The 144,179-nt window shown below is 44.1% G+C and overlaps 2 long non-coding RNA genes and 1 other non-coding gene across 5 annotated transcripts; 1 reads left to right on the top strand and 2 right to left on the bottom strand.

Annotated features, from left to right (window-relative positions):
- Positions 1 to 52,118: 52,118 nt before the first annotated feature.
- On the bottom strand, positions 52,119 to 66,708 carry LOC129048773 (uncharacterized). Its single transcript, XR_008511387.1, has 3 exons — positions 63,769 to 66,708; positions 53,342 to 53,532; positions 52,119 to 52,946 (listed from the first exon to the last, which is right to left on the bottom strand). It is a non-coding gene; the product is annotated as an uncharacterized LOC129048773 (long non-coding RNA).
- Positions 61,202 to 61,308, top strand: LOC112135701 (U6 spliceosomal RNA). The gene has a single exon (XR_002916938.1). It is a non-coding gene; the product is annotated as a U6 spliceosomal RNA (small nuclear RNA).
- A 3,352-nt stretch (positions 66,709 to 70,060) lies between the features above and the next one.
- On the bottom strand, positions 70,061 to 122,704 carry LOC112135472 (uncharacterized). Of its 3 annotated transcripts, XR_010135551.1 has the most exons (8): positions 122,470 to 122,704; positions 121,575 to 121,660; positions 120,243 to 120,448; positions 119,159 to 119,287; positions 93,973 to 94,188; positions 93,332 to 93,437; positions 78,812 to 78,904; positions 70,061 to 75,105 (listed from the first exon to the last, which is right to left on the bottom strand). It is a non-coding gene; the product is annotated as an uncharacterized LOC112135472 (long non-coding RNA). The 3 variants fall into 3 exon arrangements; XR_008511384.2 differs by lacking the exon at positions 78,812 to 78,904; XR_008511385.1 differs by lacking the exon at positions 70,061 to 75,105 and having other exon boundaries at positions 78,123 to 78,904.
- Between the last annotated feature and the right edge of the window lie 21,475 nt (positions 122,705 to 144,179).

The following is a 144,179-nucleotide window of genomic DNA, read 5'->3' as shown; positions in this document are numbered from 1 at the left end:
GTCTCAAAACTGCCATGACACTGGCAGGTGTGTGATTTAGTATGTTAACGAGCATACATTAATAATGAAGTCCTAGGTGAAACCTACATCAAATCCATTGCCGTGTTGGGTCCAGTAGATCTTAGCCAGCTTTGTCCACACCTTGACTTTTCAGGATTTTATCAGCCCATAGCTTCTGCAGCTATTTCAGATTTCCTTTTGCTAGTCATGTAAAACTGCTGCTTAGAATTTTCTAATCTCCTGTGACAACCCTGTATTATTCCTGTCTCATATTTTTTCCTCTTCTGGTCATGCTAATCTTCTCTCACTTTCTCCACTAAGCCTCACTCTTTCTTTTTCATGCTTGGATCCTTCGATGTGCCATTTCCTCTACATGCAACCCTCCTGCTATCAAATCTTCCTTTATCTTGCTGGTTCCCACTCCTCCTTGCGCTCAGCTTGGAAGTTACATCCTCTAGGAACTTTTCCATGACCACTACCACCCACAAGCCACAGTAGTCTTCACTAACCTCAGGGTTCTCCCTAACCTAACACTCTTCATACTTGCTCAATGTCTGTCTTTATAGATTGCTGGGCTAGAAGCTCCCTGAGGAGAAGAGTATCATTCATTTGCCTTGTTCACCATCAAATTCCTAAAACTCACCAGAGTCCATGGCACTTGAGAGGATACAGTTGAATGAACAAATGAATGAATGGGTAGGGCATTCTCTTTTCCTGGAAGTGGCTACATGGTCACTTGATGGGAACGTCATAGAGAAGATTCTGGATGAGGCAACAGGAGTTGGGGTTGCAGGGTGAACTACATGATCTTTTAGTTCTGTTACACCTGTGCAATTTTAGGACATAACAAAGAATAAAATAACAATAACCATCCTTCCCCTAGAATGGAAATATTCTATTACTTCAAGTACATTATAAAGTCCAATAATTCAGTGTTGTACTTGGGAATTAACCCCTGAATAAGACCCAAATGCAAATAAAATTATTTAAGATAGATTTAAAGGTCAAATGTGGCTACTGGTTTCTTTCTTCACCGACACCATGTAAAGATAAAGAAGGCTCCTGAATGAGAGAGAGAACCACTTAGAACACATATCCAAAGCTGAATTCTGACCCGTTTTAAATGACTAGTGCCTTACTAGTAGAGTAGTTTTTCTTGATAGTATTTGACTCACACAGTGAACACTGAGAATACCATGAAACCTTGCAACTTCCTCCCCGCCAAAAATGCACAATGACACACTTATTCAGAAATTTGCTTCCTGTTTCAGAGGCTCCCTCATCTCCCTAGAGCTCATGCACAGACCTCAAGTTGAGAAGCTCGAAGTAATAACCAAGATTCACAAACAGCTAAGTGGGCCATTTGTCCCTGAGGGCTTCAGTCATAAAATGTGCTGCTCCCTTTCCTTTTCAAACATATGGGGTGACAGTGCGACAAAGGCAGGCCTGACAGTCACCAGCTGCACCCAGCCACTGACAAGAGACTGAACAATATAGAAAGACCAGAGAGAGTTTACCAAATTATAAATTCCTTGAGCACAGGGTCTGTGTCTGCTCTATTTATTGCAGTATCCCAAGTAAAATACAGAGCAAGATGGAAAGACTTATGGAAATTTTTTTTTAAAAAGGAGAGACACAGATGAAGAGAAAGAGATGGGAGATAAGATTACAAAGAGAACTAGAAGAGGGTAACAATACAGAGAGAGAGACAAAGAAGCAGAAGAGTTATGAGGAGCTAGGACCCAAGACAGAAGTTTCTTAACATCAGTCATGGCCTCCAGACAATTAGCTGCATGGCAGCTGTGAGAAGACTAAGTTGGCCAACTGTAAAACTATTTAACGTATTAGGACTTTAATCAATAAGAACCAGTGAAACATTTGTGCTTCATGTTCTTATTTACACAGGCGGCAAACTGAAGAAAAAACTCTATTTCTCCAGCCAGAAACATTTTCTCCAAGGAGCCAAACTCCTTCAAAATCAACAACAAAGTGATGAGGAAAAAGAAAAAACATTAAGCACTTCCACAATGCTATATTTAGATTCAGCCCAAAGACCATCTCTTACCCTTCCCCTTCTCTCCAGCTGGTTCCAATTGCAGCAAAACTCCTCAATTAAATTGCTACCAATTTTCAGTCTCCTGTTGAGGCTTCTGGCCCATCTCATCTGGAAGAGTAGCTGGAAGGAAGATGGCAGCTCTGGGAGCCAAGGTCAAGTTTCAACCTATGTACCTCCTGAGCAGACATCCCACAGAAGACCCCACTCTGGCCAACACTGGGATATGGCTTAAGGGTCCTGAAGCCTCCTCTAACCCCTCTCAGGCAAGGGAGGTAGGAAATGTGGCATCATCAACAGACCTGGCATTGAATCCTAGCTCTGCCTTTTACTATCTAGGTGGCTTGGCTGGTTTCTTAGCCTTGCTAAGCTCTAGCTTTGTTATCTATAAAATGGGAGGAAAAATAACTGCTACACTGAGTTGTTGCATTAGATGTGACTATCAAGTAATGCATTTAGTGTAATATCTATCACATGGTAGGAATTCAACAAACTTCAGCTGCTATGATGAAACTGCCACTCCCATTCCACCTCCCCACAAAATGTTGAGGTTTCCCTATGTCCGAGCACTGACAACACTGTGTTGAAATGATCCTATGACAGCCTGTTGCACCATTACACAGAAAAGCTGGGTCTCCATCTCCAGTGCCTACCCTGCCATAAGTTCTCAATAAGTGTTTGACAAATGAATGCAGTGGGAATATACTACACATGGGGCCCCTCACTTTTTCCCTATCAATATGGCTTGGAAGAGATCCACGTAACCTTTCCAGGCTTCTGGAAATTTCTCTGTAATATGATATTCCTTGTGGTTTGTTCTGTCCTTGATTTGTCTGTTCAACCCCTCACTCTTCAAAACTAAACCAGTCACTTAGGGAGAGCCCGTACCCCGGCGTAGGGCCTATGGACTTAGCAAAACCTTCAGCAGTCCTGTGGAGGAAGAATTAACATTCGCAAGGGCAACAAGTCTCAAGACAGAGGTCCCAGTGCCGTCCTCATCGCATAGGCAATAACACACCGTGTGTTGTCTTCAAGGCAGAAACAGCCCAAAGAACCACTCAACCAGCTCCAGGAAATGGCTAAATGGCAGGTCAAATTGCCCATAACTTTGATGAGGAGGATGGCTGGATGATTCCAGCACTTCTCTGGGGAGAAATGAAATTCAGAAATCAAGCATCAAGAAAGGGAATCATAAAAAATAAATAAATAAATAAAAACCAAAAACACTCTATGCAGAATTTACATCCTGCCGTAAAATGGGGAAGGACTTAGGATGCAAAGACATCCTTGTATTAGCAGAGCGTGTTTGTCAGGAAACAACTTCCCCTAGCCGGACCAATCAGCTGTTTGCTTTCAGACGATTCCTGTCGGAGACAAACAATCCAGACATTTGCAATTAGAGCATATCAATTTGTTTTTAAATTATAAGGCTGCCGGGAAGAGTTGACTCCTTGCAGGAAATATGCTACTGGGGCTCTGGGGCAGCCTCTAGGAGATGTGGTGAGACCACCAATCTGTCCAGACCCAGAGGGCAGAGGATTTATGTGCCTGCGTGTGTAGCCAAAGTCAAGGAGCAAAGGAGGTGGGCAAGCTCAAACCCAGCCCCGCCCCGCTCCAGAGGCACTGAGCTGCAAATGCCTAGCATGGCCTCATTTCAGCACATGCACAATTTGCTAGATGTGTCCTCTACGGATCTGGACACTGACCTAAATGTCCTTGCAGTGCCACAGGGGATGTACTTCTCTTTATTGTGTTATGTGTGTTTGGAGCCCATGAAGAGACCTATGGGGAGAGGCTATCCAAGAAGCTGGCCTCCTAGCCTCTCAGGATTGGAGCATCACCTTCTATGTGTAATCTACCCTTGCTTCTCATCCCTGCAGCAAGGGCATCATCTGTGCCAGGTGAAATAGGGATGGCCCCATCTCCTGCAGGGCCTCATGGCCATCTTTCCAATAGAGGCTGAACACAGCCTCTATTCCAATAAAGGGTTCAGCTCTCCTTTAATGGAAGGCCCCAGAAATATCCTGGTATAGTCAGAAGGCAGCTGGGGAGACTTTAGCTGCCTAACTTGCCCATCATGCCACATGGCGGAGGTGAAGACAAGGACTCACCCATGGAAGTTTTATTAGCTGATCCTCATTCCCGCATCCTCTTTTCTGTAAGCCCTTACCACCCAGTGTCCCTCCTTTCCTCTCTTGGGAACCCTCACCCCTTCCACATGTAAGGAGACCCCCAGTCCTGAATCCTTTCTTGTGGAAACTTTTCTTATGGGAGGTCTCAGCTGGGTCTCAGTGAAGCTATTCTGTATCTGGGCTCCTGCTCACTCCTGGCGATTTGGGGAGCCACCATCGTCTCCTGTGTATAGGGAGAGATGTGGGTACTTCAAAGGCACGTAGGTCTCTCCTCCCCAGAACTAGCTACATCAGCTTCCTCCTCATTTTCTGAAGTGCAGATGTACCTCACTGCCACAAGAATTCATTTTCTATTGAAAACCATATATTCATTTTAGTTATATGACTTTTACTCTATTCCTTGAGACAATAATCTTGACCTTTTTATAATAAAGAATCATTTCTCTCCTTCCTGGACCAATCCATTACAAAGGGCCCTTAAATAACTCTGTCTGTGCTGTCTAGGACAATGGAGCAGTGCTTCTAGTTTTCTCTCATTACCATGACTGGAAATAAGGTAGGGACCAGTTTGCTCCATTCTGCTGCACATGCAAACCAAGGTACCTCCAACATCCCGACCCCAACCCACAAGAACAGGCATCCAATTCACCTTTCATCAGTCCTGCTGCTCCACTGCCAGCCACTAATGCAAGAGCATTTCCAAAGAGGGGACCAGAAAAGCAGCCCAAAGGGTGTGTGAAGGTGAGCAGTAAAGGGGGCTCTCCTGACCTCAAGAGAACTTGTGATGCAACGTCACATTGACTTTCAGACTAGAAAGCCCCCACTGATCACCAGGCAGGCTCTGATGTAAACCCGGGAACTTTAGGGGACTTAGATAGCTGCCAGTCCTTTCTAACCAGCTTCTGCACTTTGATTTTGATGTCAAGGCCTCCAAAGTTATCTTCCAGATTATTTTCCTGCTTTGAGGAACCTGGATGGTTAAAAAAAAAAACCCCTTCCTCTCTCTACTGGAGTCTCATTCTTCATCAATTATATACATTCTAGTATCTGGCATCTCAGAAGAAAAATTCTCCCACAGCTCGACAAACTCTTAAGGCCCCATTTTCTCCCTTCACTTCTTGGTTAAGTTTCTAAAAATAAAACTCTATACTTTTTTTCATTTCTCACCCACCTAAATCCACTGAAACCTGGTTTCTATGCGCATAACTCAAATATCTGCTGTTGAAATCTTCAATGACAGCCTCATCATGATATCAAATGTCCATCATTATATTGGCTGCTCTTGGGTTTCCACTGCTGCTCTGGCTGCTTTTTATCATGAGGTGACCATACAGTTTTCATCTAACCCAGGGCACTATGAGAGTGCAAAGGAGCAGAAGAGTTATCACATGGGCCCAACAGGCATAAAGCAGAACAAACTGCAGGCACACCTGGACACATGATCACACTTGTCTTCAGTCTTCCTTGCTGGCTTCTCTTCCTCTGCTTATCCTTCAAGGCCAGTATCTCTCTGGTTTCTGTCCTTAATGCCTCCTCTTTTCATTGTGCCCACTTCTGTTAGGTGATCTCTCCCATTAAGACTTCAAATATCATCTAAATGCTAATGATTTTCAAATCTATATCTCCAACTGCAGTAGCCAGTCTTAAAGATGGCTTCAATCATCCTTGAAGCCTGGTATTCACACCCTTGCGAAGTCCATCCATCATTGTATCAAGGTCAGTTAATGTGACCAATAGAATATGGTGGAAGTGGTGGTGTGTGACTTCTGAGGTGAGATCAGTAAAAGACATTGCCATTTCTTCCCTACTTTCTTGGATCACTTGCTTTGGAGGAAGCCAGCTGCCGCATCATGAAGACACTCGAAGGACCCCTATGGAGAGGTCCACAAGGTGAGAATTTAAGGCCTTTTTCTGACAGCACCGACTTGATAGACATGTGAGTGAGCCATCTTAAAAGCACAGCACTTTTTCCCACCCCAGCCAAACCTTCAGGTGACTGCAGCCCTGGCCAGCATTTTGACTGCCACCTCATGAGAGATCCCCAAGCTAAGGCCCTCTTCCTCATTCACAGAAACATGAAATAATAAATATTTATTATTATTTTAAGATGCTAAGCCTTGAGGGTAATTTATTATAAGCAATAGGTAACTAAATAAATAACTCAGCTCTTTCTCTTAAGCTTTATATTCAGATAGCTAAATGTCTCAGCTCTGTATTTGAATATCCCACCCAAAGATAAGTAACTTCAGCACTTCTGAACCAAACACATTTTCCCCTCCATCATGCTCTTCCCAAATTTGTTCCTCCACTTTCTCCTCACCTCACTAAATGGCAGCAGCATCCTCACAGTTACTAAAGCCAGAAACTCAAACATCATCCTTGCCTCCTTTTCCCTCCATATTCCATCTGTCATCAGTTCCTGACAACTGATTCTTTTCCTTAGTAAATGTCTTCAATCCATCCACCTCCCTCCATCTACTCGAGTTAGGCCACTATCATTTCTCTTCTAAGTTACTGTAACAGCCTTCTTAGCTGGTCTTCTTGCTTCTGTCTTCATGCCCCTCCTATTGAGATTTTCTTTTTATAAAAAAAAAAATCAACTGCATCACCCCTCCTACTTAAAACCCTTCAGTGATATCACAATGCCTTTAAAATAAAACCCAAGCCCCTATCACAACTCAAAAGAACCCCAAGCCTCCTACTGCGCCATTCTCCACCAGAGTATGCCATGCTCCCTTTTGCCTATCAGACTGTGTACACTCCCTTTCTCTATTTGCAAAAAATACTCTTCCCCTCAGACCTACAGCTGTCACCAGGCTGACTCTCACTCATCCTTCAGGTTTCAGCATAGAAGGCATTTCCTCTAGGAAGCTTTCCCTAAACAACATTGACCATGTAGGTACTGCTGCAGATTGGGTCCCCCAGGAAGCAGAGTCTGAGACAGAGATTAATGTGCAGAATATTTCTTATAGAGTGCTCTTGCAATCAACACCTGTGGAAGGGAAGGAAGGGGGATTGCACAGAGGAAGAAGTTGAACTGTGAGGCAGCTCCCAACAGGCCTCAGCTGACTTATGGGGGTTCTGAGGCTTGAATGACTCTCCAGAGTTGTCCCAAGTTGGTGCAAGGAAGCTGGGCCTTACACACCCACACCCATCAGTAATTGGATGCAAGCTGCCCCAGAAGGGAGCACCATCTTGGGGATGATCTTCAAAGGAGGAAATCTCTACAGAGTGCTGAGAGCTGAAGGCACTCCCTCTGCCTCTGCCTGCAGCACTTCTGGCATCTGGGGACTATGTCCTTTGTTCCCAAGAGGGCTCTCTGCAGTGTATCACAGAGTGTTCCATGGGAACCTCTATTGTTTACTCCTGCACACCTGCTCACTCATACTGCATTGTAATTGTGTGATTCCAGTCTGTGATCTCCTTGAGCATAGACCCACACTTTTTTCATCTCTAGTCCCAGCGCCTAGCACTGCCTGGCATAGAGTAGGTGCTCCATAAAAGTCTGCTTAATAAATTGGTAAGACCATAGGTGGATATCAGGGCCCTCCAGGGAACCAAAATTATTCAGGGCTTCCTAGAAACCCTCCTTCTCTGAGCTGCATCGGCTCCCACCTGAGCGACAATCAGCTGGCATTCCCAATGGTGGGTCTATTTCCATAGTCAAAGAACAAGTCTACTATCTACTGCTGAGTCTACTATCTACTGCTGAGTCTACTATCTACTGCTGAGTCTACTGTCTACTGCTGAGATGCAGAGCAGAATTAGCAAGTCTGGTGCAGCCAGATGCCCCAGAGGAATATTTTTTCCTCCTTATTTTATTCTAACTTATTAAATTTTAAACAGCTCTCAAAGACTCCAGCCTAACATGGTATCAAACACAACAAAACAATGTGTTTATTTCCTATTAACATGGTAGAGCAGACTGCCCTGCTGCGGCAAAGCTGTGAATTATGGGAGAAAAACTACCTGTCTTGTTTCTCTGCGCAGACCCAGAACTCCACCCACAGCAGCCCCAGCTGGACCTGACATCCCACACAGAGGTCAAGACCCCAGCTCCCGGGTTGCCTGCAAATGTAATCTCCTAGGGCCCTTGGATAGCTGGCTGCCTGGGGAAGGCAATGGGGTCAGGAGGCTGAGCCCAAAGTGCCCAACAGCCAGCCTAGGTTCTCTAGCACCTAGAGGATAGAGGGGAAGATTCTTCAAGAATTTCCTATGAAAATAAAATTGCTTCCAAGACAGAGAACTCCTAGAGCTAGAGAGGGTCGCCAGGACTGTCCTGAGGTCAATTGTACCCATGCCTCCATCTTCCCTACCTTAGCTGGGCCCTGCCCCTGGTTATGAAGTATTCCACAGCAGCCTTTTTCATACAGGGACATCCTGAGATAGCATAAAAGCAAGTTCTGCAAATCAATGGCAAGTAAAGAGGGCTTTAAATTGGGTGATCATATAACTTATCCAAATTAGGACACTTTTGAGAGTGAAAGAGTGCTATTAGCCATTAAGTCAAAATAAGGAGTAAACTGTGACTGTCCCAAGCAAATTGGATGTGTGGCCACTCCTGAGCTTTCAGCCCATCCCTGGCCCTCTCTTCATCCCTCACCCTGTCCTGAAACTCACCCCAAGGGCAAGCGGCAAGGATGGTGTGGGCACGTAGGATGAAGCGCAGGTCAAGGGAGGGACAAGGCCTCAGAGAAGGGATGAGGGCCAAGCATAGATCTTCATGTTTCCTGGCAATTGTAAAGACCATTATCACATAAAATTGGGGGTGACAAAATGACCTGGGCACAAGTTTCTGCTTTGTACGTGCCCTTTTTTGACCCCATGGAGCCCAGCACTAAATGAATGAAGTTTTGTGGGGAGGAAGGTTCTGAAAGGGAAGGTGCGAAGAAACCCCAAGTTTAGCCCCGTCTCATCCCAGGTTTGCCCTGATCTGGTCCTGTCCCCTGTATTCAGGGGTGGGGGCAGCTCCTCCCTTTGAGCTTCTGTTTGTTGATCACCTTGGGCCTAAGGAGGTTTAGGTCTTCACAGGACTAAAGAGGCCATAGGTGGTGGGCCCTTCACCCACGGGTGGCCTGAGCAACCAGAGGTCGTCCTTAAGGGAGGGTTAGTGCTGAGGCACTGAGCATGTGTGCTTGTGTGTGTGTGCTTGTGTATGTGTGCCAGTGTGGATGTACATGCTTACATGTCTGCTGGTGTGTGTGTGTGCTTGTGTATGTGTGCCAATGTGGATGTATATGCTTCCGTGTATGCTTGTGTGTGTGTGCATGCTTGTGGGGTTGTGTGTGTGTGTGAGCTTCTGTGTACATTTGCATATGTGCTTGCATGTGTGCTTATGTGGGTGCTTGTGGGCTTGTATATGTGTGCCTGTGTGTGTGTGCTTCTGTGTGCACTTGTGTATGTGTACTGGTATGTGCTTGTGTATGTTGTGTATGTGCTGTGTATGTATTCTGGGATGTGTGCGTATATGCTTGTGCATGTGCTAGCATGTGTGGGTGCTTCTGTGTGTGCTTGTGTATGTGGGTGTGTGCTTGTGTATGTGTTTGTGTGTTTGCATATGTGTGCTGATGCATGTGTGTTTGTGTGTATGTTTGTGTGTATACTTGTGTTTGTGTGTTAGCATGTATGCTTGTGTGCATGTTTGCCTGTGTATATATGCCAGTGTGTGCTCGTGTGTGTACCTGTATATGTCTGTGTGTATGCTCATGTGTGTGCTTATGTTTGTGTTGTAGTGTATGTGCTTGTATATGTGACCTTGTATATGTGCTAGGGTGTGCTTTTGTCTCCGTTTCTCTCTGTGAGTACATGCTTGCTTGTTTGTTGCAGAAATGGCACAGTGTGCCTTCACACAGCCTCTCGGGACCAGAATTTTCTTTTTCCTCAAGTATTTGCAGAGACAGAGAGAAGCAGAAACACCAACAGGACATCCCTCCTCCTTCCCTACCATAGCCTCAGAGAGAATCTTCCTAAAGCCATACTTTCTGCCATCTGCTGAGTAGTTAATTGTGCAAAGGGCCCTGAGGCTGAGATGACCCAGATAGCTTCACAAGCAACATCTAGGCACAACTGGCTGATGAGGAAATTGTCCCACTGGTATTGGATGGAGTAGATACTTGAAAGGGTGTTGATAGATCACAGAATTCAAGAAGTCTATGCCATGCCATGCCCTGACCTGCAGAAAAAAAAATTCTCCCAAATATTCCTTCTGGGCAAAGCTGCTGAGTTTGACCTTGGGTAACCATCCAGATGCCCCAGGATGCTAGGTTCGTTGGACACTACTCAAGTACAAAACATGAAGTGATGAGGGCAGAGTCACTGATCAGCCTTCCCTTTAAGGAAATTGAACTGCTAATTAACATGACTCACTCTTGACCGGAAAGACAGAGAAGCTGCCCAGGCCAGGGTAGTAACAGGATAGTACCAGCCAGCAAATGTCAGCCCCACAAAGCCCTGCCAGCCCATTTCCACAAGATCCAGCCCAAAGGGTAGTCTCTCTGAGTCAAGAAGTGCAGCATTCCATGTAGAGGAGCAGAGGAGACAAAGCACAGCCCTCCAGGAGCAGAAGCCACCCCAGGCCATGAATCCAAGTGCAGAACTTGGCTCCAGGGACACTAGTGGAGAAAACTGCTGATGAATTCCACCTCATCACTAAGGACCCAAAGAATTCACCAGGCCCACGAGCAGCAAACACTGGGGGAGCTCCAGTGGTATGCATGTGTTCAGGCTGAGTGAGGCGAGCAGGCAAGAGGTTCACAGAGGCGTGGAGGCTGGGCGCTCGGTGACTGCATGCTGAGGGGAGCAGGGACACTTTATGAGGTGTAGCACCAGGGCAATGGGACTGCCTGCTTCCCAGTTAATAAGCCAGCTGGGTACTGAAGGCTGTTCCCATGGAGAAGCTCTAACTGCCGTGCTGAGCAAGGCAGCCACCAGAGAATAAGTGCATGGCCTCAGGCTGGGAGGAGAAGGGATTGGGGACGTGCCCACTGGGATGTATGTGCCAGAATAATGGTTCAAATTACCACGTTACAGCCTCATCTCCTCATATACCTCTGCTTGCCTTTAAAATCCTCCTACTTTCCTTTTGGGATCTGGATGGTGCCTATTCAGGGAGTCCATAGAGTTCCAGAGGAAAGGAAGGAAGGATACACCTGGCTCCAAGCCTCCCACTCCTGCCTCTGATAGCTTTTTCTATTAGTCTTCCATTCCTTTTCCTGCCTGAACAGGCCAAACATGAGAAACCTGGCCCTCCTGCCATTTCCTGAGTTAGATGGCTTCTGCCCCAAGTCTTGCCAGAGCTAATGAAATGGCAGGTGACAGTCTCAGGTGCTTCAAAGGCAAGAGCCCCAAAGCCCCTGCGTGCAGGAAATGAGCCAATTTTACAATGTGCCTGATTGAGTTCTACCCTGCTTTCCCAGGCATGCCTGAATATAGAACTCAGCGTCTACACAGGCCAGCTAAACAGGGGTTGAGAGAATAACCACTATCAATCATTTTTTCAATAGAGGATACCCATCTGCTTTTTCTTCTGCAGTTTTCCCCAAATTGGTTCAATATGTACTAAGTACCCACCTGGTGCAAAGCCTTGTGCTGAGCACAAATCTCATAAAAGGATGACAAGACTCACCAGTCTGCCCTCAATTTGCTTCTAGGAAAAGCCTAGGGGTGAATGCAAATGATACCCATGCGGGGAAGGGGCCAAAGAGAACCAAGAGCAAAGCCACCAGGTATCAGAGGAGGGATTGATGGGGCTTCTTGGTTTATCAGGAAGCCTTCAAGAGGACAGGGGATTTTGGACAGGCTCTAAAGGACAAAACAAGTCCAAGAACCCATCTTCGTGGAGGGACAGAGCATTGTGATAGAGTGAAAAGAATCTGTCATTTCCCATCAGAAAAACTTGAGATCAAACTCTGGTCATACCACTCACCAGCTGAGCAATTTTGGCTGAGCTATTTAACCTCTGTGTGCCTTTTCTTCATCTGTAAAGTGAGAATAATAACTCCAGACTCCCAAGGTGGCTGCAAGGATCAAATCAACTAACATTGGTAAGGAGCCGTGTCTGGCACAAAAAAGAGTTCAATGAACATTAATTTATTAATTCTGAACAGTGCACTAAGTAGTCCCTGCATTAACCCCACACCATCCTTCTAAGCTGCTCGCAGGCCGAGAAGATGGAGAGATGGGTTGCGGGGGGGAAGAGCGGAGCAGAGGTCACCATTGACGTTCTAAGCCAGACATTGTTCCCAAGTGTAAAACAATAAACAACTTCCACTTGCTAGTATCCCTGAATCCTTCTCCCTGGAGTTATTACAGAGTTTAAAAGCAAACTGAAGTCAACATTCAGAACAGAAAAGGCATATGTGCACACACAGATACCCTCATTTTTGTAAGAAAGGTTGCCATGGAGATGAAACAGAGAAATAGCAAAGACACAGAGGAGCCACTGAAATGGCTATAATTAATTTAAAGCATTAAAAACAATTAAAATTGTATTAAAACAAGTTCGTTTGAACAAGGCGTAAATAGGGTGAGCAGACCACATCAAGCATGAACAACGTAAAGCCTTGCTTTGGGGGATAGGAACAGGCACCCTCGCTGTCTTCAAAGGGAAATAAATTATTGCACAATATTCAGAAACAATAGAATATGTAAGCTAATGTGTCTAATGTTTCTGAAAACAAAACAGTTCTCCAATAATTCTGTTTCCTCTAGTACCTTAATGCCAGAATGAAAAACAAAACGAGGACAGAAAATTACTCTTTATCAAATAAATGGATCCATGTTCCTTTGTCCATCACTGTGACCACAAATTGCTCATCAATGAGAAGAGAGGAAAGAGAGGGAACCAGCACCGTGGGATGCCTACTGTATACCAGCCATTGTCCTGGGCACTTGGCACCCTTTATCTCATTAAGCACTCCCACAAGCTCCCTGGGGAAAGTGGGAGTGGCCCTATCCTACCAACATGGGACTCAGAAGGACGTGTAACTTACTCAGTCTCGCAGCTCTTTGATCAAGGAATAAGCAGGTGAACTCTGATCTGTCGGGATTCCAAAGCCTATCCTCTTGCCACCACACCACACTGCCTCTCATGGAAGAAACCAGAATGGGACATGGGACAACAGGCAGCCAGGCACCATTTTTTTAACACCTGTGCTACACATTTTATAAATGTTGTTTGATTTAACCCTCACAGGGAGCCTCCGTTTCATAGAGAAGGAAACGACAGAGCTCACCAAGTTCAGCTTGCCAGAAATTACACAACCAATAAGGAGCAGAACCAAGAGACACTTCCAGATCTGCCTAACTCTTTAAAATCCCAGGCTCTGCATCTTCTCCCCTCTCCTGAACTCCTGGAGCATTTATGTCTACCACACGTCACGTCCTGCCTTGGACTGCATAGCATTTGCAGGGGCATGGGGAGGGTGGTAGCTGGGTTTTTTTTTGTTTGTTTTGTTTTTTTCTATTTACACAATTGGGGATGGCAGATAAAACTCTTCAGAAGAGGCAGGTTTCAAGGTGGACTTTGACTTGGACAACCAGCGAGGCTTGAACAAGCAGAGATCTTTCTTGTTCATGAGACCAGATAAGCCTGGAAATTTAGAGCTGGCGGGTGGAGGGCCCCAGAACCAGGACAAACAAAAGGGGTATCTGGATGAAGTGGCCTGAAGTCCTAGGGCCTGGATGGAGAACCAGACCCACTTGTCCAGAGAAGACAGGCCTATGGTCATAGAGTGATGCTGAGTGTCAAATCCAACCCAGGTGGGAGAGTAAATCAGAAGGTTGATAGCAGGTAAGGCAGATGTAGGACAAAACCAGGAACAAGAAACGGAAGTCAAGAGAGCCAAAACCACAATGGGAGCACATGTGCTGGAGCCTCTTCATTCTTTGGTGTCTGACATGCATGTCCCGGGGGCAGGTGGGTGGCTCTAAGGAGCTAGGCACCAGGGCCAGCTGACTATTAGCCAGGACTCTGCAGTAGAGCCATGCCCATTGTTATGATATTGAAATACATCATGCTAGTTATAAACATCAGCTCACAGAGCCCAACAAAGGCTCCTATCACTTGACCACCCACCCCACCTCTAGGCCCCCTCAGGCCTCCCCAGACTCCAGTAACTGCAGGCTGACCAACCTGCCCTAGCCCCCTGACAGCAGTGCTCAGATTGACCAACTGGACACATTAGTGAGTAAATACTTTTGTATATCACCCTATGCACTCTGTATGATAAAAACTTACCAGAGTGGCACCTTGAATCTTGACCACAACCATGAGATGGATTAATAGTATGATTTTGATTCTACTAATGCAAGCTTTAGGGGGTTAAGCAACAGCCTAAGAGAAGTAATGACAGGAGAGGAAGGCTAAGAAGTTGGCACAAGCAAAGGAGGAAAACAGGAAAATGAATGACTGGTATCTGCTCTCTCACGGCTCAAGGAACTGAGCTCAAATTTATTTCCTATGGGAAGAAATTCCATGGGTCACAGGGAAAAATCTAGACCATAAGCTGTCTATGAAGAGGCCATCTAATTCAGTGCTTAATTAGCCCACTCCCAGGATACATTAAATACAGATGGCCAGGTTTGAGAGAGAGATTTATTGATCAAATTAAAAATCAGATGTGTGATAGAAGCTTTGTAACATCTCCAGCAGCCTCCTGCCCATGATGCTATGAGAGAAGTAAGGGGGTAATTAAATGTCCCCCTCCCTCTTGACAGGGAAGAGAAAAGACCTGGCTGGACAACTTGAATCTCCAGAAATATTTACTCCTCCATGTAATTTATTAGTGTATACAACATAGCACAACACCAATGTATATTTCCAGTTATAATTTCCAGGAAAATAATCCCTTATGCCTTGATAAACTACAGAGCTCAGACCACCCACCACAGAGCAGTCTGAGCTGGGAGAGGTCGAAGCAAAAAAGAAGCAAGTGAGAGCTCACAAGATGGAAGGCAAGGGCAGGTGCGAGGAACAGGGTATGGGCTCATTCATTCCTTCACCCAGCAAATATCTACCAGGTGCCTGCTATGTTCCAGGCACTGCTCTAGGCATTGGGGATAGTAAAGTGAAGAAGAGATGTATATTCTCTGCCCTCATGGGATTTCCAATCTAGTTGGGGAGACAGACAGTTTAAACAAATATATAATATAATGTCAGGCCATAAACAGGTAGAGCTAATGCACAGATCCAGGGACCAGGAGGCTCTTGGTGTGTTTGTGAAACAGCAAGAAAGCCAATCTGGCTAGAACAAAGTCTTTAAGGGAAAGAGTGGGCGATAGGTGAGTAAGGGCTCATAGACCATAGAGAGGTCTTTGGATTTCATCCTGAGTCTGATGGGGGATTTGAAACAGTTGGCGATTTAGACAGTCACATCATTTGATTTACATTTTTAAATGTCTCTAGTAGCTGGGTGGGAAATGACTCAAAAGGCTAGAAATAGACATCAGCTAGGATACCATTCTATAATTATCTATATTATTTATTGAGGGCTTACTATGTCATGTATTATCATATATTAACTCAAATAATGCTTACAACAACAAAAGACACCTTTTAGTATCTCCACTTCACAGTAGAGGTGCTGAGGCACAGAGAGGTTAAGAAAGGGATAGAGGCAGGTTTTGAACCCAGGTCGTCTGCCTTTGCCCTACAATGCTAAGCAGCCTCTCTGCAGTAGTCTGGGCAGGAGATCGTGGTGGTTTGGACAGTGATGGCAGCCAGTAGAGACGGTGAGAAGTGATCAGATCCAAGTTATACTTCAAAATTTGTCAGTAGCATCTAAATTAGCTGGGAGGTATGAGAAAAAGACACTTTGAGACCATTGCTTCCAATGTGCTAATTTCAAAGTCCTACTAAGAGCCACAACCTCTGACCCAGTGGTTTATAAACCTGGAAACTCAACAGAAGCTTTTACAAACACAGATTCTAGAAGCTTATTCCACATTCACTGAAGGTGGCATTTCAGAGTGGGGCCAAGGAACCTGCATTTTAAGACCACTTCTCACGTGATCTTGAGACAGCTGGTCCCTGGCCTAGCATGGGGAGGCCCTGCAGCTGGCCTCACGTCATAATTCTTGGAATGTAAGGTCTAAGAGCACCTGAGAGATGACAGTGCCACCTACCTACAGATGACAATGTCAAGGCCCTGAGATGGAAGGGACTTGACCCAGTTAATACGTGGCGGCCCTGGGACTAGACTCCTGGGCCAGTGCTGTGTCCACTGCCCCATGTTGACTCCTCCGGACAGCACTGCATTGCTCACCTGCCTCAATCCTCACTCAAGGTCAGACAGAGTACCCTCAATGACCTCTGAAGCCATGGGGAGAGCATTATACTTGGAGCCAGAGATGTGGGTTCAGGCCCAGGCCCAGCCACCTATCAGCTGAGAGCTCCTGAGAAAGTCCCTTTACCTCTCAGAGCTTCAATTTCCTCACTTGTGAAATGAAGACATAAGGTCCTCCTACGATTGCTATTTTATTGGATGAAATAATACATGTAAAACACATGGCAAGACCTTAATGCTAGTTACTGTTTGGGTTTTTATGGTCATTAGCCCAGATTTCCTGGTTCCTAATACAAGATCTTTCTCCAAACGTGTGTTCATGAGGATTTTGAAGTTTTGTGTCTCCAAGGTCAAATGCAGGTACTCCAGGAGGAAAGAGCAACTCTAAATGTTGGAACCAACGCTATAAGGAGCTCAAGAGCCAAGCATCAGGGAAGAAGGCACAGAGGAGCAGGTGAGAACTAGGAGGGAGGAGCGACGAATGGCAGAAACACCATCAGCTCTGCCGCAAGTACATGGAGATTCCATAACAGGGAACGGGTCCCTAAATAGCCTTCTGCATTCCCAGAAAATATCAGATAAATCTCTTAGATTTACAGCCCATATATATATCCTGTTGCAAATTCTTTTTTCTTCTTTTATTTTACAACCCTTTAAAAATGTAAAATCCATTCTTAGCTGACAGGTTGTACAAAAACAAGCCTGGGGCTTGTGGTCTGTGGTCATTGTTTGCCAACTTCTGCTCTAGACTATAAGCTCATGGAAGGCAAGATCCACATGTAATGTGTGCACCACTGCATCCTTCAGAGCCTAAAATATAGCAGGGCACTCACTGAATAGTTGTGAAATGGAATTTAACTGAAGTAGGTCAGGCAGGATTTATTATTCCCACTTGACGGATGACAAAAATGAAATCAGAGAGTCAATGTGACTTACCCAAAGCACGTAGCTAAGAAACAGAGCTGCAAAACCAGTTACACGTGTATAACAATTTGCATCTCACAGAGTGCTTTCCACAGATTGTTTCATTTGAGCCTCAAAACAACCCTATCGATTAGCTGTTATGACTGCCCTCCATTTTAGAAATGAAAAATTGAGTCTGAGTTCAATCATTTGCCCTGATAACACACTAATATGCAACATAACACCCATCTAGATCAGTGCTATCCAATAGAAATATTATGTGAGCCACAAATGTGATTTTCAATTTTCTAACACCACATTTTTAAAAAGTAAAAAGAAACAAATATAATTCATGTAAATACTATATTTTATTTTATTCACTATATCCAAAATAATATCATTTTAGCATGTCATCAATATGAAAAATTTAAACTGGGATATTTTTCATTCTCTTTTCCTACAGTCTTTGAAATCCAATATGCATTTTACACTTACAGCATATCTTGATTTATGAGCCACATTTCAAGTGCTTAATAGTGACAGTGGCTTCTGTATTGAACAGCTCTAGAGCAGGTATCAGCAAATTTTTCTGTAAAGGATCAGATAAATATCTTAGGTTTACAGGCCATGCACATGCTCTGTTATTGCATATTCTTTTTTTTTTTTCCCAACTCTTTAAAAATGTAAACTCCATTCTTAGCTGACAGGTTGTACAAAACCAAGCCCTGGGCCAGATTTGGCTTATAGGTCGTTTGCCAGCTTCCGCTCTAGACTATAAGCTCCTGGAAGACAGGAGCCACGTCTAACGTGTGCACTGCTGCATTCTCCCACGCCTAAAATATAGCAGGGCACTCACTAAATAGCTGTAGAACGGAATTTAACTGAAGTAAGTCAGGCAGGATTTATTATTCCCACTTGACAGATGACAAAAATGAAATCAGAGTCAATGTGATTATCCAAAGCACGTGGCTAAGTACAAGCCCCAAACTGTATGGCTTCCAGCCACTTCTCTTTCCTGCATCAAGCTTCTTTTCATACCTGTTGCCACCTGATTCATAGCTGCATTGGTGGTCACTCTGATTTTTAGTTCTTCTGTCTCTTTGCCTCCGGATTTTATCTTGAGCTCCCTGGAAGCCCCAGCCAGCCTGACAGAGAGGAGGAGTTGTGGGTTCTGCACATTTTAGGAGAGGAGCATGCTCCCAGCGGGCCCCACTATTCATGATGAACAGCCTGGGTCACGCTCCTGTCCCTCCAGTCCAGGATCTCTCTGGAAATGAGTGCTCTTGTATGTTTAGAGAAAATGCATTTCTATTCTCCTTTTCAGGCTAAAAGCATCTGCCTTCTTCACAAAGAAGTTAGTGAACCAGTTATAATTACACACCATACCCTGGGGAGCGTGAAAGTGACATTTAGCAACACTTAAGCCTGGGCTCAGTGGTGGCTGCAGTAAACATGATATAATTGCTGCGGCATCAATCCCAACAATTAACCCCAAAGAGCAGAGGCAGAATGGAAGTTCTCCAGGAAACTGCCACAACCTGAGAGTAAAATGGAGCCCAAAGTCTCTCTTGGAGATGATTCTCCCTCCTCCAAATGTGAAGACTTTTTTCTCTTTTTTTAATGTTCTCAATCCAAACAGCTTTTAGTGCAGTTTTCCAGGGTTGAGGGGACCACGAAGCAGACAGGCAGGTGGAGACGGAAACATGAGGAAGTGCTCTGATGGGGTGGTCTGATTCCCCACCCCCTCTGTTCCAGCCTGTGAAATTGGTGAATGTGGAGAACTGCAAGGTCAGTGTGGCTGGATCCCACGAGGCAAGGAGCAGGGCTCAGTAGAGGGGCCTGGAGAGGTTAAGGCCCAGGGAGGTTAAGGATCACCCTTGCCTGGAAGCAATGCAGAGCCTCTTGGGTCAGGGGAGGGTTATGTTCTTAGAAGGAACAGGAACATTTTATTTTTAAATACGCAGGGAGACAAGGAGAGACTGGCAATGGCAGAACTGTGGCGTGGGGAAGGAAAGAAGTGGACAGATCCAAAGGGTCTTTAAGAGAAAAAACGGACAGGGCCTGATGAGAGATGGGACTCAGGAGAGTCAAGAGCATCACAGGCTCCTGGCTTTGGTGACTGGGAGGCTGGTAGTACTGAACCCTGGAAGGAGGGAAGACAGGTTTGGAGGAAAAAAACAATGTGTTCAAGTGTTAGGTACCTTCATCATCAGGTGCCTGTGGGGTGTTCAGATAAAAAGGGAAACTGGAAATAAGCTCAGAAGAAAGGCTGGATGGAAACCAGGAAATGTGGGTAATCTGCATCCAGGAAGTGACTGGCCATGGAAGCAGGTGAGTTGCTGGGACAAGGAAATCCAGTGAGTAGAAAAGAGGATCAGGGACACACCCCTGAAGCATTGAGTAAAAGAAGAGGCCCCAACCATGGAGACTGGGAAGGAACAACCAGAGAAGGCAAAAGAGAAACAAGGAGAGCGAGGAAGTCTCAGAAACCAAAGAAGAGGAGTCTGGAAATAAAAGAGGTGCACAGCCATGCCTGATGCTGCAGCAGGAAGAAATGAGATGCACTCAGTCATCAGTCCAAGATTTATCCAGCACTACTACATACCTGCTACTATTCTAGGTGTCAAGTAAAGCAGTCAAGTGAACGTAACAGGCAAGATGCCCTACCCTCATGGAGATTTCCTTCTAATGTGGAAATACAGATTACAAGCAGATAAATAGGTAAATTTATTAGGTATATGTAGTGGGTTGAATAGTGGCCCTAGAAGATATGACCAAGTCTTAACCTCTGGTACCTGTGAATGGCACCTTACTTGGAAGTAACGTCTTTGGAAATGTCATTCAATTAAGGATCTCAAGATGAGATTGTACTGGAATTAGAGTGAGTCTAAATCCCGTAACTGGTTTTCTTATAAGATAAAGAAGAGGGGAATTTCAGACATACAGACACAGAGAGGCGAAAATCATGTGAGATGGAGGCAGAGATGAGAGCAATGTCTCCACAAAGCAAGAAATGCTAAGGAGTCTAAATCCCATAACTGGTTTCCTTATAAGATAAAGAGGGGAATTTGACACATACAGACACACAGAGGTTAAAACCATGAGAAGATGAAGGCAGAAATGGGAGCAATACCTCCACAAGGCAGGAAATGCCAAGGATTTTCAGCAGCCACCAGAAACTAGGAAAGAGGCCTCGAAAAGATTCTCCCACAGCTTCCAGAAAGAACCAGCCCTGCCCACACCTAGATTCCAGACTTCTGGCCTCCAAGACCAAGACACATTTTTGTTGCTTTAAGCCACATAGTTTGTGATAATTTGTTATGATAGCCCTAGGAAATTAATGCAACGTGTTAGAAGGTGACAAGTGCTATGGAGAGAGAGACAGAGAGAGAGAGGGAAGTAGAAGGTGGGGCGTTGGTCAGAGAAGGCTTCACTGAGATGAGGGAACTAGCCATGCAGTTGTCTGGAAGAAATAATAAAGTGAACAAACAGTGCAAAATCCCCAAGGCAGGAATCTGCCTGAAAGGTTCAAGAAAAGCCAAGGAGGCTGGTCCAACTGGGTGGGGTTGTCAAGAGGCAGAGTAGCAGGCGATGAGTTCAGAGACAGAACATGGGGTAGGGAGTAAGGTTCTGTGTGCTGCGCTTCTCCAACTGCAATGTGCATATGAATCGTCCGAGTAATGTGTTAAAATGCAGGTATAAGATTCTCCCTTTATAACAAGCTCCTATACTACACCACGACTGCTAATGGCTGTGTCTTGAGCACGAAGGTAAAAGACAATATCTTTCAACCCAGAGTGCTTATCAGAGGCATCTGAGAAACTTTGGGGTGGCGGGAAGATAGTAGAGTCTTGCCCCGGACCAATTAAATTGGAATGTCTGAGAGGTGAGACCCAGGCACAGATAATTTAATAGCTCCTAGGTGATTCTAATGTGCAGCCAGAATTGACAATCACTGCTCTAGAGCCTGGTAGATTTTTAAAGGACTTTCTTTTTCTCTGAAAGAATGGGAAAGAGATGGGAGAGTTTTGGGCAAAGGAGTGATGTGATTTGATTTACGTCTTAAAAGGATGACTTTGGCTTCTGGCTTCTACTCAGGCCGTGGAAAGCTGGAAAGAGCATCCCTTCCACCATTGTAACAACAGGGAAGCCACATAATCTGCAAATTAACAACTTCTTGAAAGCTGAGGTCTCTGGGCAACCAATTAACCTGAAATCTAAAGAAAGGACACATAAAGCCTTACCTGGATTCTTCTTCACTCTCTCCTCAAAGGAACAGAAGTCTTCAGCCAGTGAAAGGAGAGCAGCAAAACCTTCCCTATCACTCTCAGGCCACAGTTGAGGATTCATTACAGCTTGGGGAATGTGTATGAGTCTGCTGGTGCTGCCATAACAAAACACCATGGTGTAGGTGGCTTAAACAACAAAAATGCATTTTCTCACAGTTCGGGAGGCTTAGTGTCCAAGATGAAGGACTTAGGAGATTTGGTCTCTTCTGAGGCCTCTCTCCTAGGCTTGCAGATGACCATCTTCTTGTTGTGTCCTCACGTGGTCTCTCCTCTTGTGTGAGCTCCCCTTGTGTTTCTTTTTGTGTCCAAATTTTCTCTTCTTGTAAGGATACAAGTCAGATTAGAATAGGGCCCTCCCTAACAGCCTCATTTTAACTTAATTACCTCTTTAAAGGCCCTATCTCCAAATATACTCACAATATGAGGTACTGGGAGTTAGGACTTCAACATATGAAGTTAGGGGAGGGAGCACAATTTAGCCCCCAACAGAAGGGAACTTCCCCCAAAACACTTTTAACCTTGGAAGGGGACCAGGGAAATGTCCTGGACCCTAATCATTAGAGATTCTCTGACCCTGAGGAAGGGATATAATTACTGAGGATGTCCTCTCACCAAGATTTAATGTTACAACACCTAAGATTTGGGCTAAACAAGAACAACAAAGAATGCCCCCTACATCCCCCATCATGAGACTATCAAGCAAGAATTAATGTAAATCTAGTATTGGGAGAGGAGCAAGAGCATGGAAACATACTCTCTAAGATGTAGGTAGAAATGGAAACCTAACCTCTGGCAAAATAGTCACCTCAATAAGCATGGGGTAACACCAGAAGAATTTAAATGATAAAGTGCTCTGAGGATAACCATAAAAACAACAAAACCCAAGCCCAGCTCCACTCTTAACTAGATTGACTCAACCCCCAAAACTAACAGTCTAGCAAAGGAAAAGATCAACTCTTTGCAAGAATAAATGTTGTTTACCTCAGTCACTACTGTTGTTGCAGTCTCAACAATGCACCACAAGCAGTCTCTTGTAAGGTATCACCCAGAGTTCTTTGTCTCATGACCAAGAGAATTAAGGAGTGTGAACACAAAGGGTGGAGTTGGAGCTAAAGTTTAATAAGCAAAAGAAGAAGAAGCCTGGAAATGGGTTGCCATTTTTACAGTTGAATGCAAAGGCTTTTATAAAAAAACCAATGAGGGATAGGTGTCTCATTTGCATAAGGTGTGAATTTCTGGTAGGTCCACCCCATCCTAATGTGCATGTGGGCCCTTAGCTTGAGTTACTCTATATTGCTTTGTTCCCCTTACTGCTCATGTGTCAGGGGATGGGATTTTCCATTGCAGGTATGTCTGGGCAAGTCACTTGTATAGCCTTTTTTATCTGTGTGGCTGTGGGCATGTCCTAGGCAAACCCCCCTGTACAAGTTCCCTTATCTGTGCCTGCAGGTTGTTCTTTTGTTTAAAGGGATTCAAACAAAGACACACCCTAACTGCCTACCTGACTGGAATTTTTCCCTTTCTCCTCTCTCACTGTCTTACACAGAGCAACAACTTTCAACCAAAAACTCACATGACACACAAAAAAATTAAAAATTAAATCACTGATAAGAGACAAAGTAATCAATAAGACAAGACTCAGATATGACCAAGACGTTAGAACTATCGTCTAGAAAAGCTAAAATAATATTTATTAATATATTCAGGCCTTTAGCAGAAAGGGTACACAGCATGCCTGAACAGATGTGTAATTTCATCACAGAGATGAAAACTATAAGAAAAAATTAAACGAAATTGCTAAAAATTAAAAACACAGTAACAGAGATAAAGAATGTCTTCAATACCCTCATCAATAGAATAGGCGCAAGCTGAGGAATCAGTTTACCCAAACTGAAACACAAATAGAAACACAGAGTGAAAAAAGAAAGAAGAGGAAAAGGAAGCATCTAAAACCTGTGAGAAAATAACAGTCTAACATACCTGTTATTGAAACGGGAAGAGAGATGAAGAGAGGGGGACCAAAGAAATACTTTTTAAGACCAGGCGCGGTGGCTCATGCCTGTAATCCCAGCACTTTGGGAGGCCAAGACGGGCAGATCATGAGGTCAAGAGATCGAGACCATCCTGGCCAACATGGTGAAACCCCATCTCTACTAAAAATACAAAAATTAGCTGGGCGTGGTGGCGCACACCTGAGGTAGGAGAATCGCTTGAACCCAGGAGGCGGGTGAGCCAAGATTGCACCACTGCACTCCAGCCTGGTGACAGAGTGAGACTCTGTCTCAAAAAAAAAAAAAAAAGAAAAGAAAAGAAGAAAAGAAAAATACTTTTTAAATAATGGCTAAGAATTTTCAAAATTAATGAAAAACACAAAACCACAAATCCAAAAACCTCAGAGAAACCAAGCAGACAAAATATCAAAATAAAACAAAAACAATTTTTAAAACCTGCACTTGTTATATTTAAACTGCTGAAAACCAAGGATAAAGAAAAAATTATAAAAGTAGTCAATGGGTAAAAAGACACATTACATACGGGGAAATAAAAATAAAAATTACAGCCAATATCAGAAACTGTGCAAGTCAAAAGACAATGAAATGATTTCTTTAAAATGCTAAGGGAAAAAAAAAGCAAAAAAACAAACAAAAAAATGTACCTAGAATTATGTAGTCACTAAAAATATCTTTGAAAAATAGAGGAGAGATAGATTTTTTGAGATAATGAAAAGCCAGGAAGATTCAGACCTGCACTAGAAGAAATGATAAAGTTCCTCAAGAAGTAACATAATACCAGACAGAAATTTGAATCTACACAAAGAAATACAAAGCATTTTAAATGGCATAAAGATTTTTTTTCTATTTTTAATTACTCTGAAAGATAACTGGTCATCTAAAGAAAAAAATTGTATTGATATATACAATACATGTGAATGTAAAACAGATAACCATAACACAAAGGATGGGAGGGAAAAAGACCATATAGTGTTGTTAAGTTTCATATGCTATCAGAGAAACAGTAAAATAGTATTTGAAGTAGACTATAATCCAGTAAATATATATATAATAAACTCTGATGCAATTGCTCTAAAAAATACTGAGATAAATAATAAGCCTATAGTGGATAAAATGAAATCTTAAAAAAGAATTAATCCAAAAGAAGACAGAGGGCCTGGGCACGGTGGCTCACACCTGTAATCCCAGCACTTTGGGAGGCTGAGGTAGGCAGATCACGAGGTCAGGAGATCGAGACCATCCTGGCAAACACGGTGAAACCCCATCTCTACCAAAAATACAAAAAAATTAGTCGGGCTTGGTGGTGGGCGCCTATAGTCCCAGCTACTCGGGAGGCTGAGGCAGGAGAATGGCGTGAACCCGGGAGGCGGACCTTGCAGTGAGCCGAGATCATGCCACTGCACTCCAGCCTGGGCGACAGAGCGAGACTCCGTCTCAAAAAATAAAAAGACAGAAAAAAAGAAACAGAACAAATAGCACACAGAATAGATAGAAAACAAGAAATTGACATGGCAAGGTATTAGATTTTAATAATATAATAATTACATTAAATATAAACAATCTAAACACGCCAGTTAAAAGACAAAGATTGTCAGATTGGATATAAAAGTAAAACTCAATTTTAGGCTCTCTAAACATAGGGAGATAAACTAAGAGCAAAAGATGGAAAAAGATATACTGTGGAAAAGAAAACTGATATTAAAAAAACAAGGTTATTATATTAATATTAGACAAAGTAGAAGTCAGAACAATGAATATTTCAAGCAATAGTGATTTAAAATAACATTAAAGGATTAACTCACCAAGAAGCCATAAAAATCCTCAATGTATATACAAGTAATAAAAGAGCTTTAAAATGCACAAAACAAAAAATAATAGAACTGAAAGGAGTAATATAGAAATCTACAATTATGGGAGGCTTCAACACACTTTCTAAGTATTTAATAGAACAATTAAACAGAAAATCAGTAAGGATAGAAAAGACTTGAACACCACCACCAACCAACTTGACCTAACTGAAATTTTTAGAATACTCCACCCAACGATAGGAGAATACACAATCTTTCCAAGTGCACATGAAACATTTGACAATATATAACATATTCTGAGCCACAAAACAAATCTAAAAACTTTGAAAGACTTAAAGTCATAAAAAGCACATTCTCAGACCATAATGAAATTTAGGTAGAAATCAATAAAAGAAAAATATCTGAAAATTAAGCAACATACTTTGAAATAACCATGGACAAAGACAAAGACACAAGGCAAATTTTTTAATGTCTTGAATTAAAATAAAAATGAAAACACAACATATCAAAATATGCAGAATGCACTAAAGAAAATGCTTAGAGGGAAATTTATAGCCTTAAATATTTATATTGCAAAAGAAGAAAGGTCTTAAATTGATTAAACTTTTATATTAAGAAGGTTGAAAAAGAGAAATTAAACCCAAAACATACCAAAGGAAAGAGCAAAATCAATAAAACAATAGAGAAAATTAATGAAATAAAAAAACTGGTTCTTTGAAAAGATCTATAAAATCAATAAACCTCTATCTAGATTGACTAAGAAAAAAGGAGAAAAGAAATGAAATATAACCCACGGGAATGAAAGAGGGGCCATCATGATTACCATCATTACCACAGACATTAAGAAAATACTAAATAAATATCACAAACAATTCTATGTTTATAAACTTAACAATCTGAAGAAACGGACAAATTCCTTGAAAAACACAAACTTCCAAAACTCATTTAAGAAGAAATAAATAGCCTAAATAGTTCTATAAATAAGTAAAATTTGCATTTTAAAGCCCCCCCCCCCCCGCCCACCACGAAAAAAAAACTTTAGGCACAGATGGCTTCACTAGATAATTATATCATACATTTAAAGAAGAAATGATAACAATGCTCTACAAAATCTTTCAGAATATAAAAGAAAAATGAATACTTCCCAATTCATGTTATGGGGTCAGTTTTATCCTGACACCAAATGAGACAAATATATAACAGAAAAAAAAACTGTATACCAATATTCTTCATAAATACAAAAGCAACAATCCTCAAGAAAAAGCAATACTAGCAAATTAAACCCAGCAATAATTAAAAAGGATAACACATAATCAAGTGTGACTTATCCCAGGAATGCAAGGGATGCTTAACATTGAAAAGAAAAAAAGTCAATGGATGAAATTCACTATGTCAACAAACTGGAAGAAATACTCTATTAGCTTCCCAGAGATGCCATAACAAATTACTACAAAATGAGTGGCTTAAAACAACAGAAATGTATTCTCTCCAGGTTCTGGAAGCTAGAAGTCTGAAATCAAGGTGTCAGCAGGGCCATGCTCACCCTGAGGGCTCTAGGGAAGAATTCTTTACAGTGTCTTCAAGTCTCTGTCTCCTTTAAGGACACCTAGTCATTAGATTTAGGGTCCATCCTATTCAATATCACCTCATCTTAAACTGATTACACTTGCAGTGACCTTATTTCCAATAAGGACACATTTACAGGAACTGGAGATTAGGACTTTTCTATTATTTGAATGGTGGTCTCCTGTCCAAAATTCATGTTGAAACTTAATCCCCATTATGGTGGTATTAAGACATGGGGTCTTTTTTGGGAAGTGATTAAGGCATAAAGGTGGGGTGCTTGTGAATGGATTAGCATCTTATAAAAGAGCTGGAGGAAATTAGCTTAGGCTGTTTTTGCTCTTCCATTCTGCCATGTGAGGACAGTGTTCATTCCCTTTTTGCTTTCTGTCCCTTCAGCCATGCAAGGTCATCTAGATGGTACTATCTCTGAGGAACAGGTTTACAACAGACACCAAACCTGTTGGTGCCTTGATCTTGGACTTTCCAGCTTCCAGAACTGCAAGAATAAATTTCTATTGTTTATCAATTACCCAATCTGTGGTATTTTGTTATAGCACCACAAATGAACTAAAACAGCCTTCAACAAATATTTTGGAGGTACATAATTCAATCAACAAATACCACATAATTATTTCTACAAATGCAAACAAAGCATTTGAAAAATTCGATATTTAATCATAATAAAAACTCTCAGCAATAGAAGCAATTTTTCTCAACTTGAAAGGCAGCAACTGCAAAACAAACTTCCAGCTATTAACAGACTTGCTAGGTCAGGGAAGTTCTCCTGAATAATATCCTGAAGTGTGTTTTCCAGCTTGTTTCCATTCTCCCCATCTCCTTCAGTTACTCCAATCAATCATAGGTTTGGTCTTTTTACGAAGTCCCATATTTCTTGGAGGTTTTGTTCATTCCTTTCATTCTGTTTTCTCCAGTTTTGTCTGCATGCCTTATTTCACAAGATGGTCTTTAAACTCTGCTACCCTTTCTTCCACTTGGTCAATTCGGCTATTGATACTTGTGTATGCTTCATGAAGTTCTCGTGCTATGTTTTTCAGCTCCTTCAGGTCTACATTTCTCTCTAAACTGGTTATTCTAGTTAGCAGCTCCTCTAACCTTTTATCAAGGTTCTTAGCTTTTTTGCATTGGGTTAGAACATGCTGCTTTAGCGCAGCGTAGTTTTTTATTACCCATCTTCTGAAGCCTACTTCTGTCAATTCATTCATCTCATCCTCCATCCAGTTTTGTACCCTTGCTGGAGAGACGTTGCAATCATTTGGAGGAGAAGAGACACTCTGGCTTTTTGGGTTTTCTTCGTTTTTTTCATTGATTCTTTCTCATCTTCATGAGTTTGTCTAGTTTCAATCTTTGAGGCTGCTGACCCTTGGATGGGGTTTTTGTGGGGGCTTTTTGTCGTTGTTTATGCTGTTGTTGTTGCTTTCTGTTTGTTTTTCTTTCAATGGTCAGGTCGCTCTTCTGTAGGGCTGCTGCAGTTTGCTGGAGGTTCACTACAGGCCCTATTCATCTGGTTTGCTCTGGTGTCTGGAGATGTCACTCAAGGAGGCTGGAGAACAGTAAAGACGGGTGCCTGCTCCTTCTTCTGGGATCTGTGTGACCTCGAGGGGCACCAACCTAATGCCAGTAGGATCACTCCTGCATAGGGTGTCTGACAACCCCCACTAGAGGGTCTCACCCAGTTGAGTGGTAGAGGGAACAGGACCCATTTAGCAAAGCACTTTGTCCCTTGGTGGAGGAGGTGTGCTTCGCTGAGGGGAGACCCACTCGTCTGGGCTGCCCAGATTCCTCAGAACTACCAGGAGGAAAGTCTAACAGAGACGGCGGCCAACCCTCCCCCTAGGGGCTCAGGCCCAGGGAGATCAGGGTTCTGTCTCTGAGCCTCTGGCTGGGGCTATTGGAGTTCCTGCAGGGAAGCCCCACCCAATGAGGAAGGATGAGTCTGGGTTAGGCCTGAAGAGGCACTCTGGCCACAGTATGCCACAGCCCATGTGTTGGGCTGTGAGGGACAAGTCTTGGGACCAAGCCATCCAGCCTCCCTGGCTCCAGCATGGGAAAAGCATAGCCTGGAGCTAGAGATGAATGCCGCCCTCCCCCCACCCAGGGAGCTTAGCATGTTAGGCAGTTGTGAGCCCCCGTGCTGGCTGCTGCCCCTCCCGCAAGGAGCTCAAATGGCTTAGACAGCAGGCAGCCGAAGCTACGGTGCTGGTCACCCTTCCCCGCTGGGAGCTCCATAGGCTTAAGCAGATTCCAGCTGAGAAGCTGTTGACAATTTGCCTGGCTCCAGGGGTGGGACATTAAGCCCCAGTGGTGTGGGATCTTCCAATCCGTGGGTTGCACAGTTCCGTGGAAAAAGCACTGTTTCCCCAGTTGGGTAGCACATTCACTCACCACCTCCCTTGGCTGGGGGGTGAGGGGCTCTCCTGCCCCATGTGGCTCTTAGGTGGGCTGCCACACTTTGCTGCTCTTCCTTCCTCTCCGTGGATCACGCCAGCCTCCTAGTCAGTTCTGATGAGAGAACTTGGATACCTTGGTTGCCGGTGAAGGATTCACACACTCATTATGGTTCTTTTTGTTGGGAGCCTCGGATTGCCCCTGTTTCTAGTCAGCCATCTTGGCCCCGCCCCTATTAACAGACTTAATAGTAAAAGACTAAATGCTTTTCCCCTAAGATGAGGAACAAAGCAAGGATGCGTGCTCTCACTACTTTGATTCAATATCACATTGGAAGGTCTTGCAAAAAATGCAAGAAAAAAATAAATAAAAGCCTTGCAAGATTGGAAAGGAGGAATAGAACTGTCTCTGTTTTTAGACAACCTGATTGTCTATGTAGAAAATCATGAAGACTCCTCAGAAAAATTACTAGAACTAATAAGCGAGTTTGGAAAGTCACAGGATACAAAGTCAATATACACAAAGCCATTGTATTTGTATTTACTAGCAGTGAAAAATTAGAAATTGAAATTTACAAAAGTGCCATTTGTAATAGCACTAAAAATTTATAAACACATACATGTACAAGTCTAATAAAGTATATGCAGGATCAGTATGCCAAAACTAACAAAAAAACAAAAAAACAAAAAAAAAAAACAAAAAAAGGCACTGATGAAAGAAATCAAGAAGACTTAATAAGTGGAGAGAAACATTGTTCGTGGATCTGAAGACTTGATGTTGTTAAGATGTGAGTGCTCCCTAAAGTGAGCCACAGATTCAATTCAATTTCAGTCAAAGTCTCTGCAGGAATTTTGCAAAAATTAATATACTGATTCTAAAATATATATGAAAAGATAAAGGAACTAGAATAGACAAAACAATTTTGAGGCCGGGTGCGGTAGCTCACGCCTGTAATCCCAGCACTTTGGGAGGCCGAGGCGGGTGGATCAGGAGGTCAGGATATCCAGACCATCCTGGCTAACGGGGTGAAATCCCATCTCTACTAAAAATACAAAAAATTAGCCAGGCGTAGTGGTGGGCACCTATAGTCCCAGCTACTTGGGAGGCTGAGACAGGAGAATGGCATGAACCCGGGAGGTAGAGCTTGCAGTGAGCGGAGATCATGCCACTGCACTCCAGCCTGGGCGACAGGGTGAGACTCCACCTCAAAAAAAAAAACACAAAAAAAAAAACAAAAAACAAACCAATTTTGAAAAAGAACAAAGTTTGAGAAATCACACTGCCTGATATCAAGACTTATTATAAAAGCCACAGTGATCAAGACAGTGTGACACTGGAAAAAAGGACAGACAAAGTGGTGTGCTGCAGCCAGCTCATACCAGCTCATCGGAGCCAATGTCAGATTTTCAGAAGTTTTACAGGCTAGTTGTCACATTGATTGCTTGAAATTATGCACTGTAAGAATATATTAAAAACAGAACTTAGCAAACAACTACAAATCAGGACTTCCCTCCCCACCACCCCCCCAGAGTCAGTTCTTAAACACTTACCAGCAGCCAGGCCGCGGTGGCTCACGCCTGTAATCCTAGCTGAGGTCAGCGGATCGATTGAGCTCAGGAGTTCTAGACCAGCCTGGGCAATATGATGAAACCCTGTCTGTACAAAAGATCAGCCATGCATGGTGGCACATACTTATGGTCCCAGCTACTTGAGGGGCTGAGGCAGGAGGATCGCTTGAGCCCAAGAGGTCAAGGCTGCAGTGAGCAGAGATTGCACCATTGCACTCCAGCCTGGGTGACAAAGTAAGACCCTGCCTCAAAAAAATAAAAATAAAAATAAATTGCCAGTACACCTCTACATTTAGATCTAGGGAACAGAATTCAGAAATTGGCCCAGGTAAAGTTGGGCAACTTATTTTCAATAAAGGTATGAAGGCAATTCAATGAATAAAAGATAGTCTTCCACACAAATGGTGCTGGAACAAATTGCACATCCATATGCGAAAAAAAAGAACCTCTATCCATCCGTTGCATCATATACACAAATTAATTCAAAATGAATCATAGACCTAAATGCAAAATCTAAAACTATTAGGTAAAATCATAGAGAATCTTTGTGAACTTGAGTTAGGCAAATATTTCTTAGATGTTACACCAAATTAATAAATTAGAAACCTCTGCTCTTCGTAAGACACTGTTATGAGAATGAAAAGATAAGCCACAGACTGGGAGATCAAATCATATCTCAAATAAAAGACTTGACACAGGATATATAAAGTATTCTCAAAGCCTAATAGTAAGAAAACTAACAGTCCAAGTTTTAAAATAAGCAAAAGAATTTAATAGACACTTTGCATGGCAATAAGCACACAAAAAGATGTTCAACATTATTAGCCATCAGGGAAAAATGCATTAAAGCCACAATGAGATAACACTACACATCTGGCAGAATGTCTAAAAATGTATTATCAGCTAAAAATAATTTTTTATAGCTTTTAAAAATAATTTTTTAGCTGATAATATCAGGGGCTGGTGAGGCTGCAGAGGAACTGGAACTCTCATACACTGCTGGTGGAAATGCAAAATGGTACACTTTGCAAAGCAGCCTGGAAGTCTTATAAAATGAAACATACTTTTACCATACAACCCAGCAATCCCACTGCCAGGCATTTACCCAAATGAAATAGAAACTTAAACTTCCAGAAAAACCTGTATGCAAATGCTTAGAGAGCAACTTTATAACTGCCAAAAATTGGAAAGTATCACACATCCTTTGTCTGTTGCATATGGATAACAAACTGCGGAATATTCATAATAAAGGAGTCCTACTCAGTATTAAAAATAATGAGCTACTAACACACACAACATGAATTAATCTCAAATGCATTATGCTAAGTGAAAGAAGCCAGACTCAAAGGCTACATACAATATGATTCATTTACATGCCATTCTGAAAAGGCAAAAAGTTTAGAAACAGAAATCAGTGGTTAACAGGGACTGGGGGTAAGGAAATAGGTTGGTACAGAGGAATTATTTGGAGTGAAAAAAAAATTTTTACATCTCAACTACAGTGGAGGTTAAACCACTGCATGTGTTTGCCAAAGCATGCAGAATTGCGTATTAATACACTTGAGTTTTACTATGTATACATTATTTCTTAATTTAAAAAAGTTCAATTTTTAAGGAAAAGGTCACTTTGGCTGTCGGGTTGGAAATAGATTGTAGGGCAAAGGATGGAAGCAGGGGACCATTAGGAGACTACTGCAGTAGCCCAGGTGAGGGATGACAGTGACTTGGACCAAAAGTGGCTGTGGAATCTGGCAGTATGTAAGATTCATCGGTGACCCTTGTGGAGGACGTTTCAGTGAGGGGGCCAAGGGAAAGGCATCCTGCAAGGGCCGAAAGTGGGAAGAGAGCATGCGCAAACAGCGCCGGATCCCTCGCTACTCTTTCAAGAAGCCTGCATGGACCTGCCCCCTGGATTAGCCCAGACTCTGAGTTGGGCCTCGGCCTAGGGTGACCAACCATCCCAGTTTGCCTGGGACTTTCCTGTTTTTAACACTGGAAGTTCTGCCTCCAGGGAAACCCCTCAGTCCCAGGCACACCTGGAAAGCTGGTCACCTAAGCCTGGTCCCCAGCCAGCCCCTATGGTCACCCTGCAGTTCTGCTGTCCCTATAGGGTGATGTCCCTGCCTTCCATTACAAGCCTCTGAGCTCCTGCTACTGATACTGCTCACTGATGCAGGGATGCGGAAATGCTCAGGAACAGGAGGAACATTGTGCTGCTTTGATGCCACCTTATGAAGGCTGTTCCATGATTCCCAGTATTGGGAAGAAATAAATGAATGGTTTTGTCACTCCACTACCACCAAGTCAGGAGCACTGAGCTAGGAACATGCATTTTACCCCCATTATGCTTCTGAAATGCCAGTCTTGAAAAAGATTCATCAGTTTTTGCATTGGTCTTGTCCTTCTATCTTCACAGCTTTGAATACAGAAAAGCACTTCCTCCTACTTAAGATCTCTCCTTTGTTGCCTCCATGCTCCTCTCTTCCATGTCTCCTCCTGCCTTTCTGATATGTGTTTCTCAATCTCTTTCATGGCCTGATAAAGCATGAACCTTCCTCATACACGCTGGTGAGGCAGGCCAAGGTCATGTTTGAGTGCCTGGACATTAACATCAACTGGGACCAGGACTTGAATCCCAGATTTGCCTCTTTCTGGAATTGCAGCCTTTGACACATTACTCCTCTGACCTTCATGTTTCTCCCCTGTAAAATGGGTCTAATGAATTCTACCTCATTAGATTGCTATGAGAATAAAATTAAATGAGATTATGCATCGAGGAAAAAGCTCAGCACAATACTTGGAACAGAGCAAAGCAACAAATAAAAGCTGCTCTTGGTATTATACGATGTTCACAACAGTAATGTTCAACAATAGGGAAGTGGTTAATAAATTAGGCTACATACACCATGATTTATTTGTAGAATACTATAAGACACAGCCATTAAAAATAATGTTCTGAAGAATACTTAATGGCACAGCAAAATGTTCACAATATAATTTTAAGAGGGAAAAATCATGCTATAAAACTCAAGTCTCAATTCTGTTCTTTAAAGAAAGTACGAGTGTGTGTGTGTGTGTGTGTGTGTGTGTGTGTGTGTGTTGCATGTATTTAGAAAAAAGAACTAAGAAGAAATATCGCAATATAGCAAAAATGCTGGCTGGTTAACCTTTCTTTTTTTACTTCTTCTTTATAGTCTTCTGTATTTTTACATTTTCTCTAATAACATGTACAGCTGATCCTTCATATCTGCAGGTTCTGCGACTGTGAATTCAACAGAGGATCAAAATATTTGGAAAAAATAAAAAATAATATAAATTATAATCATTTACATAACATTTACAGTGTATTAGGTATTGTAAGCATCCAGAGATGATTTAAAGTATATGGGAAGGCCAGGGGCAGTGGCTCATGCCTGTAATCCCAGCATTTTGGGAGGCCCAGGCAGGAGGAGCACTTGAGGTCAGGAGTTCAAGACCAGCCTGGCCAACATGGTGAACCCCCATCTCTACTAAAAATACAAAATTAGCTGGATGTGGTGGCACAAGTCTGTAATGCCAGCTACATGGGAGGCTGAGGCAGGAGAATCGCTTGAATCCAGGAGGTGGAGGTTGCAGTGAGCCGAGATCACGCCACTGCAATCCAGCCTGTGCGACAGAGCGAGACTCCATCTCAAATAAATAAATAAATAAAGTATATGGGAAAATGTGCTTAGGTTATATGCAGATAAATACTACACCATTTTATATTAGGTACCTGAGCATCCTTGGACTTTGGTACCCAAGGGAGGTCCTGGAATCAATTCCCCATGGTTACTGAGGGACAACTGTCTTATTCTCATAACAACAGATCTTATTTTAACATTTCCATCATCAATTTATTTATTCAACAAAGATTTTTTTCTGGCACATACTGTGTGCCAAGCAATATTCTAGACCCTGAGGATACTGTGTTGAAAAAGTCAACAGGCAGAATTTTCTTAAAACACCCTCTAGCCTTGCATTTAATTCCCCTTAATTGTTTTATGTATTAATTTTGTCTCCAACACTAAATTGTTTACTCCTCAAGGGAAGAGACCTTGTGTTTCCCTTCTCTGTAACCCTATATCACTCCCTGAATACGGGAAGAACTCAGTAATAGATTTCACTTCAGCAATGGGGGCTTGATTGAAAATGGCCAGTTTTCTGGAATCAGCTACTATAGAAAGAAAAGAGAAGAGGTGCCTTCCTATGTTGGGTTGGTATCTGCCCTCTTCTTCCATTGTCTTGAGAATGATGAGGTTGAACATTAAAGACTGCCACCTCCAGTGGGTTTTCCTGACAGCACAGGAGCCAAATGGCTGGCCTGGCCTTTTGTCAAGGGAGCTTCTCTTTCTTCAAGCACCATCTCATACACAACACACCTGCCTTTTTGAATGTTAAGCAACTTGAGAGCATGGCAGGTGATCATGTCCTCTTATATCAGGAGATCTTTTTTTTTTTATTGAGACAGGGTCTCACTCTGTTGCCCATGCTGGAGTGCAGTGGCATGATTTCGGCTCACTGCAACCTCCACCTCCTGGGTTCAGCAATTTTCATGCCTCAGCCTCCCAAGCAGCTGGGACTACAGGCACATGCCACCATGCCTGGCTAATTTTTGTATTTTTAGTAGAGATGGGGTTTCACCATGTTGGCCAGGCTAGTCTGAAACTCCTGACCTCAAGTGATCCACCCACCTCGGCCTCCCAAAGTGCTGGGATTACGGGCCTGAGCAACTGTGCGGGGCCAACAGTTCTTTACTGTTTTTACATAGTGGATTCCTTGGGCAATCTGGTGAAGCCTACAGACCTTTCTTAAAATAATGTTTTTTGATGCTAAAATAAAGGATTACAAGGAAAACCAAGCGTGTATACTGAAGTACAATTACAAAAATAGTATGTTTAAAATGTATATTACATAGTAATAGATTTGCTTCTTTGAACCATATTTTAAAAAAATAAGATATTGCATTTGAAATACAGGCAAATTAAAGTTAAATTTTGTTTTTTAAAAGACATACCCACATAAAGGCTGCTTTGCCTAGCTTGAATAAGAACATGAGACAGCGGGATGTCTTTGATGAGATAATACACTTGTCATGCTGGACATCCAATTGATTTTGATTTTTTATAGTAACAACATTAAAACTCCAATCCTCAAAGATATATTGTTGAAAATTAAAGCTTTTATGGCTTCTTTGCAAAGTAGACAGAGGTTTCTGTCAAGGAGCACCAAAACTCTCCAAGACTTTTTAGCTAAACTCTAGTCGTAGCTGTTTTCCATCCCAAGATCAATGTTCGCCATCTTTGGCTAGGCGAACACCTTTGAGACAGTTTATATCAACAAGAAAAAGAATGCGATTCTATGGTCCAACTTTGATACCATCAAGATAGAAATAATTTTTAAAGGAGTTCTACAGTGTTTCCAGGTGTTTGTAGATTTCTCTTTTCAAATAAACTGACAGTATTTTGTATGTCAACTTCATTGAGATAAAGCACTTCCTCCAGCATCGCAAAAGTTGGCAAAGATGTCAGCCTGAACTCTCCTTTCATATTGCCAGCTGAGCCAAAAAAGCTGGTAAAGTTTTCAGGATCATTCATAATGGCGGTATCAGGGCCTCAAACTGGAAGATTCATCTCGTACAGATGGTTAAAAATATCTGCTGGGTCAGTCAACCCTCAGACAACATTTTTTCTTGCTACATGTTCCAGGAGTGGATTTTCTTTTTCATTTAGAAAACAGTGAATCTTTCCCCTCGAAAGACAGTGAGCTTCTCTGTGGTAGAGAAGCACTTCATTTTCTGCCATCATTTCTTGACAAAACCTGCAAAAATTCTGTGATTCAGAGACTAGATAAAAGTTGATGACTTTTATGGCTGTTGACAAAACTTCTCTTGGGATTTTTTGAAGAGCCAGAATACGTTTGTGTGAAATGCGGTGAGTGAGAACAACGTAGGTGCTCCCTTTTACTCAAGTAGCAAAGTCAGATGCACAGCCACGCATTGCAACAGCACTGTCTGTGCAAGGAAATGAAACTTTTCTGTCGAGTCACTTTTGTTTGACACAAGCAAAACAAAACAAAAAACCTTTATACCATCTGCAAAACATCAGCAGCTTTGTAGTTTCCAAAGGCACTCACAAAACAAAATCTTTCTTTGTTGAAGTCAGCAGGCACATCATGAACAAAACAGGCAGGTGACTACCTGGAAGGATACCTGTAGTTTTACAGAGTGATGTGGGAGGAATGGTGAGGCGGCCAATTCCTCCATAATTTGCTTCAAGACATGCCTACTATTCTCCATGGAAGCACCTCATCTGACTAAAGAATCACTTCCAGCTTTTACCTCCTTCTATTCACAAATCTCCATATTCCCAGTGTATGTGGCTTTAGATAAAGTTTCCCCAGTAATGTGAGGCTTTTTCTGTTTGACATCTGGTAAGAAACTTCAAGAATGCTTCAAGAAAAGGTTCTCACGGCAAATCCACATTTTGAAATATCTGAACTTTTTTTCTTTTCCTTTTCCTTTTTCTTTTCTTATTTTTTTTTTCGAGGCAGGGTCGAGGTAGAGTACAGTGATGCTATTATTTCTCCCTGCGGCCTTGACCTCCCAGTCTCAAGTGATCCTCCTACCTCAGCCTCCTGAGTAGCTAGGACCACAGGTGCCACACCATCACACCGAGCTAATTTAAAAAAATTTTTTTTAGAATTGGGGTCTTGCTGTATTGCCCAGGCTGCAAGCTTTTTCTAGCTGAACTTCCTTCATACACATGCACACAAAACTCCTGGGTGTTTTGGATACATCTTCCAGATAGACATAGGTGAGTCCTCTTTCAGTCTCCCTGACTTCAAAATTCCATTCCCAATCATTTTTTTCACAAAAGAAAAAAGTCATTGTGACTTTTTCTGTCCAATCACTTCATTAATGTAAACAAAGCCAAATACACAGTTTTCATCAGGCCTTCCTTTTCTTTTTCCAGCCTGAAGATAAATTGGGTCTGTAAAAAATAAATAATAAATAAAACTAAAATAAAATGTTTTATGCCACTAACATTCTTTGAAGCATCATATTTTGTTTATGACTCCTAAGTAATTTGTTTGATAGACCTACACAGGAGGCAATCATTTGTATATTAATTAAGTAAAGTGTCAAATATTTGTTAAATTTTATGACCAGTGAGTAAAATAAGACAGGTTTTATGATTAGCCAAGGTTTAAGTACCGTTAGTATCTTTTAACCTTTGCACAGATGTGGGATTACTGCAGTTGATCACGGGTCCTATCCTCCCTGAAATTTAGCTAGTGCTGCGTGTGACTTCCTACAACTTTTTAGAAATAATGATTCTCATTTCTGATATTGTCATTGTTTCTCACAAAGGTATTTTTTTAGATATGTGGTATTTTCACGCAATAATAGTGCAAGAACAACATGTGAGTAACAATGTGCATGTAAGACTGCACTTCATATCACAGACATTGCACAAATACAGAGTAAATCCAGAAAAAAAATAAAGAGGACTTCTGCTTCTCCCAGAGCTTATCGCACCGTGCACGACCTGCATCACCGTGCAATCTGTCAGCAATCACAAGAAATTGCTTTAAATAACACACTCCAACAGTTCACTCAGCAATCAGAAATATTCCAACTCAGCTGTGCCACCCAAGGTGGCAACTGCCTACGGAGAGTTAAAAATTCAAGTCAGAACAGTTCAGATTGCAAAACTTCAGCAAACCATAAAAAGGATTCAACTACTTCACAAATTCATCCACAAACAATTCAGTTAAGGGATGCTGGAAGGTCTGGGTCACCTAGAGGAAAACATTCAGATCCGCTGCTTTGATGGCTGCCCTGCTGAGGTACCAAGTTGCCACAAGTGGCCAGATGTAAAGCGGCAGAGTCTGTGAGGAATTCTGAGCTCACATGCTGTCTAGCAGCCAGTCTGATAGCTACTGTGATTTCAAAATAGTGGTGGGTGTTAATGACATTTCCAGATATCTACAACAACTGTAATGTGATATGAAAACATTTGCGAATTCTATTAATGACAAAATCACAGTTAGAGCTAATATGACCGGTTTGTTGCCACATTTGTAATTGAAGGAAATGCTACATTTCACATAGAAGATAGTTAAAAAAAAAAAAAAAAAAAAAAAAAAAAAAGCTATAATTTTTCTCTACCCAAGTTCACGGAGTAGCCTCTGGCTCCTGTTCCACAGACCCCTCAGCAGTGGGGTGGCAATCTACAGACTCAAGTTAGAAACTTCTGCCTTGTATAGCTCAGCATGGTCCCAAGAGAGTGGTTCCCAAATTTCAGGTAAGAGAAATGCAAAACAGTAAATGTTTATAATGCTAAACTTATGAAACTTATGAAACACAAGGTTTCTTTCTTCTTTGCTTTTAAGATGTTCTTCCTGATACCAAAGCCTGGCAGAGACACGACAAAAAAAAGAGAATTTTAGACCAATATCCCTGATGAACATCAAAGCAAAAATCCTCAATAAAATACTGGCAAACCAAATTCAGCAGCACATCAAAAAGCTTATCCACCATGATCAAGTGGGCTTCATCCCTCGGATACAAGGCTGGTTCAACATACGCAAATCAATAAACGTAATCCAGCATATAAACAGAACCAAAGACAAAAACTACATGATTATCTCAATAGACGCAGAAAAGGCCTTCAACAAAATTCAACAGCTCTTCATGCTAAAAACTCTCAATAAATTAGGTATCTAAAAATAATAAGAGCTATTTATGACAAACCCACAGCCAATATCATACTGAATGGGCAAAAACTGGAACCATTCCCTTTGAAAACTGGCACAAGACAGGGATGCCCTCTCTCACCACTCCTATTCAACATAGAATTGGAAGTTCCAGCCCGGGCAATTAGGCAGGAGAAAGAAATAAAGGGTATTCAATTAGGAAAAGAGGAAGTCAAATTGTCCCTGTTTGTAGATGACATGATTGTATATTTAGAAAACCCCATCGTCTCAGCCCAAAATCTCCTTAAGCTGATAAGCAACTTCAGCAAAGTCTCAGCATACAAAATTAATGTGCAAAAATCACAAGCATTCTTATACACCAATAACAGACAAACAGACAGCCAAATCATGAGTGAACTCCCATTCACAATTGCTTCAAAGAGAATAAAATACTTAGGAATCCAACTTACAAGAGATGTGAAGGACCTCTTCAAGGAGAACTACAAACCACTGCTCAGTGAAATAAAAGAGGACACAAACAAATGGAAGAAGATTCTGTGCTCATGGATAGGAAGAATCAATCTTATGAAAATGGCCATACTGCCCAAGGTAATTTATAGATTCAATGCCATCCTCACCAAGCTACCAATGACTTTCTTCACAGAACTGGAAAAAACTACTTTAAAGTTCATATGGAACAAAAAAGAGCCCACATTGCCAAGTCAATCCTAAGCCAAAACAACAAAGCTGGAGACATCATGCTACCTGACTTCAAACTATACTACAAGCTTACAGTAACCAAAACAGCATGGTACTGGTACCAAAACAGAGATATAGACCAATGGAACACAACAGAGCCCTCAGAAATAATGCCGCATATCTACAACTATCTGATCTTTGACAAACCTGACAAAAACAAGAAATGGGGAAACGATTCCCTATTTAATAAATGGTGCTGGGAAAACTGGCTAACCATATGTAGAAAGCTGAAACTGGATCCCTTCCTTACATCTTATACAAAAATTAATTTAAAATGGATTAAAGACTTAAATGTTAGACCTAAAACCATAAAAACCCTAGAAGAAAACCCAGGCAATGCCATTCAGGACATAGGCATGGGCAAGGACTTCATGTCTAAAACACCAAAAGCAATGGCAACAAAAGCCAAAATTGACAAATAGGATCTAATTAAACTAAAGAGCTTCTGCACAGCAAAAGAAACTACCATCAGAGTGAACAGGCAACCTACAGAATGGGAGAAAATTTTTGCAACCTACTTATCTGACAAAGGGCTAATATCCAGAATCTACAAAGAACTCAAATAAATTTACAAGAAACAAACAAACAACCCCATCAAAAAGTGGGCAAAGGATATGAACAGACACTTCTCAAAAGAAGACATTTATGCAGCCAAAAGACACATGAAAAAATGCTCATCATCACTAGTCATCAGAGAAATGCAAATCAAAACCACAATGAGATACCATCTCACACCAGTTACAATGGCGATCATTAAAAAGTCAGGAAACAACAGGTGCTGGAGAAGATGTGGAGAAATAGGAACACTTTTACACTGTTGGTGGGACTGTAAACTAGTTCAACCATTGTGGAAGTCAGTGTGGCGATTCCTCAGGGATCTAGAACTAGAAATACCATTTGACCCAGCCATCCCATTTCTGGGTATATACCCAAAGAATTATAAATCATGCTGCTATAAAGACATGCGCACACGTGTGTTTATTGTGGCACTATTCACAACAGCATAGACTTGGAACCAACCCAAATGTCCAACAATGATAGAATGGATTAGGAAAATGTGGCACATATACACCATGGAATACTATGCAGCCATAAAAAATGATGAGTTCATGTCCTTTGTAGGGACATGGATGAAGCTGGAAACCATCACTCTCAGCAAACTATCACGAGGACAAAAAACCAAACACCACATGTTCTCACTCATGGGTGGGAATTGAACAATGAGAACACTTGGACACAGGAAGGGGAACATCACACCCCGGGGCCTGCTGTGGGGTGGGGGGAGGGGGGAAGGATAGCATTAGGAGATATACCTAATGTTAAATGCACACCAAAGTGGCACATGTATACATATGTAACAAACCTGCACGTTGTGCACATGTACCCTAGAACTTAAAGTATAATAAAAATATATATATAAATAAAAATAAAAATAAATTTAAAAAATAAAATTACTTTTCTCTCAAAAAAACAAAAGATGTTCTTCTAATGAAATGATAGAGAAAACAGATGGTAATTTTTTAAATATTTACTACGTGAAAATGAAAAGTCAGCAATCCTATGTCAGTTCCACTCTTTGTATTGTGTTTATTGATCTAAGAAATTCAAAATCTGAGATGTGTTGGTCCAGGACACCATGACAAACCCAATGAGCCCCCATGTCTAGTTCCCCTAACAGGACCCTGGGTTAGTTCATTTGTCCACTTTTCAGAGAAGATGGCCCCATTTGCAGTCCATGGTGAAATTCTTAGCAGTCTACACCTTCACAGTCATCCCATTTTCCTGGCAGAGCACACAACTTGACTCTGTCTAGCCAGGTGAGCCTGAGAAGGATGTGGTTGTGACTGGGTGTCTGGTGCCTGGAAATGCCAAGGTCACCTTGCCACCACCAGGGAAGCTGGCCCCAGTGGGAGTCAGCAGAGTGAAAAGAGGGAGGGAGCCCGGGTCCTTGGTGACATCACAGAGCTGATTCTACCACCGGGGCAAGTGCTATCACCCATGGACTTCCTGCTATGTGAGATGATTTCTAATTATTTACAACCATTGAGTTGGGGGATTTCTTACCATGCAAGTGAAGTCATCCTGACTGATATAGCTAGACACCTTGGGAAGCATTAAGAAGGGACATTACCTCTAAAGCACAGGTTCCTAAACCAGGGTATCAAATGTGCTTGCCCATCCCAGTTTATGTAGACTTTGTCTCCTACAACCCCTAATTCAATCCATCCCCCCATGTCTTGCTGATTTTACCTCCTAAATATCCCACTGATCCTTCTTATTCTTTCCATCTCCTCTGCCAACTCTAGCCCAGCTACTGTCAGCTCTTGTTTGGTCTAAGGCATCAGCCCACCAACTTCCACTAGGGCCTCTTCCAAACAGCAGCCAGAGGGACTTTGTTTTAGTGCAGATCCATTCACATTGCTTTCCTGATTAAAATCCTGATTAAGACCTTTATTCTAAGTGCAATAGAAAACTTTTTAAGTTTTCTTAACTTAAGTAGCAAACTACTTAAGTTACCTACAAAGCCCTAGAGAACCTGGCCCTCCATACCCTCCTCCAGCTCCAGCCGCACTGGCCCTCCCCATCACTTTCCCTCCTTTGTCTGGTTAAAGCATTCAGATCCCATAGAGGTCAGCTCAGAAATCATTTCCTTAAAGAAAACTTTAATGACCACATTCTCTGCCAGCCCCAGGCTGGCCCCCCAGTAATACTCTCACAGCCCTCCATCAGGCCCTTCCAAGGATTCAATGCGATCTTTTTGTTTCACCATTGAATTCCCAGACCCTAATACAACATAGGTGTTCAAAAAGCATTTGTGAAAGGAACAGATGGATCTTCACAAACAATCCCAGATACACCTGAGTAGTAGCTTGTCCCCAAGATGTATCTGGCTTCATAAGCAGTGCACAGAAGCCCTCTTCACAGCTCCCTGTGTCCTGCTCACAGACACAGCAGCTTGCCCTTGACTACTCCCTCTCGAGGGAAGGAGGTGTGTGCCTCCTACCATGCTTCTAACAGCGGCCGAGTGTTTTCCACCCACACTATTTCTGTATCGTGGAAGGAAGCAATATTGCATAATGCATATTATGAATTAAATGTTTGTGTCCTCCCAAAATTCTTATGTTGAAGTCCTAACCCCCTTTTGTGTTGGCATTAAGAGGTGCAGCCTGTAGAAAACAATAGGTTCAGCTGAAGTCCTGAGGGTGGAGCTCCCATCATGAGATTAGTGTCCTTATGAGAAGAGTAAAAGACTCTCTCTCTCTCTCAATCTCTCTCCCACCTGCTCCCCTACCCTCACTCCCCATTTTGGAAAGATAGAGCAAGAAGGCACCCATCTACAAACCAGGAGGACAGCCCTCATTAGATTCTGCTGGGACCTTGATCTTGGACCTCCCAACCTCCAGAACTGTGAGAAATGTCTGTTGTTTAAGCAACCCAGCCTGTGGTATTTTATTATAGCAGACCAAGCACACTAAGATAATGCACTAAAGGTGTGGGTGACAGAATCAGACACATGGACTCATTCCAGTTCTGCCACTTCCCAGTTGTGCTTCCCAGGGCTAAGTTCATAACATCTCTAAGCCTCAGTTCCTCATCTGGGATAATAAAAGCATGAACCTCACACAGTTGCCATGAAGATTAAATGAGATCATATATGTAAAGCTCTTAGCAAAGTGCCTGGCACATGGTCTCAACATTCAACAATGGGTGTCTTCACTCTTACTTGAATTACTGCCATAGAACTGAAACAGAGTCTTAGAGATCATCTACAGTTGACCCTTGGCCAACACAAGGGCCAGGAGTGCCAACCCCTGCCCCCACGCAGTTGAAAATCCACATATAACTTTTGACTCCCTCAAAACTTAACTCCCTTAAAACTTAACTGATAGCCTACAATTGGTTGCAAGCCTTACTAATAACATAAACAACACATATTTTGTATGGCATATGTATCATATACTGTATTCTTACAATAAAGTAAGCTAAAGAAAATGTTAAGAAAATCATAAGGAGAAGAAAACACATTTAATATTCATTAAGTGGAAGTGGATCATCAAAAAGGTCTCCATCCTCAAGTCTTCATGTTGAGTAGGCTGAAGAGGAGGAGGAAAAGGAGGTCTTGCTGTCTCAGGGGTATTTTATGGAAGTAAATGATAAAGGAGACTAGTATCTACACATATTTTATGCATTCGTGACATACCTTTTTCTTAATTTTTTTGACATTTCTAGGCCACGCAGCTCATCTCTGAGTCTTTTCAAATTGTTGTACATTTCCCTCGCAAAAATAACCCCAATATGTTTGTTGAATAAAATCTGTGTAAAAGTGGACCTATGCGTCTCAAACCCATGTCATTCAAGGGTCAACCATAGTAAACAAGTTGATTTCACAGAAGAGGAAACATGCTCCAAAAGGGCTCCAGCGGCAGAAGCAGCAGGAGGAGGCTGGCTGGTGACTCCTACCTGGTGCAGTTTCCATCAGAACCTGGACCCACCCTGATTCTCTGCGCTCTGATGACTCAGGGCCCTCCCAGGACTCAGAGAGAGCCTGCAGAGGGAGCAGCCAGGTAATTCTCTCCCCTGAACACACGGTGAGTTGAGATATTTATTGAATAAATGCAGAGAAGACCAGACCAGAGGGGTGCTTCTTGGCCCTAAGAGAACATGTATTCCCCCAGAAACATAAAGGAGCACCACCCAGGAGAATGAATTAATCCAGTACTGTTCATCTCTTTCAACAGGCCTTCCTGGGAAGGACATTCCAGACTGTTTACTAATTAGGCTTTCTTTCCACACTATGGTAGCTTTCTCCCCTTCCTGGGATCCATGCAGATGAATTTCCTGCTAATGGCATCCTCATCATGCCGATACCCAAAGGTTATTTTGCAAAGATGCAATTCAGAAATAGCTTTACATGTGCACGCATCTGAACAAAAAATATACTCCTTGATGCCTGCCTGATGTTTCAGCTGAGGGCAGCTGCTTGACAACAACTGGGAAGATGACAGAGAGATGCAGAGAAAGGAAAAGAGAGAGAGAGAAAGAGCCTAAGGAGTGTGGATACCAATGGGAGCAACACAATCAATCACTTTTAAAGGGCGCATTTGCCCTGGAGAAAAGGTTTAAGGAAATAAGCAAGCAGATTGAATGAAAAATTCTGAGTCTATTGATTGAAATCTGTTGCCTTTTCTTAGTATTCAAGAACATGACATTTTTGCATTAGGCAATTGGTTTATGACTTATGTAAACAGAAAACATAAAAACTTTTCAAGAGATGACAAAGTTCAGCAAAGATGTTTCATTCAGTTGCTCTGCAGTGCTCCTGTCTCCTTCCCTGTTGTCTTTGTGATAAGACTGGTCCAGGCCCCTTCAGACTGAAGCCCCTCTCTGCTCCACTGCTGATAACGATCACAAACAAAGACAACAAAGAGCTGCTCTCAATACGCATCACACCCACCTCTGTCTCCTTCCTCTGCAGAAGCTGCTCCCTCTACCTGGAACCCCGCCTCCTCTGGACTCTTTACCCTCCCCTTGTCCACAACTGTTAGCCTAGAAGGCAGCCTTCCAACACTATCTCCTGCCAGGAGCCTTGTCTGGTGCTCCCACACAGCATTAAGGGCTTCCTCCAGTGGGTTCCAATGGCATTTTGTCCCCACCCATTGTGACAATGATCACACCGCTGCAACTACCAATTCCAAGACACATTTTCCCCCACATTTTCATGTTTTGATAGGTCAATGGGCCCACTCCTATTGTGAAAATGATTACTCTGTTCATACTGCTTAATTTTAAAACACTTTTTTTCACACTTGAGTGTTTCTGAAACCAGAATGTTTTGCTAATGTGGACATTGAGTGTGGTAGTGTTTCTGACTCTTTTTCTTCTGAAAATCTGTTAGTATATTGAGAGTACATTCTAAGATCAAAGAGCTATGTTACTTACTTGTGTGTCTTGACTGAGAACTCCTAGGGAGCAGGAACTGTGTTCTAGTCATCTTTGTATCTCCATCCCTTAGCACAATACAGTTAGGCAGCTATTGCTCAATAAAGGTTGGAGGGAGTGAGGAATGGGGGGTGGCTTCTTTTTGTGTTGCTGTAACAGAATACCACAGGCTGAGTAATTTGTGAACAGAAATTTATTGTCTCACAGTTCTGAAGGCTGGGAAATCTGAGGTCAAGGCATCAGCAGTTTCGATGTCAGATGAAGACATTCTGTTCTTCCACGATGGTGCCTTGCACGTTGTGTCCTCACATGATGGAAGGCAGGATGAGAGAGAGACCCACTCCCAGAAACGCTTTATATGGCAGCATTAATCCATTCATGAGGGTAGAGCCCTCACCACCTAAACACCTCCCATTAGGTCCCACCTCACAACACTTGCCTTGGGGAGTATCTAACACACGACTTTGCAGGGATGCATTCAAACCATACCAGGGAAGAAAGAAAGGAAGAAAAGAAGGAAGAAGGGGATTCTGTACAATTTAGATATTACCTGCTCATCCCTATCTCATTCATTTGATTTCCCATAAGAAAGCAGTGGGGTTTCTCCCCACAAAGCCTTTCCTCTGGGCTTCCCTCCTTACTGTTCTCTGGGCACTCACCTCTGTGATGGATTATCAGCACAACACAAGGGTAGTCAACAACACAGGGCACACGCTACAATGAGAAAAAACAATCAGGAGGAAAGTTATAGGTTCGGCGTCATCATTCAATTCAGTTTCACCAGCCAGGAGCCAGGACACTCTTCCATGAACTCTGTATTCCCCAGGTAAGAGCTCACCTCTATACCTTCCACCCATCTCAGCTCCTCCCTGGCCCACCAAGCACGCCCAGATCTGGGCTTTCCCTTATCTATTCCAACCCATTTCTGAAGACTCCAGTCAGCTGATTTCTTCATCTTCCCCAGCTCACGCCCTGCAGTGACATCTCCCCCAGCCCCTTCCATCAAGGGCCTGCTCAAGCTTCAGCTCCTCCATGGCTTCTTCCTTGGTGACCCCTCACCATCCTCTGAATAGCAATGGTCATCTGAGCCATACCAATCAGTGCTGTTGATTCTGTGGCTGTTGTTTCATAGCATTTCCCACAGCGTAGGGCTATACACAAAATCAGAATTCAAACACATGACTGAAATGAATTAATACAACAATCGGCTTCTCTGCGATGCTTTATCCTTTATCATTTCCTTGGTGCATTCTTCCTTCTTCTCTTAGCCCTAACAAATCCCTCTCTCTGAGGCCCCCTGGTTAGCTAAGAATTATGCCCCTTGCCTCTGTTTTTTTTTTTCAGGTATTTTGCTAGAGACACCCTCCAATCACATGGCATGCAGCTCCCCAACACTCAAGCCTACAAGCCAGCCATGACTTTCCTACAGACATCTCTCTGAGCTGGCCTCTCTCCTTGGCTGCTGCACTTTTCTTACAGGTTCTTCTCTATCCTGATCAGAGGAAGCTTCATGGGTTCCTGTCCAATATCTCATACATCAAGGAGACGTTAGAAGTGGAAGAAGGGTGTTAAGTTTAAGGTCAGGTTCCAGCCCATGCTGAGGTCCGAAAGGAGTAGGTGGATGAATGGCAGATGGATAGGAAGAACACTTAGAGGGCCGTAAGTAGGTGAAATGTGGTTTTATTCATCAGCTCTCTTACACTGTCTGTCTCTGTCTTGGCTGCTTGCTCCAGCTGCTCCCACATACAGCTGCACAACCAGCTCTCCCTTCAGAGTTAGTAGCTTAACTCTTGCCCTGTGGGCACAAGCAAGCCAAGCTGCGTCCTGGCTCCCCTTTGTCCGTTTACAAAACAGACAGCTCTGGCTTTCTCTCTCTCTTTCTCTGGACACGAGCATGCCTGTACAGTGTCAGCAGGGCAATTATACCTTTTACAGATGATAGTGGCTCCGAGCCAAGTGATGAGCCTTCCCATGTTATGGCTACATGGCTGTGATTACAAGTGGAGCTATGCTCCTGCACTACAAACTGGCTGAGTCACGCAGGATGTTTACCTCGGCGTATCCTTGCTTGGCTGCAGTATAGCCGTGTTCCTTACAAAGAGGCAGCCACATCACCATGTCAGCTTGTGTGGAATTCATAGCCAACTGACTCTATTAGGTTCTGTTGACATGAGCTGCTGTTAAGTCAGGTTTTTCATCCTTTACAGAAACAACTGATTTTGCGAACCTAAGGAGTGTAATTTAAATTTGTCCCTGTTAAATTTCATCGTGTTTAGCCTGACTGTTCCAGCTGGTGACGATCATGTTGACGCTTCACTCTGTCCTTTCGATTTCTCAGTAGCGTGGAAACAAACTCAGTGTTTACAGCCTTAATGAGTGGCCTCAATGAAATAATTAACACCATGTCTACATTGGGGCTTTAATTCAGTTCTTGGCCCTGAGATCATAACAAAGCTGGGTCAGCTGAACTGCCTTTTAGGGCTCATTTTCATTGCCATAGACAAGATAACCATTCATTATCTTCTCCCAACCTCACTTCCACCATTAGGTTCCTCCACAGCACTCCCTGTCTCAGTAAATGCACTGCTATCCCACAAGTGGCCACGCCAGGAACTGGGGTTCGGGGGGAGCAGGTTCCTAATTCCTGTCTCTCCTTGAGCCCCACAATTGAATCAGTTCCTTAGCCTTATCAATTGATGATACCTCCTAAATCAATCCAGTTCCTCAGCCACCAATCTCTCTTACATGTCAGACACGCCTTTGTGCAGGCTTCCTCCTGGCCTGTGTGCTTTTCCCCCTCCTTCATCTATTTATCTTCTACCCTTCAGGTTTCAGCTCAAACCTTGCTTCCTCCAGGAAGGCTTCTCTGTCCTGTGGATGAGATCGGAGCCTCCTGCCAGCAGCTTCCGTAACATGGTGCTTTCTCTCTGATTCACCTAACTCACTGCACGTTGTTGCTTGTGGAACTCTCCCCAGCTACATCTAAGTTTCCTGAGGATAGAGAAGGATTCTGTTTTGCTCATTGTATCCCTAGCCTACAGTAGATACTCAAAGAATATTTCTTGAATTATTGCATTAAGTATGGTGCCATGAGTTTGGCTGGACAAGGTTTAAATCACTAGCAAGTGAGTTGGCTTCAGACCCTTAAGGCCTCTGGCATGGGGAAAGCACACCAGCTTTGCCCTCTACGCAGCAGCAGGACCTGGGTGATTCTATGAGCCTCAGTTTCCTCATCTGAAAAGTGAGAGTAAAAACGTATCATATGGGATTGCCACAGGGTCAAAGGAAATTATGCACATGAGTTTGCTCCCAAGCTGAAAAGTATGGTTCAAGCACAGGTATAACCATAGCCACCCAGTCCCTCTGTGAGTGACTTTGCCCTGGCTTTGGAGGCTATGCCAAAGTTGCATGGGCTCATCCTTGACCACATGACTCATCAGTGTGGGCTCAGTAGAGTCCAGTAGGTCTTTCTTAATTCCTTCTCAACTCTTTCTGCTATCTTCATTCTTCTGTACTACTGGGCCACTTCCAGAAACTTTCATAACTGCCACTTCTATTGCATTCTCTTGGTGGAGGGTTTAGTGATCCTGAAGGCCCTAGAAATACATGGAATTTAAAACAAAATGGAGAGCATTGTGCATTTTAGTGAAACAGCAATTAGGAGCAGCAGTCACCATGTACTCAGGAGGGCAAGAGAGCCGAGGATAAAAGTAATAAAGTGACCTCATAAAGACACTTAATTTCATTACCACCAGACGCAGTTTCCCATTATTGCTCTTGGTGTTTAATGGTTTTATGATTTCATCTATTGATGCTTAGCTAGTTCATTAACTGTGCTGCTAAAAATACAATTATCTCCAACAAACCCTTCATCACTAATAAATGGGGGGAAAAAACCTCCATCATTATCAGAAAGCAGTGGAGTGGACACACCTTCTGTGCAGTAACACTGCAGCCCCAAAGTTTTCATGGAGACTGAGACTGTAACCACACAGGTTTCATGTGGCCAGTTTAGAAATTCAGTCAAGCAACTGCTTTATTATTTGGCTGATTCCAGCTAACTAATGGACTGATTTTGTGCACCCAATTGACATTGACTTTGATTGAGGAGCTAAGTCACAAAGCTGGTGACCAATGTGAGATCTGAGGATCTGCTTAACTGCTCATTCGTTCACCAGGTATTTACTAAGCCCCTACTGGGAGCCAAGCCCCAGCTAGATGTGCAGTGATATGTAAAATAGGCAGGGGTTTTGTTTTGGGGAAGCCTGCAGACTAGTTGAGAATGTGTGTCTGCCGGGATCAGGGGAAGGAGAATCCCAGTAACTGAGCTGGGGGTCAAGGCAGAGAGCTCCACTCCTGAGTTGGGGTGTGGGGAGGAGATAGTGGGCACTGAGCAGGGCAGAAGGCTTTCCATTTCACTTAGCATCAAAGCCAAAGCCATTATGATGGCCCTGCAGGGTCTGTCCTCCAGCCCCATCCTCTGACCTCTCTATGATCCTACAAGAGGAGGAAGGGGATGTCGGTGCAAGTCACCCAGGTCATCAGTCAGAGGGAGCCCAGGGCCTAAAAAAAACCTGCATAAAGAATTTTTAGGTGGCCCGCTTATCCTAAGAGGTCCCCTTTTTTTTATTTCTGGAGCCCAGACTGCTCAATTGTATCCCCCTGCCCTCATCTCCTACTTCTTCTCCCCTCGCACACTCTCCTCAGGCCTCTTTATTTTTCCTTGACCAAGGCAGGCCTCAAGGCCTTTGCCCTTGCTGTGTCTCTGCCTGCCATGCTCTTCCCCAAAGAGCCTCAGGGCTCGCTGCATGGCTTCTTCCAGGTCTTTGCTTAAACTGTTCTTAGTGAGACCTTTCCTGCCCGCCCACCCACTCCCACCACTCCCTGCCCGCCTTCCGTCTTCATTTTCTCTATAGCTTTTACTGCCATTTAAGAGATTACATATTTTACTTTTTTTATGTTTGCCCACTGTCTCCCCAACTAAGATGCTGGCTCCTAGATGGCAGGGAATTTTCTGTTTTGTTCCCTGCTCACTCCCCAGCATCACAACAGTGTCTGGCATTTAGAAGGTACTTAGTAGGCCAGGTACAGTGACTCACGCCCGTAATCCCAACACTTTGGAAGGCCGAGGCAGGCGGATCACGATGTCAGGCGATCAAGACCATCCTGACCAACATGGCGAAACCCCGTCTCCGGTAAAAAACACAAAAATTAGCCGGGCGTGGTGGTGTGTGTCTGTAGTCCCAGCTACTCAGGAGGCTGAGGCAGGACAATCACTTGAACCTGGGGGGCGGAAGTTGCAGTGAGCCGAGATCGCGCCACTGCATTCCAGCCTGGCAACAGGGTGAGACTCAGTCTCAAAAAAAAGGTACTTAGTAAATTTGTGCTGACTGCCTGAATGTACTTATTGTTTGCTTATTGTCTCCCAGGCCCACCACACTCTCTGCACACTGCTCAGTCACACTTGGCTCCTTTGTCAGCTGACTTCTTCACAAGCTCTCTCAATAAGAGATGCTGGGAGAGTAGTGTTGATCTTCTATTCCTCTCATTCTTTCCCTCGTTCCTTCTTCTTCAGGTGATGTCTCTCAAGCAGCTGTGCTATTTCCATCATCTCAGCTCTAGCTGCAGCAGTCCCTCCTCCACAGCACTGCTCCCAAGGCTACGGCCCCTCCTCTGCATCCCAGATCCTAATGATAACCGTCCTTCTTTTTGTTCCCCCAGCCTTAGCTGGGGCAGCAGCTTCCTATAGGTCATAAGCCCTGGGCCACCTCGCAGTCTCCCTCTTGCCATCCCAGCCTTCCAACATCTACACATTCTATAGCCAGTGTTAAATTTCTCTGTCGGATACACCAAGCCTGGTTTGTGTTTTCCTGCCTGAATCCTGACAAATACAATGAACCAAGGAGGGAAATCAATGCACAAGCACAGTCCTAGGGACTGAGCCAACACAGAGAAAGGGGCAGACAGCTCTGACAGAGGCCCTCCCACCCTTCCCAACTCTGCGAGGAGCAAAGAAGCTCCAACAACAATGAGGAAGCCCTGCGGTGCAGACTGGTCTGCCAGATGCCAGGTGAAGGCTGACCCCTCTCAGTGGTGGGGCAGACGATGAGGAGCATGCTCTGACTCAATTTGGCTTGGCTCCTGAAGGTCTGAACCACAAAGAGAGCCCAGTGCATCCAGCTGAGAGATGCTGGAGAAGAGAGACACAGGACTGATTCCCCGACACTCTGCATCCCAGACCTGGGAGATGATGCAGAGCAGTCTCATTGGCCTCCCAGCATGGCGTATATCAGGTGATCATCAAGGCTGCCGTCTAATCACAGTCATGGTTATTGCCTCACACCACATGGACTTCTCCTTCAGTCCTGTGACCACAGCTGAGACAATGCACAGTCCAGGGGTGCAATTTTTAATGTGTCTGAGGTTGAAATGTATAAATGTAATTGGTAATTCACACATTTTTTCCTGAGAAGTTGTTATCGGTAGCGCATCTCATTATGAATAGCATCTGGAATTGAAGAATGGAAACGCTGTCATTCCCAAACATCGCAGCTTCTCAGAGTCTCATTGGGAGTGCCTCAAAAATTCACATTCTCAGAACCCAACCTCCAGTAGTTTCTATTCAAGGGGGCAACACTGGAGTCCAGGAATTTATAGATACATTTATATTTTAAATCTCCTTATGGTATTAGCAAGAAAAACTGAGCACTTTAATGTGCTAGATGGTGCTGCTGCCCTGTCACTGCACCTAGAAGCAGTCCCATGAGGGTAGTGTTATTGTTCCCATTTTTATGAATAGGAAACGGAGGTCTGAGAGGATTGCAGCTCCCACAGCTTACTAGTGCTAGACTGGAGATTGAGAAGCCCATGTTCTTTCCATCCCATCATGCCAGCCATAGTCACACCTTTGACCAGGAGGAAGGGCTGAAAGGCAGACTCTGAAATGAACTTTTGGTGTCAGGACCCTCTCCCAGCCTGGAGGTGGAGAACTAGAAGAAGAGCAGAGAAGTCCTCCAAGAAGATTCAGATTCTTCCAGGGGTCTTCCCAGTGGAGCCAGGACCCATCAGGCCAATCCACCTCATGAACTTCTCCTCTGCAAGACAGAAAGAAGTACTGGATGTGGCCCCACCCTTGAGGTGCTTCCAGTCTCATTAGGAAGAATAACAACAAAGAACAATGGCCGGGCGCGATGGCTCACGCCTGTAATCCCAGAACTTTGGGAGGCCAAGGTGGGTGGATCACTTGAGGTCAGGAGTTTGAGACCAGCCTGGCCAACATGATGAAATCCCATCTCTACTAAAAATACAAAAATTAGCTAGGCCTGGTGGTGCACGCCTATAATCCCAGCTACTCAGGAGGCTAAGGCACAAGAATCGCTTGAACCTGGGAGGTGGAGGTTGCAGTGAGCCAAGATCGCACCACTGCATTCCAGCCTGGCCAAAAGAGTGAAACTCCACCTCAAAAAAAAAAAAAGAGAGAGAGAAAAGAGAAAAAAAATAAAGAACAGGCAGTACTGTCAAATGCCACAAAAATGGGACAAGGATCATGCATATAAGGCTCCAGGAGACAGAGAACTTTCCAGGACCTGAAGGGCATCCTCAGCCTCCACTCTGCCCTTTGGGGAGAGCATCTGAGTGTCCAGAGAGTTCCGGAGGTGCTGTGGCTCCCTTTGGATCCTCACACAACCTCCCAATATAGGTTTTGTTAGTCCCATTTTACAGATGCCCTAGGTCATACTGTTGGTGACAGTCCAGCTGGACTCGAACCTCGGTCTGCCTGGCTTTTGAAATCCATACCCTTTCAACCATACCATGTCCTCAGTGTGTGTGTGTGCACACTTACACATGCACACACACACTCACACACACAAACACACACACTCACGTGTCTTATCTACTGTCTGCAGAGGCAATTGTTTTTTGGAGAATGCAACATAGAATACACTGCCAGGTGCATTCAGAGAAGCCAAATCTTCCATAATCCTTCCTGGGGATATTGTTTGCCAAGAGAATGGATTTTTGTGGGGTTTGTGGGGTTTTTTGTTTTACAGTTTTGGGGTTTTTTTTAAATGATTAAAAAATAAAGCACGCAGGTTGTAACATTTGAGATTTATTCTTTGCCTGGCAAGCAGCTTTGTGCAGAAACAGGGCTATACTCCCAGTGCTGGCCTAACCACCAGCAAGCCTTCTCTGTTGGGCACTGGGCTGAGGGATGAGGGGAACAGCAAGGTTAACAAATGCCAATCGGCCAAGGACTTGACCAGGCCACCAAGTGCCCCAGGGACATCTCTTTTTTCATCTAACAGATATGCATTCAATGCCTATAGGGTCCCAGGCACTAGAGGTAATAAAATAGCCCTACCCTCAAGGTGCTCAGTCTGATGCAATGGAACAAAATTAGTCATTACAGGCAGAGCGCAGTGGCTCACACCTGTAATCCCAGCACTTTGGGAGGCCAAGTTGGGCAGATCACTTGAGGTCAGGAGTTTGAGACCAACCTGGCCAACAGGGCAAAACCCCATCTCCACTAAAAATAAAAAATTAGCCGGGCTTGCTGGTGGACGCCTGTAATCCCAGCTACTTGGCAGGCTGCAGAAGGAGAATCGCTGGAACCCAGGAGGCGGAGGTTGCCAGTGAGCCAAGATTGCACCACTGCACTCCAGCCTGGGCAACAGAGTGAGGCTCTGTCTCAAAAAAGAAAAAGAAACAGAAACAGAAACGGAAGGGAAGGGAAGGGGAGGGGAGGGGAGGGGAGGGGAAGGGAGGGGAAGGAGGGGAAGGGAAGGGAAGAAGGGAAGGGAAGGGAAGGGAGGGGAGGGGAGGGGAAGGGAGGGGAAGGGAGGGGAAGGGAAGGGAAGAAGGGAAGGGAAGGGAAGGGAAGGGAGGGGAGGGGAGGGGAAGGGAGGGGAGGGGAGGGGAGGGGAGGGAAGGGGAGGGGAGGGAAGGGAAGGGAAGGGAAGGGAAGGGAAGGGAAGGGAAGGGAAGGGAAGGGAAGGGAAGGGAAAAGTTAATCATTACAATACAATGTAAGAAGTGATACAGTGCAGGCCTGCAGCAGCATCCAGAGCAACAGCAAAGTCTGCAAGAATGGAGGGGGGAAAAGGTGTTACAAAAGCACAAACAAAATTGGAACTCCAGGACCAGAGCTTTGAAGATTAAGGAAGATTTTCTTTCACATACAGAAAAGGGAGGAAGAATTCCCGAGAAAGGAGACAAGAGAGCAACATGACGAACAATTAATAAGGCACCGTGCAGTGAGGACTGTAACATACCTGGAGCAAAACTGGGATGCAGGGGAGGTAGGCTGTGTATTGCACCTGGGGAATGAGTCCTAGATTGATGAATTGTCATTTGACTTTTTCCTAATTCATGCTCACACACAGCCTGATGTATTTCAGAATGTGACTTAATTGGTATTTTAATTATATGCTTATACCCTGCAACAATTTCAAATGAGAGCAGGTACATGAAACAAGATAATACAGTGAAACCACTTAGAGGACTATGAAGTGTTAGACCAAGTACTGTTGGTAAGGTTGTTTTTGTGTTGTTCTAAGATTCCTGAGGCAGATTACTCCATTCATTCCCATACCTATTTCCTGAGCCCCTGCTACATGCACAGCTGGGGTCAATGAGCTGGGAGGGCTGGGGGGAAGGGACACAGCGGTACTTCCCCAACACCCAATTTGGTGCCATCCATGGCATGATGCCACCCACCCTGGCTGAGAATGTGTGAATGTCAGTGTCTGTCACTTAGACCAGTGAGGAGGCACTGAAATGGTAAACCCATTGGCATAGCAGTGCTGGGTGGCTGAAGGGTAATGGACTTAGCCTCCACTCCACCTCTCTGCCTAGAGGCCTTGAGGGGCGGCAGCTCTGGATCTCAGTGTTCTCATCTGGAACATTCAGAGATAATGGTGATGGCATGCAGTATCCGAACGCAGAAGCAGAGTCCCCACATGTGCCTCATGCATTCATACTGGCCTCCCCAGGGTAAGGGGTACAGGAGCTGCAAGAAGCACGAAGGAGAGAGGTGTGGACACTCCAGGAACTCTGAGCTCTGAGCTCAGCTCTGCCCATGGCCTTGGATATCTCGTTGCACAGCACTTGACAGACTTGCTTTCCTCCCCTGACAGAAAGAAAAAAAAAAACTGCCAAGGGATCCCCAAGCCCCAGCTTATTCAATAGCCAATACCAAATGCCACATCCATTCATTAATTTAGTAAACATGGATGGAGTATCTTCTGTTTGTAGGTAATGCACAAGGCACTAGGCTACGAAGATTTTTTAATAAAATATTTTTAAAATAACAAAAAGACATAGCCTCCCAAAATTCATGCAGCATTCTAGCCAAGCTAAAAATAAGAATATTTAAATTTTTAAAGTCAGTGATTTACCTGGTGTCTTCTGGGATAAAGAAATAATTACAAAACAATGATAACAAGGGTTACTTACAAGAGAGTCTAAATTTTAGAACGAGGCTCTAGCATAGGCCTAGGCACATACAGTCACCATCCAGTAGCCAGGGGGATGGGTTCCAGGATCCCCCACAGATGCCAAAATCCGAGGATGCACAAGTCCCTCATATAAAATGATGTAATATTTGCATATAACCTATGCACATCCTCCCTTACACTTTAAATCATCTTTAGATTACTTATAATACCTAATACCATGTAAATGCTATGTAAATAGTTATTATAATGTATTTTTTATTTGTATTTTTTCCAAATATTTTAAATCCAAGGTTGGTTGAATCTGCAAATGCAGAATCCACAGATATGAAAGGTCAACAGTAGTCAGTGTTCAATAAACATTTGTTGAAATAATAAAGGATGGCGGGCGCAGTGGCTCACACCAGTAATCCCAACACTTTGGGAGGCCAAAGTGAGTGGGTCACTTGAACCCAGGAGTTTTAGACCAGCCTGGCCAACATGGCGAAACCCCAACTCTACAAAAAATACAAAAAAATTAGCTGGGCAAGGTGGTGCATGCCTGTAGTCCCAGCTACTCAGGAGGCTGTGGCAGGAGGAACACCTGAACCCTGGGAGGTTGAGGCTGCAGTGAGCCGTGATATTACCACTGCACTCCAGCCTGGGCAACATAGTAAGATCCTATCTCAAACAAATAAGTAAATAAATAAAAGAAATAAGAGAGGTTATAAGAACAGGGCCTCGTGAAAGCATCTAGGAGCAGTACCCAGCCCATGGGTGGCGTCAAAGAAGGCACCCTGAGGGAGCAACTCCTGATGCCTGCAACTGCCTCAGTTGGATCCACTTGGATCTGCTTTGGGGAAAACCCAGGCTGAGGGGCTGGCAAGAGCTTTGCTCTCTAGGGGGCGTCAGGCAACAGAGCAATGGCCACATCCCACACTGCTTCTAGGATTTAAGGCTGAGGGGCTGTGAGTCAACGCTGCCTTTGCCAAGAGATGCCCAAGTAGTATACGATGTTTTTAGGGCTAGGGAGGAGGTGGTGGTGGCAGATTCAGCCTCCACTCAAGCTGAAGTGTTTGCAAACATTGCCAGTTGGCCACACCTACCTGCCCAGAGGGCCCCTTGCTGGCACCTCCTCTCACTGAGTCCCTGGCTATCTCATTTGGCGAGAGCACAGCAGAATCCAGGCCTAAATTGCTTGTTCTGTCTCCTTCCTGTAACTTCCTGATATAATCATCTTGTCAGGCATTTGTCCACATGCCGGAAGAATGAGCTTGCCCAAGGCCAGCTCCATCAACTCACTCTTTTATCCATGTAGCACTCGAGTCAGGCTGAAAAATAGGATTATTTCACTTTTTAGCTGGTGGGAGTACAGCCTGGCAGAACTGTTTTTGGGAAAGTGATTGGTAATGCAAGTGGCACATGGCAGGGAGAAGAGCACCAGCTCAACCACCCACTAACTCTTGGGCCCTGGGCAAGTCACAGAACATCTCTGAGCCCCCATTTCTCTGAAGCACTTGGAAAGGACAGATCACAGAATGCTCAGGAGCCGAGGGACAAATTATAAGCAGCAGCATAGCAGATGCATCACCCACATCACCAGAAGTGCACACTGTTGGATGCTTCAGGTGAGGGCATCTCAAAAAACCCACTGTATTAGGGGCATAGCAGAATAGGTGGCACTCAAATTAGATCATTCGAGGAGAGATTAATAAAAAGATTATGTATGAAGCTGTGAGTGGGGCAGAAGACCTTGGGGGAATAGTACAGTGTTCTGAAGCTAATAACAGCCTTAGCATCCTAATAGGGCAGAACTGGGAGCCCAGGTACAGGGAGGAGTGTCTGCAGAGAACCTGCTGGAAGCTGCAACCTTCAATGGAGGGATGCAGCCAGACAATGTCGACCCCACAGAGAGGGAACCAGGGGAATAACCCCCAGCCTCTCTCCCCTGACTCTCTCCAGACTCCTGCCAGGGATCCCCACTCACCAAACTCAAGCAGACACTGAAAGGTAAGGGAGCCCTTTGATACATTCTACATGCACCAGCCCAGGAAACAAAGTAGGGTGAAGGAGGATGAGAGGTTGGCTATGGAGAGACAAATAAAGATATCTAGCACACCCCACAAAAGCAACCCACAAGAAAAAGGGTCAACTTTGAATGTCTACCAAAACAATGGGGGCACCAAAACAGCAAGATCATGACAGTCCCAGCCAAGTAAGCTCTTTCTTGCCTCTCCCGCTTCCTCTACGCTCCAGCCAACCCTACAGGGTTCAGAAACTGCAGTTAGTAAGTCAGTAGATTGAGGATGGGGTGAGGAGGTACCAAGCAGGATACAGAGAGCTCATTGTGCTTCCTTTTCCCAATACAGGCTTTTAGCCTGACAGACCACAGCTGGAGAGCGTATCAGTTAGAGTGTGAGAGGCTACAGTAACAAAAAGTCCCAAACATGCAGTGACTCAATACAGTACAAGTCTGTTTCTTGCTCATGTAACAGTACAGGAAAGTGCCAGGTTAGGGTAGTAGGGAAGGCAGTGGGCTTTGCTTCATCCACGCAGTTAGGGTCCCAGGCTGATGATCTTTAACAGATAACTCCCACATGCAGGCTACATTGAGGACTTATCAATGCACAGCCATCACAGGCAGGTGCTACTGAGAAACAAAAACACTTCAGTGGCAAATTATAGAGAGATCTGGATCACTCCCATCTCAGCCAACCAGAAAGAGGAGATATTATGAAGAAGTACCCATGGGAAGTGTTTCTGGGACAGGCCTAGAAATGAAACCTATCCCTCTGTTCACATTCCACTGGCTAGACCTCAGTCACATGGCCACTTCTAACTGCAAGGGAGACTGGGAAATGGAGTCTGCTGGCCAGCCATGAGATTAGAACTTTTATTATAAGGGGAAAAGGATTTTGGTGGACAGTTGTCAGTCTTTGTTACAGAGACATTTTAAACCTTGAATTTTGCTTCTACACAGAATGGACATTTTAATCACTGACAGAGGCCAGGAGCAGTGGCTCACACCTGTAATCCCAGCACTTTGGGAGGCCAAGGCAGGCGGATCACTTGAGATCAGGAGTTCAAGACCAACCTGGCCTACATGGTGAAAACCCGTCTCTATTAAAAATACAAAAATTAGCCAGGTGTGGTGGCAGGCACCTGTAGTCCCAGCTACTTGGGAGGCTGAGGCAGGAGAATCACTTGAACAAGGAGGTGGAGGCTGAAGTGAGCCATGATCTTACCACTGCACTCCAGCCTGGGTGACAGAGCGAGTGAGACTCCATCTCAATTACAAATTAATTAATTAATTAAATCACTGACAGAGTTTGTTTTGTGATTAAAAGTTATAAGAGAACTTCCCTTATTTGACAGGGGAAAAAGGAGTCAAGGCATCTGCCCTAGATTTACCAAAGGAACAAAACAGTACCAGGCAGAGAGCAGGTTTGAGCCAACTTGAACAACAGTTTGAAAACCAGTTCGAAAGTTGTTTGTTTACACTTTGGGGATTTCCACTTGCTCAGTGCGCCAGTTATTCTGTGATCAGAATATGGGTAAATTTTTTCTCTCTCTTTTCACTTCTCTGAGAGAATTTTTCTAAATTGCTTATAATAAATGTTTCTTTTAAATGAAGAAAACTATTAAAAATATACATATTTTTAAAAGTCAATGAAGTTAGTCAGTCTTCTTATTCTGACTGCATTCAGTTCTTTACTGACCACCAGTCCCCTATGCTTTAAAAAGCCACGTGTAATACCAACTTACATATCATTTTTCCTCCATTAGTGGTGTCTCTTTTGCTCAAGTCGACTCAACACTATTCAATCCCATTTGACTCTTCCTCCCTCACCCCAGCACCCAGTTGATGACTAACACCTTGTTATGCACAGGGAAGTCGGTCATGGCAGCTGGGGAAGGGGACTGAGGGCTGAGGATGGCAGAGCGGAGCATGCAGGCTACATTGAAGACTTATCAATGCACAGCTATCACAGGCAGGTGCTACTGGGACACAAAAACACTTCAGTGGCAAATTATAGAGAGATCTGGGTCAGGATCCAGGTAAAACCAGTAAAGAAGTTTTCCAGGGATGACAGGGCTCATAGATGTCATCCAGAGACCAAGTCCAGGGCATGCACTTTAGACAGTGTATGGCTTCATCCTGCTTCAGTTCTAAGTAAATCTCCCCACCACTCACACGCCACTTCCCAACCCCACCTCCATTGCCATCATCATCTGCATTTGATGTCCAAGCTATACATGGTGAAGTCAGGAACAAAACCAAGGAGTCAGCTCAAGACTGTAACCACTCTATAGTGAAAATGATGCTCCCGTGCTCACTTCGGCAGCACATATACTAAAATTGGAACGATACAGAGAAGATTAGCATGGCCCCTGTGCAAGGATGACATGGAAATTCATGAAGCATTCTATATTTTTATCTTTGACAAACCTGATAAAAACAAGCAATGGGGAAAGAATTCCCTATTTAATAAATGGGGCTGGGAAAACTGGCTAGCCATATGCAGAAAACTGAATCTGGACTCCTTCCTTTATGCCTTATACAAAAATTAACTCAAGATGGATTAAAGACTTAAATGTAAGCCCTAGAACAATAAAAATCCTAGAAGAAAACCTAGGCAATACCATTCAGGACATAAGCATGGGCAAAGACTTCATGACTAAAACACCAAAAGCAATGGCAACAAAAGCCAAAATTGACAAATGGGATCTAATTAAACTAAAGAGCTTCTGCACAGCAAAAGAAACTATCATCAGAGTGAACTGGCAACCTACAGAATGGGGGAAAATTTTTGCAATCTACCCATCTGACAAAGGTTTAATATCCAGAATTCACAATGAACTTAAACAAATTTATAAGAAAAAAAACAAACAACCCCATCAAGGATATGAACAGACACTTCTCAAAAGAAGACATTTATGCGGCCAACAAACATATGAAAAAAAGCTCATCATCACTGGTCATTAGAGAAATGTAAATCAAAACCACAATGAGATACCATCTCACGCCAGTTAGAACGACAATCATTAAAAAGTCAGGAAACAACAGATTCTACAGAGGATGTGGAGAAATAGGAACGCTTTTACACTGTTGGTGGGAGTGTAAATTAGTTCAACCATTGTGGAAGACAGTGTGGCAATTCCTCAAGGATCTAGAACTAGAAATACCATTTGACTCATCAATCCCATTACTGGGTATATACCCAAAGTATTACAAATCACTGTGCTATAAAGACACATGCACACGTATGTTTATTACAGCAGTGCTCACAATAGCAAAGACTTGAAACCAACCCAAATGCACATCAATGATAGACTGGATTAAGAAAATGTGGCACATATGCACCATGGAATACTATGCAGCCATAAAAAAGGATGAGTTCATGTCCTTTGCAGGGACATGGATGAAGCTGGAAACCATCATTCTAAGCAAACTAACACAGGAATGGAAAACCAAACACTGCATGTTCTCACTCATAAGTGGGAGTTCAACAATGAGAACACATGGACACAGGGAGGGGAACATCACACACCAGGGCCTGTCAGGAGGGATAGCATTAGGAGAAATACCTAATGTAGATGATGGGTTGATGGGTGCAGCAAACCACCATGGCATGTGTATACCTATGTAACAAACCAGCACATTCTGCACATGTATCCCAGAACTTAAAGTATAACAAAAAAAAAGAAAAGAAAAGAAAAAGAAAAAAATGCTCCCACTGCAATTGATAAAATTATACATGTAAAGTGCTTACACTAGCTATGTTAGTTTGCTAGGGCTGCCATAACAAGATATTGCAGATTGGGTGGCTCAAACAGAAATGTCTCACAGTTCTGGAGTCTGGAAAGTCCAAGATCAAGGTGTCAATCAGTTGGTTTCTTTTGAGGGCCATAAAGGAAAGATCTGTTCCAGACCTCTCTCCTCAGCTTGTAAATGGCCATCTTCTTCCCATGTCTTCACGTGGTTTTCCCTCTGTACATGCTGTGCCCTAATCTCTTTTTGAAGGGATGCAAGTCATACTGGATCAGGGCTCACCCTAATGACTTCAGTTTACCTTACTTACCTGTATAAAGATTCTGTCTCCAAATATAGTAACATTCTGAGGTACTGGGGGCTACGGCTTCAAAAATCAATTTGGCCAAGGGTGGCTTGGCGGGGGTCACAATTCAGCACATGCTACTAGCTAAGTGATCATAGCTATTACTAGGATCCTGGAATTCAAGGACCCCCACACTGTCAACATCCAAATCAGCTTTCCATTCAACTTTCTGTATCTTACCCCCATCCGAATCAGAGGTTTACAGGCACTTTTGACCAAAACACCACAAACATTCCCTCCTCCAAGCTTTTTCTCTGCTGTGATGGCCCACACCCTATAATCTACCTTGTGATGAGAAACACACCAAACTCTCCTCATAGTGAAAGACGCAGCTCAAGCCCCATCCTGTATTCTATGTCCCCTTTACAGGTTAGGAAACTGAAGCTCAGAGTGGTTAAGGAATTGTATCCAAGGTCACCAGCAAGTGAGGCTAGAAATGCGATCCTAACTCCACCTGTCCGACTCCAGGTCCAACGGTCCCTCCACGCTGAACTCCTACAGCAACCCTGGCCTGAAGCACTCACAGGGCTGTGAAGTTTGCAACATCCTGATGTCCTCTTCATTGTCACCTGGAGATTTTAGTTTGAGCTTTTAAGTCCTTATTATCAAATTTCTATTCACATCTTTTCCTCCTACCTATATTTTTGGCACCTTGAGACAGGAATGGACTTTTCACTTATACAGATCTCTTCATAGCCACTGGCAGGGCTTGATGGAGATGGTGGATGTTGGTGGAGGGCCAGCGTGGGGGTCATTCTCTGAAACCTAAAACACATACCCACTCCTCCAGGGAAGTACACACACTCCTCGGAGAGTTGGCTTCAGCCAGCTGGACAGATGGGGCTCTGCCTCCTCCAAACACAGTGGCTTCATGAACCAATTGATTCCAGAGATGGAACCTCTGCCATTCCCTCTCAGCCCCAGGTCCCTCCCAGAGCTGGAATCAGACCAGGCCTCATGCTTGAGTGGGGCACCCCAGAGCCCAGCTTCTAGAAATAGGGCTGGATATCCACACTGACACATTTGCCTCTGTCTCCTTCTGCTTTCCCCCTTCCTTTACTGTCCCCAGTCTTTCCTCTCTCCTCTTTCCAGGACCTCCAGGTTGCCTAAAGCTAACCTCTGCTACTTAGTGGCTACTGTAGGCCAGGCACTATTCTAAGCACTTTATAGCTGTAACCACTGCATTAAACAAGAAGGACTCAGGAAGTGATGTCACAAAGGTCTTTTTACTGTGAGTCTCACAATTTATTTATGCCTCCTCAGTGGGGGTGGGCTTTCTTGGATAAAAACTCAGTCCACATGGTTCTTTTGGCCCCTTAATAAAACTTCTGGAGTCACTTTAAAGTACAAACAGCCTTAAGTCCACAATTACAATGGTTAATTCCACGCAATAACCAAAAGTAAAGACTTGACTAAAAGGTGAAATGTTCTCCCCATGTCCAGCTGAGCTCTGCAGCGTGGGGGCTTTTTGAAGCATGTGTGACTGTGGGGAACAAACAAAGTGGTATGGGGTGTGGCCTGTGGTGGCCGTGGGGGTAGCCACTCAAACCTCTTTCTGGAAAACCCACCAAGAGGAGCAGAGTTGACTGACAGCCCAGTGGCCACACTTGGGATCTGCCCCACATTTGCACCAAGGCTACAGTTCCCAGGGACGCCCCCATCTAAAATCTGAGTGCTGCAAGGGTGCTAGAACCAGGCCATTGCTGCCTGCCAGGAACTCTTCTGATGGGCAACCTTGGCCAGGGCCAGCGAGGGGACTAGCCAACCTCGCCCAGACCCGCTCCCCACTGCACTGCATCTGAGACTTTTCCTACCCAGTCCTCCTTCTTTCCCACTCCTGAACCATGGACCAAAGCCTTTATGCCTAATCTTGCTTCCTTTCCCTTTATCCTTCATAGGTATTTCCCCTAACAAATCTCTGCCTCTCAGGAGCCTGAATTGATATGTGACCTTTTTTTTTTCCTGCCTGTCAGTTTCTACTCCTCACCAGCCAAAGGGGCCAGTGGCCACGTGGGAAGCAAATGTCATCAGCTTCTCCTTTTCTCCCTCTGTTCCTCCCATCTCACTTACTGCTCCTTCGCCTCCTGTCTCACACCCGGACTGGCCCTGACTTAAGATGTCTCTCACTCCCAGGACCTGGCAGGGCTTTAACACCAACCATGTTTCTTATGTGGCACTTTCATGGGTTCCTCAATAAGGGCAGCGCCTCTTCTGCTAGCATTTCCTGCCCTCCCCCTCAACTTCAATTAGTCAGGGTTCTCTAGAGCAACAGAATCGATAGCATGTGGATGGATGAATGGATGGATAGATAGATGATAGAGATAGAAAGAGAGAGGATAGATAGATAGATAGATAGATAGATAGATAGATAGATAGATAGAGAATTGGATTGCCCAAATATGGAGGCTGAGAAGTCCCAAGATCTACAGTTGGCAAGCTGGAGACCTGGGATTGCTGATGGTGTAGTTCTAACCCAAAAGCCAGCAGGCTAAAGACCAAAGGGAGCTGATGTTTCGGTGCAGCTCCAAAGGCAGAAAAAGACAAGTGTCCCAGCTCAAAGCAGTCAGGACAAAGGAATTCCCTCTTTTCTCAGCTTTTCTGTTCTATTCCGGTCTTCAGTTGATTGGATGAGGCCACATTAGGGAAGGCAACCTGCTTTACTCAGTTTAGCAATTTAAATGTTCATCTCATCCGGAAACACACAGCCACACCCAGGATGATGTTGAACCAACTGTCTGGGCACTCTGTGGCCCAGGCAACTTGACACATAAAATTAACCATCACATCCAGCTACTGCCCCCAACAGGGACACCCCACAGTGCCTTAGTGCTAGTGTTGGGAGCCCTCTCTTGGCAGGATACCTTTTCTGGCCTCCTTCAGCCTACAGATCTCATACCTGGCCGAGGGTATGACTTCTCAATCTCTCTCAGTACTTTAGTATCCCCCTATGATTATGGGGTTCAAGAAGTAGTGAACTAGTTGCTGTTCATCTACTATAGTCTGGGTATAACTCCGCCTTTGCATTTCAGCCTCTATTGTATCTTGGTGCCATAGCAGAAACTTTTTACACATCCTGTTACATAGGTATTTCTTCATTTTAAGCCTCACAAAAACCTTGTAAGATAGGAGTCATCCTTATCCCCATTTTACAGATAGGGAAATTGAGGTACAGGGAGGTTGAGGAGTTTGTTCCGTATCATACTGCTATTAAACGGTGGGGCTAGGATTTAAACCCAAAGGGTCTAGAGCTCATCACTACATTGCACTTACACAATGTTAGAGGGAAGAAGAAGAATGGCAATGGCATAAAATTATTTCTTCTCCATCAGAATGGTATTTTACTGAGTGAAGACTCAGTGTCCTACATAGAGTCACAGTCAGCACTGTCTAGCAGGTATGTGTTTCTTGCCTGTAATAGGTCGCAGTTTGATTGATACTTGATTTGGTCTGTTTTCTCCAGTTTGCTGCCCTATCTCTCCTCTCCCCTTGGAGTCTCAGTTTCCTCACCTACAATAGGAGAATAATATAAGATCTGCCTCACAAGGCCGTGGTGAGAATTAGCAATAATAAATATCAGATCAATGGCACATGATTATATGGTAGTAAGAGCATTAATTCTAGGATCAGCAGATTTGGGGGTCAAAGACCGACTTTAATATTTATTAGCTGTGTCCCACGGGCAAGATACCTAACCTTGCTAAGCCTCATGTGGACACAACATAGTACCTACATTATAGAATAGTTGTAAAATGAGACTTAGTAAAGGATTTGTAAAGGGCTTGGACAGGTAACCAGCATTTGATAAAAATCAGTGTTTGCTGCTGCAGCTGCTGCTGTTAATTCATGCATTTGTTGTGCTCCTTCCCTGATGTAGTCACTGTGCTGGTTTTGAGATAAAGAATGGATGCGCTCCTTCCCCATAAGGAGCTCATGGCCTGATGAGGGAGGCAGGCAGATGAGTTGATGGACAAGAGTGAGGCATGAGGTGGGTGTGATGAGACAGTGAACATGGGGCCAGGGAGTAGAGAAACAATCCTCTGTGACTGCTTCCTTCCAGGCTTGGCTTTGGCTTTGCTGACCCATCCCTTGCTCAATGCCCCAGGATGAGAAGTCCACCTCTGACTTCAATGGCCTGAATTATCCCTTGACTCAGAATCACCAAGTTATGCTGTGGTGGCAGGAAGCGGCCCAGTGAGGAGATGGCTGTTTGCAGCTATCTGAAATACCTGCTCTAAAAAAGAAAAAAATACATATCTTCTGAACCATAAATGCTGCTGGTGAGGGCTCAGAGATGGCATATGTCCCCCAGATAAGTTAACCAAGCTTATAATGGGCTCCTCACACATCACCAGAGGCCACCTGTGAAGGCAGTGCACCCCCCGGGACTGAAACCACGTCGTTCCACCCTTTGAGCCAGCTCAGTGACCGGCTCAACTCAGAGGGAGCTGGCTTCCCTGCCCAGAGGAGCTAGCCTCTGGTATTAGCACCACCAGAGGTCCTAGGATCTCCTCTCTCACCAAAGATGCTGTTGAATTCCAGGCAGGACCTCCCTAAGAGGAAGCAAAGCCTCACAGGGCTGGGACCCGAGGACCCTCTGGCCTGCAGTGGAGACTGTGACTTTCACAGCATGAAAGCCACAAACCTACTGGAGGCCTCCCACCTCATTTTCACTGCACCCTTCCCCCCACACCTTCCAGGCCCAGGCAGGGGGCAGCTTCTCCCCCAACAGGCCTCTTTTGTGCCTGGCATCTTTTGTCCATCTGCATCCCCACTGCCCCACCTTTGTTCAGATCTGCCTCGTGAGCCAGCTGGACTGTGTCAAAGAGCGCCTAATGGCACTCCTCCCTCTAACCTCGTGCCTCCTGACGCCACCTTGACACCTGGGTGAGGGGGACATTTAGCTCTCGCCAGGCCACTCCCCTCCTCAGAAATCTCCCCCAGCTCCCCACTGCCCAGCAGAGGGACAGAACCATGGGCTCAGGCCAGATGCAGTGTGCAGATAAGTTTTGTTTGACCTATATAGCGTTTGTAAAATTTTTGAATGATAATTTTAATATCAGGAAATGCATATAAAAATTCAGGTTTCTGGCTTTTCTCAAGTACCAGGAGAGCTGGCAAGGGTCCGTATGTCTACCTGGAGCCATCAGCTGGAGCTGGGTCACAGCAGCTGCCCACCCCACCAGCTTCACCTGTTCACCCACATCATGGCCACTGTAAACACTGGAGTGTGGGACTCCAGTCAAGCGTTTAAGTCCAGACTCTTTGGGCTCTTTCCCTTAATCCCTTCCTAAGTCTTCCTCATAACCTCATCTCTCGCTATAGACAGAGTGAGCACATGATGTATCTTTCAAACTGGAACAATTTTGAAAGTAAAAAGGGACACCAGGAATCATTAACAGCTGTTCATTGATCCACAAGAGTCGTAAAGTGGGACTTTTTCTGGGCAACCTGGGCATAAGGCCTCCCAACTACTGGCCCCAACTTGGGCATCACACACCCCAAACTCCAACCAAGACACATCGCTCATGCTTCCTTAATGGAGCCTACAATGGCAGGTCAGTGCTTTCACCCATTTTCCTGCTTCTAGAAATATCCTTCCTTCCCATCTCAGCCTGTCAAGATCCAGCCAGCACTTCAAAGCCCAGACCAAATGTGACTGCTTCCTGGAAGCACTCCCATGTTTCCTAGTTGGAATTCCTCTTCCCTCTTCTGAGTGTGTAAATCTGCTATGACCCTTCCTTGTGTCTCACATTAGAATCATGCCATTTAGCCAACAAACATTTATGGACCACTCAGGATCCAGCAGTGAGCAAGGCCAAAGTTCCTCCCCTCAGTAAGCATTTATTTGACTGCACGTGTCACCCTTGCTCATTAGCTTACAAACTTCTCAAGGACAGGAATTGCGTGTGGAAAGTCTGGTGCTCTGAACCCAACAGATGATCAAGAATATTTGCCACATAAAATTTTAAAGACCTCTCTGAGCCTTACCCTCCTCCTCTGCCACAGGGGGATCATACCCACCCTTCTTCCCTTCCAGTATAGCTCTGACACTTCATGAGAAGCCAAGGGATGGTGCTTTGTAAAGTTAAAAATATTTTAGCACTGTAGAGTTCTAAAAACAGTAGCTACTGAGCAATGCAAACTGCGGTCAGCACATCCTGTATCACCTCCTTTGAAATGATAGACATTATCATTCCCTGTTAACAGAGGAAGAAACTGAGGCTCAGAGAAATTGATTGGCTGGTGAGGGAGAGCCAAGCTCAGTCCTGAGCCTGTTTGGTGTTTGGCTCTGGACTCTGAATGTTTCTTCCACACCATGCTGAATATTAACTGGATTCCAGCGTGACCCAGTTTCTCCTCGTAGGAACAAGAAAGACTAGAAGTGCATCTGAGGGAAATATAACTTTAGCATCCTCCTGGGAAGTACCTTAGCAGATACTGTTTCCACCCTAAATGACAGTGGAGAACATAAACAGTGACTGGCACGGAGGGACCAAGATGTCTGGTTCCCTGGGCCTAAACCTGTCTGCCCCCACCCCCCACTCTGCCTCCAGCATGCCCATGGACATTGCCCCTCGGCCTCTCTGGGCAGTAGGGACCTTCAGAAGCTGCAGCAGGCCTGGTCTAGGGCTGTGACAGGTAATAAATCTCCCTGAAGTGGAGGGTCATATCTGTGAAGGTCCCCGCCCTACCCCCCAACACACACACAGGTCTGGAGACTCCATTTAGCACAGGGGAGGAGGAGGAAGGGGAGAGTGGCAGGAGAAGCACAGTGTTCTCAGTTCACCTGCTGAGATTGTGAGTACCTTTCACCTAGGGCTGCTTCCCAGGCCTGAAGTCAGTGCCTGGCTCTCTGCAGGGCCTCTGGTCATTGCCAGGAAGAAACACAAATTGGGTTAAAAAGCCATGCTACCATGATTCCAGAACTCCCATTCTGTGAGGCTGTGCTTCCCATGTCAATGAACAGCCAACTCCCTGTAAATGTCTGCTGGTTTCTATAATTACTCGGGGAAAATGTCATGTTTGCCACTGTGCTATTAGTGTAGCACACAGGCTAAGATGCAAACAACTCCACACCAACATAAATATTTTTAATGGCGCCGTTCCAACTCTCTGGTATGTGCTTCCAGATGATCACACAAGAGAAAATCAAAAAGAAGGATCTTCTGTTATGAAATGTAGTCATACGGAGGCTGCATCTGAAGACAGACAGTACCAGTCGGCTGTAAAATCCAGTGTGATCCTGCATTTGAAGCCATATGTATTCTCTCTTGCTTGAGACTTTATCACTACCTGATTTGACTGTGAAACAAAATGCTGGATATTTAAGCAGTTTTCACAGGAACCCTTAGCAAATGTATCATAGGAACTGAAAAAGGGAAGAATCAGGCTGACCTTTGGGTAAGTCAATATACTTCCTTGGGCCTAGGTTGTCCCATCTATAAAATAGGGATAAGATATCAACTGACCAAAATGAGTATGACTTTCTTGTACTTCCTTCAAGCTCTGAAATACATGATGCATTGAAGGCTTGTGATTTCATGCCAAACTAACTTGCAAATAAATGTCAGGATTAGCCAGGTGGGGTGGCTCACGCTTATAATCCCAGCACTGGAGGCCAAGGTAAGGGGATCACTTGAGGTCAGGAGTTCGAGACCAGCCTGGCCAACATAGTGCAATTCTGTCTCTACTAAAAATAGGACAACATGGTGAAACCCCATCTCTGCTAAAACACAAAAAAATTAGCCAGGCGTGGCATTGTGTGCCTGTAGTCCCAGCTACTCGGGAGGCTGAGGCAGGAGAATTGCTTGAACCTGGGAAGCGGAGGTTGCAGGGAGCTGAGATCATGCCACTGCACTCCAGCCTGGGTGACAGAATCAGACTCCATCTCAAAAAAAAAAAAAAATTAGCTGGGTGTGGTGGAGCACACCTGTAACCCCAGCTACTTGAGAGGCTGAGGCAGGAGAATTGCTTGAACCTGGGAAGTGGAGGTTGCAACGAGTCGAGATCGCACCACTGCACTCCAGTGTGGGCAACAGAGTCAGACTCCATCTAAATAAATAAATAAATAAATAAACAAATGCCAGGATGCTCTATAGTTTCTGCTGACTCTAAGAGAAGTGGTCAGGCCTGCCCTAACATTGGCAGGGCCCAGGGCAAGATTACAAATGGAGACCCATGTGTTACAGGTCACATTTAGAAGTTAGAAATCAAGCTAATAAACCATTAAATAAAAGATGTTTTTGTTCTTCTTCCTTGACAAAGCAGGCCTTCAAAATGACCTGGAAGGCCAGGATGGACTTTAGAATTCTTGACTTTTTGGGTTCCACACCATAGTATTGTAGTTGGAAGAGCCTGCCCCAGCCTTTCCCCTTTTCTCCCACTCCTGTCTCCATCTCATTATCTCCATCTCAAGGGGCCTTGCACACCTGCTTGCGAGCAATGCAGTGTGCATGTCCATGCTCTGTACACGCATACACACATATGCACACATACACAACCAACAAATACACACATATGCACACATACACAACCAACAAATACACACATATGCACACATACACAACCAACAAATACACACATATGCACACATACACAAACAACAACAGTTCCAGGAGTGTGTGCACTAGCAGCATAATCCATCTTCCAGAGGATGGACCTGGGAAAGAAGCCGGATAATGGACTTGGGGCTGTTTGAGCTGGAAATCCCAGGGTCCTGTGTATCCTTAGAGTGACTGAGAAGAGGGAGCACTTCCACTGGTTCCACACCCTATAGAGAACTGTAAGTCCATGGAAGACCAGAGTGGGGCCAAGACAAGGACCCCTCTTGACTGGAACTAAAGGCAGCTCTAGAGGTGGTGTAAATGATATGCCATTGGCAATGGGCTACTTTCCCCAATATATAAAGAACTCCTTCCAATCAGCGAGGGAAAGCGATAGAGACTCCTCCACAGAAAGTGAAGAGGCTTCATTTAAAAGAATATGAATGGCAGCCAGGCGTGGTGGCTCACGCCTGTAATCCTAGCACTTTGGGAGGCTGAGGCAGGCGGATTACCTGAGGTCGGGAGTTCAAGACCAGCCTGGCCAACATGGTGAAACCCCGTCTCTACTAAAAATACAAAAAATTAGCCAGGTGCAGTGGTGCACACCTGTAATCCCAACTACTCTGGAGGCTGAGACAGGAGAATCACTTGAACCTGGGAGGTGGAGGTTGTGGTGAACCGAGATCACGCCACTGCACTCCAGCCTGGGGTACAGGTTGAGACTTTGTATCAAAAAAAAAAAAAAAGAACATGAATGGCCCCTAAAAATAAAAAGGTCAAAAGTTTGGTAGCACATTTTGTTGACAAGGGTGTGAACAGCAGACATTCTCATCCCACTGCTGGTGGGAGTGAAGGCGGTGTGAGCTCTTGGAAGCACATGTTGGAAACTGCTAGAAAATGTACAAATGCATATACTCCTTGACCCAGCAATTCCACATCTAGTTATGGAAGCTTGAGAAACTCTTCAACAAGAAAGAATATTAATTGCAGTATGTCTCATGATGGCAAAATACTGGAAGCAAACTAAAAGTCTGCCAGGGTGGAACTGGTTAACTCAGCAATGTCCTCCGTCCAATAGAATGACATGAGGCAGATCTATATGAGCCCATACATGGAATGGTCTTCAATATACATTGCTTAGTGTTGAAAGAAAAGTGCCCAGTCAGGACAGTCGTGGTGTGCCGAGATTTGTGTGAAAAGAAAGAACTCACATATACATATACATATATTCATTGTGCCAAAGCTCTCTGGAAAGACATACAAGAGACTTAACAGAGGCTACATTCAAGGAGGGGATCTGTCTGGCTGGGGAGAGCTCTGAGCTGGAGACTTACTCTTTCACTGTATCTCTTTTGTGCCTTTTTAATTTGTACCATGTGTATGTTTTACTTATTCCAAAATATTCAAGTAATAAAAAATAAAACACTTAGCTCAACACACTATCTGTTCCTTTTTTTTTCCTCTTTTCTTTCTTCTTCCTTTTTTTTTTTTTTTAGAGGAATGCAGTGGTATGATCATAGCTCACCTCCCTGGGCCCAAGCAGTCCTCCCACCTGAGCCTCCTGAGTAGGTAGAATAACAGGCACATACCACCAAACCCAGCTAATTTTTTCTTATTAAAGACGGGTTCTCCCTGTGTTGCCCAGGCTGGTCTCAAACTCCTTGAGCTCAAGCGATCCTCCTGCCTTGGTCTCCCGAAGTGCTGGAATTACACACATAAGCCACCAAGCCTGGCCTCGCCCTTTTTCAATAGTAGTTATCTTTTCTACCCTATGCCATCATCATTTATACACTATTTTTGCATCCTCATCTATATTTCACAGTTTGTGAGGGCAGAATCCATGTCAAATAATAACTAACATTTTTGAGAATCTAACATATGCCAAGCCCTGTTATCAATTTTTTATGTGCATTATCTCATTTATTTCTCTATAATCACCTCTGATAGTAGGGACTGTTATTATCCTCATTGTACCAGCAGGGCATTAAAAAAAACTTCCCTAAGGCCACCTGGCTATGTGCTGCAGACGCTGTCTGATCCCAAGACTGTTTGACTCCAGTTCTGGCTGACTTCAAGTTTGCCTTAATTATTGTACATAGCAGCTCATTCTTCCTCCGATACACACAGAGAGTACCTGAAATCAGTAATGCATAAGTGAATGGGTGCATGAGTGAGTAAATGAGTGATGTACCCACCACATCAACAGTTATCCTGCTTGTTGTGCTTCTAGGTCATAGATGCTGTTCCTAGATTTGGGGAGGACTTCCTTATAAATAACCACAGGTTTCCATTCCCTACTACTGCCTGGAGGGAAATATGGAGATGGAATTTACCAACTAAGGAAGATGAAGGGGCTGGTGGTTTCACCTAAGAGAGGATATTTTTTAAGCAAAGGCGCTGGGGCTTAGACAAGAGCCTGAGGGCCTATTCTGTCACTTCTGCATGAAACATAGTTCACATCTCAAAGCTCTGAAATGTCAGAGAGCTGATTGTACAGTCCCTGGTCATACAGAGCCCAAGGGTCCCTTCCAACAGCAGGGCAGCCTGTACTTGCTCATCCTGCAGTCTGAGGGCCAAGCAACCGTGAATCCCATGTGGGTTCTATGCCCTGTTTGAGCATAGAAACAAAGGTTTCTGGTCCCCTCTACCAAAAAAAAAAATTGCTGATGTGCTCATGTACCTGTTTGTTTTCCACACTCCAAACAAAGCCCACTGTGAGCTTCCATAAGACAATTTGAACCAAGCCCCATGATCCTTACACATAATTCTGTCTCCTCATCTTGCATGATTTATGTGGGGTTTAAATAATAAATTGCATGGATGCTGTAGAATTTATAGTGCTCCAAGTAGGTCATTAAATAAATCACTGTATAATTTATATAAATGAACCTAAATCATGCAGTAGGAGGACTTCATTAGAAAATCAATCCTGTGAGTGGATAAACATGAGGACCGGCAGGTGCACTGCTGTTTTTGAAAAGTCCCTGCGTCTGTGACCGCATGTGAAGGTGCTCTGTGCTGGAGAGCGCTCACTTCTCCCAACCCCACCCTCCCCCTGCTCGGTTGTGGATGCTCCCAGGAAGCTGGGTTCAGGCTTGCAGTCTCCAAGAAGACCTAGTTCCACCTCCGAGTTCCCCGGGCTCTTCTAGCGGGAGTCCACACAGCTGCAGGGACTCAGGTCACCTCAAAGGCAGCCAACCTCTTACCATTTCCATGGCAGAACAGAGGATAAAAGACAAGGCTTGGTGCATTCTGAGTAAGGAAATCCACAGGGCTCCTGCCAACTACAAGCCCAGTCTTGGCTTGAACACAGGCCAAGAAAGAAGTCCAAACATCTTTGGCTGGCAGGAGTGTTCACCTTGCCGTGGGCAGATGTCTGCCTGATGCTGCTGCCTGCCAGCTGTGTTTCCCCAGCCTCCCATGCAGAATGCATTCCAGTCTCCATCAGGAACCCATTTTTGAGGGGACATAAAGGACAGATCGGTCCAAGGGGCAGGTCCGATTAGGGCAGCTTAAACCCCTCAATTCCTCTCCAGGTCCATTCTGGGAGAAGAGAGCCTTGGGATCTCCACCTGGCAAAGAGAAGCACATCATTAACAGCAACCTGGGGCAGCTCTGCCAATCACGGTGAGAGGCAGGAGGCTCATGACTGAAGGCAGAGACATTTAGGATTTGGGAATCTCAGGCGAGAGGAGGTCCTGTATTTTTAAAACCGTTGCTTGAGACAGATCATTGAGATTGAGTTAAACAAGATGCAAGATGAACAAATGGCCTATTAATAACAAGCTCTCTGGGAAACTCTGCAGGCTCGGTGAGGCTCCCCAGAACCCTGTGGGAAGTTTGGCAACAAGGAAAGCTGAAAGAGTCATGATGTGGCAGCCCATGGGTGTGTCCTGTCCTTTTTAGTCACTCTAAGAACATGAGTTTAAAGACGCTGATCCCCCCAACACCTGACTTCCCTAATTCCTTAGCTTGCACACTCTGAAATACTGCAGGTCCAGGGGGTCAAGGTAGCTCTTTGCTCCTGAGAGGGGAGGCAGCTGGGGACATGGCCCCAGAGGGCCTGTGAGGACCACAAAACTGCCTGTCCCATGGATTATGGGCCAGGCTCCTTTTGCCCTCTGCTCCTGTGGGTCACTGTTGCCCAAACACTCACATGTGGCTGTGCCCATCGTCTTCATTGAGACCCTTTGGTGTTGATGCCTAAGAAATAAGAGAATGAAGCCCTGATAGCTGGGACATCCTTTGAATCTCCCAGACATTGTTCAATCTCTGTCTTAGTGATCTGAGGCCAACAGCTATAAAACAAACAAACAAACAAAAACCTGTCACCTGAACAGCCCACCATTCACCTAATTTCCCCACTGGATCATTGTCTTAGCCCATTTAGGTTGCTATAACCAAATTCCCTAGCCTGGGCAGAGTATAAACAGCAAACATTTATTTCTCACAGTTCTGGAGGCTGGGAAGTCCAAAATCAAGGCATGGCAGATTTGGAGTCTGCCCCACTTCCTACATGGCGCCTTCTCCTTGTGACCTCACATGGCAGAAAGGTTGAGCAGCTCACTGGGCACTAATCTCATTCATGAGGGTGGAACCTCATGGGGCATAAACCATAGCAAGTATCGAGATCACCAGGGAGGTAGTGGCAGAGGGGACCAGCATACCCTGTGCTTCCAAGATCTCATTTACAGTCACAACTGAGATTTTTCCCATTCTGAAAAGAGAAGGAGACAGAAGAAAAGAGAGAAAAAGAAGGAAAGAGGGAAAGGAGGGAGGAAGGGGAAAGACATCTTGTGAATCTACTGACTCTACTCGTCTCTCAAGTTACTACCCTGGGTTTTTTCTCTTGCCTTTATTGCCTAATTATTGCTGTTTGTTTTTTTGTTTGTTTGGGCTCTGTTGCCCAGGCTTGAGTGTGGTGGCACAAACATAGCTCACTGCAGCCTCAACTCCCTTGAGCCAAAGCAATCCTCCTGCCTCAGCCTCCGACATAGCTGGGACCACAGGCATGTACTACCACCATACCTGGCTTTTTTTTTTTTTTTTTTTCCTTTAGAAACAAGGTGTCCCTATATTGTTCTGGCTGGTCGAACTCCTGGGCTCAAGTGATCCTCCCACCTCGGCCTCCCAAAATGCAGAGAGTACAGGTGTGAGCCACTACACCTGGCCCCAATTACCGTTTTTCTTTCTTTCTTTTTTTCTTTTTGAGATGGAGTCTCACTCTGTTGCCCAGACTGGAGTGCAGTGGCATGATCTCCACTCACTGCAACCTCTGCCTCCCAGGTTCAAGCAATTCTGCCTCAGCCCCCCAAGTAGCTGGGATTACAGGTGCCTGCCACCACACCTAGCTAATTTTTTGTATTTTTAGTAGAGGCAGGGGTTCACCATGTTGGCCAGGCTGATCTCGAACTCCTGACCTCAGGCTATCCGCCCACCTCAGCCTACCAAAATGCTGGGATTACAGGTGTGAGCCACTGTGCCCAGCCAATTATCGTTTTTTAAGCAAGCCCCACCTGTTGCCTTTTCTGCTCAGCTGCTACTCACTCCTGAACCCCTTTGCCTCTGTGCACACTGCTCTCTGAGAAGTTGCCAGCGCCCTCCTCCTGTATGCTTCTGTTCTAACACATTTCAGCATCCCCACTGCGTTCCACATGACTGGGTACCCACTCTGCTGAAGCCTCCTTCTCCCTGCACCTACAAAACTCTCCTGTGGCTCTTGTTCACTCTTTACTTCCCAGGACTCTTTGACTTGTTTTCTCCTTTTCCTTGTCTCAACATCAGCATCCCCCTTGGTTTCAAATGCCATGCCCATGAAGATGACTCTCAGATCCACATTTCTGACTCCGACCCGATGCCTTCATGATAAGCAACCATCTCTGGTTATCATTACATTGCTCTAATTGGATGCCCCACTACCTAAAACTGAACTCACCATCTTTCTCTCTGCAAATGGACTTTCTTCCTCGGACTCATTATCACCATGAGGAATATCTCCATCCTCAAGCCCCTGAGGCCTTTTGAATGCTCCAGTTGTTTTAACACCCCATACAATCCTTCATTGACGCCTGCCAATTATTTCTATGATGTTTCTCTCACATCCACTCTACCCCCACTGCCCTCACCCCAAAGGAGCCCTCATCGTCTCATACGTGGGCAAGAGAAATATGCTTTTAAAGCTGGGAGGAATCCAATGCTAGGAGTTAATCCAACCTTAGCAAAGGCTCAGAGGAAATGCGCCAAGGTCACACAGCTGTTTAGAGTCAGGGCTTACACCCAGGCTTCCCAGCTCTGCCCCTCGCCTTTCACCTCCACCATGGGTAAACTTCACAGTGGCAGCCTAATCCTTTCACTCTTCCTTATAACCACTTACCAAGACATTTTTTGGGGTGTCTGGCCATCTCACCCAGGAGGGTGGAACCCTGCAGTAATACTGCACCATGTGGTTTCCCTTCCTGGTTAGAAGTTACTGAATGAAGGATGGTCATCTGACTATTCAAGACAATCAGATTTTTTTCTCCCAATATTTGGAATTAGGGATAAGAAAATTCTAATTCAGTCTAAATTCATCTCTAGAAGGTGGCCTGCCATTCACCCACCCTCTGCTCTAAGGTGCAAAGAAAGGTGGGCTTCAGAGTGATGCAGACACATGGAGAGAAGCAGACAGGAGTGGGAGAGAGAAGCCTAGAGAGTGGCTTTGAGGTAGCAGAAGGACTGGTGACTCTATATGACCCATTAGCTCCATCTATGTCCCTAATCCATCCCCAGGTAAACACATAATCTGAGCAAAAACTGGGTTTGCCATGAGAACAACTTCAAAAGTCTTCAAGCCTTAGAAGTTTTTGCTTTAAGCTATCTCAATTTGGTTTCTGTCGCTTACAATCAGAGTTCTAAGTAATTCACCACCCATCCCAACCAAACCAAACATATGCACACACACACACACACACACACACACACACCATGAACCTACGCAGGGTAGAGGGTAGTTTATCTCAAGCCCCTATAAAAAGGTTCTACAGCCAGATGCAGGCAAATGCTTTTCCATTAAACTTGCTCTCAGCTCCCTGCCCCTGCCTGCCACTTCTCCCCAAGACAAATTCACAGACTCATCATTGTTATTGCCTCAAAGATGACCTGCTCCAGCTGCATCAATGGGCTCATAATCTGTTGTATAGGTCCTGCTTCTGCATCTTTGCAAATGCCTCTGTCCCTTCTGCAACACCCTGGTCCCCTCCTCTTCAATATTCCGTGTCCCTGGGTGGCTCCAAACCCTACCTGAGTTAATGTTCCTTGGAAAAGCTTTCCTGCTGAGGCTCATCCAATTCCAATCAGCACCTCCAGCCTCAGCCCCAGCTCAGCTTCCCCTCCCTGTAGAGAGGAGGAAGGAAGTGTCCATAAAAATACACTCAGTAACGAAACGTCAATTCTATGTTCTGCCTTTTCTGGTGTGTGTCCTAACTTCCTGATGGTCTATGAGCTTTCCAACAAGGAAGACAGGCATCCCCTCCCAACAGCATCCAGTGCAGTACTTTCCACATGATAGACACTCAATTAATTTAACTGCCTGACTGGTTAGAACAGGAAAGTTAATAAGCCAGCATCCAAACTTGCTCCCGGCAGGCCTCTAACTTCCTCCCTGAAAATGGCAGGCATCAGGAGCTCCAGGGCCCTCCACTCACTTCCAACCCTGAATTAAGATGTGGTGCTGCATGAATGACTCAGCCCTTTGGAAACATCTAAGCAGGGATCAGGTGCAAAGCAGAGCTAAAAGCTGCAGGGCAGGATCTTGGAAAGCAAGGCCCGTCAAGGAGTGCGTGGGTGTCAATGTGTACAACCAAGGCCCTAAACTAGGACAAGGAACAGCCCTAGGATCAGCCCTGGGTGTGCACATGAGACTGGGGACCTCCAACCCAACTCCAAAACTTTCCCCATAGCCTTCCTCTTCCAAAGCCCACTGTAGCATCCGTGCTTTTCTTTACTTCAGACCTTACATCCCACCCATCGCTCTTAACTACTTCTTGCAGATAGGGGGACAAGAAAAACCTAATGACGTAGCAGTATAATTCTTCAAAAAGTGTCTTCTTTTTAGAAAAAAAAAACCTAACATGGACTACAGCTGCTACTATATGCCAGGCATTATAGCTCTATTAGGTAAATTACCATCAATTATTTCTATTTTACAGAAGGGAAAACTGAGGCTCAGAGTGATTAACTCTTTTGCCTAAAAGTATTAGTATGCAGAAAGCCATTCAGATAGGAGGTGGTACATCTGGGATTTGAATCCACATATTTTTTGTGCAGAAGTTGAATATTTTCCGGTATACCTTGTTGCCTCCTGAGATAAGGCAGCAAGACCCCATGCTAAGGAAAGCTTGGCCAAACTGCACAAGGAATCCTTCCTGGCCAGCAGCAGGTCGGGAAGATCAGCAGGGGTGAATGTGTCACATTAAAGGTGAAACTGAGCATGACAGAGAGTCAGATCATAGTGAGACCCTGTGTCCCACCCAGAGTGCTATGGCCCACCAGGGCAAAAAGAGCATTAATTGAGAGCAATAGGTCAGACAACAAAGCTCCAGAAATTAGCTTTGAAGGTGATCATCTGTTTCTTGCAAGAAAGGGGAGAAAAATTCAGCAGATTTTGTTCTGCTTTCCCACTATCAGAGATTAATACATTTGATTTTACCATCATCTTCATCATCATCATCATCATCATCATCATCAATTAACACTTATTAAGTGCTTGTATACTACATACTTGACTTGTATTATCTCATTTAACCCTTACAACAACCCAGGGCAGGGATATGGGTGTTAACCTCCCCACCTTTAACAAATGAGGAGGCTAAGTAAGGCTCAGAGTGCTGCATCAACTTTATCCAAGCTGCACGGCAAGTCAATGGAAGAACCAGAATAGAACCTGAAACTGTTTACCTCTAGAACCCAAGCCCATAGCCATGACCACAGCAAGGGCTATGCTGGTCATCACACTGAGGGGTACTCGTTGCTGGCTCTGAGGTCTCAATACACTCCAGACATTGAGATGTGGATGTACCATGGAGAAGCAGGATGGCAGCCCCCACTGCCACCCCACCCCCAGAAGCTAGAAGAGAAGGCCTGTATGAATAGGGGTGGTCAAGTATCAGCCCTGGGCAGCCTGGGGGAGCAGCAGGAGGAAGGAAGCAGCACAGGCACTAACCCTTAGCCTTGAGGCATCCGAAGGACCAGTGTTGCCTGAAGCACAGAACTCTGAGTCCCTTTGCTGCCTCTCTGCAGCATCCTATTTTTACCCCATGTTCCAAGAAGATTCCTCTTACACAGTCACAATCACGTGTGACCAGAGCCTTCTCAGGACTATGGCTTTCTCACGACCAAAATAAAGTCTCCATTTGCTACCCCACCCTGACGCCGTATGAAATACTTCATCACCATGGTTTTTGTTGTGGGGGTTATTTGCCAGGGAATCTGAAAACATATAAAGAGAAAGGTATAGTAAGACTTACATCTCTTTTTCATTCCTTAGGAAGAATTGTTATTTTGGTAAAGAAGGCTTGCAGCAGCATTGATTGCAATGCTGGGGGCTTCACAGTTGTGCTAATGCGATCCTTTTTCTTTAGAAGCCAAGCCTGTTAAGCAGGGTGAATGCTAATGACTGCATAGAAATTATACAGCAAAATTTTATCCTAGGAAATTGAAATTGTAACTGATCTCCACTTTCATATTCTGTTGGATACTGATGTAACATAATCATCATGAAAAATTCCACAAATACCTATGGATGATTTACAATGTTAGATAATTGTGCTAGTGTCTTTCTTAAAAATAAACCAGATTTATGGTATTCAGTAAGTCACTGACTGAGACCATGTGAAAAGGCAGTATTGTGCCAAGGGATGTGAGCAGGGCTGGAATCTGAGAAACCAGGGTTCAGGTCTCCGCTCAGCCACTACCTGGGGTGGCACCTCAGAAGCTCCTCAGCCTCTGCTCCATTCTGCACCTATCCATAAGGTGGGAGTGATAATAATAACCCACCTCATTGGCTGATCACCGAGATCACATTAGAAGATTACCCAGCAGTAGTGGAGGATTCCCAAATGTGTTTTCTTCTTAGCAGACAGGTTTGTTGTGATAGTGTTGAATTTCACCTGAGCCCCGTGCTCCTGGGAAGCATGGAAGGTTCAAAAGTCCCCCACCGGGCCCACCGCAGTGGCTCACACCTGTAATCCCAGCACATTGGAAGGCCCAGGTGGGCAGATCACTTGAGGCCAGGAGTTCGAGACCAGCCTGGGCCAACATGGTGAAACACTGTCTCTACTAAAAATACAAAAAAATTAGCTAGGCGTGGTGGTGCACACCTGTAATCCCAGCTATTGAGGAGGCTGAGGCAGGAGAATCACTTGAACCCAGGAGGCAGAGGTTGCAGCAATCGGAGATCGCGCCATTGTACTCCAGCCTTGGCAACAAGAGTGAGACTCTGCCTCAAAATAAAAGGTCTCCCACCCTTTTGTGTTCTAGTGAATGCCATCCTACAAAGAACCCCCCTTCCCCATTTGACTCACATAAGAACCATGGATGTCTCCCTTGATCACCTGTGACAAAGCTAGACACAGACTCTCTAAACTCCCATGTTTTGCCTTATAAATGATCACCGGAACCATTTCATCCCCAACCATTCAACAGGAACAATCCGAACAAAATGCCTGAAACATTAGCTAAGTTTCTCCCCTTCCCCGTGTCCCTGAACTTTGGCTCACCCTCACCCTAAGCCAGTAGATATCCCATCTTGAGAGCAGGTGGGTCTCAGGATTATAACATTCTCTGAGCTGCTGTCCTGATCCTCTCATCCCACTTCTTCACAGTGGTTCTTTCTAGCCTTGTTTACTCCTCCCTATAAAAGAAAAACCCTTTTTGCCTAACCTTTGAGATATCTGCACATACATTAGTCCCCCGGCCTTATCCACAGTTTCACTTTCTGGAGCTTCAGTTACCCAAAGTCAACTGTGGTCAAAAAATAGGTGAGTACATTAAAAACATCCCCGTCTAACTGCTCTGAAGAAAGCAGTGGTTCTCTCAGCATGGCATTTGAACTCCGAGAATGGACAGACCGCCTCCTCAAGTGAGTCCCTGACCCCTTTGTAGCCTGACTGGGAGACACCTCCCAGTAGGGGCCGACAGACACCTCAAACAGGCGGGCGCCCCTCTGGGATGAAGCTTCCAGAGGAAGGATCAGGCAGCAATGTTTGCTGTTCTGCAGCCTCCACTGGAGATACCCAGGCAAACAAGATCTGGATGGACCTCAGGCAAACTCCAACAGACCTGCAGCTGAGGGGCCTGACTGTTAGCAGGAAAACTAACAAACAGAAAGGAATAGCATCAACATCAACAAAAAGGAGGTCCACACAAAAACCCCATCTGTAGTTCACCATCATCAAAGACCAAAGGTAGATAAAACCACAAAGATGGCGAGAAACCAGAGCAGAAAAGCAGAAAATTCCAAAAACCAGACTGCTTCTTCTCCTCCAAAGGATCGCAGCTCCTCGCCAGCAAGGGAACAAAACTGGACGGAGAATGAGTTTGACGACTTGACAGAAGTAGGCTTCAGAAGGTCGGTAATAACAAACTTCTCTGAGCTAAAGGAGCATGTTCTAACCCATCACAAGGAAGCTAAAAACCTTGAAAAAAGGTTAGATGAATGGCTAACTAGAATAAACAGTGTAGAGAAGAGCTGATGGAACTGAAAACCCAGCATGAGAACTTCGTGATGCATGCACAAGTTTCAATAGCCAATTCAATCAAGTGGAGGAAAGGATACCAGTGATTGAAGATGAAATTAATGAAATAAAGCAAGAAGACAAGATTAGAGAAAAAAGAGTGAAAAGAAACGAACAAAGCCTCCAAGAAATATGGGACTATGTGAAAAGACCAAATATACATTTGACTGATGTACTGGAAAGTGATGGGGAGAATGGAACCAAGTTAGAAAACACTCTTCAGGATATTATCCAGGAGAACTTCCCTAACCTAGCAAGGCAGGCCAACATTCAAATTCAGGAAATGCAGAGAACACCACAAAGATACTTGTTGAGAAGAGCAACCCCAAAACACATAATTGTCAAATTTACCAAGGTTGAAATGAAGGAAAAAATGTTAATGGCAGCCAGAGAGAAAGGCTGGGTCACCCACAAAGGGAAGCCCATCAAACTAACAGCAGATGTCTCAGCTGAAACCCTACAAGCCAGAAGAGAGTGGGGGCCAAATTCAACATTCTTAAAGAAAATAATTTTCAACCCAGAATCTCATATCCAGACAAACTAAGTTTCATAAGTGAAGGAGAAATAAAATCGTTTACAGACAAGCAAATGCTGAGAGATTTTGTTACCACCAGGCCTGCCTTACAAGAGCTCCTGAAGGAAGCACTAAACATGGAAAGGAACAACCGGTAACAGCCACTGCAAAAACATGCCAAATTGTGAAGACCATCGACATTATGAAGAAACTGCATCAATCAACGGGCAAAATAAACAGCTAACATCATAATGACAGAATCAAATTCAAACATAATAATATTAACGTTAAATGTAAATGGGCTAGCCCCAATTAAAAAACACAGACTGGCAAATTGGATAAAGAGTGAAGACCCATCAGTGTGCTGTATTCAGGAGACCCATCTCACATGCAAAGATGCACATAGGCTCCAAATAAAGGGATGGAGCAAGATCTACCAAGCAAATGGAAAGCAAAAAAAAGCAGGAGTTGCAATCCTAGTCTCTGATAAAACAGACTTTAAACCAACAAAGATCAAAAGAGACAAAGAAGGCCACTACATAATGATAAAGGGATCAATTCAACAGGAAGAGCTAACTATCCTAAATATATATGCACCCAATATGGGAGCACCCAAATCATAAAGCAAGTCCTTAGAGACCTACAAAGAGACTTAGACTCCCACACAATAATAATGGGAGACTTTAACATCCCACTGTCAATATTAAACAGATCAACGAGACAGAAGGTTAACAAGGATATCCAGGACTTCAATTCAGCTCTGGAACAAGCGGACCTAATAGACATCTACAGAACTCTACACCTCAAAGCAACAGAATATACATTTTTCTCAGCACTACATCGCACTTATTCTAAAATTGACCACATAATTGGAAGTAAAACACTCCTCAGCAAATGTAAAAGAACAGAAATCATAACAAACTGTCTCTCAGACCACAGTGCAATCAAATTAGAACTCAGGATTAAGAAACTCACTCAAAACAGCACAACTACATGGAAACTGAACAACATGCTCCTGAATGACTACTGGATAAATAACAAAATGAAGGCAGAAATAAAGATGTTCTTTGAAACCAATGAGAATAAAGACACAACATGCCAGAATCTCTGGGACACATTTAAAGCAGTGAGAAATTTATAGCACTAAATGCCCCCAAGAGAAAGCAGGAAATATCTAAAATTGACACCCTAACATCACAATTAAAAGAACTAGAGAAGCAAGAGCAAGCAAATTCAAAAGCTAGCAGAAGGCAAAAAATAACTAAGATCAGAGCAGAACTGAAAGAGATAGAGACACAAAAAACCCTTCAAAAAATCAATGGATCCAGGAGCTGGTTTTTTGAAAAGATCAACAAAATAGATAGACCAGTAGCAAGACTAATAAAGAAGAAAAGAGAGAAGAATCAAATAGATGCAATAAAAAATGATAAAAGGGATATCACCCCCGATCCCACAGAAATACAAACTACCATTACAGAATACTATAAACACCTCTACGCAAATAAACTAGAAAATCTAGAAGAAATGGATAAATTCCTGAACACATACACCCTCCCAAGACTAAAACAGGAAGGAGTGGAATCTCTAAATAGACCAATAACAGGTTCTGAAATTGAGGCAATAATTAATAGCCTACCAACCAAAAAAAATCTAGGACCAGACCGATTCATAGCTGAATTCTACCAGAGATATAAAGAGGAGCTGGTACCATTCCTTCTGAAACTATTCCAATCAATAGAACAAGAGGGAATCCTCCCTAACTCATTTTATGAGGCCAGCATCATCCTGATACCAAAGCCTGGCAGAAACACAACAAAAAAAGAGAATTTTAGGCCAATATCCCCGATGAACATTGATGCGAAAATCCCCAATAAAATGCTGGCAAATCGAATCCCGCAGCACATCAAAAGTCTCATCCACCACGATCAAGTCAGCTTCATCCCTGGGATGCAAGGCTGGTTCAACATACACAAATCAGTAAATGTAATCCATCTCATAAACAGAACCAACAACAAAAACCACATGATTATCTCAATAGATGCAGAAAAGGCCTTTGACAAAATTCAACAACCTTTCATGCTAAAAACTCTCAATAAACTAGGTATTGATGGAACATATCTTTAACAAATAAGAGCTATTTATGACAAACCCACACCCAATATCATACTGAATGGGCAAAAACTAGAAGCATTCCCTTTGAAAACCAGCACAAGACAAGGATGCCCTCTCTCACCACTCCTATTCAACACAGTGTTGAAAGTTCTGGCTAGAGCAATCAGGCAAGAGAAAGAAATAAAGAGTATTCAATTAGGAAAAGAGGAACTCAAATTGTCTGTGTTTGCAGATGACATGATTTTATATTTAGAAAACCCTATCATCTCAGCCCAAAATCTTCTTAAGCTGATAAGCAACTTCAGCAAAGTCTCAGGATACAAAATCAATGAGCAAAAATCACAAGCATTTCTACACACCAATAATAGACAAACAGAGAGCCAAATCATGAGTGAACTCCCATTCACAATTACTACAAAGAGAATAAAATACCTAGAAATCCAGCTTACAAGGGATGTGAAGGACCTCTTCAACCAGAACTACAAACCACTGCTCAAGGAAATAAGAGAGGACACAAACAAATGGAAGAACATTCCATGCTCATGGATAGGAAGAATCAATATCATGAAAATGGCCATACTGCCCAAGGTAATTTATAGATTCAATGCTATCCCCATCAAGCTACTATGGACTTTCTTCACAGAATTAGAAAAAACTACTTTAAAGTTCATATGGAACCAAAAAAGAACCCACTTAGCCAAAACAATTCTAAGCAAAAAGAACAAAGCTAGAGGCATCACACTATCTGACTTCAAACTATACTACAAGGCTACAGTAAACAAAACAGCATGATACTGGTACCAAAACAGACATATAGACCAATGGAACAGAACAGAGGCCTCAGAAATGACACCATACATCTACAATCATCTTATCTTTGACAGACCTGACAGAAACAAGCAATAGGGAAAGGATTCTCTATTTACTAAATGGGGTTGGGAAAACTGGCTAGCCATAGTATGGCTATGTAGAAAGTATGGCATATGTAGAAAGCTGAAACTAGATCCCTTCCTTACACTGTCTAAAAAAATTAACTCAAGATGGATTAAAGACTTAAATGTAAGACCTAAAACCATAAAAACCCTAGAAGAAAACCTAGGCAATACCATTCAGGACATAGGCATGGACAAAGACTTCATGACTGAAACACCAAAAACAATGGCAACAAAAGCCAAAATAGACAAATGGGATCTAATTAAACCAAAGACCTTCTGCGCAGCAAAAGAAACTATCATCAGAGTGAATAGGCAACCTACAGAATGGGAGAAAATTTGTGCAGTCTACCCATCTTACAAAGGGCTAATATCCAGAATCTACAAAGAACTTAAACAAATTTATAAGAAAAAAACAAACAACCCCATCAAAAAGCGGGCAAAGGATATGACCAGACACTTCTCAAAGGAAGCCATCTATGCAGCCAACAGACATATGAAAAAATGCTCATCATCACTGATCATCAGAGAAATGCAAATCAAAACCACAATGAGGTACCATCTCACGCCAGTTAGAATGGCAATCATTAAAAAGTCAGGAAACAACAGGTGCTGGAGAGGATGTGGAGAAATAGGAACGCTTTTACACTGTTGGTGGGAGTGTGAATTAGTTCAACTATTGTGAGAGACAGTGTGGTGATTCCTCAAGGACCTAGAACTAGAAATATCATTTGACCCAGCGATCCCATTACTGGGTATATACCCAAAGGATTATAAGTCATGCTACTATAAAGACACATGCACATGTATGTTTATTGTGGCACTATTCACAATAGCAAAGACTTGGAACCAACCCAAATGTCCATCAATGATAGACTGGATTAAGAAAATGTGGCACATATACACCATGGAATACTATGCAGCCTGGAAAATGGATGAGTTCATGTCCTTTGCAGGGACATGGATGAAGCTGGAAACCATATTTCTAAGCAAACTGTCACAAGGACAGAAAACCAAACACCACATGTTCTCATTCATAGGTGGGAGTTAAACAAGGAAAACACATGGACACAGGGCAGGGAACACCACACACTGGGGCCTGTCGGGGGGGTTGGGGGCTGGGGGAGAGAGAGCATTAGGAGAAATACCTAATGTAAACGACAAGTTGATGGGTGCAGCAAACCAATATGGCACATGTATACCTATGTAACAAACCTGCATGTTGTGCACATGTACCCTAGAACTTATAGTATAATTTTTAAAAAGTGAGTACAATTTGCTAAGATACTTTGAGAGAAAGACCACATTCACATAACTTTTATTACAGTATATTGATATAATTTTTCTGTTTTTATTATTTATTTATTTATTGTTAGTTACTATTGTTAATCTCTTACTGTGTCTAATTTGTAAGCTAAAATTTATCAAAATATGTACGTATAGGAAACAAAAACATTAAATATATAGGGTTTGCTACTATCCACGGTTTCACGCTCCACTGGGGGTCTTGGAACATGTCCCTCTTGGAGAAGGGGGAATGACTCTATTATGGTCAGAGCACTCTCTCTTGCAATAGTCCCTTCCTATCCCACCCCTTGAAATAATCCTTCCCATAAAATCTATTCTAAGTCCAGATTTGTTTATTTGACAATGGCCATGGATGACTCTAAGGAGCTCTTAGACTCAACAACTGTCTTCTAAAACTGATCTCCAGTCCTGGAAAGTGCCATGAGCCAAGCATCTGAGGGCAGGTAACTTTAGTAAAGACATTTGTCAGGGCACTGCCACCGCCAGATGCTGTCATGGCACCCATGGATGAATGCTAATTATCCTTTCTTTCACCTTTCTGTTTGCATCTTTGAAGTCCTGGCGTCAGATTCAAAGTCCTGGGTGGGAGTATGTGATTGGACTGGCTCAAGTCCCATGTTTGTGTCCTGAGGTCAGGAGCCAGGACACAGAGAACCTTCCTTCCCAAGTTGGTTTCTGAGGACAGAGGCAGGGCCCTGCCTCCCAGCAATATTACACGCAATGGGGAAGACAGCTTGATGTTAGGACACCCAAGGAAAAACCAATAAATATCTGCTATCTTTCTACCTAGATCCTAGATTTTGTTTGTTTGTTTGCAGGGGCGAGGGGATGATTGTTGTTGTTTAAAAAGACTCCAAAACTTGCTCTCTCCACCAATAATGTTGGTATAAAGTTCACAAATAATGATGTGTGGCTAAGGCTTTACAGAGCAGTGTACGGTTTCACAGATGATACATCTCTCAAACTCCCATCCTCAAATTGCCCCCTGCCCACACCTTTGGCTTTGATTAATCAACCCAGATGCTGAGGCAAGAAGGGTTCTTCTTCCTGCCCTACATGGTCTCCAGCTCCTGACACTCTCCCCCTAAGCCTGAGCCACTTATCACTGAAGAGGATTCTGGGCCCAACATGACAGGGGGAAGTGAAGGCGTCAGCATTAACCTGCTACCTGATTCTGCTGGGGCCTCTGCCAAATGCCTGTGGGGAGCTGCAATAAATTGTCGTGCAACATGCCAACGTAACAGCTGGTGACCAGCCATTAGGGTAATCCACTGAGCATGGGAATTTCAAAAACCTCTCAGCACACACAGAAAATGAGAGTTATTGCAAAACCAGGTGTTCCCGTCTAATTGCACGAAGTGGTTTGAAATGTTAATCTGCTCCCGCAAACAGCATTTTGCACGTGAGGAGTGTGGAAGAAAGACTCCCAGCCAAAGATTAATAGAGGAGAGCAAATACTTTGTTCCCTCATTTATTTACTCCTTTGAGATTGTTCCCAAGCTTTTGAGTCATAGAATCACAGAGAAATGTGGCTGGAATTGACCTTGAGGGCATCAGCTCTGTGCCCTGCCTTAGTGCACAGCAGTCAAACTGTGCCAACCTGGTCCTCCGCAAGGTGAACCTATACTTCCTAGAAACCTGCCCCAATCTGCCTCTCGGATGACCTAGTAGCCAAACATGCCTCCCGTTCAACCAGGGACTCTCATTTTTGCAGTATCAGCCAAATGTAGCTGTTGTGGGAAGCACTCAAACCTAGCCATTAAGAGAGAAGTTCAGAGACAGACACAACTGGCTTTAACTTCTTGCTCTGTCCTTGCTGGCTGTGTGACTTGGGGCAAGTTTCTTCACCTCTCTGAGTTTCTTGAAGCCTCCATTTCTCCATCTTTTGAAACAGGGATAATGAATCTACCTCACAGAGAGAAGTTAGGATTAGCTCAGGTAATGTACATAAAGCACTGAACAAAGTCTGTGGTCATGGCAAGGACACAGTAAAATAGCTCTTATTATTAATTCATTGGATTAGCTAACTTTATTCATTTTCAGAAATCAAGGGATCTTCCTCGTGGCTACATATTTAAAGACAGCACAACTTTCCCACGAATCGATGCCTTCATCCTTTCCTCTCCAGGCTCTGTTACTGATGTTTAGGGCTTGCTGTCACTCGGCCTTTGCTGCTGCTTCCAGTTGATCTGCCATGGGTTTGCAACCCCATTCTTTGCCCCACCTTCATAATCTGCTCTATCCTGTTTCTTGGGCCCTGGGATGCTCTTTCTGCCCTCTCTGTCCTCCCAGACTTATGTACCTTCAAAGCCCAGCTCAAGTCCTGCCTTTTCCACAAAACTTCTTTTGGCTGCCCCAGCTTGTTCATTCAACAGCACATGCTGACTGAGTACTGGCACTAGGCTAGGCCTGTGCCTCCCTGAGGCTGGGGTGGAATGCGGACAGGACACACTCCATTCAGCCCTACTAAGCACTCCTTTCCCTCAACCACAGTGACACATTACAGTTTATTCCCACCCATGTTCATGGCTGATGTGCACATTATTCTTGCCTTTTGGATGCTTAATTCTTTAAAGAAATGATGCAAGGCAATGCTGTGGAAGAAAGGACACACACTCTGAGATCAAAGAGTCCTAAGTACGATTCCCAGCTCTGCCTCTTGCTGGCTGTGCGACCCTGGCATGCACTTGGGCTCACTACAGGAAAAGATGTGGTATCCATGCAGAACCAATGCCCTGTCACAGTATGAGGAACACTGGCTCCTGCTGGAACAAGCTGCAGACACTGTCTGACATCTTAGCATCATTGTCCCTTAGCTATTGTCATTGTAGAATCTGAAGAATACCCCAGCCACTCCAGACTGGACGCCAGGCAATGACTTCTCTCTCTCCTCGAAATCTATGCACAATATACAAGGAATAATGCCAGAGTCTTCTTTTTTCTAATCAGTTCACAAAATGGTTGAGCCAGCTTTTCTGCAGAGTTCTTTTTTCCCCTTCTCTGCAAAGTTGTTTATGAACGTATTTTTTAATTGTCTGAGAAACATATAACTTTCAAAGTTATATGTTTTCCAAAGCTAGGTTACTATAACTCTGACTTGTGCTTGGAGGAAGAAACTAGGAGAGAGCAAAATAAACTCCGAGTGCCCTTTCAAACAAATTCCACTGTTTCTGTTCAATATTATTTGAGCATCCTCAGAACGGTGAGAATGTGGCAGAACCCTGCAAATCTCCCCTGGCCACAAGTGTACTCCCTCAGGATCTGCCATCTACCCAAATCACTTAGACACAGTAAAGGACAAAAGGACCTCCAGCCCTGCTTGTCATTGCCTCTTTGCCCCGTGTTCTCTATTTGTGGCTTGCAGTGTGCTTTGGGGTAATGGCAATAAAATATACGATGAATTGATTTGCCTTTGATCAGAGGATCTTTGTTCTATTTCCACTCTGAGTCTGACCAAAAAATGCACTTGAGTTCATTGAAAGGTGAGTAGACAAAGCAGACCACCCCCAAAATCCACCAAAATGACAATTTTATTTTTTTTTATTTTATTTTTTTTTTTGAGACAGAGTCTCACTCTGTCGCCCAGGCCAGAGTGCAGTGGTGTGATCTCGACTCACTGCAACCTCCACGTCCTGTGTTCAAGCAATTCTCCTGCCTCAGCCTCCCAAGTAGCTAGGAGTACAAGCACACAGCACCACACCTGGCTAATTTTTGTATTTTTATTAGAGACAGGGTTTTACTATGTTGGCCAGGCTGGTCTTTAACTGGAATAGTTATATATAACTATTGAAAAAGAAATACAAGAAAATATTCTAACACGGAAAGTAAAAAGACAAAAATTATATGAGGGGAAAAATTAGAGACATAGAAGATTAATTAGAGCCTATATCTATCTCATAGAAGTTGAGACAGAGAGAAAGAACCAAGAGAAAGGAAGGGAGAAAATAATAAAATAAATATTTCAAGTCTCTATACCAAAAGGCCCACCAAGTACTAAGCAGGACGATTCTCAAAAGACTCATACTTAGAAATAATATCCTCATGCGGTTTCAGTACATGGAAAAGGGAAAGTTTCTAAAACCACTGGAGGAAGCAGTTTACCTACAAAAGATTGATAATCTTCTCAACAACAATTCTGGATGCTAGGAGACAGTGAAGTAATTCCTACAAAATTTTGAGTTAAGTTATTTTGAACCCAGAAGCCACCCAAGGAAGAGGACAAAAATAAATATATTTTCAGACCTGCCAAGACCCAGAAATTTTACCTGAAAAAAAAAGTTGCCTGAGGATATGCTCCAGAAAAGCAAACAAACAAAAAGGAAGCTGTGGAAATAAACAAGCACCAATCAAATGAGAACAAGCAAAGGCTATTTATTCAGAGCTTCCTCTAGCAAGAGAGTCAGCCGCCATCCATTGCATTTTGGCAGAGACTCAAAAACAAGCAGAAAAATGGGAAAGGTGTATAGTGGAAAAAAGGAAAGGTTTCAGGTATGCCCTGATTGGAGGCTGTTGGCATGGGGAAGTCGCAGGTGGACTAACTAGAAGCTCAGCATCCCATAGGATTGATTACGGGTGCATATCTGGCTTTCTCTGGTTGGTCCCAAATTGGAAGCAGAGACAAAAATTAGGGATGCTGTCAGATATTAATCAAGTCCTGGCTGTTGGTGGCCCATTGTTTCCGAGGTTATTGTTAGGCCTCTTGGGCTGGGTGCTGGAGACAGTGGTCTGACTTACTATCCATCTGACTTATAGATAATAAGCTGGCTTCTTGGGCTGGTTACTGTAGATAATAGATTGGTTTCCTCGGATGGTTGCTGCAGCTTGTGAGTCAGTGTTTTGTTTTTTAATATGGTTTGGCTATTATCCATTTATTTATTCAGTCCCTCAAACCTAAGAAAGAAAGATATGGGACCTAGCAAATGGTAGAACTAAGGAGTGCATCAGAAAGGTTCAGGATGACACAGCTAGAAAGTCTGTTCCAACCTGGCCACTTTCCAAATAGAATGATTAAGAAGTTGGAAATTCTTAGTAACATGGTGAAGGCATGTCAACCAGAAAACAGTCACATGCAATTATAAATTCCAGAATAAGACTCATATTCCAGATTGAAAATGAGTTATTATATTGAAGAATTGTTAGCATACAGCAAGATTCTGTTTACCTTGATGTTTGGAACAACCTCCTTTGAAGAGCAAAGATTACATCTGGACATAGGATTACATCTCCTCCATAAAGCCAAACACTCTTCTGGTTCTGCAGTGAATAATCTTTACAAAATCACAGTATTGTTAAAGCCATGTATTGATTTTGAATTTTCAGCATCAACTTACATATAAACAAAGCATGAAAGGGACTAGTTTTGGGTACAATATGAAATGTAAATGTTCTACACTTTGACAACATAAAAGTAAAGTTGGTGCTGACCAATATTGGGGGAAGAGAAAGGAGGCAACATGGAGTTAATTTCCTTACATTACATGATAGAGAAACAAGACATACTAAGTTAATGAATCAAAGAATGATGGTTTAGGTACATTATTTTAAATTATAGAGGAAATACATAGAAGAATAAAAATATAACAAAAATTGGCAGGCAGAAGTTGGGGAGATGCATGCTTCATCTATCATAGAGAGGAGTCAGTAGCTACTGCTTCATATTGATGAATCAAGAAATGCAAATGTAAGCATATTATTTGAGTTATGAACAAAACCACCACCAATGCTCCCTCCCCCCAAGAAAGTCGAGTGAAGAACAGGACTAGCAATGGAGGTGAAGAGGAAGACTTATGTTTTATTTCATACCTTTCTGTACTATTTTAATGATTTTTCCCCAGGTGCATGTACTTAATATTCTTTTCTTTCTTTTAACTTTAAAAGAAGTCAGGATTCAGAGACAGCACTCCAGCACTCCCACAAAGTGAACTCATTTTTCTCTGTGTCCCAAAACAGCTTGGCTTTATTGTTTGACGTGGCCTCACCAAGTTTGTGTTTTCAGCTGCACTTTCTCAGACCTGCATTCTTGGGGACGTAGAAGAGACATTTAATGCATTTTTGTTGCATACATCAGAAGATAGTAATTCCTTCCTTGAATAAACATGTTCAGAGCACCTACCATGTGCACTGGAGCACTGGGCACTGGAGACACCGAAGTGAACAAAACAAAGTCCCTGCCCTCATGGAAAGTGTTTATATTCTTGTGGGCAAGACAGACACCAAGCGAGGAAAACCTGCCCTTCCTTCACCTGCTGAGAGAAAAGCTAGACAAACCCACGTCCGCATCTCTGTTACCAGCTGCAAGACCCTGAGCCAATGACTAAACCTCTCGGAGCTTTTGTGTTCCCATCAGTAAATTGCAGATGCCTGCCTTTCGGGGTCATCAGAAAAGTAAACATGGTTCTAGGCTCCCATTTTTAGTTACACAGCAACAAATTGGAGTTTTTAATAAACTAGAAAGGAAATATAAAATCAATTCAAGTTTCAACACTCTTTGGGTAAGAGCTTATAACAATATAAATATCAAACTATTTCTGGGTTAGTTGAGAGAAGTATAGATTGTGAGTCTTTTGGTGTTGATGACTTAGAAAAATCAGCAGGATGAATCTTCATTCAAGTTAGACTCTATTTCCCAAAGTATGTTTGGTGAAACACTTGTAGCAAGGGCTCTATAGCTAAACAAACAGTAGGAGCACAGCCTATGACAGCCCTCTCTTAGAAAGTCACAGTGCACATTGGTATGATAAAGGTCCTGAGAATTCCTGCCGCAAACAGGCCTCTTCAGTCCACAATTTCCCAACTGACTTCATCATAGAACTCTTCCACCCACTGTCCATCCACAGAATGGGTGGAGTGCTGTCCCACACAAACATCTCCTACCCACCCTAATTCCACTGAATTAGTACTTAGCAAAGTACACTTTAGAAAATGCTGAGATGGAGGGCTCGTAGCCTCTCTTTAGCTCAAGCCAGAGAAAATAGTCGTCACGAGTTCTCTAGCACTAAAAAAAGCTCGCCAGACTTGAGCAAGGCCCATGCGGCCAACAGCAGACCTCACTGTGAACAAACAGTTTCTCTCTCCTAAAGGCCCTTCACATTGTGTGGGTGGCACATGAGTGCCGCCAGGACGCGATGAACCTATCTGCACAGCCTGGGAACCCTCCTGAGGCCTCTCTGTGCTCCTGCCATCATGTCAGTTTCAACAGTGAATCGGAACCATCCTGCCGTCTAACCGATGCCGGCAAATCCACCCCAAGAACACCTGTTCCTCAAATAGCCAACTAATCCTGCAGACACTTCTAGAACACACAGCCTAACACGTGAGGGATGTATGGCAGCAGTTTCCAAAGAAGCCACTGTGCCCAGCCCCATAAGCCCTCAAACCTCCCCCTGCACCCCTCCCCACCCACATCACACCCCCCCACACACACAGAAAGCTTCCTCCTGGCTTCTAGCACACGCAGAATAAAAGCTGTTCTTGGGACCCGTGGGCTTTGCCAGAAAAGAGTTTTGAGGACAAAACTGATACTGCTGCTGGGGTAAACTAGCAAATCAAAGGTCAACTGACTGGCATTTCCTTCTGTCCCTGTGACATCTTCATTTTGTGCAGAAAGTGCAGTTTGGATACCACTGACAGTTGCTGACCCTCCTGCAGGAGGCTGGAAGCCCACGATCCCTCCAAATGGCAAGTTCTGCTGTTCCCTCCTCTTACACAGTGACAGGCAGGCTGTCACCTGGAGCCTTGCCTGGCTTTGTTCCCTTCCACAGAGACTCACCACAGCAAGCCTTGTGTGCCGCTGCCACTCACGGCCACTCTGTTCAAACCACATCACGTAGTTGGAAAAGTGATACAAAGCGGATGGTAGAGGAAGAGGCAACTGCCTATCGGGAGTGATCGGAGCATGAAAAGCCTTGTTTCCTCCAAAACATTCTCCCCTGCCAGCTGTAAATGCCTAAAATATTAGAGTAAGAGTTTAATTTCTTCAGCTGAAAGCAGGTGGCACGTGGGAGGTGCGTGGCGCTTGCCCCTGCCTCCTCCTCTATGTTCGTGGCAGGCATTGCTACACAATCCAGGAATCTTTCCTGCAGCTTTACACCCTCTTCCAGCCACTGCCCTACTAAGCTTCCCATTTATTCCTGTTAAATATACCTTCCTGTATTTGTGGGAAATCATTTAAAATAATCCAGAAAAAAAAGTATAGGGGGAGATAAGTGAAGAATGGAAGCAAAAATGATAGACTGTTGATAAATGTTGAAGCTGGTGGGTATGTGTGGGTTCATTATACTTTTCTCTCTACTTTTGTGTATATTTAAAATCCTATAATAAAAATCTAAATTAAAGTATATATACATGCTGGGCATGATGGCTCATGCCTGTAATCCCAGCACTTTAGGAGGCCCAAGCAGGAGGATCACTTGAGCCCAGAAGTTCAAGACCAGCCTGGGCAACATGGCAAAACCCCATCTCTACCAAAAAACAAAAACAAAAAAAAAATTTTTAATTAGCCAGGCATGGTAGTGCAGACCTGTAGTCCCAGCTACTCAGGAGGCTGAAGGGGAAGGATGGCTTGAGCCCAGGAGGCAGAAGTTACAGTAAGCCAAGATTGCAACACTGTACTCCAGCCTGGGTGACAGAGAGAGATGCTGCTAAAAACATATATACATATATACATACACACACACATACATATAGTATATGTGTATATATGCCAGTTTCTCTTCTTACCTGATACCACTTAGCTATCAACTTAAGTTGTAATGTGAATGAGTTTTCGCATCTTTTTTGAGAGCAAATTTTGATAGTAAAAGAATAGAATAGCTGAATTCTCAGTGAGGCAGGAGGAGGCCACCAGTTGGGAGGAAAACAAAGTCAAACACAATTGGGAGGCAAGGGTTCCCAAAAATCTGGAAGGGTATTTACTTTACAAACTGTTAAGCCAATGCTATCCAAGAACAATCGAACTGGATTAGGGAAGTTTGGTGGAGAAACTAAACGGCCATTTGCTCGGCATTGTTGGTTTCTGAAGTGTGAATTTTTGCTGTTGTCCACCTCTGCTTTTTGCATCAAGCAGCTTGAGTGTTAGAGGCCAAGGTTTTGATTTGAGATATGAACTTTGAAAGTTTGTGGACCAGCCCCTGTTGTTTCAATGAACACAGTTTTCAAGTTATTGACTCTATATTCTTCTCTGATCTCAAGGACACCAATGAATCTGTTTCTAGCCTCCAGCAGATTTAGAAGAGTTCATTTCTTGCCCATAATTTACTGAATTATTTTCATTCAAGATTCTTAGATGAAGCCACCCTTCAAAATATTGTGACATGGGAGAAGTTGCCCGAGACCTGCTGTTTCCATTACGTCCCCCTCTAAACACCGGCTGTTCCCCCATTCAAAAGTCAATCAATAAAAATGTAATTCTACTATGGGAGCCTTAAAGCATTCAGCAATAGGAGTCTGGTTAAATAAACTGAAGTTATACACACAATGCAATATCTATGCCACCATCAAAGAGATGAATTTGATCTATAGGGGCTGAGATGAAAAGATCTCCAAGATATTTAGTGTGGAGCAAAAGTCCAGTTGCCCTGGCAGACGTGAAGGGACAAGATCACCTCCTGCACAGAGAGGAAGTGTTGACCACTAGTCACCAGAACTGAAGGCTCACCAAGCCTACCCCTGAGCAGAAAGACAGATCGAAATGGTTGAGCACAGGGGGATGGCAGAGTTTGAAAATGGTCATGTACCTTGTTCCAGAAAAGAGTAAAGCTGCTCCCCTCTACCTGAGACCTGAGACTTGAGAGCAGCTAAGAGGAACAAAGCCTATCATGATTTTTGCATATTTGTGCCTGCCTTTTGGAAATAGAAAGCAGTTACCTTAAAATCCAAACATATAAATTGTAAGTTTCTGAGCATCTGGCATTTTCTTTATTTTCTTCTTTTTATGCCTGAGCACTGTATTTAATAAAGTTCTTGGAAAATGCTTAGAGAGCCAATTCATGCTAGAGACAAAGAAGGAAAGGAGGTGTTGCACCTCCTGGGTCTAAATTTCAAAGGAAAAGCTGTGCGCCCTCGGGTGGGGGAAGGTCAAATAAGTTAGAAAATGCACCAAGCAGAAGGTGAACTTCAAAGGTTCAAGCTCTTTCGATTCACACTTACAGCTGGATATTTTATTTTCATAACTCTTCTCTGCTGGAATTTTTTTGGTTAGTTTTGCAGGGTGTGGCAGAGACTGCCACGTTCTCCTCTTATGCTAATATGTATTCTCTGATCGCTGGCTGGGCAAATAGCTGTGTGGAATAAGGACCATATGTCCCAGCCTCCCTGGCTACTAGGTGTGGTCAATTGACTAAGTCAAAAGACGAATAAGAGGGTATGGTAAGTGTAATTGGAACATGTGATTTCTGGGCAGAGCTCTTAAAGAGAGAGATCCCAACTCCTCCCCCTCCTTTTTTCTACCAGCTAGAATGTGAGCATAATGGCTGGAGCTTCAGCAGCCCTTTTGGACCATAAGACAGAAGCTTCATGTTGAAGATGGAGAGCAACAAGAGACATGGAGTCTGACTTCCTGATCACTGTAGAAGTGACATACCAGTTCAGGACAGCCTATATTTATGGGATAAATAAACTTCAATTTACTTTAGGCCACTGCAGTGCTGGATTTTCTGCCACTAATAATCAAGCTTAAACGTGGCTAATAGAGATAGAAAATTTTCTAATGTCTTTTGCCTTAAAGAGTCCAAGGGCTTTATCACGGCTGTGTGTGTGTGTGCGTGTGTGTGTGGGTGTGTATGTGTGTGTGTGTGTCTGGGAATAAGGTTACCATGGATCACTTCAGAGAGGGGTCACGTGCCTCCTCCTCTTTCTATAGAAAAGTCTCATTTTGGGGGAGGTGTCCTCTGTTCCATTTTTCTCCAGCTTGCCCCTGTGATCACCAGCCAGGCTGCAGAATCTGTGGGCACTGGGTGAGAAGGAGGTTCTCTTAGAGTCTCTTGCTTCATTCAGAACAGTTTCAACTTATTCCTCTAACAGTCCAGGTGACTAAGTCAGGGTGGTCTCATTACAGTGATGACTGTTCCCTCTGAGTCTTTAGGTAAGAACCCCAGTTGTGATACCAGACCTCTCATTCCTTTTTCCTGCAATAACCCAGCTTCAATTCAGCTTCAGATAAATTTGAGTAAATTTCATCAGAACTGAATCTTCCTTTCAGATCCACTATCTTCAGTAGACCCACACTGCCAAGATGCACATTTTCATGAAAGCCCTAACAAGAAAGACTATTATTCTCAAAGTTGAACCCATGGATACAATAAAAAGTGTGAAAGCTAAGATTCCTCCAATCAACAAGGATTGATTTTGCTGGCAAACAACTGGAAGATAGATGTACCAATGTCTGATTATAAAATTCAAAAAAAGGCCTCTTTTGCCGTTGAGACATCATGGTGCTAAGAAGTCATCTTATAATACTCCCAAGAAGAATAAGTGTAAGAGAAAGAAGTTGAGGTTATGTGCTCTGAAATAGAATAAGGTTGATGGAGATTGGCAAAATGGGTCGCCTTCTCCAAGGGTGTCCTTCCGATGGTGTCTTCATGGGCCACGTTAACCCACATTACTATGCAAGTGCTGTCTAATCCTTGCTGCAACAAACCAGAAGATAAGAATGTGTGTGTGTGTGTGTGTGTGTGTGTGTGTGAATACAAGACTAGAACTACTTTAACTATTGGATTTTATGCCAACATTTGAAATACAAAGATTTATTCTTGAAAAGGCAAAATTATGGTGATGGAGAACAGATTAGTGGTTTCCAGGGGCTATAGGTGGGGTGGGAGCATAAGGGAGTTTTTTTGGGAGTCATGAAATAGCTCTGTATCCTGACTGTGTTGGTGTGGTTCCACAAAGGTATATATGTGTTAAAACTTATAGAAGTAGACATCAAACAAATTCAAGTTTACAGAATAATTTTAATTAAATGTTAAAAGGTCTGAGTAGTCAAAAAATAAACAGACCCATAGTTCTGTTTATATGAAACTAACAAGGAACATACAGCAACTTCTTCCAGGCACTGCCAGCATCTAGATATCAGTATTCACACACTGAGGCCACTGTGTCACTTTGAGATGGCTACAAGGATGAGCTCCCAGATCACAGGGGACCAAGCCACTGGTGGAAGGACAGTGGGGCAGTAACCAGCCACAAAAACCATTCCATCTTCTTACAAAGGGACATTCTCTGTGCACAGTAATTCACAGAAGACCCCCAAAGTGTGCAAAATAAAGACACCGGCAAAAGAGAAAAAGAAAATACTCTGTTCAACCTGACTAGTTAACCAGAAGAATTACCACCACACACACAAAAAAAATCATGCACAATGTAAGCATAACTGTCTGTTCTCTATAGATATCCGCCCAGAGTCTTCCAGTGGCTCACAGAAACCTAGAACCAACTATAGAGCTGGGAAGAAAGTTGGCACACAGGGAGGAGAGTCTCAGATGAGACTAAATTTCCAACTAGCACAGTACGATGGGAACATGGAGTCAAAATTAGGTTTACTTATGGGCAAGGACAGAATTGGAGATTTCTTACCCATCTGAGTTTGGGGACTGGGATTGGTGCCCCCTATCCCAACCAAACTCATGCACCATCACTCTTGATAACCATGCAGTAACCCTCTCCTCCCCACTTCCTGGCTCCAGGAGTGACTGGGTTGTGTTTTGTGCCCCCACGCCACTTCTCCTTAGGCCACCAGGATTTCTGCTGCAGCTGCAAGAGTCAGTCCCCATGAATGGTGCAGGGGCCACCTCCAGCATCCTGCTGGTCTATTTGTTTCCCTCAGGGCTTTTTATCCGAAATTCCAAGATCTTAGCATGCAGGGCAGTCTGACGGCAACCCCAGAAGGCAACCTCAACCAATGGGTTCAGAAATGAGAGAATAAATGCACCCACCTCCCCTCCAGAGTGAAGTGTCCAAGGAGACACTCCTGACAGATCCTCACCAGGACTGGGCCCAGTTGCCTGCCATGGCAGCCAGCTCAAGACTGACTTTTCCTCCTTCCCCGCCTGGCTCTTTATGCTTCCTCACTCCCTTGCCTTGGATCACTCCACAAATTCACTGCTCCTGAATCCTTGTTTCAGGCTTAGTTTTCAGGGAAACCCAAACTAAGACAAATGGCTAGATTATGGCTCTCTACTCCATCTCACTCACTCCGCGAGGTCCTAGAGCCAGCTCCTGGAACATAATTGCACATTTCCATCAAATGCCATTGGCTGGAAAAACTTCAATCCCTTAATGTTGGTAAATGGACTAAGACGTGAGCTGCGTTCCTATACCATTTCAGGAAGCCGCCACTTTCCAGTTCCAGGTGCCTCTTGTCCCCAGCCCAGGCTCCCCTCGGCCCCCAGGCTGTAACCAGCAGATCCTGACCATTCCTGTCTTCTGCCCTCATTTGTGTAATGAGCCCCAGGAGGCTGGCGCTCTGAGCATTTCAGTGCCCATTGGAGGGCTTGCAATTTCTTCACTAATTAGGCAGGTGAAAGGGCTGTGCTGAGGGGCCTTTTCTGCTGCATCTAACACCAGCGTTACACCAGGTGGCATAGCTTTCCCCCTCCCTCCTCAGTCTGTTCAAGCCCATTGCCTCCCAGCCACAACTGCTCAGGTTAAGATGCATCAAGATGGAAAGTTGCCACTTGATTAAGATAAAAATAAAATAATCAAAATATATACCATGTTCCTCCTTTGAACAGATGGCCAGGAAGCTTGCCTCATAACATTGAACATCAAAAATGAATCAGAGGCTCATCTTCCTGCATAATCAAGAATTTGCTCACTGTTTGTACTACAGCCAGGCAGGGGTGGAGAGTCTATCCACAAAGGTTGAGAAACGACAGAGAAACCATTGGTTCCATCGCGAGGCTCTCCCTAGTCTTTCCCTCAGCCTGTCGGGCAACACTGGCCTGCATCAGATATCATGTCAGTGTGTGCAAGAGAAAGAGGAAAGAGGATGCAGAGATATAAAACTAATAAAAGATATGTCAATTCTCTCCCTCAGGAGGGCCCAGAGCAACCCTTTATCAAACCATACTCGTTGCCATTTTTTTTCCAAAGAAAGAGTATTCCAGATACTCATGTTTTTTATCTCATGGAGACATCCCAGTCTAGACACTTGTCACTTCACTCCAGTTACAATACTTGAGCACACTGTATAATGATTTATTTGTTTACTTGTCTGAGCTCCCTTGAGCTCTCTGAAAACAAGGATCATTTCTTATGTGACTTGATATCACAGAGCCCAGCAGAGACATAAATGAATGTTTGATGAATGAATGAATGAAAATAATCAGAATTGTTGAAAGAGCCTCTCAATTGGTCTAGCTTTCTCCATTCTTTTTGCTCTATTCCACACGGCCACCAGTTTAAATCTGTCTAAAAGCTTCAATTAGATAGACCTATAGGTGCTGTGAAATTACCTCTAAGATATACAGTGAGGTGTAAGAGTAAGATACAAAACAATAGACATGTCTAATTGATTTTAAAGGAGAGGATGAATATGTACATATATAGTTTAGATATCCCTAAATGTTTCCAAGATATACAAGAAAAGGAAAAAAATGTTCCATTCTGGGAAAGGAGAGTTAGGCGCTGGGGATGGAAAAGAATCTTGCTTTTTAGTACATATCCCTCTGAATTTTTACCTTGCACATATATTTCTACCTTTCCATTTAAAAAGCCAATTAATAATTATTTTAAGAATTATGGTTAAAATTACTCTCATGCTCAAAAATATTCATCGACTGCCTATTTCCTTGAAGCCAATTAATCTCACAAACTACAATTTGACTTTCTAACTTTTCCCTGACAATACCCTGCACAGGCCCTCTCAGTGGTAAACGAGTCTCTATGTTACAGGATCGTTTATGTTATCATCAGAGCTGCCCACAAATACACCAGTTCCACCTCCATGCACATGGTAGGGTTGCACTTCCCTGCCCCCCTGAAGTTAGGGGTGGCCATGTACCACACCTTAATGGGCTAGATAGGGGTTGAAGGATACAGAGACTGTGCTAGGCACCTTCCAAAGCAGTTCCCAGTGACACTCACTTCCTGGCATGGGTACACTTGTGTGGTCCCTTCCTCTAGAGTGTAAGTGAGGCCCAGCCAATTGCTTCTGGTGACTAGAGTATGGCGAAAAGGATGGAATGTCACCTCCAAGATTCGGTAATAAAAGACTGTGACTTCCATCTTGCTGGCATTCTCTCTCTCTCTGGCTCTTTCCACATGGCTTCCCTAATGGAGAAGGTCACCTGTTAATAACCATGTGAATGAACTTGGAAGCTGACCTGGCCTTGTTGAGCCTTGAGATGACTATGCCTCAGCAGTCACCTTGATTGCAGTCTTATCAGAGACCCTGAGCCAGACCACTCAGCTAAAGCACATCTGGATTCCTAACCCACAGAAATGGTGACATTATAAGCACACATTGTTTTAAGCCACTAAGTTTTATGGTACTGTGTTATGCAGTGGTAGACAACTAAGATAGAGCCACTGCACCATTCCCTTTCTCCTGCCAGGTGATCCTAAAAGCACAGGTTGAGATGGACCCCATCTCTGAGTGACTATGATGAGCAGGGCAGATTCACACACAAGTAGATGAACAAGATACAAACCTGTGTCTATTGGGATTGTTTGTTACTGCAGCATGACATCATCTATCCTGAGTAATGCAGCATGTATGTGAAATCACCATGAAATTTGGAAGTATAATCCAGATATAAACTATTATTATTAACATCTGAACATTGTTTCTATGTCCTGACCTTTGGATCCCATCTTTCCTCTCCAGTTATTCTCATCAACCATTCTTCAATTGGACCTCTCCCACAAATTACTCTCTAATTACCCTGGGCTGTAGCAATCTGCCCCATCTTCTGAGTACTAAGCACCCACCCCCCACTTTTTCTTTCCTATCACTTATTACAACTGTAACTAATTATATGTGTATCCATTCCATTTATTCAGTGTCTGTCATCTCTACCAGAATATAAACTCCATGAGAACAGGGATCCTGTGGGTTTTACTCATCATTATATTCCCAGCATCTGCCACAGTACCTAACACAAACACCTAAATATTTAAATGAATGAATGAATTCACACACTCTTATTCTCCTCTATACACTCATTTTGACACAACCATAAAATGTTTTGTTCATTATTTTCATATCTCACATGTTTGTATGGATTGCACCTCCCAAGTAGTTTCTGAGTCCCAGGGATTCTGAGTCCCTGGAAGCATGAATTGCATCCTTCAATTGGCCAGGACACTTCACAATCATGGCAGTGCCTTAAACATCATATAATACCTAGTGCCTTGCTCATGGCTGGAGCACAATTACTGCTAAATTCATATTATTCCATGTGCTCAACAAATTATTGATAAATAAATCAATATAAACAAGCATGTATCAATATAATGGTGTGAATATGATTCTCAAGGAAATAGTAAAGCAAATGAATGAGGAGTGTGAGATGAGGGCAGATGAGAAAGGCTTTCTGCAGGAAGACAGCTGGAAATATACATTTGTAAAGAGGCAGAGAAACAACCATGCATGTAGCTGGTCACCGTGTCAGGCACCAGACTAGATGAGATGCATGTATTATTTTGTTTAATTTTCAGATTAGCCCTATGTGATAAGTTCTATTATCTCCACTTTACAAATGAGGAAACTGGAGCACAAAGAGGTTAAGTGACCTACCCAAGGTCACAGAGCTAACCAATGGCAGAAGCAACAACAAACTCAGATCTGCCTCTCTCCAAAAGCCCATCTCTACCATGCCAGAACCTAAGTTTAGATGTAAGCCTGGTTCTGTCATTCATTGGCTGTATGGCCTTGGGCAATATACTTAACCTCTCTTGACTCAGTTTCTTTAATTTAGTTAGTATTAATCATTGTGCCTATCTCATGGGATGGTTGTGAGTATTAAATGACATAAAATATGTAAATCACTTAGAACAGTGCCTAGGCCATGGCAGGTACTCAATAAATGTTACCCATTGTTACAACTATTTAAAAACAGATATCAGAGAAAAACATAATTCCCCTCCCTAAAAAAGAATTTTTATAAATGCCCTTTCATTGGCATCTATTTTCGTTTGATATTTCTACACCCTAAGCTTTAGGACTGCAAGAAAAAGAGAGTTTATGGGACAGAAAAGGCCATGTGAGAAACCCAGGAACAGATCTCATCTCACCTGTCCCTATCAGCCTCTTCTGCCTGCCACACGTTGCCCTGTGCAGCCTGGGGTCCCATAGCACCAACTCAAGGTGAGGCACTAGGGGCAGCCTCTCGTGCACTGCCCTCTGACCATCAACACACACCCATTCTCACAGATCCTCAAACAGGATCAGCCACATAATTTGGAGGGCTCAGTGCAAAATGAAAATGTAAGGGCCCCTTGTTCAAAAGGTATTCAGACTTTCAAATCAGCAATCGCAGAACATCAAACCAAGCTGAGAGCCCTTCTAAGCACAGGGCCTTGGTCAACCTCACAGGTCACCTATGAAGCTGTCCCTGTCCTCAAACCTCTCCAGAGGCGGCCCAAACAGCTGGGAGAGTCAGAAACAAATGAGACACACCATCTCCTACCTTGGCTTCTCCATCCAGGCAAAACCTGACGTGGAAAACCCTTTCCTATAGTACCTCAGTATTTTGATTAAAAACCATGATAAACTTGTGGGTGCAACAAAAGAAGAAATTGATGTTTTAATACAACTCATTACAGCACCTTTATTAACTCCAGAAATAGAAAGAGGATATAAAATAGAAAGATTAGTTTAAAATCAACACTGCGCTGGTAAGGGCAGCCACGATTCCAGGAACATTAATTGTTCGGTAGCCTCATTACTGATTAAATAAGAAATCTCAAATACCATTAGACAATTGTGATTAAATGTATGTCATTCTAATTGAATGTGTGGTTTATTGCCTTTCACTGAATCAGCAGGTCACCTTCCTGTTTTGTATATTTGAAAGGGCACAGCTATGCAGTGACAGTACAGAGCCATTATTTCTCAGAGAGCCCTGAAACCCTCGCAGTTGTATCCTAAAATATGGCTATATGTGCAGGTGGCGAAGGAGTATGCCATACAATAGGGAACCTGAGATGACGAAAATAAATCCCACTTAATGTCACGGCTGGGCACTTTTTCCTCTGATCTCATTACCCAGCTCTGGAATCACTTGCAGTCCCCCTGCCTTTGCAGTCATTCGAGGACTAGGGGGAGCTGGGCATCTTCTTGGCACAGAGAGGAAGCTCCGAGTCCTTGAAACTGGATCTGGCTGAGATCGTGGGGAAATGAAAAATCTCTGGTCTCATCTCTCCCTCACTTCTGCTAAGGAACCAGGACAGAAGAGTCTTCTAAGGTCCGTCCTTTTTGGTTTCCCAAGGATGAAAATACAAAATTAACATTGTCACTGCTCTGACTGGTCTTCACTGCCCACCTATCCCTTGGGACATGGGCTATCATCTCTCCACCCTGCTCTTGGCTTTGCCTGGAATAAAAGCCAAGGTGAAACGGGACAAGCACCTTGCTGCAGGCCCACGGGCTGTGTAGTCCCACACGGCACATCATTCCAGAAGGGACCAGGACAACACCAATCCCAGGGCCTACCCTGGAGGAAATCATACAGTAGGTTAGGTCATTCTCAGTTGAGTTTTGTTACATGGCTGTGCACAGATGTGAGCGTGTACGCACACGCACGTGCACACACACACAGACTCAGAGTTACCCCAATCTGCCTAAGCTCCAGATCTGGTCACATCAGTGCCCTGCTTCAGGTAAATGCTGGATTTTTTCCCACCAGCTGAGCCTTCAAGGCCTCCACCAGCTGCCCCAACCACCCTCTCCCCTTGATCCCCCAGTGACAGCCTATATCCCTGCGCAAGGACTCCCAAGAGACCCAGCACAGGGACGCACACGCTGCCTGCTCTGCCTGGAATGCTCTTGTTACAGTTATTAGGAAACTACTCAATATCTTGTTTCTCCAGAGTCCCTGGAAAGGAATGTTTCCTGCTCATAAGAATTAAGAACTGTTCCTAAGGTCTAGGCTCCCCAGTCACCAGAGGGTGGTCAATACGGTTCTATATTTCAGTTCAAATGAGGAGAAAGGAGGGTGGGCTCCAGGGCAGCCTGTTGGTGAGGGCTCAGATTGTACAAGCTGCTGGCTGCATGGGGCCGAGTGAAATGAAGCCACCAAGCCTTGGGAGCTACAGAGAGGCGTGGTGAGACTGGTGCCACCCCCAAAGCTGTCCAAGAGACCAGGCTGGTCTAGACAGGGCTGTGAGGCAAGATGGGTTCAGGAGGTGCCACAGTGCTAGACAGATGGTGGAAGAGCAGCTTTCAAGAGCGGTCTCAGATCCCTGCAGAGTGGAAACCACAGACCAAGACCCACATCCGTTGTGGGGTTCCTGGAAAACCTTGTCAGGGGGGTGCCCCAAGTAATGACTGGTTTTTAGACTTCTCACCAACCTTGACTAACAGGAACTCAGAGCTCAACTGACTTGATTAAATATCTATACTTGGCTGGGCACGGTGGCTCATGCCTGTAATCCCAGCAGTTTGGGAGGCTGAGATGGGCGGATCATCTGCGGTCAGGAGTTTGAGACCAGCCTGGCCAATATGGCAAAACCCCATCTCTACTAAAAATACAAAAAATTAACTGGGCGTGGTGGCAGGCACCTGTAATCCCAACCACTTGGGAGGCTGAGGCAGGGAGAATTGCTTAACGCAGGAGGCGGAGGTTGCGGTGAGCCAAGATCACGCCACTGCACTCCAACCTGGGTGACAGAGCGAGACTCCATCTCAAAAAATTAAAAATAAAAAATCTATACTTAAGCATCTTGGAGCAGCCATACCAAGTACAACTTTCCCCTTCTTCCCACAGGATGGGCTCCTCACCTCTTCCAGGAAGTCCTCCACACTGCTCCCGCAGCCACTCATGTCCATGCTGCTAGTAGAACACTGACCACGTGGCTCTCGCAAGTAGGGTGTGTACAAGGCTCTCCCAGGCTACATTAAGCCCATCCTTGGTCCCCAGTACCTAGCAGCCTGCCCAGCACATAACACATGCTCAGGAAATATTGAAGGCAGGAAAAACAAAGAAGGGAGGGAAGGAAACTTCAGCTGCCCAGGCCCCCACCAAGCTACCTCCTACACATCACCAGACCCAGAACTCCCTCAACCACCCCAACACCTCCATCAGGCCCTGCCCCATATGCCTGTAACACTTGGGGTGCCCACTACCATGCTTGACCCACTTCAAGGCAGTAAAGCACGCCAGTCATAAGCCTGACATCTGGAGCCAGCACATCTGGCTTCAAATCTCAGCTCTTCCACTTATCAGCTGTATGACCTTAGGTAAATTATTTAACCTCTCTGTGCCTCATCTGCAGCAAACTATATAAAACAGCACCTGCTTCTTATGGTGATCACGAGCATCAAATGAGTAGAGCGGTTTTGAAAGGATACATGGTACTTAGTGAATGCTATCTTATTATTGCATTATGATTATCTACTTAAAAACTCATCCCCCCACTAAACCAGGAGTGCCCCAAGGGTAAGAATCATGTCTAGGTTTTTTTTAATATATCCAGTACTTAGCACAACCCCTAGACTGGCTTAGAATAGGCAACAATAAATGACTGCTGGATGAATCAGTAAATGATGCAGATTCTAGGTAAGAGCAGAGAGCTCTGGCAAGCTTGTGGAAGAGAGGGCCTGAGGGCTGTGGGTTGGCTTTAAGACTGCTTGGTAAGGGACAAACAAGTTTGCAGTGGGCTAGGAGAGGTAGGCCTGAATCTCCAGGGGCACTAGGGCCTCACTGGAGGATTCAGAGGACCTAAAGTATCAAGAATTAGATGGTAGGATATTGGAAAGGGACAGAGACAGAAAATAGCTGCATTTCCCTTACTTTCTCCCCCTGTTTGGCATTCATGTCCCTCTCCTCTCCTTTTCTCCTTGTAATTAGCTCTTCCTCTCCTCCCATACTCAGGAAGAGCAAGACAAAGCAAGGCTAACAAAGAAAACTGCCCTGGATCACTACTATTGTATAGGTAGAACACAGACAAAAAAGGGATGTACTCAAATGGCCATCCCTCCTGGTCAGGACTTCTGCCGGCAGGGAAGACATCAACAATTCTGTACACCTGAAATACATGATGCAGGAAGAACCATCACTCGATGGACAGCCTGCCCTCTCGATGCTCATATAGGAAGGCTTTCTTTAGACTTTCTTTTCTATTTCATCAATTCTTCTTCAGTACAAAACAAAAATCATTAACAACTCACTTGTAATTTATAACTTTCCCAATTTCAAAGTTCAACCTTTTTTTTTTTTTTTTTTTTTGAGACAGAGTCTCACTCTGTCACATGCTGGAGTGCAGTGGCATGATGTTGGCTCACTGCAACCCCCGCCCCCCGGGTTCAAGTGATTCTCCTGCCTCAGCCTCCCGAGTAGCTGGGATTGTGGGCACACACCACCACGCCCATCTAATTTTGTTTTTTTAGTAGAGACAGGGTTTCACCATGTTGGCCAGGCTGGTCTCAAACTCCTGACCTCAGGTGATCCACCCGCCTCAGCCTCCCAAAGTGCTAGGATTACAGGCATGAGCCACCGCACCTGGCTCAACTTTTAAACACACTTAAAATACTCTGTCCTAACCAGGGCCTCAGATCTAGAGCACAGAACCCCTCTGCAAAGTCTATCAATGCAGCCAGGAGAGGGTCTGTTGGATTCCAGAGTGACAGTCACCTCAGAGGAGAGTTTCTTCACATTAAAATTAGAAGTCAAAGGCCCCAGTCTGCTCGGGTTTAGGAATCTCATTTCATTCCTGCTGTGCACTGCAGGCTGGTAGGTATGACAAATTGTCTTATCTTTGTCTAACCTTTGTTGGACCCATGCTTGCTTCGGGGTTTAACTTTAATATACGGCTTCAGTTTAATAACAAAGTGCTTCTCTTAAAATGTCAGATTGTAAAATGCTGAGTCATTCACCAAGAAAAGCCTGGTCCTGAGTGGAAATTAGAATTGCTGGGGCACACAGAGCAATACCACATATCTTCAGCCTAAATAGAGGAGACAGAGCTTAAGTTCAGATCAAATTTAGAAGGCAGTGCTGAGCTCCAGTGGGGCTGTTTGCTCTGAAAGACAGGAATGAATCAGATGGAACAATCAGGCAGCAGCTGAAATATTGTCACTCTTGAAAGTAAACACAGTGGCAAAGATGTGACGTTCAACATTTTATGTACTTAACAACTGACTAAACTGTACTAAATGAGACCAAAATATGAAGAGAACCAAGCAAATAGTGTTCCAGATGTAAGAAGTGATACAATCTACAAAGTTCTGTTAGTTTTGCTTTATACCTATATTTGTCTTTATATTTATATATGAATTAAATTCCACAGTAATAATTATTTCAGGCCAGGCACAGTGGCTCATGCCTATAATCCTAGCACTTTAGGAGGCCAAGGTGGGTGGATCACTTCAGCTCAGGAGTTTGAGACCAGCCTGGGCAGCATGATGAAACCCTGTCTCTAAAAAAAACACAAAAAAAAAAAAAATTAGCCAAGTGTGGGCCTGGCTGTCCCAGCTACTTGGGGGGCTGAGGTAAGAGGATCGCTTGAGCACAGGAGGTCGAGGCTACAGTGAGCTGCGATTGCACCACTGCACTCCAGCCTGGATGACAAAGTGAGACCCTGTCTCAAAACAAATAAATAAATAAAATAAAAATAAATAATTATTTCAGGCTGAATTATTAAACAATCCTAAAATCAGAGGGCAGAATATGATGAGAAACAGGATATCTAGAAAGTATCTCTCCACTAAATGCTTTACTAAAGTAAAAGTAGTACCTTTATGGTAGAGAAATCTGGCAGTCCCCGCCTTAAACAGGAAGTCAAAGTTATCATCAATAATAAAACAAATAGATGATGTGCTCCTTAATATGATGCTCTGGGAAAGATACAACATCACTTCTGTGACATTCTTGCCAAAAATGTATGACCTGGATTTAGATCTCAAAGAAACACCACATAAACTCAAATTAAGGACATTCTAGATGATAACTGGGCAGTATTTTTCAAAAATGTCAAGGTAATATGAGACAAAGAAAAATTAAAGAACTATCCCAGATTATAGGAGACTAAAGGGACATAAGAGCTAAAGGCAACGTGTGGCCCTAGGCTGGATCCTGGACCGAGAAAAGGGCAATATTGGGAAAACTGGCAAAACTCGAATTAGGGCTACAGATTATATCATAGTATCTTATCAATGTTAATTTCCTGATTTTGATCATTACACTCTAAGTTATATAAGATGGTAACATTTGGGGGAATCTGGGTTAAAGAGTGTATGGAAATTCTTTGTACTATTTTTGCAACTTTTTTTAAAAAACTGAAATTAATTCAAAATGAAAAGTTAAAAATAAATAAAGCTTTAAGTGAATTAGAGGATCTCAATTTAGCAGTTATAAGGATGAGGGGAGAGGACTCTTCTTCTGCAAAGCCCTTACTCCCCAGTCTCTGATAAAAAGAATTTTGGTAACTGGGAGACATAATAGAACTATCACAAATGTATGAATCTAGCTATATAAATAAAGAAGCATACGTCACAGTTCTTTTTTTTCCCCTGTAATTGTGTAAAATCTGCAAATTTTTCAAGATAGACAGCTACAAGCTTTAGAGCTACAAGAGCTGGTATAAAGTAAGGTGGAGTGCTGTTTCCCACCCGGTAAGACAGGGCCAACACCGTCACTGGGAAGCCAGGAGACTTTGGCTGAGTTTCTCTTGGCTCCGTCTCTTCCTCCATGAAATGGATTCATCTTAATGCCTGCGATAAGAGGTGTGAAAGGGCAGTGCAAAAAGCATCACTGTCCTCCTACTGCACAGTAGCACATGGCAATGCTGCCATCGTTCTGAGGAGCATGTTGGGTACTGTGCCACAGCTTGCCTGGTTGGAGGGGACAGTGGGCTAAGTAACCAGTCTCTGGGACAGCCGTGTGTAAGGTCTCTAACCTCAGTCTCCATCCCTCACCCTATGGTTTCCTCATCCCACTGAGCAAGGCCTGGGATGGGCAAGAGTCCACTGCAAGGGACCAGACAAGCCCCACAGCCCATTATTTGGGACTTCGAGCTGCCAGCTCCCTGCAGCCTCCCCAGTTCACTTCCACATTCTCATCAGCATGCTCCTCGCTGTCAGGCTGCTTTACTAGAGGCACGATTTACATTACACATCAACAACCTAGTGCCACAGGCAGCAAAGGCAGAGACTCATGATAGGCAGTGCCTGGGTCTGGCAGATGATGAGATGGGTGAGCTTGGGCCCCTCAGGACTCTTTTGCATGGAGAGTCGGTAGGAGCCTGCTGGTGTGCCCGTTCCATCCCACGCCTCAACCATAGGGAAATCTCATTCATTCCCCAACCACTCTACTCACCCTGCTGCCACCAGCTCCTTCTTGACCCACTAGGGCACAAAAAAAAATTGCTTTTTGCTCTTGAGGAAGATGCAAAAGCCTATAGTTCCTGCAGGCCCCACATTCCCTCGCTCACAGGGCAGGGGCTAGACAGGCAGCATTTGTTAGTGTCTCCCATCAAAGTCACTTTCTGACCTGGCTGTTCATCTCTAACCTGCCTGTTCCTGTCTGCCAGTCTGTCCTCCAAGGGCAAATGGAGAGCAGCAAGGCTGCCTTTCAGCCCTCTGGGTGCTGCTTTCCCTCTCCTAAACATCTAAGAAGACAAGTGTTCATTGAGCCCCTCTTCTCTGTCAAACCAGCAATAACTCTGTCAAAGAAACCTGCAAAAGGGGCCCACATGCCTGTAATCTCAGCACTTTGGGAAGCCAAGGCAGGTGGATCACTTGAAGTCAGGAGTTCGAGACCAGCCTGGCCAACATAGTAAAACCCCATCTCTACTAAAAATACAAAAATTATCCAGGCATGGTGGCATGCACTTATAGTCCCAGCTACTTTGGAGGCTGAGGCAGGAGAATCGCTTGAACCTGGGAGGTGGAGGTTGCAGTGAGCCGAGATGGCACCACTGCACTCCAGCCATCAGAGTGAGACTCCATCTCAAAAAAAAAGAAAAGAAAAGAAAAGAAACCTGCAAAAGGTTTCAAAGTTCAACAAATAGGAATGCAAGTTCTGGTCCTAGAGCCTGCTTGCTGTGCATTCCTGGGTGAGTCATTACTCTTTCTGATTTCAATTACCTAACCGGTACCATACAGAAAATCATGTGTACCTTGCAGGGTTGTTCTGTGGCTCAAATGAGATGATATCTATAAATCACTTAGTGCCACGTACAGCACACACTGGATATTCAATAAATGCTTAGTTCCAACCTCCTCGATAATAGAATGATTGCTTATTGAGCATACTAGTCTCTGATGTGGGCACCTTACCTACATCATCTTATTTAATCTCACAGTAAACCTATAAGGCAGCAATCTTCATCCCTTTACATGTGAGGAGACTAAGGCTTAGGGAGGTCAGGTAACTTTTGCTCAAGGTCATACAGCCAGGAAATAGCAGAGCAGGACTCAAATCTTCTGATCCCAAACACCAGACTTTCTGGTCTTCACAGCACAGCCTCCCTCCTGCCTTGGCAGACCTTAGAACTGGGCTGACATCGACAAATGGGGCAACTGGAAGGCACCGGCCCTGGCACCAGAAGCAGTGCTGGAAGGAAACCCAGTCTGGGAGCCACAGGAGCAAATCCAGTCGTGGGAGGGAAGGGGCACCGCGGCTCAGGGTGCAACCACACAAATGGGTGGAGTCCCACACCAGTGTGGCTGGGGAGTGTGAGTGTGAATATCAGTTGTCCACTTGACTGGACTGAGAGAGGCCGAGGTGGCTGGTGAAGCATTGTTTCTGGGTGTGTCTGTGGGGGTGTTTTCAGATGATGTGAACTTGGGAGTTAGTGGACTGGGAGAGAGACCCACCCTCAAGGGGGAGGACACCATCCAGTCGGCTGCCAGCCTGGCCAGAGCAAAGCAGGCAGAGGAGGGGGGCATATTCACCTTACTGAGTTTCCTCTCCGCCCCCCCAGCCCCTCCCTCTCTCCTTTCCCACACGGGATGCTTTGCTTTCTCTCCTCCTGCCCTTGGAATCAGACACCAGTCCTTTGGCCTCTGACTCTGGGACTTGCACCATCAGCCTGCCGGGGGCTCTCAGGTCTTCAGCCTCAGACTTGGGGCTGCGCTGTGGGCTCACCTGCCTGCTCATTCCTGGTTTTGAGATTTCAGATTTGGACTGAGCCAAGTTACCAACTTTTCTCATTCCCCATCTTGCAGAAGGCCTGTCATGGGACCCTTGGAGAACCCTAATACAAAGAGGGTGGGGAGAAAGGCAGGGGGTCCATGTGGAAAGGGGAGAGTCCACCTGAGCACAGCTGAGGATCCTGGGTCAGGTGACACCCAGCCCTGCAGGTGGTCAGTATCAGGGAGGTGTTGCTGTTCAAAGGTAGTTCCAGGACCAGCAGCACCACCTGGTCGCTGATTAGAAATGCAGAATCTCAGGCCCTCCCAGACCTCCTGGTTCAGAATCTGATGTTTAACAACAGCCACGGGTATTTCTTATGCACATTAAAGTTTGAGAAGCAATAGGTCAGAAGGCAACTGGTCCCCTGCCATGAATTTGGGGAAAGCAGAGAGCAGTGGTTCTTAACCTTAGCTGGACTTGTTATTCAGATACTTGTCCAGATTACAGTGACAATAACAAAATCTGGCCCACGGGGTTGCTTGTGAAGATCAGTGGTCCGGCACCCATGAACACCCTTGCAAACTAAAACGTGCTCTAACAGTGGTACCTACTCTTTTTGCTTTTCCTGTCATATTTCCTCTGCTGCTTCAAAACCAAAGGAAGTGAGGCCTCATTTCTTCAGGTTTTGTTATTTAGTTTAACCCTATTTCATCCCACAAAGTCCGCAGAAGGCACAGAGGAGAAAATCACCCCCTGGACCTGCCTTACTTCTGCTGAGTCCCTGCCTACTGCAGTTCTTCTCACCTCCTCCTCCACCCACCATGGTACGTGACACACTGCAGGAAGAGGAGAAAACGCCAACAGGTCTGATCTCCCAGGTGTAGAGATTTACAAAGCAGTCTGCACTTTTAACTAAAAGTCTTGTCCAGGATACGCACAGACATTTATCATGTGGGCAGGGCCTAGCGCTGTGGTTGGATCTCAACATGGAGTCTCTTCTTTGATGTCAGATCAGGATGGGCCAACTGCAAACTGAGACAGGAGGGTCTGCTGGAAAAAACAGGGACCTGGAGAAGACCTGTGTTTAAGCCTTAACCCCAGCTCTGCCTCTAACTTACCTTATATGATTCGATGGATTACTTAATCACTCTTTCTATGGTCCCACCTCTCCTGCTGCTGTCAAACCTCATATCTCTATTAACCATTGGAATTTTGTTAGAAAGTGATGAATAGTCCATGCAAAGGCATGTAATAAAGAATGTCTTATATTTATAGAAATTTGATCATATTTAAAGCACTTGATAAGATGATAAACAAAGAAAATATTATCCCCATTTTACTAATTTAAAAACTGATATTTGGGTTGATTTGTAAAATTGCCCAAAGTCTTGAAGTTTTACATGAAAGGCAGTGTCAAGAACAAAATCTGAACTTCTGACCCCTAGGCCAGTGCTCTCCCTACATTGCTAACTTCAGCGGAATGCCATTGCATGTATCTATGAAAAACCTATTTCCATTTCTACCTGCATAGAAAAAAGTAACGGTGGCAGAAGGGCCACGTCCACTTTGATTGGTCCTGCTTTGGAACTGAAGGAAGACTTTGGTTTCCAAATAATGTCTCTGCTAGAAAGAAAGTTTGCAAAATGGGGATCTCTCATTAAAGAGTCTTTCTGATTAGAGAGGAGTGGGAACAAGGCCAAGGAAAATGTAATGGGAGTCAGCTGGAGATGCAGGTGTGCGGTCTTATAAATTACTCAACAGTTCTTCACGAGAGCCCCCCAAGACCGCACAGCACAATGGGAAGATGAGTGCTCCACTCTGCCCAAGGAACACATGGCCAGGAACTCCTGCTCCCCTTAGGATTGGGTCTAGGGGGTTTGATTCCAAAAGCCAAGAGTGGCAGGGACTTACCAAGTTCACGATAAGCCCCTTTCTCTGACAACTGCCAGTAGTCATGCTTGTACCGTCTCATACACAGACAGACATCCATATCGACTGGACTAGAGTGGTCACGTGACCCAAGCCCATCCAATTCTCTCTCTCCCTGGGAGTCTGAAATTAGAACTTAGAGGCATCTAGTTAATCTGAGCTGGTTACTTGGATAAACAAGAAGAAAACTCAGGAGCTATGGGGCATCCATTTTACACCACGCATGTGAGGAGCAAAGTCACATGTATACCCTGTACAGGAATTTGTTTGCAATTAATGTTTCTTTTACATGGATGCAGAGGAAAAGAATGAACAAGGACTATGGGCTCCTAACAGCTTCAGAGCTCCCAGTCTCACCTCTTAAAAGGCCCAATCGTCCTGGGATCTTGTAAGATATCCCAGTATCACAATGTACTCCTTCCCCTTCCCACATCCCCCTACCCCACAACTGGCTGTAGTTGGTTTCTATTATTAACAGCCAAAGAACCTTGAATGAGACCCTAGGTAAAAGAAATTACCCACCATCTGATGACTGCTTGGCATGGGTACGAGCTACCAAAAAAGGTCTCACTCACCCTGCCTCCTCCAAAGGTGCAGGCAGCAATGAGATTTAGAAAAGCATTGGAAGGCAAACTTGGAGCCCATGGACACTTCATAAGTGGTTTAAGGCAAACAGAACATGATGAATAAGTAAACTGAACTCATTCCCAGACCTAATTTTTTTAAGTAAAATAAAATCAGGTCCACTTAGAGTTTAAAACGGCATTTGGCTAGAAGTTCCTGACAAAGTATCTCCAAACTTCTCCCTAAATTATTTATTATACAGAAAAATGACAAAAACTCACAACAGTAATGAAAATGAAGACTAACAACCTGTTACCAGAATCTAGAAGGAATTCCTACTAACTAAATAAAGCTGCTAAAGCCGAGCTGCATTGAGACAAACAGTCCATGCTTCGCCTTAGAAAACAGAACAGCACAATCGTCTCGAAAGATGACAGACATTTTCTTTCTCTCCTACTGTCTACCCCCAGTTCAGAGACCGAGGACCAAGCCAAATGAAAACCTGGCTCTCTATTATGACTGCTACTCTTTGGAGGAGCCAGAGAACTATTCCCTCTCCCTCTATCTACATCCATTCATAGAATGCAATTACTGGGAAACCACAGAGCAGGAAGGGGAAGAGGATTAGCAATGGCACGTCATGTTTTGGAAGGCATTTTTTCCACACAGCATGCCTTACAGGAAGCACAAAGGTAGTTTGTGCTGGAGAGTAAGATTTTCACATCCCCCATCAGTTCTGGTTGTTAGAGAAGAGGCAGAAGAGGTAGGGGGAGATCCCACACCAGTTCAGCAGGGCTGCACAAGATGAATGCCCTTCAATTCTGGGGAGCTGTGCACAACTGCCCTTCAGCTACAGACCTAGGAATAGGGCAGTGAGCAAAGCCAAGGATAATCCACACAGTCTACACTTCCTTTTTTAGCAAGCAAGCACCAAGGCTCCATGGAGCTCTACTTGCTTAAAAGTAAACAATGTGCCAGGCGGGAAGAGGGGATATAGGGGAGGGAACCCTCATGAGGCCTATGGAAAAACAGCATTCACCATAAGAGAATAAGGGAAACAGAGCATCACCCAGAAGACTAAGAAAAAGAGCACAGTTAACTTACTATAGAAACCAGAAGAAAATGTTTTAAAATTGGCATTTATAATATAAAAACATAATATGGCCGTATGAAATTGAAACTGAAAACCATATATATATATACGCGTATATATATACACATATATACGCGTATATATATACACATATATATGCATATATATACACATATATACGTATATATCTGAAAACCATATATATACACATGTATATATACGTGTATATATACACGTGTATATACATACGTATATATACGTGTGTATATACACGTATATATGTGTGTATATATACGTGTATATATATGGTTTTCAGATATATATACACACATATATATATACACATATATACACACGTATATATACGTATATATACACACATATGTATATATATACACATATATACGTATATATATACACATATATATGTATATATACACATATATACATATATATATATACACACACATATATATATACACACACACACAAATACATATAGATATATAGATATAGAAAACAAGCTGAGTTAAACTGATATCAGGATAAGCTTCAAAGACTGGCATGTGAGATGACATTTTAGGTTCTTACAAAAGTGTGATGGGGGGCCGGCTCCCTTGTTTATGTTAGACCTAGTTGTGATTCTTTTAAAATAAACAGTGAAGCAAAACTTTTAGGATATCAAGAGAAAGCAGTTAGCTAAAAGAGTGGAGTTTTAAAAAATATGTCATCCAAAACAATATTAAACAATATTCAGATATGATCCACTCAGACTTCAGCCCCTTACTACTTGTAAGTGTTCTTCCCTCTGCAAAAGTCTGAGCAAATCAGACCAGCACACACCCACTGGAGAATAATGGTATTCTAAAGCTGCTTCTTTTTTTTGGCAGAAATGATGGGACTGTTAAAATTCAGTAATGATTTTATTACCTCATTTGAGATCGTTTCATTGTCCAAGTTATTCTCTTTTTTCAGTAGCTACAGCAAATTGGTTAAGAAAGCAAAATCCAGTAGTTCCCATACAAATATTGCAAGAATTTTGTTAAAATATTTTAGGGTACATGGTGATTTCAGAATACGTATTATTAGAGTACCTTTAGCTGCTGTACAAATACATCCAATGTTTGTATCTTGGCTGAAGTACAATAAAAGCTTATCCGTCACTTACAAAAGAGCTCAAGGCCAATGTTCCCGGTTGGCAAGAGCAGCTGTCCACCCTGAGCACCCAGGCTAACAAAGGTTCTGCCACCTTCACCATGAGGCCCCAAGGTTGTCACTGTCCTCTCATGGCACTCAGCTGGAAGGGGGGAAAGAGAACAGATGACAACTCATTAAAGGCTCTTATGGGGAAGTCCTATATGTCACACACATCACCTCCATTCACATTCTACTAACTAGAATACAGTCGCAGGGTAAATATTAGAGGCTTCAGGCTTATGAAAGAGAATTTGGCCAATGGACTCCAAGAAAAGATATAAAGGAAACTGGTTGTAATAAGAGAAAGATATTCCCAAGAAAATTAAATTATTAAACAATAATTAAAATTCATATAGGAAGCAGTAAATGAGTGGAATGGACATGGCAGAAAACTAAGGAAGTGTTATAGATGGCAAACTGGAGGAACACTTTCAGAATGCCAAGAAAGAGAACCAAGAATTAAAACTATTTCCTTAATTCTAAGATGTCTGCACTGCCACATCATCACTTCTGAAATCAGGCCAAGTCTTGCAATCACTGGCATCTTAAAATCACCCTGGGCCAGCGAGTTGCCATGGTGAGGTCATCAAGACCTGGCCATGGGTGAACTTGGTCTCAGCTGTTCATGTTGTTAGCACTTTAATTGAGTTGTATACATTGTTGCAATTACATGTGAGTTTAATTGCCATTTAAAATGTCTTTTAAAAGATTACACTATGGTTTGGCATTGAAACAAGAAGTTATTATATATGCAGAAAGGCGTGGAATTCAAGCAGCAGGATGTAATTTGATATTACTGAAGCAAATGTCTATTATTGGACCAACCACTGCAATTCTTTTCATTTTTTTTAAAGAAAAACTAAGTGCTTGACAGGACCCAAGAAAAGAAGGTATCTTTAAGTAGAAGCTGTGTTATGTTTTGTAACTGAGACTCATGCAAAAAGAATTGCCTGTCACATGCCAAACAATGCAACCAAAGGCAGGAGCAACTGCCAAGTCCCTCAAAATAGATGAAGTCTATCAAAATAAGAGAGAGAATGGTGTGAGCAACTTACCAATTTCACAGGACTGTAATCATGGCATTATGTCACAGTTTAATTGGCAGCATTTTTTCTTCCTTAGTTGTACATATAATAATAGTGCTTCTTACAACAAATACTAGCTTAGATTCAATAAAATACAGTACTTTAAAAAGAAGACGATAGCTGTGGAAGACCAGGAATAGAGATTGAGCCTAAGAGTTATGTTTCTGCAGAAGAATCTAGAACAATCAAAAGAGAAACAATAATTAAAGATATAATTAAAGAAAACTTTCCAAAAACGTACAGAAAGGGGAAACAGAGGAATGGACTCAGTTCACCAGGTTCCAGGTAAAAGTAACCAAGAGACACTCAAATCCAGAAATATCCTGACAAGTTTTTAAATTACAAGCAAATTTTTAAGTGTTTTCTATGTACATTCAGACCAAAAGAAAAAGGAAGGAAGAAAGGAAAGAAGGGGAAGGGGAAGGGGAAGGGAAGGGAGGGAGGGAGGGAGGGAGGGATGAAAATTGTGCTGACCGTTTTGTCTCTACTACAATGGAGCAGTAGCTTACAGAGTTTTGATATGGAAAACACTTAGATGAAAATTTTACTCACAAATAAGTTTTAGTTTTTGAAGACAGACAATCAAAAGAGCTCAGAATGTCTGCCACTCACATATTCTTTAAATCACTTTAAAATATATTTCAACTGCCCAAGTGATGACTTAAAATTACTCAAGAATGGAAAAAACAGTGTCAAAGGACTAGCAGTGAGTGTTGAAGCCAATTACACACAGAGAGTTGGTCTAAAATAATTGTTTAACTATGGTTACAAGACAGAATATGTGTCAAAAATACCCTAGAACCAAGAGACATACAATATCAAAAAATAATGCATGAATAATCTGATCCCAAGTCCACAAACTAATAAACTTTCAAATAGGAAAGGAGAACAGAGGGAAATAAAAGTGTACAGAATTCATCCTACACAGTTGCAAGCTTAAAAATACCATTTTATTCTTGACTTTAACAACCAGAGAAATATTGATTGGTGCTCACATCCATTTTTAGAAACTCATTACGTAGGAGAGTAGGGGCCTGTCCTTTAAAAGATAAAAACCTCACTCCTGCCTCAAGGTATTTACAGTTTGAAGATCTCTAACCAACACACAGGATAGGTTTTAATTTGTTACAAGAATAAGCAAATGTCAAAGTCCTTGAAGAATTTAAGGTTTTGTGCAGAACCAGTCCTCAAATGCTGTTTCAATCTTACTGCCCACCAGCATTTTCCATTCCTTCTGGTAAAGCCTCCTAAAACCTGGTATGAAAGGACAGCAGTTCCTGGTCACTGTGGTGCCCTCTGTACCTGACGGCAGGGTCCGCTTAATGTCAGTGGGCGTTGTCACAATCCATGAACCGGATTGTCCTTGTTTAACAGCATCACTGGTGTCACTGAGAATGAGACACACAAATTCGGATTGCAGGGAAGCTCTCACAGTAACCATTACACACACAGCACTGAGACCGGAAATCAGTACACAAATACCAGATATTTTCCTTCCAGAATTTAATTTAATGCTCACAATCACCATCCAAGTAGGCGGTATTTTTCCCATTTTACAGACGAGAAAACTGAAGTTTAGAAAGGCTGTTTTCCAGAATTACAGAGCCAGTCAACAGATGGCAGAGAGTGGTCTCCAAGCCAGGAATTTCTGGCTCCAAAGTTCACTGTACCTTACCACACCATTTTCTTAATTCAAAGAAAGAAGGTACAAGGAACAGAAATGGAGATAATAATTTTATAATTTATTGGGGTACTAGTAAAGATGCTGCCTCTTTTACAAAATGATAATCCAATGAACTGAACTAATCACACTGTACTAGTACCCCATTAACCCTCTCTAAAACATTCACAGAGTGGATACAGGGCTGCTCCAGGGCCAATGAGATTTCTCTCTAAAGTAAATTTCCCAGGGAGTGCTCTGGTCTCTAAGGCTTGATTAGCAAGTACCAATTAATGCGCCTTCAGTCCTCTTTGTGTCTTGAGCACTGAGGGCTAACCCTTCCCTTGCCGACAAAGATGAGATTAAATCATTCTCACCCTAAAGAGTTCAAGTTCTAATGCACTGCTCCCTCCCAGGGCCTTGAATAGAGACCAATCTTTAGGACAAAAGAATGCATCTCTAATAGTGAAATGTCAGACGTCAGCAAAGGAGATATTTTTAAGTCACACATAGACACACACATTTTCCATGTCACACCTTATTGAGACAGTGGTTCCTCATCTGGTGCCGAGGACCGTGGCTCACCTCGGTGTCACCCAACTTAAGGTCTTGCCCCGCCACAAACCATGGGTACAGACCAAACCAGGGCTTGCCATGCCCGGGACACTGGTCCAACCCCGGCGCCCAGGCCTGCAATCCCTGGGAGGCGTGGGCTGCGGCTGCCAGCACCCCGAATCTGCCGCTGCGTCCCCGCGGCTCCCCCTCTCCGGTGTCCGCCTGGCCAGCCCAGGCGCCCGCAGGAGGGACCACGCCCACCCGGGGCCGCCCGCGTCCCCGCCCCCCGGCACGCACCGTGGCTGCCAGAGGGCCGCTGCTGCCACCTCCCGGCCGCGTCTGCCAGAACCGCGCTCAGCCGCCACGCCCCAGAAACCCTCACGGAGGACGCTCGGGTCCGAGTCCACTGGGCCTGGGAGGTGGTGACTGTCCAGGCAGGGGCTTCCTACGGAAAGAATCGTCTTCCTTTCGAGTCACTCACGCCGCGCACCCAGACTGGAGGTGGAGATGAGCGCTTCCAGCACCGACCTCCCCCAGGATTCCAACAGACACGTGCTCCACGCCCCTTCCCAGTCTTGGGGATCCGAAAAAGCCACACAGCCTGGCCCCAGGCACAACGTATAACAACTAGGACCCCCAAATCTGGGCAGGCCGGCTCCATTTGGGCCATCCTGGCTGCCTGAAAGAATGCGAGTTGGAGCAGAGATCTTTGAACTCAGATTCAAATGTCAGACCCACTGAATTAGAATCCTCTGGGCAGAGGCCAGGGAACTATTTTTGCAAAGTTCCCCCAGGTGATCCTAATGGTCAGGCAGGTTGGGGACCCTCCCAGTTACAAAATCTAGACGACCTTTTCAGGTTATCCACACAAGCACATAAACACACACCCCTGGGTCTATGAAAAGGCAACAATATAAGGTTGCGCGCTTGAAATGAGAAAGATTTCATGACAGCTCATCACCTAGCCCCGGAGTTTCTAACCTTGTCTGTTTATCATGCCCTTAATGTTTCAATGCTTTTTTTCACAGTAACCCTAGGCCTAAAGAAATACCTAACTGTTCTGTGTATTAAGTAGCTAGACCCAAGTAAGAAGTATTTCTGTCCTAACAACTTAGTAGCCACTAGAAAAAATAATGCATATAAACTAGAAAAAAAATTTATCTCATTCTTAGCCACAACTTCTCACTAATGGGATGTGTGTGCTTGTTGGGCACTGCGCAACTTCTCAAACCTTGGAATTGGATTAGACACTGCCGCCCTCATTTCCTATTCTATATTGATTTTCCCATGGTACGTGTTTTATGTCATAGCAAATGACAAAAACTGAAAATGTAGCTTCAGAAAAATATGGTTTTATCAAAAAATATGTAGGGCAGGCTGGGCATGGTGGCTCACGCCTGTAATCCCAGCACTTTGAAAGGCCAAGGCAGGTGGATCACTTGAGGTCAGGAGTTGGAGACCAGCCCAGCCAACATGGTAGTAGTAGAGAAACCCCGTCTCTACTAAAAATACAAAAATTAGCTGGGCGTGGTGGCACGTGCCTGTATTCTCAGCTACTCAGGAGGCTGAGGCAGGAGAATCTCTTAAACCTAGGAGGCAGAGGTTGCAGTGAGCCGAGATCACACCACTGCACTCCAGCCTGGGCAACAGAGTAAGACACCATCTCAAGGGAAAAAAAAAAAATGTAGGGCAATCTAATATTGAGTCTGCAAGCTATCCTGCACTACTTAGTAGTTTGCATGGAGCCCAAGAGAAGTTGATTGTCGCCTTTGGCCTTTAAAATATCCCAAAGAGCCCCTCTGAATCCACAGCAGAACCAAGTATCCCAAAGAGCCCCTCTGAATCCACAGCAGAACCAAGAACACCTCAGCACAGAGTTTGGGAACATGAATGGAACTTGCTCCTGCTCCTCTCCTCATCCCACACTCCCCAGGGTTCACAGTGCTCCTCCTGCAAGCATCTTCTTTCTTGCCAAATGCTTTCCCACCTCAGCACATTGTGCCCTTGCTCTTCTGTCTGCCCGGAACGCTCTTCCTCAGGTCTCCGCAAGCCCAGTGCCTTCTTGGCCTCCAGGTCTTGGTTCAAAGACCACCGTGCTCCCTAAAGCCTCTTCAGGCCTCCCACCAAATCACTTCTATCCTATGGGCCTGTTTCCTTTTCTCTGTAGCTTTTATCACTATCTGAAGTTATCCTGCTTAGTTTACTTACTTATTTTCAAGCTTCCCCACCAGACTGTGAACTTGGTGAGAACAGAGACTTTTGTTCATTACTGTTTCCCCAGAACCCGGAACAATGGTTAGCAATAAGTAGACAATAAACAATTGTTCAATGAATGACTGCAGCCACTACACTCAGCTCAGGGAGATAAAAGGTAAGAAGAACGTGCTTTACATGTGCTATCCCCTTGGATCTTCACAACACTCTGGAAATAGATACAAATAGACATGATTAACCCCATTTAATAGATGAGAAACTCACATTCAAAGAAGTTAAGTGTTCAAAGCTGCACAGCTGAAGTGGCAGAGCTAAGATTCAAGTTCATGTCTACTTGACTGCAAAGGCTGCTTTTCATAAAATCACATTAAAATCATGTTGGATACCTTCGATACACACAATACATTTTTTTTTAAGACGGAGTTTCACCCTTGTCACCCAGGCTGGAGTGCAGTGGCGCAATCTCGGCTCACTGCAACCTCCACCTCCCGGGTTCAAGCGATTCTCCTGCCTCAGCCTCCCAAGTGGCTAGGACTACAGGCATGAGCCACTACACTGGCTAATTTTTGTATTTTTAGTAGAGACAGGGTTTCATCATGCTGGCCAGGCTAGTCTCAAACTCCTGACCTCAGGTAATCCACTAGCCTCGGCTTCCCAAATTGCTAGGATTACAGGTGTGAGCTACCGCACCCGGCCAACATCTATTTTTAAAAAAAAAAAAATTTAACCACATTGCCTCCCATTATCCCACTATCCACCTAGAAAAGCTAATAATAACAATGGCAAAGTCAAGAAATGTAGCCTAGGGGCCAATAGAGCCCCAGAGTCCTTAGAGAAACTGGCACACATCAGCATTTCTCCACTCGAGGACTCAGCCCCTGCCTCCAGTAGAAAATAGCAGAGGTGCCCACCTGGGAAGGCCTTGCCTTTATTATTCCTCTGGCCATAGCTGGCCATACCAAGGAGACCTCTTGCAGACATATCTTCTGGCCTGGCCCATGTTACCATGTAAACCTAATGACACATGTAACTCTCATTGCTGATTACAACTGCCGAGCTCCTGTTGATCATCATGACAGGTAAGAGGTGAATACACACGCAGCTGCAATCAAGGACATGATGAGCACCTACCCTGACCTCTGCATGTCACTGGGTGCTCAGGTCGCCCACATTTTAGACAGTCGCTGATTGGAGCAAGGATTATCAGGCCACACTCATCTGCATCCCCCAGGAAATGCTGGGTTGCCTTGACCCCCTGGGAGGAACTATGAAGGGTCCCCACAGGCCAGAGCTTGGGTGGCTGGACACTGAGTTGGAGACCCTCGTACAAAGAAAGGGAGATTAAAATTTGTTCCGTAAAGTCAAGGGATTTGTGTTTGTCAATTTCCCCTCTTCACATAGCTTGGTTTCCCCATGTTTCTCTTAAACAGGGTGGTTCAGGCAAGAAAAGAAATCAACTCTTCCCTCCTCACCTCTATACTCCCCTTGGCCTGGCCCAGCTATAACTTCTGCTTATTCAAGACTCAGTAGTGTTGGTGCCACCTCCAGAAAGCCTGTCCTGGCCCCTGAGACCTCTCCTCTGTGCTCAGAATAACCCCCATACATCACTGGATCCTGGTACTCGCCCTGCTGCATTATAATTATCTAAGTGTGGGCCTGCCTCCCATCCGGGCTGTGAGCTGAACTGAGGTGGGAACTGTGACCTATTTACTGTCATGTCTCCAGCTAACACCATGCCTGGCACAGAGTAAGTGGAATAAATCTGGGCTAACGGAGTTGCTGGATTACCAGACTACATGTTCTGACAGGTAGTTGGGAAGATAGGATTATCATAGTTCTAGTCTCTGTGCTGCTGACATTCACAAGCTCTTGGAAGACCTTAGAAGTCATCTAGCCTCGTGCACAGGTTCCCACATCATGAGGTCCCTGCACCTGGCAGGAAGGGTGGTCTGCCAGAACTACAAAGGCCAAGGGAACAACTTCTCAGGAAAGCCTTGGCCACAGGCTACTCTCATTTCTGAAGGCTCTGAGCCTGTCTCACTGACCATTTAGTACAAATTGTTCATGACTCAACTTCATTATCTTCTACCCCGTATAGGAGCCCCAGCCTCCTCGGCTCTGCATCAGGTCATTGTTACCGCTCCCTTGTGGGCTTGCCATGTCACCTCCACAAGCAGCAGCAAAAATCACTTGCCAGAAAAAATGTCAGAAAAGCAATTAACATGAGCCTGGGTAGCAAGAAAGAAGCAACACATGAGAACAAAGGAGATGGCTCCTCCCTGCAAAGTCTGTGATTGCCTGCCGAGGAAGCCAGCTCCAGGAGACCTGGGGATTGGGCTTGAGCCATCAGCTTCTGCCCCTGGTGCTTTATTTCAGAAGCACCAGCATCCCTTTAATCCTGTGCAGGAGGCTTGACTGCTGTGGGAGCCCAAAGGGACCACCTGAAGCCGGTGATGAGAGGGACTGCAGCTCAGGAGAAAGACAGAGTCTTCCCCACTGCCTGCTGAGGAATGCAGCTGCTCTGCAGCTGAACTTGGAGAGGCGAGAAAGAGAACAGACATTTAGGAAACGAGAGGTGACCCAGTGTCTGAACCCTGAAGGTCATGGGGAGATACAAGAGACAGAGAACAGGCCGGGCATGGTGGCTCACGCCTGTAATCCCAGCACTTTGGGAGGCCTAGGTGGGCAGATCACGAGGTCAAGAGATTGAGACCATCCTGGCCAACACGGTGAAACCCCGTCTCTACTAAATATACAAAAATTAGCTGGGCATGGTGGCACATGCCTGTAATCCCAGCTACTCGGGAGGCTGAGGCAGGAGAATCCCTTGAACCCGGGAGGCGGAGCTTGCAGTGAGCTGAGATCGCGCCACTGCACTCCAGCCTGGTGACAGAGCAAGACTCTGTCTAAAAAAAAAAAAAAAAGAGAGAGAGAACAAGGAGGGAGGGATAGACAAAGAGACACAAACACAAAAGGAGAGACGAAAGTTGACAACTTTAAAAAGAATTTTTAAACAGAAGGAGTTTTCACCATTAGTGAGAGTGTGAGGGGCCTCCCTGAGAATGGGGGAGGATTATGAAAGCATTACCAGAATGTTGTAGATCTCACCCCTGGAGACCACAAAGTCAGACCACATTTACATTCAGTTCCCAAATTGTGATCATCTAAGCTCTCACCAAGCTGTGGCAGCAGGTCCTGCAGCCTTCTCTGAGAGGCAGCATAGCTTCAGGGACTCAGGAGCCAGCCCCGAAGCGGAAGTCCCTCCGCTGCGGCCCCCACCTCAGGCTGCCACCATGGCACCCACGAGCTCACCATCTGCAAGGCACGGCTGCCCTCCACCACGGTTTTCACCACCACTGCCACTCTGGCACCTAAGGAAGACCTGCCCTGACCCCTAATTCTCAGTCCTTACTATGGGATCCATCCTTCCCCAGTACCACACTTCTCCCATGAATTTCCTCAAGAATTGGAGGCGGCAGAAGGAACCTGTGTGGGCCCTAGAACAGCCTAAAGCCCCTGACCCACCTGCCTTGTACCTCATGCCCAACGGCTTCACAGGGCCAGGGTCAGTCATCTCCCACCATAGAAATAGCTGACACCTTCGCGCCCTGGAGCCTGAATCTGAGGGAGATGTGGCTGCCCCTTAGCCTACGGCCCCGGGTCTTGGGGGATGATGCAGGGTTCCTGAGTGACCCTGTGGAATCAATGAGCTCACCTACTCCCAGAGAAAGCTAAATGAGGGAGAGAAATAATCCACAACATTTTTTAAACCACTGTATTCTTGGATGTTTTTCTTACAACAGCTTTGCCTCGCACCCTAACAAATAACAAGAGCAGGCAATTTTCTGGCAGGAGTCACATCTGATTTCAGCTCACAAGACAGCCAGCCCTCCAATCCTGGGGTTCCATATCTGAAGATTTAGCCAACTGCAGATAGAAAATATTCCCAAACAAACCAAAAATATATATAACAATAAGAAAACACAGGCCAGGCATGGTGGCTCATGCCTGTAATCCCAGCACTTTGGGAGGCCGAAGCAGGCAGATCACCTTGGGGTCGGGAGTTTGAGACCAGCCTGACCAATATAGAGAAACCCTGTCTCTACTAAAAATGCAAAGATTAGCTGGGCGTGGTGGCGCACACCTGTAATCCCAGCTACTAGGGAGGCTGAGGCAGAAGAATCGCTTGAACCCAGGAGGCGGAGGTTGCAGTGAGCCAAGATCGCACCACTGCACTCCAGCCTAGGCAACAAGAGCGAAACTCCGTCTCGAAAAAGAAAAAGAAAATACAAATTAAAAACCCACTAAAAAAGCTATTTACATTGCATCAGGTATTATAAGTGGTCTGGAGATGATTTAAAGTATATGAGAGAATTGTAGGTTATATGCAAATACCACACCATTTCATATCAGGGACTTGAGCATCTATGGATTTTGGTATCTGCAGGCAGGGAGTATGTCCCGAAATCAATCCCCTGTGGACACTGAGGGATGACTATGATGATAATACCCTCTAAGAATCAACTTAATATGAGTTGGTGGTTCCGAGCAGGTACTGGGCACTCCCAGTGAATAAGAAAGTGTCCTCAGGGCCTCCCTCCACATCACCTAGTAGAGACAAATGGGGCCTTTCTCTTTGTTCCAACAGCTTAATCACTTCTTTCTTTCCACTTTTTGCATCCCCCTCCCCTGCCCTTCAAGCACAACAGCAAATCCAATGAGGGACCAGCCCACACTCAACAGCTACACTAACCAGCTGAGTGACCTTGACACCTGCTTCTCAATCAAGGGCTGGACTAGATCTGTGGCTTTCAATCCCGGCTGTGCATTAGAATCACCAAGGGACCTTTGAAATACTGAAATGCTGAGTCCCTCATCAGACCAACTAAAACCAGATTTCTGTGGGGTGGAGAACCTTTAACTTGGAAACTAAGTCCAGTTCCCAGATTAATTTCATCAAATGGTGCTGTTCTGGTCACAATCCAGCCCATGTAGCCTTCGCTGGACTTATAGCCCAACACCTGGGACAGTCACAGGTATCACACATAGTAGATGCTCACTTTTCCTTCTAAGAGGTTGCTGTCATTGTGGATAAAATTCCATGTTTCCTGCATTTGATTTCAGAATACATGAATGGAACTTTAAGAAAGAAAAAAAAAACTAAGTTTGGTCACTTTTTACTCCCGTGGGGTCTTCAAAAGACTTGTGTAGCAGAGAGAACATGGGCTTTGGAGTCATTCAGACTGGGTATGAATTCCAGCTCTGCTCCTCCTTCACCATGTAACTTGGGCAAGTGATATACCGGCTCCCCTTGTAACCAACATGGTCACTTGAATTACAGGTGAATAGCATTTCCTGATTGCAAATATGCAATTTGTGCAGCCCAAAGCAGCAGCTGCAGCTGAACCTCAGCACCTACTTTTCTTAGCTGTAAAATGAAAGTAGTAGCGGTTACAACACAGCTTTCATGCAAAAATATGAACAATGTAAGTAAAATAGTTAGCATAGCCCCAGCATATAAAAATGCTCAAGAAATGCTCATTTTCTACCACTTTTACCCCCAAAGTTTTCTATATCCCCAAATCTATGCATCTGTGTCCTCTGAATGGAAGGCATATGAGGGGCTCCTATTGAGTGGCCACAGGAGATCTCTGCAGGACACTCGCAGATGCAAGGCAGGCTGAGATGGACGTGGTGTGCAGCTTGATCCTGGTATAAGGCAGCTACTAACAGCATTGCAAGTTTTGCATTGCACAACTGTTGGGCTCCTTTCACATCATGGTCATCATAGGTTTTTCTAGTTCCTACAGCAGTTTTCTAGAAGATGTCAGTGGCGTGTCTGAAAGAAATGGTACCATTTTCCAAATTCAACCAAATTTGCCCTGTTGACCAGCTGTAGGCTGCCATCCCCACTCCCTAGCTCCTCTGCCTTAATATGACATTGGACCTCATCACCCAACCAATCTGTCCACAAAGTAAGTCCTGATGACACCCCTCTCAGGGGCACACAAGCCATTCTTTGTGCCTCTCCTTGAAATTGACCATACAATGAAAATGAGAAACACAGCAGGACAAATGGAGAAGATGAATCCCACCACAAGATGTCCTGAAACTTCCATGCTGTTGGGAGCTCCCAGCCCCCTTCAATGCAGACCAAATCACCCAGCTCCCAGACAAGGGCTCCAACTCACAGCTGCTACATGTGAGCTCCCAGATGGGATAGCTCTATAATGTGCTGCACCTACATCCCCATTTAAAGGAAACCACCTGCCCTCATCCCCTGCCACAGGTACTCCCCAGCAGGGCAGTTCTGTTTTATGGCACACTCTCCCCTGCCCAGCTAATTGCAACAGGAAGCAGACTCCCAAACGGCTCATTCATTGGCTGGCTAGAGACTTTTGATGTGGCCCAGCACCTGAAAAGGGGGAAGGGCACATCAATTAGATTTCTATCTCAGAAAGCAAAACTGGAAAATGTCAAGAAAATCAGTCCGTTGGTGGCGGGAGCCAAGGCTGAAATGTCATGGAGTGCAGCGAGTGGAGAGAGGCTGAAGGGACCACAGTGAGTGAGGGGTAAACCAAAGTTATGAATCAGCAGAGGCCGTGATGCAGGAAAAAGGCAGGTGCAGAAAACAAGGCAAGGGAGCTGCCAGTGGCAAGTGGAGAATGGAGGACATGCTCACAGAAGCCAGGTCGCCTTACTGGGGGAGAGCCAGAGCAAAGATCCAGGACTCCTGCTGGAGTGTAACCTCAGATCCAAATGCAGGCTCTGTGGACATTCTTGCTCCCTTGTTGCTCCCTTCTCCTTCCAACTACCTCCCCAACTTCACTTGAACTGGTGTGTGAAGGCATCTGCTTATTGCAGCTTAAAGAACCCAGCCGGGCACGGTGGCTCACACCTGTAATCCCAGCACTTTGGGAGGGCGAGGCAGGCAGATCGCTTGAGTTCAGGAGTTCCAGACCAGCCTGGGCAACATGGCAAAACCCCATCTCTACAAAAAATGAAAACAATTACCCAGGTGTGGTGGCACATGCCTGTAGTCCCAGCTATTTGGGGGGCTGAGGTGGAAAGTGGAATGATCGCTGGAGCCCAGGAGGTCAAGGCTGCAATAAGCCAAGATCATGCAACTGCACTCCAGCCTGGATGACAAAGTGAGACCCTGTCTAAAAAAATAAATAAATAAAAAATAAAACAAACCTCAATTCAACCATTAGCAAGTAGAGATGAACAGAGAAAGTCACACACACACAGAAAGCCAATCAATAAGGAAACCACCTAAAAGAAGAACAATTATTCTAGAGTTTCTGGGAATAATACTAATTAACGTGTATAACCATTTGCAAATTTTGCCTTAGGATAATCATGAGAAACACAGAAATTGAATCTGAGTTCTGTCTCACCAGTCACCATTGCAGAATCAGTTCATTTTAGTCAGAAGGCGAGATAGGGGACTTTGCAATCTACAGCTCACCCTGTCACATCTCAGTGGATCTTTTTGAGGTGGGGGGAAAAAAAACCCTTGAGAAGCGAGGGCTAGGGGAAGGGAGGAAAGCATCTTGAAATAGACCATGGTGGCCACTAGAGGGAGATGCTACCTTGTGAAACATTTCACGGCCCGCTACTTCGAGGGAGAGTTCTCAGCTGAGACCAGAGAACGTGAAGGGACCTGCTCACCTTCCTCCTCTTTTAGAGACGAGATGAGGCAGCATCCTCTCTGGAACCGAACGGGATCTCCTCCGCGTTGGTGAAGACAAGACCATGTTCTACAAAGTTCATGCATAACCCATCGTTCCTGCGGACCAAGGCAACAGGAATGACCATCGTCTGGAGGGGCCGGCTGAAAGAGAGCCGGAAAAAGAAATGTCTAATGCTGCCCTCAAACAGCTGAGAGAATACGAAGAAGGGCCACATTTGCTATGCGCGGCTTCAAATGGCGGAACTAGGGCCCATGGCTGAGAGCTACAAGGAGAAACCACTCAGTACAAGAAGGGCTCCTTGGAAACACAGCTGACCAAATTGTGGAGTGGATCCAGCTGACACTGACTATCTGTGGGTGTGGCATAGATGGGCGACCATACTGTGTGGGCAGTTGGTCTCACCGCCTCTAAGACCCCTTCCATCTCTGAGAACCTGCAGGAAGAAGTGGCCTTGCGACCCCCACCCGCCCCGCCCCGCCCCGCCCCGCCCCGCCCCGCCCACGCCGAGTGCTTCTTTGCCGGCCATCCTACCGCGTGCCACCAGGGTGCGCCGCTGCTCTGGAAGACGCCTTACCACTGAGGTTTCAGAACCAATCCCTGAGAGCCAAGTGCCCACCCTCAACCAAAAGACCACCTGTTAGGTCGGGATAGCACAATGAACCTGGATTGGTTGCACCTCCGCTATTCCAAACACATTGCAATAGTACGTAAAGTATAAAAAGAGAAAACCAAAAGATATAGTTCCTGCCCACTGCCGTGGCTCACACCTGTAATCCCAGTGCTTTGAGAAGCCAAGGCGGGAGGATTACTTGAGGCCAGGAGTTTGAGATCAGCCTAGGCAACAGAGCAAAGCCCCGTCTCTACCAAAAAAAAAAAAAAAAAAAATAGCCAGGTGTGGTAGCAAACACCTGCAGTCCTAGCTATTTGGGAGGCTGAGGAGGGAGGATCGCTTGAGACCGAGTTCAAGGTTACAGTAAGCTGATTATGCCAATGCACTCCAGCCTTGGGACAGAATGAGCACTTGTCTCTAAAAAAAAAAAGATATAGTTGGGATGAAAAAAAATATGTATGAATATCTCTTTGGATCAGAAAAGGAAGATAAACCCAAAGCAGTGAGCAAGGCTGAAGCTCCAGGACGGCTGTCCAGTGCTACCTGGGGTTACAAATCCCTGGGGAGCCATGGACCCGGGGAGGGGAAGGACAAAGCCTCCCTTCCAGGAACTGAGCCAAGCCACCCACTGTGCTGTCTCCAGTATCTCCTGTCACCAGCCACCTTCATGAGGCGTTTCTAGACCTGGGGTTCAGAGGGACAGGAGGAAGCAACTGCAAAACCTCTAGACAGGTGCAGTTGAACAATCAGAAGAGAAAGAAGAAAAAATCCAAAAGCCTCCCATTCCACATGAGCCTGCAAATCCAAAATCACAAAACACAGGAAGAACCTCATGCTAAGCCTAGCAGCCAGCAGCACCAACACTCTGAACATGAATCAATCCAGACAAAATCAGTTTTCAGAAGCAGCGTGACATACATGCATACATTGAGGCTGATACGAGAAAAAGGAAGCATAATGCTGTCATCCACACAGGGTGAATGTCCAAATAGCACATGCCGCTGGCCTGCTGGGGAGCACCCCTTGGGGTCCACTCACAGAGAGGACCAAGAACACGTGTGCAGGTCCCCATGACCCTTTTCTCCTAGGTTAGCACTGTACTGCCTTGGAGGGGAAAAGAAGCAAAAGTTGCTTCCTGGGAGAGTCAGGAAGGGACATTCTACTGGCGACGCTAGTGGTTTGGGGCCTATCTGGGACTGAAGCAGCCCCTCCCTTGAGCCCCATGTCTTCAAAGAGAGACTAGTAGATTGAAAAAGTACTGGTTCAAGGAATGTGAAACCTGCTATTAATTGATTTATTACTTTAGACAAGTCACTTTCCTTCTCAGAGCTTCTGTTTCCCCAACAGTAAAATAATATTAAACAGATCATCCCTAAGATAAGGTTATCTTTGATAACCCAGGTAAGATTATCATTCTAAAAGAAATGAATCAGTAATTCATCTCTTTAATTCTTTCATTTTTAATACAAGCCTAGCACCATTTCTTTTCTAAGTACAGTATTTAATTTCTGGTTGTAATATTAATCTATGTTCATTAGTAAAAGGGAAAAACTCAAAGAAGGAAATAAAAATGACTGCAATGTCACCAGTTAGAGACAACACTGCTAACGTTTGCTGTAATTTCCAGTGATCTTTCTTTTACTGTGCTAATATAAATATGAGGGTTTTTTTTTTTACAGAAATTGGGTAACAATATTCACTGCTAACTGAACATCTACTACCTGTCAGACACAGGACTAAGTGCTATACAAACATCTCACCAATCTTTATAGCAACCTGCAGGGCAGACACCAATGTCTCCAATTTACTGAAAAGAAAATTTCTGTGCAACAAAAAGTCAAGCAACCTGCCTGAGGCCACATAACTCTGAGGAATAGAGCAGAATTCCTACCATACCAGCTTCCTGAACGGTCTACATTGTCTTGTGACTTTATTTTTTTTTAACTTATTTTTAACATGTTCCCATTTTTCAGTTACTTTTCTAACACATTACTATAAGTGGTTCAAGGTATTAATCACATAATCCCTTACTGGCTAGCATTTAAGATGTTTTCAATTTTCACTGTCATAGACAATGCTGTGATTATCTTCCTTCCATATAATTGTTTCCACTCAGCAGTAATCATCTTTAAGATAAAAACGTTGAACATCCTGATCAAAGGGTATGCACTTTCTTTTTTTGCTTTTTTTGTTTTTTTGTTTTGAGACAGAGTCTCGCTCTGTTGCCCAGGCTGGAGTGCAGTAGCATGGTCTCGGCTCACTGCAACCTCCACCTCCTGGGTTCATGCCATTCTCCTGCCTCAGCCTCCCAAGTAGCTGGGACTACAGGCGCCCGCCACCGTGCCTGGCTAATTTTTTGAATTTTTAGTAGAAACGAGGTTTCACCGTGTTAGCCAGGATGGGTATGCACTTTCTTAAGGCTATTGACAAACAGTGTCAAATTGCCCTCCAAAAAGCTCAATTATTCTCCCTTTAACAATTTATAAAAGTTCCATTTGCCTGCAACCTCATTAATGTTGCAAGTGATCTCATTTTTATTAATCTTAGCTGATGTTATAGGTGAAATGTCTTGATTGTTAATGTAGTTAAATTTTGTTCTAAAGTCATCAACCACTTCGTGATTCATTTTAATAAGCACGTATATACAAATCCTTGGAAGACAGGAGGAAAATGAAGAAATGGGATAAAAAGGAGAGAATATCAATTTCATTTATTTAACAAAAACCAAATACCTAACATCTGCAAGGCATGTTACATGCCCTGTAGGCATTCAAATGAGTAAGTACAAGCAACTATTGAGCACCTGCTGTATGCTCCAAGATACCAGACATGCTAAGTGTCATAGGAGAGACAAAAGAAGGTGCAACATTTATCCTCCAAGAACCCAAAATCTAGTTGAGGAAGGGAAAAACCAACACAAGAAGGTGTTTTGAGCCTAATTCCTCTTTATCTGTTCTTTCATGGAACGGAGCTTCCACCTCCTTTTATGGCCTGCTCAGTAAACCTCAAACCACTGTGGCTTCTTCACATACCTCTCTTCCTGGATCACATGGGAGCTCCAGAGGGCAGAGATGGGCTCTTACTCAACGGTCAAATGGACATCCTGGAATGATGGACGGACATCCTGGAATGATGGAATGATTTTCCAATTCTTACCTCATGATCGAGGGTTAGTGACAGGTTGCCACATCCCCTAGCCACTCCCTACCGCCCACCCCCTGCAGGCATCAGAAACACAGGGCCAGTACTCAGGTACAAGGTCATAGGCATATACGTTAAGTTAACATTAACAGCATTCATTTATTGGTTGGATTCAATAACCAGCCACACTCCCTGAAACTGTCAAAGTCTGATAGTTAGGGCACGCGCTGCGACCCTTGGTTATGTCAGTACACAGGATGTTTATCTGACTGTTCATTTACATGACTGATTCAAGGGTTTTGGTTTTGTTTGGTTTTTTTTTTTTGTTTGCTTACTGTTTCTCCTCACTTACTGATGTTCACCTCTCCTCCCTGCCCTTCCAGGATCCACAGGTCGTAAGATCATCACCCGCCACCTGATCTGATTCCCGTGGCTTAGAAACCTGGCCATTCACACATAAGCTCACCAAGTTCATTTCACTTGCAGTTGCCTTCTCATTTTTCTTTTTTACCTGCTGTGATTTTTCCAGCCCTCTCTCTGGCTCTCTCCCTCTCGCCTTGCTCAGAGAGGTTTTACACCAGCCCCTCCTAGGTCTCCTTTCTCCTTTCTCTAAGGGATGTCTCAACACCACTGACATTTCCTGAGTTTTCCATTTACTAGTCTTTTATGTGGACTGCCCAAAGCATCTAGAACCAGCACAGCTCAATAAACATTTGCTTAATTCAAACTCTGACTACTGTGCCACTGATTAGAATTTCAAGAGCTTCAGATTCATGTGCCCTGGAGGAAATGGGAAGGACTGGCTACCAAAGGTAGGATTTAAACCCGACTTAAAATCTAAGTACAATCCCAGTGCTTTAAGAAGCCGAGGCAAGTGCATCCCTTAGGCCCAGAAATTCAAGGCTGCAGTGACCTGTGATTTCACTACTACTACACTTCAGGCTTTGAGACAGAGCTGCAGAGCAAGACCCTGTCTCAAAGAAAAAAAAAAAAACTTAGAGCTAGCCTAGGTTTATGGGAGGAGGTAATCAATGTCTTTAACTGTGAATGGTTAGAGAAGAAAGGAACTGACATTAGCCCAAATAAGTCATGATCTTGGCTCCTGGGCAACGTAGGGAGACCCCACCTCTACAAAAAAAATAAATAAATAATAATAATAATAATACATAAGGTTGGTATGCAGGATGTCCATCTGCCCGTTCATTTACATGACTGATTCAATCTCAATCTGAACGATAATGGGAGCAGAAAGGACTTCATCCCGTCACCCCTTTCTTTCCTTTTCCCCTCTACTCGCTTCTGAGGAGCCATCAGTAAGACAGAGAAAAAGACGAGAAAAGAGATAAACTGTTCACAAAATAGTGTTGAAGGTGCCAGGAGAGGTAGTCATTGCTGTGTGTCTTGTTCACGGTCTACACCAAAGATACTGAGGGGCCTGAGCTCCCCGGGCACACACAGACCTCCCAGGATGATCCTCCCCTTCAGAACTGCAGTAGGACCCAGAAAGGCCGGCAGATATGAAAGATGAAGAGGACTGCATAAGAGGAAGGGAGACCAGAGCAAGACAGCCCCCCAGAGGTGTGACCGAGAAGGAGTACAAGGGGAAAAGTGAAGAAATATTTCCCCCATCCTCTGGATGCTGTGTGCATCGGCTAATAATCAGAGTCTCTTACTGGAATGAACTGGACCTGCATACCCTCCTGTAAGCCACCAATGTCACCAAGAGTCCCAGTGTGCATTATAACTGTCATTGACCAGACAGACCCTGTACTAGGTGTTGTACCTACATTACCTCAGTGAATGCCACCTAGCACTATGTGCCCAAGACCACGAAGACTTCCAGGCAGGGATCTCAAACTTGAGGGCACATAAGAATCACCTTGGAGCTGGTTAAAATGACATAAAAAGTTATGGCTCCTAAATCTGGAGTGGGGTCCAGGAACATGCATTTTAAATAAGCATATTGTGGGGTCTTCAGCATCTGCATCCCTGTCACAGGATGCTTATTAAAAATGCGTGTTCCTGGCTGGGTGCGGTGGCTCATGCCTGTAATCCCAGAACTTTGGGAGGCCAAGGCGGGTAGGTCACTTAAGCCCAGGAGTTCAAGACCTGCCTGGGCAACATGATGAAATCCCATCTCTACAAAAAATACAAAAACTGGCCAGGTGTGGTGGTGCACAACTATAGTCCCAGCTATAGGAAGGCTGAGGCAGGAGGATCACCTGAATCCGGGGAGGTCGAGGATGCAGTGAGCTGTGATTGCATCACCGTACTCCATCCTGAGCCATAGAGTGTAACCTTATCTCAAAAAAAAAAAAAAAATGCATGTTCCTGGACCCCCTCCCTCTGACCTACAGATCCAGAACCTGTACGATCCAGCCTGGCCCTAATAGGCTAGTGGCTTCCCTTTGGACCCTTGGGACCAGCCAGTCTAGTCACACCACAACCATTGTCCTCAGAGAAAGCCCCTCTCACCATTCGTCCTCCATAGAACATTCCTCCAACCTCCTCCTCCCGTTCTCACTATTCTCTCCATCGCAAACCTTCCCTCTCTGCCACTTAGAACTTCCACTGCTGAGTGAGCTCCCCTACATCTTCCACTCTTTCCTTTCCCTTATGAGCGTAGATGAAACCCAACTTTCAGCTGAGGACACCACTTTCCAGGGCCACCTCCAGTCTTTATGGTGCCCTGGGCAAATTAGAAAAAGGCAGCCTCTCTGGGTGGGAAGGTCACAATGGGTGTCCCGAGCAACCCAGACCCTGAGAATCCAGCATGGAGTAAAGGACTGGATTTCGGCCACTCCCCTCCTCAGACAGTACACAAACTACACAAATGGCAGCCTGGCCACTTCTCTGTTGCCCGCCATGGAGACCACTCATTCTCCCACACCCCCCTTGCCCCAAGTTCCTATCTTATTTGCCTCCTTCCTTCTCCACTAAATCGTATACTTCCTCTTCCACTTGCTCATCTCTCCTTCCCAATTCAACCCACTACAATCTCGGATCTTGTATTCAGCACTCCTTAGTCAAAAAGCATCAACACTTCTCCATTGCTAAATCCAGTAGGTAATGTTCTATGCCTTTCTTACTGTTGCATTTGACCCTATTGCTCACCCTCTCTGTCTTGAAACTGCCTAGTCCCTAGTGACTGTGATGCTACTCTCTATTTGTCATTGTGGGTCCCTTGAACACCTCTTATACTCACCACTTAATCATCAAGATTCCCTGCTGTCCAGTCTTTAAACTACTGCTTTTCACATTCTACACAGTGTTCTTGGACAATAGCATCCATGATTGGATTTTTCATTGCCACCTATATTCTGATAACTCCCAAGTCAATACCCCTAGCCTGGGCTCCCTGAACATCAGATTTGCATAGACAGCTAGACAGCTCCAATAGGACATCCCACAGGCACCTCAAACCAGAGCTGTCTCGACTGAACTCACCATCTCCACCCTGCCCCCAGTCCAGCTCTGCCTGTGATCCTCATCTTTGTCAATGGCACCATCAGTCACCCAGGCAAACCAGGGACCTGGAGTCATCCTTAACTCCATCCTCTCTCCAGCAATCTACCTCTAAGATTTACCCTTTTTATTGCCTTTTTATAATCTGTCCCCTTCCCTGCAGCTCTACACTTGCTGACTATTTTGTAATAATTCATCATCACTTCTCACCTAGACAATTCCAACAGCCTCCTAATTGGATTCCAGATTTTCCTTCTCAGAATCCATTCCCCCACATAATCACTAAGTTGATCTATCTAACCCCAGATGTGGCCATGTCACTCTCCTGCTTTAAGACCCTGTTGCCCCTTACTGAAACCATATAACGGGGTACATTTTTTGAGAGGGTCTGTATAACCATTTTCTAGAAAGTATAAGAACTAATATGTTTTATTTTATTGTAGGTCCCAAGATACATGTGCAGGATGTGCAGCTTGGTTACATGGTAAATGTGTGCCATGGCGGTTTGCTGCACCTATAAACCCATCACCTACATATTAAGCCTCCCATGTTATTAGCTATTTATCCTGGTGCTCTCCCTCCCTCTGACCCCCTGACAGGCCCCAGTGTATGTTGTTCCCCTCCCTGTGTCCATGTATTCTCATTGTTCAGCTCCCACTTATAAGTGAGAACATGCGGTGTTTGGTTTTCTGTTCCTGTGTTAGTTTGCTGAGGATAATGGCTTCCAGCTCCATCCATGTCCCTGCAAAGGACATAACCTCATTTCTTTGTATGGCTGCATAGTATTCCATGGTGTATATGTACTATATATTCTTTAGCCAGTCAATCATCGATGGGCATTTGGGTTGATTCCCTGTCTTTTCTATTGTGTATAGTGCTGCAATGAACATACAAGTGCATGTATCTTTATAATAGAATGATTTCTATTCCTTTGGGTATATACCCAGTAATGGGATTGCTGGATCAGATGGTATTTCTGGTTCTAGGTCTTTGAGGAATTGCCACACTGTCTTTTGCAATGGTTGAGCTAATTTATATTCCCATCAACAGTGCAAAAGATTTCCTATTTCTGCACAGCCTTGCCAGAACCTATTGTTTCTTGACGTTTTAATAATTGCCATTCTGACTGGCACGAGATGGTATCTCATTGTGGTTTTGATTTGCATTTCTCTAATGATCCGTGATGTTGAGCTTTTTTTCATATGTTTGTTAGTCACATAAATGTCTTCTTTTGAGAAGCGTCTGTTCATGTCCTTTGCCTACTTTGTAATGGGTTTTTTTTCCTTGTAAATTTGTTTAAATTCCTTGTAGATTCTGGATATTAGACCTTCGTCAGATGGATAGATTGCAAAACTTTTCTCCCATTCTGTAGGTTGCCTGTTCACTCTGATGATAGTTTCTTTTGCTGTGCAGAAACCCTTTGGTTTAGTTAGATCCCATTTGTCAATTTTTGCTTTTGTTGCAATTGCTTTTAATGTGTTTGTCATGAAATCTTTGCCTGTGCCTATGTCCTGAATGGTATTGCATAGATTTTCTTCTAGGGATTTTACAGTTTGGGGTTTTACATTTAAGTCCTTAATCCATCTTGAGTTAATTTTTATATAAGGTATAAGGAAGGGGTCCAGTTTCAATTTTCTGCATATGGCTAGCCAGATTTCCCAGCATCATTTATTAAATAGGTAATCCTTTCCCCATTTCTTGTTTTTGTCAGATTTGTTGAAGATCAGATGGTTGTAAGTGTGCAGTCTTATTTCTGAGATCTCTATTCTGTTCCATTGTTCTATGTGTCTGTTTTTGTACCAGTACCATGCTGTTTTGGTTACTGTAGCCTTGTAGTATAGTTTGAAGTCAGGTAGCGTGATGCCTCCACATTTGTTTTCTTTGGTTAGGATTGTCTTGGCTCTACAGGCTCTTTTTTGGTTCCATATGACATTGTGAAGAATGTCAATGGTAGTTTAATGGGAATAGCATTGAATCTATAATTACTTTGGGCAGTATGGCCATTTTCACAGTATTGATTCTTCCTCCCCATGAGCATGGAATGTTTTTCCATTTGTTTGTGTCCTCTCTGCTTTCTTTTAGTGGTGGTTTGTTGTTCTCCTTGAAGAGGTCCTTCACTTCCCTTGTTAGCTGTATCCCTATGTATTTTTTTCTCTTTGTAGCAATTGTAAATGGGAGTTCATTCATTATTTAGTTCTATGCTTGTCTATTGTTAATGTGTAGGAATGCCTGTGATTCTTGCACATTGATTTTGTATCCTGAGATTTTGCCAAAGTTGCTTATCAGCTTAAGAAGCTTTTGGGCTGAGATGATGGAGTCTTCTAGATATAGGATCATGTCATCTGCAATCAGAGACAGTTCGATTTCCTCTCTTCCTATTTAAGTATGCTGTATTTCTTTCTCTTGCCTGATTGCTCTGGCCAGAACTTCTAATACTATATTGGATAGGAGCGGGAAAAGAAGGCATCCTTGTCTTGTGTCAGTTTTCAAGAGGAATGTTTCCAGCTTTTGCCCATTCAGTATGATATTGGCTGTCAGTTTGTCATAAACGGCTCTTATTATTTTGAGGTATGTTCCATCAATACCTAGTTTAATAAGAGTTTTTAATAAACCAACTTGATTTTGGTGGATAAGCGTTTTGATGTGCTGCTGGATTTGGTTTGCAAGTATTTTTTCAGGATTTTTGCATCAATGTTCATCAGGGATAGTGGCCTGAAATTTTTGTGTGTTTTTGTTTGCTTGTTTGTTTTTGTATCTCTGTCAGGTTTTGGTATCAGGATGATGCTGGCCTCATAAAATTAGTTAGGAAGAAGTCCCTCCTTTTCAATTGTTTGGAATAGTTTTAGATGAAATGGTACTAGCTCCCCTTTGTACCTCTGGTAGAATTCAGCTGTAAATCCATCTGGTCCTGGGCTTTTTTTGGTTGGTAGGCTGTTTATTACTGCCTCAATTTTGGAACTTGTTATTGGTCTATTCAGGAATTCCACTTCTTCCTGATTTAGTCGTTGGAGAAGGAGGGGGTGTGTCCAGGAATTTATCCATTTCTAGATTTTCTAGTTTATTTGCATAGAGGTGTTTATAGTATTCTCGGATGGTTGTTTGAAGAATTTTTCATGTCTCTATCACCTTCAGTTCTGCTCTGATCTTGGTTATCTCTTGTTTTCTGCCAGCTTTGGGGTTTGTTTGCTCTTGATTCTCTAGTTCTTTTAGTTGTGATCTTAGGGTGTCAATTGGAGATCTTTCTAGCTTTTTGATGTGGGCATTTTAGTGCTATAAATTTCCCTCTTTAACACTGCTTTAGCTGCATCCCAGAGATTCTGGTACATTGTCTCTTTGTTCTCTTTGGTTTCAAATAACTTCTTGATTTCTGCCTTAATTTCATTATTCACCCAGGAGTCATTCAAGAGTAGGTTGTTCAATTTCTAGGCAGTTGTGTAGTTTTGAGTGAGTTTCTTAATCTTGAATTCCAATTTGACTGTGCTGTGGTCTGAGAGATTGTTTGTTATGATTTCAGTTCTTTTGCATTTGCTGAGGAGTGTTTTACTTCCAGTTATGTGATCCATTTTAGAGTACCATGTGGCACTGAGAAGAAAGTACATTCTGTTGTTTTTGGGTGGAAAGTTCTGTAGATATTTATCAGGTCCACTTGGTCCAGAGCTAAGTTCAAGTCCTGAATATCCCTGTTAATTTGCTGTCTCAATTATCTGTCTAATATTGACAGTAGGGTGTTAAAATCTTCTACTATGAAGCAACTACATCAACAAGTTTACAAAATAACCAGCTAGCCTTACTATTCTTGTGTGGGAGTCTAAGTCTCTTTGTAGGTCTTTAAAAACTTGTTTGATGAATCTGGGTACTCCTGTATTGAGTGCATATATATTTAGGATAGTTAGCTCTTCTTGTTGAATTGAACGCTTTACCATTATGTAATGCCCTTCTTTGTCTTTTTTATCTTTGTTAGTTTAAAGTCTCTTTTGTCAGAAACTAGGATGGCAACCCCTGCTTTTTTTCTACTTTCCATTTGCTTGGTAAATTTTCCTCCATCCCTTTATTTTGAGCCTAGGTGTGTCTTTGCATGTGAGATGGGTCTCTTGAATACAGCACATCAATGAGTCTTGACTTTTTACCCAGTTTGCCATTCTGTGTCTTTTAATTGGGGCATTTAGCCCGTATACATTTAAGGTTAATATTGTTCTGTATGAATTTGATGCTGTCATCATGATGCTAGCTGGTTATTTTGTAGACTTGTTGATATAGTTGTTTCATAGTGTCATTGGTCTTTGCACTTCAGTATGTTTTTGCAGAAGCTGTTAACAGTCTTTCCTTTCCGTATTTAGCACTTCCTTCAGGAGCTCTTGCAAGGTAGGCCTGGTGATGACAAGTTCCCTCAGTATTTGCTTGTCTGAAAAGAATTTTTTTCTTCTTCACTTATGAAGCTTAATTTGGTCAGATATGAAATTCTGGTTTGGAAATTATTTTCTTTAAGAGAGATGAATATTGGCCTTTGATCTCTTCTGGCTTCTGGGGTTTCCACTGAGAAGCCTGCTGTTAGTCTGATGGGCTTC

The sequence above is a fragment of the Pongo abelii genome, chromosome 9 (assembly GCF_028885655.2).
Source record: "Pongo abelii isolate AG06213 chromosome 9, NHGRI_mPonAbe1-v2.0_pri, whole genome shotgun sequence".
Taxonomy (NCBI): domain Eukaryota; kingdom Metazoa; phylum Chordata; class Mammalia; order Primates; family Hominidae; genus Pongo; species Pongo abelii.
The sequence above is the reverse complement of the archived record's forward strand: the minus strand, read 5'-3'. Positions and strand labels throughout refer to the sequence as shown.